This window comes from Gopherus evgoodei, chromosome 3, assembly GCF_007399415.2.
Source record: "Gopherus evgoodei ecotype Sinaloan lineage chromosome 3, rGopEvg1_v1.p, whole genome shotgun sequence".
Taxonomy (NCBI): Eukaryota; Metazoa; Chordata; order Testudines; family Testudinidae; genus Gopherus; species Gopherus evgoodei.
Genome location: NC_044324.1, coordinates 118352196 through 118474485, shown reverse-complemented (window position 1 = coordinate 118474485; position 122290 = coordinate 118352196). Strand labels below are relative to the sequence as shown.

At 40.9% G+C, this 122290-nt stretch overlaps 3 protein-coding genes and 1 pseudogene across 3 annotated transcripts in view; 2 read left to right on the top strand and 2 right to left on the bottom strand.

Annotated features, from left to right (window-relative positions):
* Positions 1 to 9865: 9865 nt before the first annotated feature.
* Positions 9866 to 86744, bottom strand: VTA1 (vesicle trafficking 1). The gene is made up of 8 exons (XM_030556453.1): positions 86553 to 86744; positions 62597 to 62691; positions 58652 to 58779; positions 57349 to 57424; positions 44989 to 45100; positions 29206 to 29373; positions 26837 to 26917; positions 9866 to 11552 (listed from the first exon to the last, which is right to left on the bottom strand). Exons 1-8 carry the CDS (start codon positions 86659 to 86661, stop codon positions 11407 to 11409), a joined length of 915 nt encoding a protein of 304 aa, XP_030412313.1. The 5' UTR covers positions 86662 to 86744; the 3' UTR covers positions 9866 to 11406.
* On the top strand, positions 15815 to 23918 carry LOC115647624 (annotated as a pseudogene).
* Positions 86745 to 96721: 9977 nt separating the features above from the next.
* GJE1 (gap junction protein epsilon 1) lies at positions 96722 to 100234 on the bottom strand. Its single transcript, XM_030554260.1, has 3 exons — positions 100196 to 100234; positions 98298 to 98480; positions 96722 to 97117 (listed from the first exon to the last, which is right to left on the bottom strand). The coding sequence occupies exons 1-3, from the start codon at positions 100232 to 100234 to the stop codon at positions 96722 to 96724; spliced, it is 618 nt and encodes a 205-aa protein (XP_030410120.1).
* Positions 100235 to 112984: 12750 nt separating this feature from the next.
* The window catches only part of NMBR (neuromedin B receptor), a 24465-nt gene continuing 15159 nt past the window's right edge, over positions 112985 to 122290 (top strand). The window contains exon 1 of the mRNA XM_030554259.1: positions 112985 to 114048. Within this exon, the coding sequence (XP_030410119.1) occupies positions 113621 to 114048 (428 nt within the window). The 5' untranslated portion in view covers positions 112985 to 113620. The remainder of the gene's footprint in view (positions 114049 to 122290) is intronic.

The window sequence follows — 122290 nt, the reverse complement described above, 5'->3', positions numbered from 1 at the left end:
AAATAGTTTTATATGCAATCCCAGACCTTGTGTACTCCAGGGATTTGCCCTGGTACCAAAGCAGACTGACAAATCTGTGATATGCACTGGCACAGTTTTGTATGTCTTCACAGACAAAAGTTTACACCAGTGCAGTCTTCAAGTAGCTGGCCCCAGTGACTAAAAGCTTCAGTGTAGATTAACCTGAATCTTAAGACTATTTCCCCCTTCAACACTTGAATTCAAACATTTTGAGTTCACTTCCAGACACATCACCTTCTCTTCCCTTTCAAGAGGGTCTGGAAGTTCTCTCTAAATCCTTCCTCCTTCCAAGACTTTCTTGGTGGTTTCCCCCATTATTTCCCCTCTGAATGCCCCATGTCCACCCTCAAAACCTACAGTCCCTCTCCAAGAAGTTGACCCTGCTGCCTCAGTAGCAATCCCAGGATTTAAAGAGTCGCAAGCATATACCTGGAGGCAGAATTTTGCCATAACAGCATACATGCACTTAAATACGCAGTATCTCTTTGGATGACTAAAGCGAGATCTTGACCAGCTCCTTACATGATTTATCCAATCAGATGTCAATAACAAGCTATTTGGTTTTGTTTAATGTTCACCAGTTCTAACATACATGCCATTATTACTGCCCATATCAGAGGAAGGGTTTAGCTTTCTTTCAAACAGCTTATGTAAGTTGTTCATCAATTATGACTCAGTGATAGGTATGAATATGCAGGGTGCATGCAGGCATCAATAACTGAATGCCATCCTAGAGGGGTAAACACACACACACAAAAAGAATGCTATGCTTAGCCTTACTTGCTCCGAGCCCCACATGGTCATCACTGGAGTCTAATTTTGTTCCTAATAGTTCAAATCCCTATTCTTGCATTTTCATTTCATTGTTAGTGAAAGATTTTCTGGTCCTAACCTCTTCTTACCTGAAGGAAAAAGGCTGACAAACAAAACTGCTGAAGGTCTGATATAATCACACACAGAGATAAGCTAGAAGTCAACGTTCGTGTATTAGACTCTGTACCAGAAGAATTCTGACCAAGTTTGTTACCTCTCCTGTTGGGTGACAAACACGCTGTGGTCAGAATTTAAGGTGTGTGTGTAGGGGGGGGGAGGGAAGTGAATAATCACTTAAAAGCGGGATTTACGCAAATCTATAGAACCCTTACAGTGATAACTGTGCGTTTTAGGTTAAATGAGTTCTTGAAATGTGTGCATTGTTTATGCATGCCATTACACAAAGTACTACCAGCCACTTAGTGTAATGTGGTGTACTTAAAGTTCAATACCAAACAAAAAGTCATGCATATTCTGTACTAATTCTTTTGAAGCCACTAAGTAAAGGTTTGCCACATGTTTAAACGCCTATGGAGCCAACTACAAAGTCACACAAACTATTCTCCACCCCTCACCTCCAAGTTAAATCAGATTCTAAAACTTTGAATTTTCCTTTGTCTCCACTGTAAAATGAGATTTAAAAAGCAGCAGTTGAGATGGCTGAGTCTTCCACCCTTGTAGAAATTGTTCTTCACATAAATGTAGCTGTGGAGTTCTCTCTTATTCTGGCTATGCGTCCAAAAACAAATTAATCCCAGGTGTTAATCCATTGTGTTCAATAGGACTACATCACACGTGGGTTTTGCTTTTCCCTCCATATATTTTATTGTTTTGAAATTTCAAACATACAGAACATCTGTTTTCTATTATTTCTAGCAAGAGACAAACATATCCATTACACTGAAAAATACCAATTCTGTTGACACACATAAAAATTACAGTGCATCTTCTTCTTATTAAAATGTCCACATGGCAGAAAAATAAATGAAACATCCAATAACATAACTAACAGAGAGCATACAAAAAGGAAGCAAGGTGGGAGGGAGGGAAGTCCAATATTTGACAGAGGAGAAATTAAAAAGACAGGTGAGGGAAAACATACATTTTGATTATATTGAGAGTAAATGGAGATCTACTAACAGTACATTTCCTAGACCCAGATCAGGATATAGGTTATGAAAGATGAAACTGGCTACACTTTCATACATGGCTCAACTTTACAATCTGGGTTTAGTTTCTTTTTTTCCATCCATCTTCCTTCAGAAATTTCTGTGCAGAGCAAACATTCCTAAATGAAGTCTTGTTATTGTACATTCCCCAGAGTTTGGCTGGAAAAGAGGATAGCTGTAGAGACCCACTTCATCAATAAAGGCTTTTTAGTGCCAGTACATTCAGTATATGTTCTTTTGCTGAGCTGCAGGACTCCTACCAGCAAAAATTGATAGCATTGTCCTCTATTTTCATTTATTTTTTCTTTCTGCTCTTTTAATTAAGTCTCATCATAGGAATCTGTAAGAGAGAGATGACAGCACCTTTGGCAGCAGAATTAACATATTGTATAAAATCATCTTATCCTATGTTGCATGGTCCTTGATAGCAAAATTTGGCACAGTCAGATTACCCATGAAAAGGTATCTTGATGCATCCATGCAACTTTAAAAACATTTAAGGCAGCAAAGTCTTGGTTTTCTTGGAAAATCTAGTGGAGTTTAGATAAACTGGAAAAAAGATTCTCTTGATTATTTATTACAAAGTGTCAGAAGTACATAGCACTTTCTAGTAGGAAATAGTCACAAATGAAAGAAAAGCAAAGGCCTCGGCCTCAGTGTTATGATAGTCTAAAGATAGGTATTAAATGAGACTGCACAGTGGAAGGACTGGCAACGCAATGGATCTGGAACCAAAAAGCTCTTAGTCACTAGTCCAGATATATTTCATTACACAAAAGTAATCTGCCTCAGGTGGGATTTGACTCATGCAGCTAGCCCACACCTCCAAGCTGCAGTGTAGACATACCCTCAGTGCAGACATACCCTCAGTGCGGGGCATCATTTTAACCATCCTTCTCCAGGGGACTGTTGATTTTGCAAAATCAAAACTCAGCTAATCAACTTGACATTTTTCTGAGAGAGACTCCGGGAATTATTCTGGGGACATTCCATGGCCTGTGTTTTGCAGGAGGTCAGACAAGATGATCACAATGGTCACTTCTGCCCTTGGAATCTAAGATCTTTGCAGATAGAACGCACAGGAAACCAGCACGTTTCCATGGCACTGTAAGTTATTTTTTATATTATTTACTTTACTAACAGTTTAATGATTTACAACTACTGACTAATTTCTTAAAATGTTTTTGAGGGGAGCCTTATTTTTAATTTTGAGAAGACATTCTTTCAGCCATACTTTACATCAGCTAATTGTCAAAATGGTGCTTTCCAATTTACTTGCTCTTTTTTGTTATACTGAAGGTATATTTAATGTCATTTACACTCCTTTACATCTGCGTGCTGAGATCAAAGTATATTTATGAACTGGAAGGTGAGCCCAAATTGAACATCAGAATACTCTCTAAGCTTCCCAAATGTGCGTGTTGAAGGACAGCTGGGGGGGCCGTGGCCTGACCACTTTTAAGCTGTGATCCCATATTAAATCAGTGCAGCTGGCAATTGGGAGCATTGCTCAAGCTGTGTGGTTGCAGTACCATTGAAGTTTGACCCAGTTACCCTCTGTGGAGGAGGAACTGGGCCAGAATTCAGAGAGTGGTGTTGCAGCCTGGTGCATGGGGTCTGTGCCACACAAATTGGTTGTGACCTGATGTACAGGAAGTCTGTTCCTGTGTGGCAGAGCACAGGGAAGTCTGCTGAAAACTCCACTCCCTGACGGCACTGACTTACGCATTCTGTGGTAAGAGAGACACTCTGGCTGAGGGAGATAGTGATTGCTGTGGGAGGAAGATGGGGGTAGGGGGAAGAGGACAAGCAAGGACAAGAATGGTGTCCCCTGCTAGGAGGGAGGGATGACTGGAATTCACCTCCCTATGAAGAGATTAGGATGACCAGACAGCAAATGTAAAAAATGGGGATGGGGGTGGGGGTTATATGAGCCTATATAAGAAAAAGACCCCAAAATCGGGATTGTCCCTATAAAATCAGGACATCTGGTCACCCTAGAAGAGATTGATGCCACTGCTGCTGTTCCTTACACTGGGAATGGTCATTTCTTGTCTGCCACTTCTCTTTCCCTCCACCTCTTCAAATCCCTTCCTTAAAACCCACATCTTCTGTAGATGTTGATACAAGTGTTGCATAAATAAAACCTTCACAGTACCTCCCCCACTTCATTCGTCACATCCTATTTTTTCTTGCTGCAGTAGCTTGTAAATTCTTCATGGTGTGGACCTCGTCTGTATTCTGTAATGAGCATGTCTATATTACTGGGGAAAGGAGGAAGAAGGGGGTTAGGAAAGAAAATCTGGCAGCCTTTTCTGCTTCCAGCCTTTACATTTTTACAAACTTTTCCATCAGTTGTTGAGCCTGCTATCTCACTTCTGATCTTCTGAGATAAAGACTCTCTTGTGCACCTTCATGGAGAGCACGAGGTAACAAAACCACAGGCTTTGGCATTTGATTAGAAAATAAATTAAACCCTCAGCAGTTGTTACATCTTGTGTGGTGCGTATGCCGTGGGAAGGAACAATCCAAACAGTAAACAGTGAGGGAAGTAACAATGTATTTGGAATACATGCTGCCCAAATCAGTAAGATTAGTGATGATTAAACATGTAGTAACAATGCCCAGTAGTGTTCTTACATTAAAAATTGTTCTTAGATTGTTAACCAAGCGTAAGCATTTACTCCGATAGACTCACGCTAAAAGCTTTTGAAAAGACATTTATATTGTCAAAGAGCACAGACTTTTATAGCGCTGGATTCAAGTGTACTCAATTTAATCCTTATACAGTGCTTTATATTTTCAAAGCACTGTGCCAGCGTTAAACTACCAATAAATAATTCTCAACAGTTTTGTGATGTGATAAGCATACATATGACCATTTTACAGATGAGATAATTGAGGCAAGGACAAGTTAAGTGACTTGCCCAAAATCACTCAAGTTAGTGTCAGGTTTAGGATTGGAATCCGAAGTCTTGATGGCCACGCCTGTCTCTCATCCTCGAGAGCCAAATGCTTCACTCTCTTTAATGAAACCTGCATTTAATCAGCAGTGATCTATGAATTACAAGCTTTCCTAGTGGAGCTTATAACTCCCTAGCTTTAAATGTATTTCTCAGGGAAGGATGTAATAATGTTGTATTTGGTGTGAGCAGAAAGAATCATTTGAGAATTGAATTAGTTCCATGAGGCTCCATATACCTTAAAGAGCTGGCAACCTCCAAGAGTCAAGTTTTAGACCTCACTCAAAAGTTATAATTTCTACCAGCAGAGGCAGATGGCATCAGAAGCTCTCATTGCATTGTGCTTTCTGGCACAATTTAAAGTTTCAAAACTCCAAGATTCCCAATATCTGTCAACTATGCTCAATTTCAAGGGACATCACTCATTTTATTCCCAAAGTTACCCATGGTCCACATAAGTTTGCTGGCTTCTTGCACTTATTGTTGAAAGTTATTTACATCAGGAACACAGAATGTGGGAATACAGGTGATAGAAAATGTTTAACTCAAGGAAGCAATCACATAGAACTTTAAATTTCCTGTACACTTAATATTTTGTGTTCCTCATTTTCATCTGCCAGGCACTGCACCTCACATTTGGGCCTTGGCAAGTGAGCAGAAAGGGTAGAACTTTTATAGATTTATGCATCAATTTGCTAAAACCTGTAAATTCTGCAGCTACATAATTCATTATTCATTGGTCCCTAATTTTAATCATGTATCTGACTGGCCAGGAATGTCAGTAATATAACATGGTATATAAAATCATCTAGCAAACCTCCCAGCAGGCTCAACTGGTGACTCAAAACAGACATGGATGGAATCTGCTCACAAACTCAGTCTAACCAGCCTTGGTGTTGGAAAAAGGAGATGATGAAATCTGATTTACATATTTATTCATTAGGGAGCAGACCTGCCCCATGGCCCAGAAAGTCCAATGACTCTCCCTTGCTCCCATACCCAATCATCTCCATTACTGTTAACAATTCCACAATCCTCCATTACACAGTCTTACACCTTCACTCATCTTCTACATCTCTTTTCTCCACAGCAAGGCTGTAAAATTCTGTTTTTTCCTCTCTATATGCCAGGCGTCGGCAACCTACGGCACGCGTGCCAAAGATGGCACACAAGCCGACTTTTGACGGCACGTGGGGCGGGCTGAGCCGCTCAGCCCGCCACTGCTCTGGGGTTTCCACTGCCAGCTCCTGCCAGCCGGGGTTCCATCGCCTGTCCCACTCAGCACCCGCTGAGACCCCAGCTGGCAGGAACCGGTGGTGGAAACCCCAGAGCGACAGCGGGCTGAGCTGCTCAGCCTGCCACCGCTCTGGGGTTCCCTCTGCTGGCCCCTTGCCATCTGGGATCCCATTCAGCGCTCACTGCTGACCTGGGTGAAGGAACCCCAGGCTGGCAGTGGGCTGAGACCCTGGCTGGCAGGAGCCGGCGGCTGAAACCCCAGAGCGGGGCTAGCAGAGACTCTCAACCCACCCCTGAAACCCCAGAGCTGGGTGGGCTGACCCGCTCAGCCTGCTGCTACTCTGGGGTTCCGTCTGCTGGCCCCTTACCCACAGCCCACTCACCTTGTTTCCAGTTGGAGTTCCAGCGCAGGCCCCCGCCAGACAGGGTCCAGGCTTCTGGCCCTGCTCAGCCCTACCAGCCACCAGCTCCACTCACCTCAGCTGCCGATCTGGGGTTCCAGCTGCTGACCTCCTGCCAGCCAGTTATCAACTGATCACTCAGAAGCCTGTGTGCAGCTTAAAGTATCCAAATACGGGCCACCAGACATTGGAAGACTCAGCAAGGAAAAGCAAGGGCAAGGATCACACTAAACTAATAAGATCTGCATTTTAATTTAATTTTAAACAAAGGTTCTGAAACATTTTGAAAACTTTGTTTACTTTACATGGAACAGTAGTTTGTTTATATATCATAGACTTAGAGAGAGATCTTCTAAAAAATGTTAAAATGTATTACCGGCACGTGAAGCCTTAAATTAGAGTGTATACATGAAGACTCGGCACACCACTGCTGAAAGGTTGCCGACCCCTGGTGCACAGTATGGGAAATTGAAGTTGCTAGTATTGGAAAACTAGAGCTAAGCTGGGGACAGTATGATGCAAAAACTGAAGTTAGCAAGAACATGACCCCAAGTTACATTATGGTTATAACTGACTTGAGCAAGGTTTTAATCCCTAGAATTCTTTGAAAATTTTGGAATGTTTTATTAAAATGCTATCTACATTGATAGTATAGGAAGCACATTGGTGCTGTTGTTAATTTAAATAATGAGGAATGTAAAAAGCCAAAAAGAGGTGGTAGAAATAGAATTATGGTTAGGGGCAGTTTAATGTTAATTAGTATTACAATGGATTACAAAAGAAGTAGTTTTGTTAATTTGGAGAGAGCTCCAATTAATGTCAAAAGGGAACGGAATTATAAGGCTGTACTTCACTCTTTTGTCAGTGGACTGATCACCCACTGGTACACTTTCATCTTTGAGTGTACGTATTATTGTAGTATTGCGCAAGTAATAATTGTATGCCTGTTTGCTTAACTTTTTTCTTTAATAAAGTTTGGTTTTCTCATTCGAAGTGCTGTCTTGTGGTCCTTTACTATATAAAATTTCTGTAAATGACCTAGAGGTTCCAACCTGAAAACTAAATTGGGTGTTACTGCAACTTTAACTTTAACAACTTAATATTAATGGGAACATTTCAATATAAAGGTTACATGTGACCTACACTGGTCATCCCTGAAACATTCCATCAGTTGGAATGATTGCAGCAATTCTAATGGACTCTCCCCAGAATTGGTAGAGTCTTTCAAAACAGTGGCACTTCTTAAGGGTTCCCACTGTATCATGCAGAGGATTTCTTGCCTTGCAGGTGAATTTCACAGAACTCTTGAGTTCCTGAACTACAACTACTGCAAGACACTTTCCCTACCTACAGCACAGGTGGAAGTTTAAAACTTAGAACTCTAAAAGTATTAAGAAAATCAGTGTTATAGATATACCTATGCATAAAATTAATACTAATTAAAACCTTTTAATAAATGTATTTATCTGAAAGTTATTAATAGCAAAAATGAACACAGGGCAAGCCAGGCACTCCTTAGACTGTGGGTTGTTTGCACAAGCTAAGCAGGATAACGCTTGATTGCTATGTGGATGGAGTCCCCAGATTTATACTTGCAGGCAACTGTGTATGACTCAGCAAGTGACACTCCTGGTTGAGTCAGTATTAACCTAATTCCCAGCACAGTGTTAGAGTGAGCTGTGGGTGGAAGTATCACCTTTCAGAGAGAATGTAAAATGAGTTCATGAACACTTATTAAAAGCTTCCATGCTACTTAAGATCAAGACTGCTCGTTTCATTGCTTGTGCCAAACTCCCATTAGGTTAATTACATTCTACTTACTTAAATCCTCCCTACATCAGCTGAATATAGCAACTTCACTGCTCCTGAACTGTTGCATAACATTAATGTAAACTTTTGAAATAGATGCCATATTAAGCTAATCCCAGAAATGGCCTTATTTCAGTGGAATATTCATGAATTGCAAAGTTAATCTGTTTGGATGAGAAGCACTAAATCAAAAATATTCATAGAGCAAAATGTTTATTACAAACATTCATTTTTTCTTTTGGCTGAACCTAGTTAGGACAAATTCTGGCTTCAGTTACATGGATGCAACACAATTTCTAATGAAGTCAATGGGAACGGAACATAGAATTTGGTTATGTGTAGATGAAAAAAAGGTAGTGTGCCAGCAGCACACTGAAATATCTGTAGTAGCTGTGTTGTCAATAATAGCTAATTAAAAATAAGTCCTTGAAAGGGGAAGACTTTTTTTGTACTATAAAATGCCTTGATCTGCTTAAAAATATAAATAGACTGCTTTGGAGTTCAGCGTTAGATTACTTTTGAATTTACAGGCAACAGAATGCTAGAGGATTTCCTAAGGGGGGGGGGTGTGGAGGAAAATCCATACAAGCAGTTTGATTAAGAAAAAAATGCTACTGAGACCCTCGCAAACAGCTTTGGAAACCTGTTAGTTCAACTCATTTTAAATTTCCATCCCATTCGTAGACACCACACTGAAATTTTCATCTGGTTGGAAAAGCTAGATGCTGCAACTGCTGCCCCTATGGAACTGCCCGAGGCTGCTCTACTAATGATGCTCCTTGGAGACTTAACGTATTACTTGTAGCCAGGAGCCAGTCCTTCTCATTCTTGAGCGACCTATAAATTCAGTGTATAGTTCTACTCAATTATTTCCTTCTAATCCATTGCACTGGCTCACTAAATTCTTCCAAGAGAAACTTATTTTTAATTTTAAAAGCCCCGATTAACACTGTACTCGTTTCAGAAACATCGTTAGAACAAAGCACAACATTTACTTAATTTGTAAGTCAGACCGCTAGCAAAACTTAGCTTCTTCCCCGGGGTACTCTGGGCTTTATTCTTTAATATTTATAAATAGCTGTGTGATCCTAAGATGAAAAGTGCTATACCAAATTGTATACTTTTACAGTCATTTCTCAGATTGCAACAGGTTTCTCTAGGTTGATAATTCAACATATTTTTCTTAAAATCCAGCGTTTCTAGCGACAATAAAACCCCTTCATTTTATATATATATATATGGAAGAATTTACCAGTAGTTTAGTATGATGGTGAGAAGGGCTTGTTCAGCAAACTGAAGCATCTCTGACCTGCCTGAAGTACTATAATGAACAATGAGCTCATTGCTGAGAGCTACAGAAAGTTATTGTCAGTAATGTTTCAGAATTGTTTGTTCTAAACTTGCAACAACATTCCTTACACAGACAAACATTCTATCCCATAGTGGGAAAATGTAAGAATGAACTTGTTTTATGTATTAATTTGTACTAGGTTAAAATGTTTAAGAATACATTACAAATGATCACACTACCTTTTCAAACATGCAGTTGAACAGAGCTTGCAGTCTTAACTGAATGTGCTTTGCGCACCAGATTTTACACACCATTAGGCTGCTTTTATGTACTTTAAATATCAGATATATTTCCATCCCTGGAAAATAGCGTAGACATGAACAGGTGTGCACATCTGATTTAGTATTTTGCAAAGAATAACGTCTATCAGGTTTCACCGGTATTCAAAGATGTATTATACAAATAGACAAACTCTATAGTGTACTCATTTAAGGCTGTCATACTAATTAAAGAATCTTGTATTCATTTATTTTTATACAGCATGGATGCCGTTTTAACAATCAATAGCTCCATAACTCCCCAGGACAGAGCTTATAAAGTGTTCAGAGTTCAAATTCCAAAATATTTTAATCAATTCTAGAATCCCCCGTGTCTCCACAAGAAAGTAAGCAGAGGAGGATACTTGGTTGCACTAACATTAGAGATGAACCTGACCTGCAAAGTTTGGATCTAAACAGAGACTATGAAGGTGTCAAAGTCCAGGTATTTGGCTGAGGGGTCATTTGGCTGGTGAAAGAAATGGGGCAGCTGTGAAGCTTAAATCCACACTGTTAGGATCTGGGCTTTGGGCTCATCTCTGGTTAACACTACTACCACCTTCTTTTAACCACCCTTAATATATAAAATTTAAATTGCCCATGCAAAATGAGTAAGAATCAGTTACCAAAACCAATATGTAGCAGTTCACACACACACACACACACACACACACACACACACACACACACACACACACACACACGTGTGTTTTGGGGGGGGAGGATGGAGGAAGGGGAGGAGCTTCTAAAATGTCTTTGCCCAAAGCTTCAAGAAATGGACATTCCAGTACAATAAATCATCAATTAAATCTCAGTATTCTTCTTTTCAAGCCTCCAACCTTTAACTTGGTCTCAGATAATACCAAAACAATAGGACTTTTCTGGATGTACATTAAGATCATTTCATGATCCATCGGCCCCACACTCCTGCTATCTAAATTTCAGTAGAAAATCCCTAATTTTTATTTCCAGTCCCAAAGCCATTTTTCTTTTTAAATTTTATTAACAGTGATAAATTCAGATTCAATACCAGTAGAGCACATTACTTTGTTTTTCCAACACGGTAAAGACAGATTCTCTATTTTTCCTTAAACATTCTAAATGTTGTAACATTAATTCTAACTCTTAAGCAGTGTTCAGAGTGCATTCTCCAGTATCTTGATCACATCACTGCATCCATATGTTTCCAGTTCCACTGTGTGGAAAATGAAAACTGGCTGAGCTTCCTGAATAGTGCTACATCAGGGATCTGATGACACAGATTTCATTGTCATGGTCAATGGAATTGAGAGCTTTCATTTAACTGTGTCCCCCTAATAGGCAGAAGGTAAAGTAATGGATTGTTAGTTCTTTAGGCAAAAGACATGAATCTGTTGGACAAAGGCGTCATTCTCTGCCTGTAGTCAGTAACTTGAGGGCCTTCTGTAGATTCTGCACAGCAGTGCTCACATCTTCATACTGCAAAGCACTGCCAGCATATTTGCAATATTTCTGGGCTCTGGCAAAGTCCTCTGGTGTCAAACGGACTTCCCCTGCAAAAACAAGATAATTAAAAAGTAAAAATATAAGAAAAATTCAGGCCTTAATCTCAGATCAAGCATAATGTTTTACTTAAAATGTTTGAAATCGTCTTTTATATTAACAAAGAGCATGAGAGGAAGTGCTGGTCCTACTCCGTTATTTTTAAGTTCATTTTTATGTATAATTCTCAGTTTCTTTCGTGTCATTCTAATATTATATGGGGACCTTCAAAATCTGGACATTTACGTGATCCAGTGCCTTTTATGAGTAAACCAATACCTTTGAGAAAGATCTGCCCTTTATCTGAGGTAGCTCAGAAGAGCTTTCACACTACAGTAAGTTAACTGTAATCATGTTACAACCTGCATGAAACAAGGACAGTGGCTTATGTGTTTATTGTGTAACTGCTTTACTCTCAGCATGGAATAATACACTCACAGCTGAAGCCATTCTCTCCCTGTCTGTATAATCTTCCAGATATAGAAACATCCCCTATTGAGATATTTGCACAAATACTACATTTCTACTTTTACCTACTGAGAAACAGACTAAAGCATTTGTCCCAATATTATCAACATATCTGCAATATTTTCAGTCTTATGTAATCAGAGAAAGCAAGATTGTATTTTTTGTAATTCTGACAAACACCAGCCAAAAGCTCTCTCATAACAAACCCAAACACTGATCTGTACAAACTTCTCAAACAAACACACACACACTCCTACTTTTCAAAAAAAATGTTGGAGACGTAAACCCTGATTCAGCAGACCAGCATGTGAATAGTTCCACTGACGTGCTTAAAGTTAAGCATGTGCTTGAAAGCACTGCATCAAGGGCTTAACCAATTCAATGAAAGTTAAGGCTAAAGCCCATATAATTTAGGGCCAGATTCTGAAACCTGTACTCATAATGATTAGTATATTTTACTCTGTAAATAAGCCCACTTCTATCAATGCTACTCAAGGTGGAAAATGGTGGTTGTTAGGGAACTACTCTGGCATTTTCACCAGACAATTTTTGTTTAAAAACCACGTGTTATATTGGATGTTAATATGAATTATTATAAAAGCATTGGCAATTTATAATAAGCACCTATTATAACAGGTCATAATATTTTACTATTTAAAATGAATATTTATTTAGCATTCATTTCTTATACGATGGGGGTTTTAATAACAGAAAACTTGTTTAAACTCAGACGTTGTAAACTTAATTCTTTGAATGTTTAAACATGAATACAAACATATTTTTATGAGTTTTATCGTGTACAGTTCTGCTCAGCTGGATCTCCTTTTCTGAAACTCACAAACTGTGTAGTTGCTGATATTATGTGTTTACTTCATAATCTCAGTTTTTTACTTATCAAGAAATGTTTCCAAATACCCATTATATTTCCTCATCCATTTTCCCACTTTTAGGCAGCTGATTTTGGGCAAATAAAAAAATGGAAAGATAGTAAATATTAAAAACTAAATATCTGTATTAATAATACCTAGTTCTTACTAGAAAATTACTTATTATTACTACTCCATTTCACCAGGAAAATACATTTTATGGTTGTTGTATTCTGTTTAAAGAAGTTAAATCTACAGTACAGATTTTTGGTTTGTCAATTGATAGAAATAATTTAGTGGACAAAATCTATATACAATTTTTAAAGCTTGTTTTAAAATTTTTAACTTCAATTTAACCTTATTTGGATCTGATTCATATGTCCTGGATGAATAATTACCAATGATTTTTCAGATGATTAAGTTAAATAATGATTTAAGTACCTATATTACTATAGATGGACAACATATCAGCCAATCAAAGCAAATTATAAATGAGATTCTTTTGGGTTCAATTTTGTTATATGGCAAGAAGTCAGCATATACAAAACAGCCAAATCCAGATGATAATTACCACTGTTGTACAGTGCGGAAGCATTTAGTATCATTGAGATTCACCAGCAAAAGCAAGTCAGTGAAACAACCAGTCCTCCAAAACAAACAGCATATGACCAGGAATTATCCAAAATGAAAAACACACTCCATACCTGCACCTACTTTCATTTTCAAAATATCAAGCCTGAGACAGAATAGCTGTTGAATATTCTGGCATCTGGCACCTGTCAAACCTGTAAGACTACTGTATGATGGCAGTGTACTTTAGTGAATCAGATGAGCCAGTTTACGCCTTTTTAAAAAATATACTTGTACATACATAGTATGTATACATTTGTCCATATTTCATAGCCCAAGTGACATTTAACTGAGTCAAACCAGTTGGGCTGAATTCCATCACCACACTGGGCTATACGTATGAAAAGTAAAAGAACAACAAGTTCTCCTTAGACATTTTTCCCTTCATATTATGATGCCAAAAGAAATTAGAACATCATTTTTTAGAAAATAGACAAGGCATCATTCCAGTATTCAACTAATTTACTGGAAGAAAGCCTAAATTAACCAACCTAATCTTATTTTTACAGCACCAGTTCTATTAAAGTTTTGTTGGCATAAAGTCTTATTTTTTATGACCTCCTTCAGATACCACCATATCAACACTTTAGGAAAAGGTTCTAGCATTTTAATTTATAAACCAAAGTTTACTCAGTAAGGGCCTCAACCTATATGGTGCCGAGCAGTTTCAGCTCCTATTAAAGTCAGAAGCTCACAATGGAGAAAAAGTATAGAAAAATGCCAACTGTAATTTTCCTGAAATACTTTATTAAAGTATCTACTTGGAAATGATGTGGAGAAAAACTAAAATATTTGTAGTTATTTCAAAGCTGTCATTTAGATGACCTGTCCATTTAGTAACTAATTAATTTCAGCCTATATAATTTAAAGGCAAGAAAAATATTGACACATGGGAAAAGCTATGCAGTACCAATCCTGAAACAAACTAGACTCTGTAGTAATCCAAAAATAATATTAGTATAGTAGTTGTATTCATTACTGAAATTTGATAGTCATTTGCAATCCAAAGCTAACTTCCACCAGCTATGATTCTTTCAGCTCAGCAATTAGAAACATGATGCAAAAATTGAAGAGCATTTTGAGGAGGGTTAAGAAAATCATGTAGTGATAAAGGAAAGCAGTTTTTGAAAGAAAAACAATTGATATTTTACACAATATACGATTTATTATTTAATTTAAATTGCTACTCAAAACTTGGACAAGTTTAAATAAATTGGTTTAAAACCACACTTTTAATGAAACCAGTGCACTGTGTGTGTAGGCAAGCCCTTAGATATCGTCTACAGAAAATCAAAGCAGTGACGGTAATTAAAATTATTAGTATGTGTTAGCAGTGCTTTAACCATTCTTTAAATAAGAACAATGCAGTAATTGGAACCAAAATTATTTAAGGGAGTGAAAGTTTCTTTTCCTATTAAAAAGAAACAGTCAAGATATTCAAAATGTAACTAAACTGAATTTATTTTTAATATATCATTTAAATTAATAGATTCATAGATTCCAAGGCCAGAAAAGACCACTGTGAACATCTAATCTGCTCTCCTGTATAACACAGACCATAGAGCTTCCCCAAAATAATTCCTCCTAGAACATATCTGTTTTAAAACCAAGAAAAAATGGTTACCTCCATTTTGTAACTGTTGTTCCTTGAGATGTGTTGCTCACACCCATTCCATTCTAGGTGTGCGCGCACTCATGTGCACAGCTGTCAGAGATTTTTGCCTTAGCGATACCTGTAGAGCCAGCTATGGTGCCCTCTAGAGTGCTGTGCTCATGCCGCAATATATCAGGCACCACCGACCCATGGCCTCTCAGTTCCTTCTTGCCAATAACTCCAACAGAGGGGCAGGAGGGCGAGTAGTGGAATGGACATGAGCAACACATCTCAAAGAACAGCAGCTATGTAAAGGAGGTAACCGTTTTTTCTTCGGGTGCTTGCTCAGGTCAATTCCATTCTAGGTGACTCACAAGCAGTATCAATGAAGGTGGGCTTGGAGTTCACAGTCGTGCAGCTTGTAGCACATTCTGCCAATGCCAGCGTAGTCTTGCGCCTGCTGAGTCAGTGCATAGTGCGACGCGAATGTATGAACGGACGACCATTTTCTTGAATTGACATCTGTGCCAGGAAGGCCGCCGAAGATGCTTGCACTCTAGTGGAATCAGCTGTCACGATTGCCAGCGAAGACACCTTTGCCAGCTTGTAGCAGTAGCGGATGCAGGCCATGATCCAAGACAAGATTCTCTGGCTGATACCAGGCAACACTTCAGCCTGTCTGTGACAGCAATGAATAATTGTGTTGACTTACGGAATGGCGATCAATAAGAAGGCCAGAGCCTGTCTGACGTCTAGAGTATGCAAGCTGTGTGCCTCATCTGATGCATGAGGGTTTGGACAGAGGACGGGTAAGTAAATGTCTTGGCCAGTGTGGAACTGAGAAATGACCATGGGCAGAAAAGCCGGATGCAGACGCAGCTGGACTTTGTCCTTGCAGAAGACCGTATAAGGCGGCTATGACGTGAGCGCCCTGATCTCGGACACTCGCCAGGCCGAAGTTATAGTGACCAAGAAGGACACCTTCCAGCAGAGTAGCAGAAGGGAGCAGGAAGCTAAGGGTTGAAAAGGGGGGACCCATGAGCTTTGAAAGCACAAGATTCAGGTCCTGCGGCGGGACCAGGTCCCGGACATGTGGATACAGGTACTCTAGACTTTTCAGAAACCGCACTGTCATGGGATGGGTGAAGATCGACCTGCCCTGAATCAGATGGTAGAACACTGAAAGGGCCGCCAGGTGTACCTTGACCGAAGACAACGACAAGCCCTGAAGCTTAAGATGCAAATAGTCCAGGATGTTCTGCAGTGGGGACTCCTCAGGACGAATGTGCTTGTCCGAGGCTCAACATGTGAAGTGCTTCCACTCTGCTACACAGCCCTGGTGGAAGGCTTCCTGCTGAGCAGCAGGACCTGTTGGACTGCAGTAGAGCACTCCCACACTCCCGTTCACTTAGCCATGCAGCAGCCACGCTGTCAGGTGCAGCGACACCATGTTCGGATGCAGCAGATTGCCACGGTTCTGGGACAACAGATCCGGTCAGAGAGGTAACTGCAGTGGGTCGGTCACCAAAAGATTCAGCAGCATGCCAAACCAGTGTTGGTGAGGCCACACCAGGACTATCAGGATGACAGACACTTTGTCTTGCTTTATCTTTAGCAGGACACTATGGATAAGCAGCACCAATAGAAAGGTGTACATCAGCGTTCCTAACCATGGAATCAGGAGGGCGTCCGACAGGGATCCCTTATCTCTGCCATTCAGAGAACAGAATATGTGGCACTTTCTGTTCCACCTGGATGCAAACAGGTCCACCTGGAGAGTCCCCCACCTTCAGAAGATCAGCCTGACCACCTCCGGATGGAGGGACCATTCATGGTGAGACGAGAAGGTCTTGCTGAGGTGATCTGCGAGGACATTCTTGGTTCCAGGTAGGTGGGCGGCCACCAGATGGATGGATGCCACATGCAAAAGTTCCAGAGACTGAGTGCCTCCTGACACAGGGCCAAAGACTTGGCACCACCTTGTCTGTTGATGTAATACATTGTGGCCGTATTGTCTGTGAGGATCTCCACCACCTTGCTTCTCAGGTGGGGCAAGAATGCCTGGCAGGCCAGGTGCACTGCCTTGAGCTCCCTGACATTGATATGAAGGGCTATATCATGCTGCATCCAGTAGCCCTGGGTGTTGAACTAGCCCAAGTGGGTCCCCCAGCCCAGGTCCGATGCGTCCGAGACCAGGGTGAGTGACGGTGCTGGAGACACAAAGGAAACTTGTTGCAACACTGGCTTGGGATCTAGCCACCAGTCCATGGATGAGAGGATGTGGTTTGGTACCATGACCACTCAGTCCAGGGGATACCTGCGCAAACCATTGCCAGCCATGTCTGCAGGGGTCGCAAATAAGGCTGGGTGCGACTAACCACATACGTGCATGATGCCATGTGGCACATCAGTTGCAGTCATGTGTGGGCCATGATGATTGGATGCCTCCTTATATGGGCTATGAGATCCGACATGGCCTGAAAGCGTTCTTCTGGAAGGAAGGCTCTGGCTTGTGCGGAGTCAAGAACCGCTCTGATAAACTGTAGGGGCTGGACAGGTGTTAATGTGGACTTTGCTATGTTTATTAACAGGCCCAGGTCACTGCAGGTGGAACGCACCAGATCGAGGCTTCTTTGCACCTGCTCCGGAGACCTGCCCTTGATAAGCCAGTTGTCGAGATACAGAAAGATCTGGACCCCCCAACGTCTGAGGTAAGCTGCTACTGGCACCACGCATTTCATGAACACCCCAGGGGCGGAGGACAGGCCCAAGAGTATCCCTGTGATCTGGAAGTGGCCCCTGTCCATTATAAAACGCAGGAAATGTTTGTGTCCCAGGAATATGGAGACATGGAAGTAAGTGTCCTTTAAATTGAGAGAGGTGTACCAGTCCCCCAGATCCAGAGAGGGAATAATGGAGACCAGGGAGACCACGTGGAACTTCAATTTCTTGAGAGACTTGTTGAGGCCACACAGACCCAGGATGGGTCTGAGGCCCCCCTGGGCCTTTGAGATTAGTAAATATTGGAATCCTCTTCCATTTCCCAAGGAACCACCTCCATAGCCCCCAACTGTGGGAGCTTGTTGACCTCCTGAACCAGGAGCTGCTTGTGAATGGGGTCTCTGCAGAAGAATAGGGAAACAGGGGGGAGGCAAGGAGGGGTATACAAAAACTGCAAGGTACAGCTTTGAGCTACTATGTCCAGGAGCCTGCAGTCTGATGTTACCTGCGACTAGGCCGAGTGGTAAGCACAAAGGCAGCTGAGGAAAGGATGGGCAGGATCTGGCTGGATGACTGGGGCATCGCTGTTGAGTGCACCCACAAAACAATTGCTTTTGGCCACCCTGATGTTGGTGGGTCCGGGCTGGGCAGGCGAGCGGGAGGAAGAAGGGCAGTGACGGCTAAACTGAGTGTCCCTTCTTGCAGATCCCTGCTGGGCTTGTCAAAGCCTTGATGGCGGCAGAGGCCAGAATGGCTTTCTGGCACACTGCAGGGTATGTATGCCCAACAATTGAAAGGTAGTCTTAGTGTCCTTCAACCCATGTAGCCTGGCATCTGTCTGATCGGAGAACAGTCCAACTCTGTCAAAGGGGAGGTCCTGAATCGAGGCCTGCACCTCCTGGAAGAGGCCCACTGTTTGGAGCCAGAAGCTGCATTGCATGGCTACAGCCGATGTGACCACCCACGCCATTTTCAGGGAGCATCTGGCTGCTGACCTCTACCAGGGTGCCAAACTCTTGAGCCTCACCTTGAGGAATGGAATCCTGGAACTTTATAAGACTGTGCCAAAGATTGAACTTGCAGGACCTGATGGTTCGCCACCTGGAATTGCAGGCTGTCTGTTGAATAAATTTTTCTGCCAAATAAACTGAGTTTTTTGACTTCTTTAATTTTGAGAGTAGAGGCAGTGGGAACCTGCTTTTCCTTTTCACTGGCTGCAGATACAACCAGTGAGCCTGAAGGTGGGTGAGTATAAAGGTACTTCGAGCCTTTGGCTGGCACAAAGTATTTTTTCTCGGCCTGTTTCGAGGTGGGCAGGATGGAGGATGGGGTCTGGACAGTGACTTGGCAATCTTGAGGACCCCATCATGTACGGGTAGGGTGACCTGGGTGGGCGTGGAAGCCGAGAGGACATTGAAAAGGGTGTCCTCCTGCTTCGCCATCTCTTGTACCTCGAGCCCCAAGTTCTCAATCACCTGCTGGAGAAGGGTTTGATGCTCCCTAAAGTTATCGGGGGGGTGGGAAAGCCCTGGAAGGTCCTGCGACTGCCTCATCTAGGGAAGATCAGGAAGACTTGGTTTCCAGTGGAGGTGCTGAGGGCTCAGCCGCTGTTGGAGAGGGAAGTTTAGAGGTGGATACGGGATCCTCTACCCCAACCTCAGAATGGGCTTCCAGTACTGAGGCTGGTGCCAGTGGGGCTGCCGTCTGTTGTGCTGACACAGCCTATGAGGAGTGATGTGAAGGGGGCATCCCCATCGCTGAATGCCCCATGCTCCCCAATATGACCACTGTGTTGGCCACTGGCCTTGCTGCCACTGCGGTGCCATGGGCGATGGAGCAGGCTCCGGAGCCCAATCCTGTTGCTGAGACTGAGGCAGTGGGCTTAACTGGGCCTCTGTGCCAGAGGAACCACCTTCTGGTGACCTGGGAGGAGCCATCGACGCCTGAGTCTGTTTACGGGTCATGGCTACCAGTGATCACTGGCCAGGTGTAACTGACCAATGACTGTACTGGGGAGAGTGATGCCGGTGCCGGGGGAGACTGGCAATGAGATGGGGAGCGTTCCCATGGCCCTGGGAGGGGGGTAAGAGGGGAGCAGACGTCTCAGTGTGCTGCTCCTGCCTGCAAGCACTGTCCTCGCAGCTCTCATTGGCTGGGAATGAGGAACTGTGGCCAATGGGAGTTGCAGAGGCGGTGCCTACAGAGAGGGGCAGCGCGCAGAGCCACATGCCCCCCCAGGGGCCACAGGGGTGTGCTGGCCCCTCTCAGGAGCGGCGTGGGGCTGGAGCCGGCCAAAGTAAGTGCTGCCCTCTTCAGTGGGCAGATTCCGAATAGTTCTTCCATCGCCCAACCTGCAGCCTCCCGGAGCCAGCCCCCCATACTTTCTCCTGCACTGCAAGCCCCAGCCCTAAGCCCCCTTCCAGAGCCAGTCCCCAATATCCCCTTCTGCACCCCAAGCCCCTGCCCCAGCCCTGAGCCCCAGCTCAGAGCCTGCACCCTGTACTCCCTCCTGGAGCCAGCACTCCATACACTCTGGGGGCAGGAGGGGACTCCAGGCTTGGGCAAACTCCCTCCCAGAGTTTGCACCCCTCACCCCCTCCTCCACCCCAAGCCCCGGCCCTGAGCCCCATACCCCCTCCTGCACCCCGTACCTCCTCCCAGAGCCAGCCCCCAATACAGCCTCCTGCATCCCAAGCAATATTATCAATAATGGTAATATTACCATATCAACCAACAAAGAACTCTGAGTGTTCAACCAGCTGTATCGGGTTGATGTGGCTTTCCCATTGAAGATTTTTTGCCAAAGTGGGTCCCATTTCAAAAACAGTGAACAGCACTGCTCTACGCAGTGGAGACTGGCGTTTATTGTCTGGTGACCAATGGTGTTCCTCTTCCCCCGGAGGGGACTTAACTGTGGGCTTGCCCTACTGAGGAGCCTTAGCCTGTTCCTGTGGCACCGAAGACGTCGTAAGAGCAGATGGAGACCTGTGCACTCTCTGCGCCTGGGCTTGTGATGACGATGGTGCAGGCAGCGTTGCGGGTCCCATTCTGCTCCCAGGAGTCGGTGGTGGATCTTTAAGGGGGCTAAGAGCCCCACTCGCATGGCTCTGGAGAAGGCTGGCAGGCAGGACCGTGTCCTTCGCTGGACGACCCCTGGGCCTTCTTGCTCGGTTCTGGGGAGCGCTTTTTAACCTTCTTCTTCGGTATCAGCATTGGCTAATGGTGCCAGGAAGAGCCAGGTGCTGGAGGCGCGCTGCACACGGAGGCCAAGGTGCTCAGCGTGGCCTGTGGAAGGCTCGGAAGCCGGGCAGAGAGAGGACTCCATCAGGAGAGCCCTGAGGTGAATATCCCTCTCCTTTTGGGTGCGGGGCTGAAAGTTCTTGCAGATCTGGCAACGCTCCTTGATGTGTGACTCCCCCAAGCACTTAAGGCAGCTGTTATGGGGGTCACCCACAGGCACAGCCCTGCTGCAGTCCAGGCAAGGCTTAAACCCAGGAGCATGAGGCATGTCTGGCTTGGGGCAAAGTCCCTGCTGGGACCCTATTAACTAACTAACACTTAACAAGTACTTAACACTATCAACAATGTACATGAGGCACGAAGGCATGGAGTCCAAGGGAAGAAAACCGTTAGCTCTTGTCAAGCAAGATAGATGCTCCGACTGACCATTATGGGTGGTAAGAAGGAACTGAGAGGGTGTGGGTTGATGGTGGCTGATATACTGCAGCATGAGTGCAGCACTCTAAAGAGTGCCACAGCCAGCCCTACGGGTACTGCTAAAGCTTAAATCTCTGACAGCTGTGCACATGGGCGCACACGCATCTAGAATGCAATCGACGTGAGCAAACACTCAAAGAAGAAAAAAATTCCAATCTTGATTTAAAAATTGCCAGTAATGGAGAACCCACCATAACTCTTGGTAAATTGTTCCATTTTGTTCATTACTTTCAGTGTTAAAAATATATGTCATATTTCCTGTCTGAATTTGTCTAGCTTCAACTTCCAGCCACTGGATCATGTTATACCTTTCTCCGTTAGATCAGAGAGAGCGCCCATTTGTTCCCCTGTAGGTTCATATAGACTGCAATCAAGTCACTCCTTAACCATCTCCTTGTTAAGCTAAATTGACAGAGCTTGTTTTCTAATTCTTTAATCAAACTTGTGGCTTTTCTCTGAATCCTCTCCAATTCATCCACATCCTTCTTGAATGGTGGGCACCAGAATTAGACACAGTATTCCCGCAGCAGTCACAACAGTGCCGAAGTAACCTCTCTGCTCTTCTTGAGACTCCTGTTTATGCACCCAAGGATTCCATTATCCCTTTTGCCATAGTGTCAGACTGGGAGCTCATGTTCAGCTGATTTCCACCACAACTCCCCAATCTTTATTTTTTCTCCTCAGTCACTGCTTCTCAGGATAATGTCCCTCATTATGTAAGTATAGCCTACATGCTTTCTTCCTAGATGTATTTATTTACATTCAGCTATCTTAAATGTGTAATTATTATTTCTATCTTGTGGGCAGAAAACCAAAACAATTATTAATTCTAAATATAATCACTTGTACAACAAGGTGGTACAGGTGGCTTCACTACACTATGCCATTGGCAAAAAAAGCTTATGGGAGCATACAAAGTTTACATAAAACATCATGTAACCTGTGAATAAATTTAATGAAATTTAGTGCTAACAAAAACAATGACTAAACTGCATTGAACGAATGCATGCAGGTGGTGTACAAAGTTGCTACACAGTTCTGGCTTATTTGTACCATGAAACTGTCAACCAGCTGGACGACGCTTGACTGTAGGAGTCAGAACTTTCACAGACACTAAGCTACATCTACACTACCACTTATGTCAGTATAACTTATGTTACTCAGCAGTGTGAAAAAGCCACCCCCATGAGCGACGTAAGTTATACCGACCTAAGCGTTGGTGTGGACAGAGCTATGTTGGCGGGAGACAGTTTCCCACCAACATAGCTACCACTGGCTGTGGGGGCTGGAGTAATTAACCTGAAAGGAGAGCTCTTTCCCATCGGCTTAGAGTGGCTACATTCGAGAGCTTACTGCAGCTGTAAGATCTCTAGTGTAGCCATAGCTAAGAGATTGACGCTCACTCCTGCGTTTTGGGAAAATTACACGGGAGAGCTAGACAGACACTCTAGCTGGGCGGAGCAGAAGCAGCCAAAGCAGGGACCTCTGGACATTCAGAGAACTTTCTGCAGTTTTGAACTGCAACTCTGATCTGTGCTGATTGGTAGTTTGTGCCAACCCTCTCCCCGTGCCTTATACTCCCTCAGTTTCACTCCATACCTAACCTCTCCATCACTTCCCTTCCCTTTAGCTTATCCCCACTTAAGTAAATAGACCCAACCCGTCTCTTCCCCCTCCCCAGACAGTGGCACAAACATGATATTTTCATTTGCTGCCATCACAGTTTTCATTGGGAGGTCGCTCTGTCAGAGCATGAATTACAACGGCAGGCTGAGGGAAGCAGGGAGGCAAAGTGAAGGCTAAGGCTAAGTCTTGTTCCTTGAGGGCTGGTTGCAGTTCACTGTGGGCTGTGTACACCATCTTATCTGCTAAGGCAATTATGTGGAGTGAGCTGGGACAGGAGCCCCAGTCTACATGGCCATAGAGCTGGAATATCTGACAACTGAGATTCTTGAGATGACATGCAACACTGGAGGAAACCAGCATCATTCCCTGTTACCTGCAGCTCATCATCTGTAACAACCAAGGAGCTCAACAAGCTGCAGGGGAAAGTCACAATCGCTCAAGGGATGTCCTGCCCTACATCCAGGCTGTGCTGCTGCCCAAGAAAACAGAGCCGCAAGGCCAGGAGCAAATAAAAATGACCAAAAAAAATGATGAACTGTTCTGTTCGTGGGCTTGTGTACCCTTTGCACTACCCTGTATATGTCTCATCTGTTTAGACCGCAAGTTCTTCAGGGGAAGAAACATCTACTACTCTGTTTGTTCAATGCCTAACACAATGGGGTCCCATTCTTGATTGGACTTTAAGCACCATTGTAATAAACCTGATTAATAAATATGACAATTACCACATGCCTCACTTTGGACAAAATAAAAGCAATACTTATTTCTTTATTTCCTTCAGTAAGACACCCACTACTCTTCTCCCATTATAACCAACCTATATTTTCTTTTAAAATACAAAGGAGGTGCTCAGAGAGCCTTGGCATGAGCATGCTGAGCACCCTGTGGAGCAGCATGCAAACCAAAGCCTGCCCGTACTGCAAGGGACAGGTTCTTATCTGTGGAGAGGCAGTGCATGTGCCACAGACAAGTGCTTGGCTCTGCAACTGTTCAGAGAGGAAAATTCAGAGGTTACCTCTCTGTCTGCGTGAAGTGGGGATATCATGGGTTGGCTAGGCCAGCTTTTAGAAGTGCCCCTTTACCAGCAGAGATGTCTGTGTTCAGAGCCACAGGGCACCTGCCTGTCTCTACAGGTAGCCCTCTGGTTCCTGTCTGTGCAGATGGCATCAATGCCTGCAACCAGTCGGTACAGGGGAATTTAGTGGTGGTGACTGGGATGGGTGGGCATGACTTCCCCACACACTTTCTATATCCTTAATTGCATATCTGTAGGGGGTGTGGCATCACACCCTGACTCTGCCAACTGGCATGATCTCTGTGCAGAGCTGAGTGCACGCAGATCATCTCCACTACTTCTGTATCAGGAGCAACTGGGGATCTGCAAGTGGGGATCCACATCATAAGGTTACCTCATTCTGCTCAGCATTGTTGCAGATCCCATCCACACGCAGTGCTACTCTTTATCCCAGTGGAGGATCAAGACCATGCTGAGATGATTTGGAAAGGGGACATGAGAATACCTAAATGAGGATGGATCAATTTAATCAGGACATGCAATGCTCATTACTAGCCCAGTGCTGAATGTTTCTGTAGTAGAAGTTGCCGGCCATTCTGAACTGCATCACATGTAGGGGGACTCCACAGAGATTCAAATTCCTTTTTATGTTTATCTTAATTCAGCATTTAAACTCAGGCTCCCAGAGATAAGAGGACAGCGGGCAGTTAACGTGTAAGAATAAATAATGCCCTGTGATTTAGGCAAAAGGGCTTATGAAACCTTTTCAGCAGCTCAAAATTTACTTACACACACACACACTTACACACTTTAATCACACTGCCATATTTTTGTACTCAACAACAGGAGCAACTTTAACCAGAAACGCTACATTATATGTTATTCAGAATTACTAAGAGGCATGCCTTTTATTCTCTAAGAAAATGTGGAAGACTAATTAATTAATGAACTCCTACTCATCTGCAATCTTTTGAAGACATTTCCTATCACTGAAATTTGCTTTTTACATATCAAGATGGCATTGTTACGTAGCATCCTCATGCGACAACATGCTCAAGTGAGGCTGAAATACGAAATTCCAGTTAATGCCTTTCAATTCATTATACTTAGGCTTGGCAGAATTTGATATTTTAATGTAATTTTGATGGATGAAATCAATGTTTATTCTCAAGCTTTTTTTATTTTTATCAATTTAAGTTTTCACCGACGTGAGAAATTAATGGGGGATCAAACAATTTTTAATGACAGTAGACCCTGATTTCCAAAAAATTAAAGCTTTAATATTGTTAAAACAAAAATTGTCAATATCACATCAAAATATACAAAGTAAGCACCCTTAAATCAAACTCTAATAAGTTCTCAAGCAGCATTTTTTTTTTACTTTGCTTATCTATAAATTTAGATTATTATTGATGGTAATTTTTTTTGTCAGTTTGTAGATTGTAGATTGGTATTTCCTGACATTTACCAACAAAAATCGAATCCTTCGAAGCCTAATTATACTCAAAGAGCAGACTGCTAAGTAGCCTTTTAATATCTCAAAGAAAATATGTATTTTAATTAATAATGTACCACACAATCTTTAATGAGGTCTCTTAGTTTCCCGAGTTACAGTTTCAGAATAATAGCAGTCACACAGAAACACTAACTAACTTTTACACAGCAACATAGTCTATCTTGGTACCACCTCACTTCTGCAGATGGAAAACTCTGGCAGAAAGGTTAATGGACTCGTTCAATGGAGAGTCAGTGCTAGGAGGATTCTGGCTTCTAGTCAGACCACACCTTTCTCAGAGTATGACTTCTCGCTAAGGTTAGATCATATGTATATACAGAGAGAACAATGAATTTATGAATAGAGAAATAGTATGGCAATGGGTGCAAATATAACACCACAGACAGATGGCAATATAGAAGTAAACATATTTTGGATTCGAAGCAAACTTTGCCTAAGTGACTGATAATTACAGACAGGCATTATATTAAGTTAGCTCATTTCACACAGGGATTATTTACAACTGACATGTGCTGTCTCTGGCGTGGAATACAACAGGTATTCTACAGCAGAGGCACTGCAGAAATGTCTTTTGTGTGTGATTATTTTAGGAAGGAATTGAATAATAACTTAAATTGACCCTGTGAGGGCTATTTTAGGTAGGTGAAATGTTCAGTGATTACCCAACATGGAATTTAGCCACACCATGAGAATCATCATTTTTACTGAACTGGATGGTTCTAAATCTCATTTGAAAAATAGCAGCACAGAGTCCCTATCATAATAATAGGCTCATTAGTTCAATACCAATTCAGAGGATGAGTGTTACCTACCCAATCACCCAATTCTACTTTTTGCAGCACCTGGGCTTTTCAGAAACATGGTTCTAAGTACAGACCATGCTTTGGTTAGCTAGGGGATTTAATGAGGTAATAGCCAAAAGTTGCGCATCGGGGTATTATTAACAGTTTAAAAACTGTTTGCATTTCATTAGCACTCTGAAAGATGATGTCATCAAACACAGAAAGGCAGTCCCTACCCCAAAGGGCAATACTCTTTATTTGTGAATTGTCAACATTACTTACATTTTATTCTGTTTCTCCTCAAACTATTTTTTTTGTGAAAAGTAAATCATAAGCAAAAACAAAATGCCATTGCCTTACCTGCAGATTGAGCATTGTAAAGAGAAGGATCTACTGCTGGGATATTCTGTGGAGTGGGTTGAATGGTATTACTTGTTACACCTGCAAATCAGCAAAATAATAGTGGAATTACACTATATTACTCTTAATTACAGACTTAAAAAACAAGTTGTTAACAGGAGGTTTTATTGCGTTACTTACAGTGTTAATAATCTCAACATGGCTTTTATCGGAAATAATTGAGACTGAAGGAAACTTTAGGAGAACTTCAGAAACATTTATAAAGTACTTCTGAAAAATAATTTGTTGGCTACAAATGTTTAAATATTTCTAAATAACATCTTTCATTAAGACGTATTTGAGAACAGCTATTGCACTACAGTATTTCATAGAACTAACATCAACAGGTACGGAAAAGTTGGTGTGAAAAAAAGGTCTCATGAGAACAGGTGGTCACCAGATTTAGAGTTTGAGGGAAACTGAGTGAAGAAAGAGAAAAGTCTTAAAAAAGAGCCAATCACAGGCGACAACCAGAAGAACAATGCATGCTGCAGTGGAAATATGTAGAGAAAGACAAAGGGCTTGGCTACACTCGAAACTTCAAAGCGCTGCCGCGGCAGTGCTTTGAAGTGTGAGTGTGGTCGCAGCACCAGCGCCGGGAGAGAGCTCTCCCAGCGCTGCATGTACTCCACCTCCTCATGGGGATTAGCTTGCAGCGCTGGGAGTCGCGCTCCCAGCACTGGGGCACTGTTTACACTGGCGCTTTGCAGCGCTGTAACTTGCTGCGCTCAGGGGGGTGTTTTTTTCACACTCTTGAGCGAGAAAGTTGCAGCGCTGTAAAGCGCCAGTGTAGCCAATGCCAAAGTAGTAAAGAAGTTATACTGGAAAGTTAAGAGAGAACCTTGGGTGCTACGCCTGGAGCCAAGACTGTTGGTGCTGCTAGGCTCTGTGGCAGGGAGCCTTCCAACTCCTGGAGCCCTTACAGGCACCCCTCACCACAAAAGATTGCCTGCCAGCCAGTAGACCCCAGATGGAGCGGGGAGCTAGCAACCCTGAGATTCCTGGTTCCAGCTGGGGCTCCCAGGGCTGGCAGGCTCCTTCCTGTGGAGCAATTCAGTGAAATTAACACTCTTGTCAGTTTCATAGCTGCTATTCAGTGAACAGGACAGCAAGCATAGCATTGTTGGAAGAGCAGAAGGGCTAAGACACTCCATTAGATATGGTCCCAAATGTAGGAAAATGATGCATCTGGGTGGAGGGATTTAAGATGAGGTCAAGTAAACAAACCACGCATCAACAGAGGTATTCAAATGGAGTTACAAAGCTCCAAAAATGCATTCAAATAACTCATCCTCCTGTGCACTTTTACCAATTTGAACAGATTTAATTGCCCACATATGAACTTTCACAATTAGCTTTGTCAGTGAATGGATATGCTATGTCCACACTATGAGGGTTTTATATCTTTTAGGGTAAACAATTTTGCTTATTCTGTTTTAACTGAGTGTACCCATTACCCATATAAATAATTTTTTTTACATTTTGTGGCAATGTGTTGCCAAAGGCTAATTATGCACAACGTCAACAGTATTTCCTTTTATCAGTTATAAACATACTGCCTTTTAATTCCATTGACGGTCTTCTTGAACTTGCATAATGAGAAATGGCAAGAGGGAGTGTCCAATTCACCTTCTGTATCATATTCACTAGTTGGTATATACCTCTATCCTGTCCCCTCATTCCTCTGCTCTCTACACTAATTTTTTTTTTAATCTTTTAATTTTTTCCTCATATGGGAGCCTTTTTATGCCCCTTCTATTTCTTCTACATCTCTTTGAGAGGGTCATGAGAAATAAGCACCATATTCCAACTGAAGATGTACATGATTTAAATAATTACATATTAATATTTCAGTCATATACTTTTTAGACCTTACTATTACACTCAGCATTTTGGTTAGATTTTTTGACTGCCACTTGCCCACAGAGTACATACTTTCATCAACTTGTCCACAAATATTTGTTAATAATGGAAAAGAAAATTCTCGTCACTATCCCTTGTAGTCAAAGACCAAAACTATTTTATCAAACTTTTAATTAAAAAAACCCCCAAACCAAAACAAAATAAAAATCACTATCAGGCTGAGACCAGTCATAGAACGTTTCAGCCCAACAAGTAAAAGTTCCAGAAAGTCACAAGTGTCCAAAAACATAGGGATTAACATGGTAATTTATGAAGTATTAACTATAAAAGTTGCCTCTGTTCTAACACATATACAATATTGCATCCTTATTATACTTTACATGCAACTGGAAAGGAGGCTACAATGGAATAGCAAAGCACCTCACAGTAAGAGTAAATCTGTGTTCTTGGATATAAATGCAACATACCTGTGCTATGAGGTACTTCAGCTGGAGTGTTGGCTGGAGCATGTGCACCAGGTGGGATATGTATGCCAGAATAATTACTAGTTGGCATGTTTGGGTCATATGTAGAAGATGATGGCTGAGATACTTGGGTAGGTAGAGCAGATGAGCTACCTTCTTCATTTTCAGCATCTGTTAAGATACAGAAAAGGGCTATATTAATTCTAATTTTGTGCAACCACATAAACTGCCATTTATTTCTGCAACAATAATCCACCTTAATTTCTCTATATGAATAACATCTTGTACAGTTATAAAATGAATGGTTTAACAACCATTATCAAATAATGATCTATAGAAGTATTCAGGGGGAGGGATAGCTCAGTGGTTTGAGCATTGGGCTGCTAAAGCCAGCGTGGAGAGTTCAATCCTTGAGGGGGCCATTTAGGGAACTGGGGTAAAAATCTGTCTGGGGAGTGGTCCTGCTTTGAGCAGGGGGTTCAATTAGACAATCTCCTGAGGTCCCTTCCAACCCTAATGTTCTATGATTCTAAGTGCATCATAGGATAAATTCTGGGAGCTCACATACTTAAAATGTATAGTGCTGTAGATAGATGTCTGAAATGAATGCACATCATAACTGGGCTGAATGTGTACAACCTCATGGTTTTATTTTTCTGAATCCTTACATTTTAGCATATAAATTATATAGAATTAAAAACAGTTTGACAGAGTACAAATAGTGTGTACTAATGAATATATCTGAATAAACACACTATATTGTATAAGGCAGTCTCTCTTACGTGGCATGTATATTCAAGAAAGCAAAGAAAAATACAAAAGAAAATTTGGGAAGGAAGTAATGTTAAAGAGGGCTTATGAGACATTTGGTCAGCTGATCCATGGCCATGGGGGATGGATAGCTCAGTAGTTTGAGCACTGGCCTGCTTAAACCCAGGGTTGTGAGTTCAATCCTTGAGGGGGCCACTTAGGGATCTGGGGCAAAAATCAGTACTTGGCCCTGCTAGTGAAGGCAGGGGGCTGGACTCAATGACCTTTCAAGGTCCCTTCCAGTTCTAGGAGATTGGTATATCTCCAATTAATTATAACTTCCTACATGAAAATATGAATGGCTGGCTTATCTTAGTGTAAAGCTAATAGGTGCCTCTTTAAAAAAATCAGCAGAGTCCTGTGGCACCTTATAGACTAACAGATGCATTGGAGCATGAGTTTTCGTGGGTGAATACCCACTTCGTCACATGCATCCAACAAAGTGGATATTCACCCATGAAAACTCATGGTCCAATACGTCTGTTAGTCTATACGGTGCCACAGGACACTCTGCTGCTTTTACAGATCCAGACTAACACGGCTACCCCTCTGATACTTTAAAAAAATCCTGGCTTATAACTGGCATATAACTTTAAAGATCCAGTCTAGTCTGCTAAGTATGGCCATATCTGCACCAAGCATAATTTATCCTAACTGTCCAATTTTATTAAGAATTTGTTTCTGTTCCTAGATTTCTAGTGGAGCTCAAGACAACAAAGCTCTGTTTCATTTATTGGAGGTGTGCCTCTGCATGATTAGAAAGGTCAACTGAAACAACCACAGTTCTGGGAATAGTGTTTGTTAACTGCTGGTGCTTCAAAGACAGCGGAAAGAACATAAGAGCATAAAGTTGTATCTAGATCTTGCAAAAACTGGTTATTTTAAAATTCTTTATGAAGCACATTCTGGTCTCCAACTGCAGGAGATCCGATCAAGTATGTAAATAGTGTCTAATAATGAAAATTGGACAGTCCATTGATGGAACTGAGATCTTGCCCCACTTGAGGCTTTTGAAATAAACAGGGAAAAGTATAATTTGAGTTACATGTAGGACAGCTAACTTTAGTAAAAATAGTAAACAAATACCACTTTCTATTACCTTTCACAATATTCTTTACTACTACAGAAAACTAAGCTAGAATAGCTGAAACTGACAATGTGTGTATGAGCATAATTAATAGATTTAGACTAAGATATCATTACTTTAAAAGTATAAAACTCTAAAAACACATTCCATGGAAAAACTTTTTTTTTTTTTAACGTTATCTGCCTTCTCAACTCTCTATCAAAATGTTTACGTATATTTTTCTGAGGCAAGCATCATATGTATGGGATTTAAGTGTGTGCATCAAGAAGAAAATCTACTCCATGAAGTTCTTTTCTAGTCTGATATTAAATATAATTATAATAAAAATGATTTTTCTGGTAGTTTTGTAACTAAGTTAGTCCTAGTAGTCTTTCACTGCCACCTTCAAACAGTGTTGAAAACATAAGAAGGAATAAAACACAGTATGCCTGATGGCTGCCTTTGTCAATAAATCTAACACTGTCACCATACTTTGTGGCTTGCATAAGTTCATTCATAAATACATTATTTTACACATTAATGCCATTACTGTTGCATTCACTATATTGCCAGTGTTTAAACATATAAAAATGCATTTTAATAGGAAAGCTATAAACAAAGTGTCTAGTATTGTTTCCAAAATGTAACAGAAAAGCACAGAATATCGCAAAATTCTTCTATCTTCTGAAAATTATTTTTTCTCATCTGCATCTTGTAATTTATTGCCACAGATGTCTGACCTCTACAGGTAGATGGTAGATTGTTTGCAGGCAAACACTATCCTAAAGTTGCACAGTTTTTCCTTTACTTCTGTATTTCTTGCTAGTTCACTCCACTGCAATGCAGTCTGGCTAACATTTGCAGGAGTAAAATTAAGGTGCGTTAAAACAGGTAGAAAAAAAATTAGGCGTTTAGACATCAACACTACGCATACCACAGATAAAAAAACTTTGATTACAGGCTTATCCTTGGGAAGAGTAAAACATCCTAACCTGGATGGAGCCATCTAGCTAACTTCTCTCCTCAAATGATGGCCCAGCCCTTGTTATCTTAAATCCCTTGAAGGCAGGACCCGCTCTAGTTTTTTGCCACTCCAAGCAAAAAGTTTGTTGGCTGCCCTCCACCCCAGCCCGGGGTTCTCACCCTGCCCCCCGGTGCCCCTTGCCTCCCAAGCACTGGGCTCTCCCCGACCAGTGCTGACTTCGCCCGCTCCACCCTTGCCTCCAGCCGGTCCGGCGCTAGCAGGGTTGGGGTAAGCAGCGAAGCTCCCAGGCCACACCTCAGCCCAGGGTCCCTCCAGCCAGGGCACCCGCCTCCAGGACTGGCTGGGACTGCAGAGCCAGGGGACTGCCCCAGCAGGGGCTGAGGAGCTGGGGCAGGGTAGCCCCAGAGGGAGCAGTGCTCCGGAGAGCGGGATGCGGGCTCCACACAGCAACGCCCCACCCACTTTAGCTCCGCTGCTGCTGCTGCTTCTGGCCACTCTGCTGCGGTCCCTGGGCGGCTGCGGCACAGGGGGGTGGCTGCCCTGCGGCACCTGCAGGCAGCTCTATGTGCCCTGCAGGGCAGCTCCCAGCCCGAGTGTCCCCCATTCGGAGCCTGCCCGGGCCAGCCATGAGATGCGTGAACTGCTCCCCCGTGACGCAAACCACAGCAGCCCCAGGGTGCCCCCTGGGCATGACGCCCTGCTATTGCCAGGGCCGGCTTTAGGCTTTTGCCACCGGAAGCAAAAAAAAAAGAAAAGAAAAAAAGAAAAAAGATGGCCGGAATGTCGCCCCTGAAAATCTGCCGTCCCAAGCACGTGCTTGGTTTGCCGGTGCCTAAAGCCAGCCCAGCGTGAAGGTATGTACCTGTAAGGCTATCTTATCCTGTCACTATATTACCTTTCCTGCTTGGCCTCTCAACAACCCCTTTAAAGCCTCCTTTGATTTAACTCTATGCATTCAGGCAGGCAGCAATATGCAACTGAACAAGGAAACTGAGTTGCATATAATATTCACAAGAAATAACAGACGTATTCCCAGTTTGTCACATTCCCATAACCGCAGCTCTAAGTGCTCAGCACTTCTACAATTCAGGCCTTAGGGACTCAGGTTGAACATCGAGAAAAAGAGGACATAGCATCACACAGGAACTCTCTGGCAGAGGCAGAGATAGAATCCAATTCTGCTATGCATCATTCAACATCCTTAATGATGACAATCGGTTCTCTTCTTTTAATCTTCTACTTCTCATCTCAATCCCATTCTTGCTACCTAGCCAGTCCCAGTTTCTCCTCCGCTCCCAGCTCCCCTACTCAACCTGCACCACATCTGATCTGTCTCTTTCCCACTCCCAGCCTCCAGTCACCTCCCTGCAGTTCATGTCACCAGTCTCATCCCCCCAGCTCCAAGTCTCCTTTCCCAGTTATTCCTAGTCCCTCCCTTCCCCCGCCCCGCCAGGGCTTGCTGTCCTTATCTGCTCCAGCCTTCTGCATTCAAATAAGGAAGTTTCCTCCTCTATGGTGCCTTGGACCAGCAGGGGGCCACAGAGCTCAGGCAAGACAGGCTTGCTAATCTCAGTTCCAGTTCCAGTCCCTGGCCAGAGCTGCAATCAGAGGGAAAATCCTGCTTTGCCCCAGGCTGCAGCACGCTCAGTGTGCACAGAATATTCTGGGAATTTAGCTGCAAAGGTCTAGCAATTCTCCAAACATATATGAACTGAGACTTTTTTTTTTTTTTTTTTTTTTTAAAAACAGGGCTTGTAAATTGGCCAAATTTGAGCAGTTTTTCACAAGGAAGGTGAGAGGCACATGCCTGACACAAAGGCCATCCCCTGCTGCCAATTTTCAAGTCCCAATCCAAAATATGGGGGCACTACAGCTTTTCAAAGAATTTTTTAACACAGGCAAAATGTATTTTTCCATAACTTCATTCTCAGAAATAGCTGAACCGTTTTGGCTGAAATTATCCTGAACAATTCAGCATGAGGAGGACATGTAGCATGGAAAATTTCAAGCCAAACAGTTAAAGTTTTGCAAAGACCTAGTTTACACTACAGATTTAGGTTGATGTAGGGGAGCTTATATCGACCTAACTATGTCAGTGTACACACGACAGCCTTGCTCCGGCCGATATAAGTGCCCTACTACACCAACATAACAACACTACTTCCACGAGAGGCAAAGGGCTTACATTAGTGTAGTTAGGGAAATGCAGCATCTGTGAGGACACTGCTGGCTACTTACATTGGCTGTTGGCTGTCACTCTTGTCAAGTTCATGACTCCATGCCGGAGCCGGGAAATTGACAGGAATGGCACCAGGGCCGCCCAGAGGATTCAGGGGGCCTGGGGCAAAGCAATTTCAGGGGCCCCTTCCATAAAAAAAATTGCAATACTATAGAATACTATATTCTCGTGGGGGCCCCTGCGGGGCCCAGTGCAAATTGCTCCACTTGCTCCCACCCCATGGGTGGCCCTGGGAAAAATAAACCTTCTGCATCTCGGCACAAACCCAGTTTTGAGAAAACTTCTTTACAAGGTATCACTGGTTCTCAGCATCAGCTAGTGCTAAAAGGCACTAAAGCTCATTAAAAGGGTAGGAGAAACATTTTCCGTCAAAACTTTCTGGATCGAAAACTAGGTTTTTAAAAAGAAAAAAATCACGGACAATGTCTGCTTTCCTTCAAAATTTGTTGTGTTTTTTTTAATTGAAAAGCTGAAATTAGTCTGTCAAAACCTGAATATGGTTTGGGGTTTCAGAAGTGTTTGGCCAAATATTTGCTGCTTGCTGTGATTGATTGTTTAAAGAAACAATAAAAATATTCTGCTTAAAAAAAATCCAAAACTTTTGAACCACCTCAGCTTGTGCCCAAATGCCTGAGCCCATCCAGTCATAGATTTTTCCAGGTTTCTGATACTCTGCTGGCTTCCTTGACTCATATCTGTCTCCATAACTTTGGGTTCATTTAGCTCAGAACATAAGAACAGCCATACTGGGTCAAACCAGAGGTCCACCCAGTCCAGTATCCTGTCTACTGACAATGGCCAATGCGAAGCGCCCCAGAGGGAGTAAACCTAACAGGTAATGATCAAGTGATCTCTCTCCTGCCATCTATCTCCACCCTCTGACAAACAGAGGCTAGGGACACCATTCCTTACCCATCCTGGCTAATAGCCATTAATGGACTTAACCTCCATGCATTTATCTGTTTCCTAGAGACTGGTACTCAAATTAAATACAGACTATAATTTGGCATTTGAGAAGTGAAAGGGATGGTAGTCCTAATGGAAAAGCTAACAGTTTGGCTCTTCTGCAAGCCTCAAAGTGCTGAATGAGCTTTAGGGTAGGGAAGGCTGTGCCTTCCAAACAGCCTGGCCCTGCCCCCTATCCGACCCCCACCCACTTCCTGCCCCCCGACTGCCTGCACCCCTCAGAATTCCCAACTCATCCTGCTCCTTGCCCCCTCACCGTCCCCCCGAGACTCAATCACTACCCCGGGACCCTGCCCCTGCTCCCTGTCCCGACTGCCTCAACCCCCAGCCACCCCCCTTTAGAGTCCTGACAGACCCCCAGGATGCCCACAATCCAATCCCCCCGTTCCCTTTCCCCTGACTGCCCCCCCCTCAACCTCTGCCCCCTCCCTGTCCCCTGGATTCCCTGCCCCTTATCCAATCGCCCTGGACCCTTACCCCCGGGATCCCCCTCATCCGGAGCCTCAGCGCATCCAGGAACAACCCTGGACTGCTGCAGCGTGGCTCCAGCAGGGCCTGGGCTCCTCCTCGCTCAGAGCCGTGTGGTAAGGGGGCAGGACTGCGAGCTCCGGTGGGGCCTGAGCTCCCTCCGCTCAGCCTGGAGCTCGCATCCCTGCCCCCTTACCACGTGGCTCTGAGCAGGGAGGAGCTTAGGCCCTGCTGGAGCCACACTGCAGCTGTCCAGGGATGCTCCTGGATATGTTGAGGCTCCGGGAGAGGGTCAGAGGCGGGGTCAGGTTGGGGCCGGGGAGAAAGCCTCAGCCACTCTCGTCGGGGTCCTTGCGGAGCCCAGGGCAAATTGCCCACTTGCCTTCCCTCTCTGAGTCACCATGATCATATGCTTATTCACCCAAGAGTTCTGAAGAAACTCAAATATGAAATTGCAAAACTACTAACTGTGGTATGTAACCTATCACTTAAATCAGCCTCTGTACCAGATGACTGGATGATACCTAATGTTATACTGATTTTTAAAAAAAGGCTCCAGAGGCAAACATGGCATTTACAGGCCAGTAAGCCTAACTGCAATACCGGGAAAATTGACTGAAACTTTAGTAAAGAACAGAATTGTCAGATACAAAGATAAACATGATATGTTTGAGAAGAGTCAACACGGCTTTTGTCAAGGGACACCATGCTTCAGCAATCCATTAGAATATTTTGTGGATGTGAACAAGCATATAGACAAAGGGGATCCAGTGCATACAGTGTACTTGGACTTTCAGAAAATCTTTGACCAGGTCTCTCACCAAAGGCTCTTTAGCAAAGTAAGCAGTCATGGGATAAGCGAGAAGGTATTCTCACAGATCAGTAACTGTTTAAAAGATCAGAAAGAAAGTCAGAATAAATGGTCAGTTTTCACAGTGGAGAGAGGTAAATAGGAGGATCCCCCAAGGATATGTACTAAAACCAGAGCTTGTTCAACACATTCTTAAATTATTTGGAAAAGGGGATGAACTGCGGTAAAATTTGTAGATGATACAAAATTATTCAAGAGAGTTAAATCCAAAGCTGACTGCAAAGAATTACAAAGGGATCTCATAAAACTGGGTGACTGACTGAACAACAAAATGGCAAATGTAATTCAATGCTGGTAAGTGCAAAATAATGCACATTGGAACACACAATCCCAACTATCCAAACAAAACGATGGGGTTAAATTAGAGGTTACCATGCAAGAAAGATCTTAGTCACTGTGAATAGTTCTCTGAAAACATCTGTTCAATGTGCAGCGGTTGTCAGAAAAAGCTAACAGAATGTTAGGAACCATTAAAAAAGGGATATATAAGAAGACAGATAATATAATGCCATTATATAAATCTACATGGTATGCCCTCACCTTGAATAACTGCGTGCAGTTCTTGGTTGCCCCATGTCAAAAAAAAAATACATTAGAATTGGAAAAAGTACAGAGAAGGGCAACAAAAATGATTAGGGGTATGAAGACCTTCCATACGAGGACAGATTAACAAGACTGGGAATGTTCATCTTAGAAAAGAGACAACTAAGCATGGATATGATAGAGGTCTATAAAATCATGATTGGTGTGGAGAAAGTGAATAAGGAAATGTTATTTATCCCTTCACACAACACAAGAATTAGGGGTCACCCAGTGAAATTAACTGGCAGCAGGTTTAAAACAAACTTAAGGAAGTATTTTTTCACACCATGCAGAGTCAACCTGTGGAACTCGTTGCCATTATATGTTGTGGAGGCCAAAATTATAACTGGGTTCAAAAGAAAAAAAAAAAAGAGTAGATAAAATTATGGAGGATAGGTTCATCAATAACCATCAGCCAAGATGGTCAGGGATGCAATCCCATACTCTGGGTATCCCTAAACCCCTCACTGCCAGATGGTGCAACTGAATGACGGGCTGAATCACAAGATGGTCAGGGATGCAATCCCATACTCTGGGTATCCCTAAACCCCTGACTGCCAGATGGTGCAACTGAATGACGGGCTGAATCACTCGAGAATTGTCCTGTTCTGTTAATTTCTTCAGCAACATCTGGCCCCTAGGCTAGATGGACCATTGGTCTGACTCAGTATGGCCTTTTTATGTAATCTTTAGTTGTAATATTATTGTACAGGATTGAAAAGTAGTTGATACAAGAGATAAACAATTAGTTATTTTTAAGATGTTGGATCATTTTTCATTCAAGAAACTGTTTTACGTATGAGATCTGAACACACCATAACATCATTAAGAAATACAAATCTTTTGTAGTAAATCAATACTAGTAAAATTAAATGATTTGTTTCTCAAAAGACACCACTAACAATCTAAGTTTAAAACATTTGTAGTATGGCAAAGAATGTTTAAAAACCATGTAATAAAACAATTACAGTCTCTTCACACTTCAATTTTATAGTTTTCTTTTTAACAACTGGCAATTCAAAAGGTAAATATTAGGACTTCTGGAGTTTTACAAAAACCTTGTTTAAAGCTATCAAATATTTCTATTTCTAATTTTGTTATTAATATATATAGCCAAAACAATATATTTACAGTCCTAGAGCCAATGTGAATGAAATACTATCGTTCTATATTTGCCATCTTTAACAGTCACATTTTTATTGCCACACAGTGTTTAAACTACTTTTATACATAGTGATAGCAACAATTCCATGGATATTTCATATTGGCAAATACAAACAAATAACTTTTTGCTTTGAAGGTAGTAATCCTATATTTAAAGCAGATCATAAAAGTAACAGAAATCTGGAACATTACCGTAATCATTCTGACACACTTTTAAATTAAACAACTTTTAAATTCAAATATCACATGGAATACCGCTTAGAATATCATACTGAATATTGGCATAGAAAGCATATTTCTGAGGTGTCAGGAACTCCAGACTAGAACTCTAAAGACTGTCTCCTCTTTCCAACTGATCATGTAGTAATTTCAGTTTCCAAATCATTTATTTTCTTACCCTGGTGTACCATTTCACTCCAATTTACTGCAAACTATGATTCTAAAAAAACATTTAAAACCCATATTTTCCTCAAGTCAGGTAAGAAGGGTGATTCAATACCTCCCCTTCTGGAGAGTTAAAGCTTATTGCTTCTACAAATTGCTCCTTATTCTTCGGAGGACTGTAAAGATTCCTTGGAACACTAATATCAATGCCAATAGTTGATGTATTTTAGTGTCTTTATACTTTGTCCATTTAGGATTTTTTTATTTATAAATATGCAGCTTATAACTATGTTTTTCTTGACTAGTATAAAAGTCTAGTAGCTGACCCAAGGGTACTCCTGAGTGACCTTCATGTGTACTCTATGACTCGTATTCTAACCACATTAATAAATCAAGTGTGTCATTTTAAGTTTCCATGGTCTTGTAGCATACTGATAAAAGCCTCCACTAAATCCAAGAGCAGAATTACATAGAGGACACCTATGTTACTGTATAAACATCTCCAAGACTTACAGTATGGTTTTCAAGAATCACAAGGAGCACAATGCTTATGGAAAATATGGTAATTTGTCAAGCTGGAGATGGCTAGTTTCATTCTATTTAAACATGTACTTTTTCATTCGCAAGAGGAGGAAGAAAGTGAGCAAGCCGAAAGGAATGGGGAAAGTCCAGCAGTATGTTTAAACAATGCTGCTTTTCTTTCTGGGATGAACAAAGCAAGAATTATGACAAGTTCTTTTTCCAGAATATTCTACAGAAAAATCTGTTTGCATATGATCTTTCAGCTCTACAATGCTCAAAATGTTATGGCATACATGCCACATCTGGTACAATGTTAATAATCCCCTGAAAAAAAGTATTTTGTCATTTTATTGCCCATAAATAAAAATACAATATGGCATTAATGCCTAAGAGGGTAATGCCTTACCGAACAAAATAAAACTTGTCAAACAAAAAAATATAGCCTGTTGATTATGAAAAATACATACTACAGGCTCACTTTGAACAGCAATGCTTTCATTTGTATATCATCACCAAAAATACTGTCCCCATTAGTTTACTTTTACCTATAACCCTGGCAATGGGAGTTGCAGTCTTCATTTTTTCCTACAGCCTCTGGTTATGATATGGACTGAAAAGTAGTGGTTTTAGCACAGTAGTAAGAGTGCAAAACTACTGAATTCTAATCTCCCCTCTGACAGGTTCTGTGGCCTTGGGCAAGTCACTTATCTTCGCTTGTTTCCCAGTCTGTAAAATGAAGAGGCATAATATACTTCTCATTCTAAGGATAAATTAATATTTGTATAAGGTTTTGAAGATTAGAAGTGATATGTAAGTTTTAATATTAGTAGTAGTACTACACTTTGCTTATCATTCATACTATTTTACATGAATCAAACAAGTTCTGTGGGCAATCACTAGTTATGATTTGAACAATAAAAATAAATTCTTTAATTTACAGACTTCTATATTTGCACATTTATAATATATTGATAATAAAAATGAACTCATTTCACAATAGTTCTTTTAACAACATTTTTCAGCTAACTAAGAAGTGCACGTCAAACTGGAGTAAGTTGCACTGATTCAAAGTCATAGTTTACTCAGGGGCATCACATCTGCGCTAGGAGTTTGCATTGGCACAACTACATGAGCATAGCTGCACCAGTGGCTAAAAACCTCAGTTTTAGACAAGGCTTAAATTCTACAGAACTACATAAGAATACAGTTTCTAAACTTGTGCATTGTAGCAACTGGATGCCGTGCTCCAGCTCAGAGGCAACTGCATTTCAGTGGTGGTGTAGTGATTCCAGTGTTTGTAAAGTGCTTTGGGTTCCTTTGGTAGGAAAAAATATACTACGACGAAACATTTATAATAATTAGGACAAACTAATAATCTGGTAAACACACTGAAATATGATTAAATATCAATTCACATAAATGTTTATGAATTTCACTTACATGTGTTCTCACGAATATATTTCTATGCTATAAAATTTATAATTTGCAGCTACAGTCCTTTAGATGGCCCTATTCATGTCTATTTTTAAAAGTATAAAGGCTAATAAGTAGATTGCATAGTAAAGTAAAACTAAGTCACAATCGTTTTAGAGAGCAGTTTAAAAATAACTAATACAAACAGAGAAATCTTGTACGTCTATCAGAAAAAAGGAGGACAGTAAAATATAGGTATTAGCAGTAATACTGTTTTTTTTTTAAATAGGTTTCAGAGTTACAGCCATGTTAGTCTGTATCTGCAAAAAGAACAGGAGTACTTGTGGCACCTTAGGGTATGTCTACACTATGGGATTATTCCAATTTTACATAAACCGTTTTTTAAAAACGGTTTGTATAAAGTCGAGTGCACGCGGCCACACTAAGCACATTAATTTATTTGTTGGTGTGCGTCCATGTACCGAGGCTAGCGTCGATTTTCACAGCGTTGCACTGTGGGTGCATAGCTATCCCATAGTTCCCACAGCCTCCCCCGTCCATTGGAATTCTCGGTTGAGATCACAATGCATGATGGAGCAAAAACAGTGTCACGGGTGATTCTGGGTAAATGTCGTCATTCAATCCTTCCTCCGTGACAGCAATGGCAGACAATCATTTCGCGCCCTTTTCCTCTGGATTGCCCTGGCAGATACCATAGCATGGTAACTATGGAGCCCGTTTAGCCTTTTTTCACCGTATGTGTACTGGATGCTGCTGACAGACATGGTACTGCAGTGCTACACAGCAGCAGTCATTTGCCTTTGCAAGGTAGCTGAGACAGTTACCAGCCCTATTGCACCGCTTTTGCTTTGGAAATTGGCGATGTCAGTTACCAGTCATATTGTACTGTCTGCTGCTGTCATGGGTGTTCCTGGCTGGCCTTGCTGAGGTCGGCTGGGGGCGCATGGACAAAAATGGGAATGACTTCCCAGGTCATTACCTTCTTTATGTTTTGTCTAAAAATAAAGTCAGTCCTGCCTAGAATATGGGGCAACTCTACTAGAGAACCAGAAAGCACAGCCGCTCCGGGTCAGAACCCCAGATATCCTGCAGAAATGATGAGCTGCATGCCATTCTAGGGGGTGCCCCTGCAACAACCCCACCCGTTGCTTCCCTCCTCCCACACTCCTCCTGGGATACCGTGGCAGTTATCCCCCCATTTGTGTGATGAAGTAATAAAGAATGCAGGAATAAGAAACACTGACTTTTTAGTGAGATAAAATGAGGGGGAGGCAGCCTCCAACTGCTACGATATTCCAGGGAAGGACATCTCCATTACTCACTAAAGGGTGTCGGGGGAGAGGAGCACAGCCTCCCGCTGCTATGATAGACCAGAATCTCCATTAGACATGAAAGGGGGTGGGGGAGAGGAGCTCAGCCTCCAGCTGCTATGATGAGGGCAGTTACCAGCCCTATTGCACCATCTGCCAGGACTGAATCTCCAGGATACAAAGCTTAAAGAAGGGAATGACCAGGAGTCATTCCCATTTTTGCCCAAGCGTCGCCAGCTGACCTCACCGAGGCCAGCCAGGAGCACTTACAGGATGATGACGTGGATGGCTATCAGTCATATTGTACCATATCATCTGCCACCGGGGAGGGGAGGGGAGAGGATGCTGCTATTTAGCGCTGAAGCATCTCGTCTACCAGCAGCTTCCAGTAGACATACGGTGACATTGAAAAGAGGCGAGAAACAATTTTTTTCCCTCTTCTTTGGGGGGAGGGGAAGAGGGTAAATTGACGACATATTCCCTGAACCACTGGCGACAATGTTTTCGACCCTTCAGGCACTGGGAGCTCAGCCAAGAATGCAAATGCTTTTCAGAGACTGTAGGAACTGTGGGATAGCTCAAGTCCTCAATCCCCCCTCCCTCCCTCCATGAGCGTCCACTTGATTCTCTGGCTTTCCATTACGCTTGTCACGCAACACTGTGTTAAGTCCCTGCTGTGGCCTCTGTCTATCATAGCCTGGAGATTTTTTCAAATGCTTTGGCATTTCGTCTTCTGGAATGGAGCTCTGATAGAACAGATTTGTCTCCCCATACAGCAATCAGATCCAGTATCTCCTGCATGGTCCATGCTGGAGCTCTTTTCGGATTTGGGACTTCATGGCCACTCATGCTGATCAGCGCTCCACGCTGGGCAAACAGGAAATGAGATTCAAAAGTTCGCGGGGCTTTTCCTGTCTACCTGGCCAGTGTATCCAAGTTCAGATTGCTTTCCAGAGCAGTCACAATGGTGCACTGTGGGATACCACCCAGAAGCCAATACTGTCGAATTGCGGCCACACTAACCCTAATCCGACATGGCAATACTGATTTTAGCGCTACTCCCCTCGTACAGGAGGAGTACAGAAATTGGTTTTAAGAGCCCTTTATATCGATATAAAGGGCTTCATTGGGTGGACGGGTGCAGGGTTCATTTGGTTTAACGCTGCTAAATTCGGTTTAAACGCGTAGTGTAGACCAGGCCTTAGAGACTAACAAATTTATTAGAGCATAAGCTTTCGTGACCTACAGCCCACTTCATCAGATGCATAGAATGGAACATATAGTAAGAAATATATATACATACAGAGAACATGAAAAGGTTGAAGTAGCCATACCAACTGTAAGAGGTTGAAGTGTTCTCCTACTGGTTTTTGAATGTTGTGATTCCTGAATGTGATATGATTCCAGGCAAAAACCAGTAGGAGAACACTTTAACCTCTCTGGTCACTCAGTAACAAACTTAAAAGGTGGCAATTTTGCAACAGAAAAACTTCAAAAACAGAAAGACTAACGAGAAACTGCTGAGCTTGAATTAATATGCAAACTAGATACCATTAACTTGGGTTTGAATAGAGACTGGGAGTGGCTGGGTCATTATACATATTGAGTCTATTTTCCTATGTTAAGTATCCTCACACCTTCTTATCAACTGTCTAAAATGGGCCATCTTGATTATCACTACAAGTTTTTTTCTCCTGCTGATAATACCTCATTTTATTTAATTAGTCTCTTAATTAGCCCACGAAAGCTTATGCTCAAATAAATTTGTTAGTCTCTAAGGTGCCACAAGTACTCCTGTTCTTTTTTTAAATAGAAAGCCTGCAAACACCATAAACAGTACCAAGTAAGGTGTAAACTACAACAGATTATTTAAAAAAAATGGATAACCAGAGGTATCAGTCTAAAAAATGCAATAGGATATCGGCTGATTGCTACATGTATCACTCATCCCATTTTCCTTGTACAACTCTGGCACACATATTTTTGGAAGAGATATAAACTCTCAGATTTCAGGGATAAGTCAATCTGTTATTCAAGAGAACTTGGAAGACATGTTCCCTGAGAGCAGATTATTTTATGATCACTACTACAGCATTTCTTGTGCCTTTCTCTGAAGCATGTAGTACTGTTCACAATAGGAAACTTAACTAAACAAACCGCTGATCTCATCTGGTATGGCAGTTCTTATGTTCCTATTTTCTGTTTTTCTTCATGGCATCAGCTAGTTGCCACTACCTCAAGCAGCATATTGTATTTGAAGGACCAACAGTCTGACCTCTTCTCAAACAGGAAGTCGTGCCCATCCTTCCTTTTCTTCGATTAGATGGAAAGGGGATCGCCAAAGCATGAGATTATGGTTCAGAAAGGTTGAGAAGCAGATCCACAATAGTATATGTCTATTTCCTAATGCTTAACACATTTTAAATTAAATTGAAGCACATAAGTCTAGAGATAATATTTTTAGAATCACTTTTCAGAAAAGAACTATATCGTCTATGCAGAGCCAGGTATAGAGCCCAAAACCTTAGTATACATCCTGTACCAACAGATTCAGAACTTTACATTGCTACTTGACTACCTTCCAGCTGCAGATCTGCCTTAGAGTCAAAGAGGGTATGTGGTATAGAGGATTAATTTACCAGGTCTTTTGCTTCCGAAAACTATTAAATTCCATCTTGAGACATTTATGAAATGAGTTTCATTATCCTTATTTATTTTATAGTTGTCACTTATCCAAAATCACAACATTCCATATACAAGCAAGATTTTTTTTAGTGCTACCAGTCAAGAGAAAAGTCCAATGAAAATCATAAAGATGTCTGGCACAGAAAAGAAAAACAGAAAATTACTGTGAAATATTCACCTAAGCAGGAAAGTGATGATATTAAGCTCCCTTTGGAGAAATATATATAACAATATTCACTTTAATTCACTAGCCCATCCAACCTGTTAATATTACTTTATCTGAAATAGCAACGTACATACCATCATCTTCCTCTTCCATTCCAATTGGTCCAGGTTGAGGAGTCTCTCCATTCTTTAGACAATTATGAATATATGCTGCCTTCCATCTGGCATATTTTCTGTGTTGAACATTCTGGGGGAAGTTAAAAAAATATGTCAAAATGTACTCTAAATTAATTTGTGTGATTTCACAGATTAAGAAAATACACTGGTCTTTAACCTTCTATTTTAAGCAGGATTTAGATTTTCCACTCCTCCCTCAGAATGAAAAAAAAAGTTACAATAACCTTCTCTGCAATTACCTGATACTACTATAAACAACTATTCTAGTAAGTAAACCAGGGAACAAATATAGACAAGCTCTTACATGGGACCTCAGCAAGAGGTGAAAATGTGGGAGGTCTTCAATTAATGCCACACTTCAAGATAAGGTGTAAAACAGACACCCTAGTCATCTAGTATAATGGACAGCTCTCTGAGTACTAAAAATTGATAAGTGTTTTGTAACAGTCCACATAGTGAAGTAAATTTTACACTTGATCATTTCAGAAGACCATTTGATTAAGATTTCATATCGCTACTAAATTCAAATAACTCATCTCTAACCAATAATATTGGAATTTTTATAAGATGTAAATTTAAAATTCCAAACAGAGCTTTAAAATCATGTTTGTATAAAAGAGGTTATAGTTTCATTTAGACGTTCTGGTGACATTAGAAAGACACTGTAAAGTTTACCTTAGCGTCTTATAATGGAGCTAAAATGAATAGATGGAACAGCAGCTTTGTTATATATAGTTGATTATCTTTTATAATCTCTGTACATAAGAACAATGACAAAATCAACTTTTAGTGAATTGTGTGTTACAAGGTCAATGGCAAAATACCTTCAATCAACAGAGAAATAAGAGTACCAGGTGTTTAACAAATATTTATATCTTCAAAAAGAGTTTAAAATAACTCTTTTGAAGAGAGTCTGTAGCTAGTTTTGGCAAACTGGCATTTTTCTGAAGCTGGATGACTGCTGAGCAGTGAAAGTGACAAGTGAAAGTTCATACTCAGCTGCTGGCAGGCTTTCCAATTCCATCTTCATAAAAAGAGTTTGGAATTGAGGAAATAAGGTAAGGAAAATTTAGAATGTCAATATTTTTAAATCCTTACCTTATTTTTGGTCACCTTCTGTTTCTGGGAAACAGGAACCGCCAGAAAGACCTCTCATCAAGGGCCTTTACAGATTCCTGTTTTTCCCCAAAATGAACGGTGGAGTGATTAAGGTAATTTAAGGGTTTAACTGACTTCAACCATTGCAAAAATGGGATCAGAATGACAGAAAGACGACAGTGAACACTCTCACTTGTCACTTTTACAGATCAGTAATCGAATCGTACATATGGCCAAAATAAACTAGAGGAGCCAAAAGACCTTCAAATTTAAGTGACAATTTCAAACCTGGTACAAAAGTGCAATTTCACAGAATTAAGTGGAGGTTAGAACTGGAGTAAGAGGTCTATTTATATTTCAGGCAAATTTAGAACGGAGTATAATATGATAAAATGAAAAATATCTAGGCTATTTTATTTCCCCTTGGATGGATGCAATAGATTTTTTTTTTTAATTACAAAAAAAGATTTCCAATTTACCAGGGAAGTCTTGGTGGGTTAGGAAAGATGATCAGTTTCAGACATTCACTTAAGATGGGTGGAATTTTGTTACGAATGGCCCAAGCACAGGTTCGGTCAGATCTGAGATTACCTATTTCAGTGGATTGGACTGGATCTCTCTCTCTCTGTGTCTGTGTGTGTTTATGTGTGTGTGCGTGCACGCGCACGTACAGTAGGAGAGATGAGATTATTGGAGTAACTCTGCCAATCCAATAGATCAAAATTATGTTTGGCAACATCCTTTTCATTTTGCTCTATGATTCGTCCCAGCTTTGGAGTATGCTTTCCACTCAAGACCATGTCATATTGGCAAGGTGTTGCTGGTTAGTATATTTGGAGACAATCGTGGGGCTATAAATGCCAGGGGAAGACAGGTAATCTGGCAAAGAGCAGACTGTACACATCTTTTAATCTATGCCTTATGGTCCTTCCTGAAGTTTTCATTCATGATTCTGGGGATCTGATAAATAGAGATCCAAAGCTATATTTTTATATTCAAAGCACTATCAGTTGTGAATCAGTCAGACGTCAGTGACATAAAATTAGATAATGCTTTTCATATTTTAGCTGGTCTTTGTCTAGTTGCATGCTTGGATAGGTCAGGTGAAGGCAGTGGCCCTAATTTTTGCAGCTAGTCCGACCTGCAGGAAATGCCCTATTCTGAAGATGGACTTATTTAAGAATGTATGCAGTGTTGTTGTATCCATATCAGTCCCAGGATATTAGAGAGACAAAGTGGGTGAGGTAATATCTTTTACTGGACCGACTTCTGTTGGTGAGAGACACAAGCTTTTGAGTTTACACAGAGCTCTTCTTCAAGTCTGGGAAAGGTAGGCTTGGTCTCCTTACTTCAGTATAACTGTGTCACTTAGCAGTGTGAAAAATCCACAACCTTGAGCAATGTAGTTATATCGACCTCAACCCCTTGAGCAGACAGTGCCATGTCAGTGGGAGAGCTTCTCCCACTGACATAGCTACCACCTCTCATGAAGGTGGAGTTATTTTCAGCTTAGATCATCTTCACCAGATGCTACAGGGGCAGCTGCCCCGATGTAAATTTGTAATGTACACTTGTCCATACTAAGACTGCCACAGCTAAATACAAGATTGAAAAGATAGTTTAGCATAAGTAGTTAGCACATATTTTAAGGGATAGTCATAGGACAAAAAGGGGGGGGTCAGTGGATTGCAGATTGTTGTAATAAGCCATAAGTTCAGTGTCTTTATTAAGACCATAATTATTAATGTCTAGCAAAGTTATGAACTTAAGCTCCCATGCTCCTCTTCTGAAAGTGTTGTGCAGGTTTCCTTTGCATATGAAAGGTCAAATATAGGAGTGACTGCTTTTTATGAAAAACGTTCATCCACAGGTGATATGGTGTGTTTTTCATTTATCATTTTCTTGTGTGAGTTCATTTGAGAGCATCATGATGGTCTTGTTTCACCCACATAGTTGTTATTGGGACATTTAGTGCACTGGATGAGATACACCGCACGTTTTGACAGGCATGTGTGGGACTCATGGATTTTGAAAGGTGTGTTGTGGGGAGCGTCGATCACTGTAGCACTGGAGATATGTCTGCAGGTTTTGCATCCGTTGTTCTGGCAGGGTCTGGTGCTCCTTTGAGTTCATTTATCTGCTCTGTGCGGAGCTTGCTTTCAAAGCTGGGGAATTGTTTGAAGCCCAGAAGTAGGGATTTAGGAAATGTTTCTTTCAGGATGGAGTCCCCATCGAGTATGGGTTTAGTAGTTAGATGATACTCCATATGGTTTCAGTGTTGAGGGGTAGGTGACAACTAGGAGTGTGTGGTCTGAAGGGGTTCTATTTCTGTATTGAAGCAAGTTCTCTCGGGGTATTTGGGTGGGCAGTTCCATGATGCAATCTACTTCTCTGGTGAAGTGTCCTTCTTTGGTAAAGGTGGTTTTGAGTGTGTTAAGGTGTATATCGCTGGATTTTCTTCTCAAAGCATATTCTGTGGCACATGACTGCCTGACTGTAAGATAATAGATTTTTTGATATGTTTGGGAATGGTTACGGGATCTATGAAGGTAGGTGCAGTGATCCCGGGGTTTCTTGTATATAGTTGTCTGTAGGGTTCCATTGTTGAAGCGAATCATGGCGTCCAGGACGTTGATGCTAGTGACCTCATCATTACAATTCAGTTAAAAAGAAGAAAACAACTGTGTCCCAACTGCATATTTATGGCATCTTAGGCCTTATCTACACACACAAGTTGTACCCATTTAAGTAAATCTATTTCTTAGAAGCCTCAAAAGGAAGATCTTGACAGAGTAGCAGAGAAGATGTTTTCCTCTATTACTGAGAGTTTTTTCACATTATATTCAAGAGGCTGCATTTGAGATGCATTTGGATCCAACCAGCTCTGGAATTTTAAGTGGCATACCAAGTGAATTTTTTGAATGCCCCTGGCTAGATAGTGACTATGTCACATCTAGATTTTGCCACAGTTATCCAAGCCATGACTTTGATTCTTCTAGAATGGATTACTGCAATGAACTTTATCATGGGACTCCCCTTGAAGACCACTTAGAAGCTTCAGCTAATGAGGCACAAGTCTGTCCAGCTGCTAAGCAATATTAGCTGCAGACAGCCTGTTAACATCAGCTATACTGGTTTCCTATTGAATTTGAACCAGAAAGTAAGGTGCTGACTTTGGTCTACAGAGCTTTGCTGGGTTTTCCTGATTACTTAAGAGATTGCCACTCTCCCCACGTACCAACATAACAGCTGAAGTCAACTCACGCGTATCAGCTAACAGTTCCCAGATTTAGTCATCAGGGACCTAGTGACATGGTATTTTCAGTTAGGAAAAGGCCCTTGACTCACTTCCTCCACTTTTCTGACAGTAACAGAATGTGATGACTTTTAAGACAATCCAAGACTCATCTTTTAACAGGCTTTTGCCTGGAGGTTGCTGTTAGTGGGTTGATGGGTAGGTTACCTTATTTGACTTTTTGGATAAAAACCATTTATTAAATTTTGTGCACTTGCCCAGGAGCTTTAGCAGTGGACATGTTTTATCAACATTCTCCCAGTAAATAAATAGGAAGCCATGTAACTCAAAAGTATAGGTCTGGAGAATGTTATCTTTAGAGAAGAATGCGGAGCAAATTTAATAGCCTCTGCTTTCCCTTGCCTTGATTCCAATACCACGGTTATTTTTTGTCAAAAGTATTTTACAACTGTTACTTAAGCAGGATTACGAGCAAATGTGATATGCCTAAGGATGAAGAACATAATTTTCACATGTTAAATCACCATTTCAATTATGTTTTATCCATAACATGTCATTAATGGGTTAGAGTAAAAATATATAAAAAAACAGAAATAAGAAACATATGAACTATAATACAAAAGGCATGTTAATGCAGTAACTAGGAACTCAAACACTACTTGCAATTTCTTTCAAAAGTTTACTTTCTTAGGTCTGCTATAAAATAGTTCACCCAGAACCTGTATTTTTCACCCATTCTGCTCCTAACTAGGAGCTATGCAAACATCAGTCAATAGCAGCAAAGCATACATTCAAGGGCACAAGTCTTTTAAAATGACTTCTAAAGGCCTAGAAGTGTCTAGTTATGCAAAAGTGAAAGACAGTAAAGATATTTATTAAATAGCTAAACTGTATTGCAACTTGTTTCTACCTTCTCAACCTTTAATAGTATATCTTCAGGAACGCTCTGTAATGAAGAAAGCGCAAACATTTATTGAAAATGAGCTCAGTATTACTTTATATCTATAGATAAAATCTGCCATTAATACTTTTAAAGCAGGATTATAAACTGATATGAAGTTATATCCAATGTTTAATACTGAAAGTTCTTCCCACAGATGAGGTTATTCTTAAACGTTTAATTAAACAAAATATTTTAAAAGACTAATGTAATCAAATGGAACTCTGAAGATTCATTGTTTGAGCTAGTGTTGCAATCTAACAGCTCCTGTTAGAAGATTCAGGGTTAATTCTTCCATTTAAGCAACTTGAAGCTATAGGAAACATCCTTCTGGGGCAAAAAAAAAAAAAAAAAAAAAGAAACCAACCCCAACCCTGCAAATGGAACATTGTGCATGTTTGACACAGGCCACTGTCCAGTTTGCAAAAGATGTTCTGAAGCAACAAGAAACTTTCTAAAAAAAAGATACAATTTCTCTCAAAGTGTTAGATTTAATCAAATTTACTGACAATGCTTTTTACTGAAAAATCTATGTTTTTGACATTGTTTCCACTGTCCTCACAAAATGAGCAAAAGAAAATGCCTCCTTTGTAGAAAGGACACTTACAGGAATTTTTGCATAGACCATTGTAAGCACTGACAAAAGAAATGCATTTATCATTTCTACCGAGAACATTTGGTTCAGGTGAGTGTTCTGAAAAAATCAGACTCTCAAGACCACTTTTAAGGGGAGTTTCTTTCCTGATGTTGATTTACAAGACAATTTTAAGTTAATCTAAAAAGGAATTGTCAATGTTTGTGGCACAGAGTTAGACACTGTGTGACTGTTGCTCTGGATAGTTATTTCAGTCAAGTGGGGAATCCCAATGACTGTAGGACTGGATGTACCAACCCTGCACTGGGCTCACGGAGGCGCCCCAACTCGACCTGCAGGGCCCCCATCACAGGATACATCAAGTCATCTAGATATTTGCCTAGTTTTACAACAGCTACGTAAAAAGCACTAGTAAAGGCAGTACAAACTAAAATTTCATACAGACTATGAAAAGTGTATACTACTCTACATACTATACACTGAAATGTAAGTACAATATTTATAATCCAATTGATTTTATAATTATGTGGTAAAAATGAGAAAGTAAGCAATTTTTCAATAATAGTGTGCTATGACACTTTTGTGGGTTTTATAAGCAAGTCGTTTTTAAGTGAGGTAAAACTTGGGGTAGGCAAAACAAATCAGACTTCTGAAAGAACATAAGAATGGCTCCATTGGGTAAGACCAAAGGTCCATTTAGCCTTCCATCTGTCTTCTGGCAGTGGCCAATGTCAGGTGCCCCAGAGAGAATGGACGGAACAGGTAATCATCAAGTGATCCACCCCTGTCGCTCATTCCTAACTTCTGGCAAACATCCTCAGCCGTGAAGAGCGATGCAAATCATTCATTTAGTTTCTCTGGCATTATCGTCCTTGAGTGCTCCTTCAGCACTCAATCGTCCAGTGGACCCATTGGTTGTTTAGCAGGCTTCCTGCTGCTGATGTAGTTAAAAAAAAAAATTGCTATTACTTTTTGAGTCTTTGGCTAACTGTTCCTCAAATTCTTTTTTGGCCTTCCTAATTGTATTTGTACACGTCATTTGCCGGTGTTTATGCTCCTTTCTATTTTCCTCACTAGGATTTAACTTCCACTTTTTAAAGGATGCCTTTTTGCCTCTTACTGCTTCTTTTACTTTGGGTATCGTAATTTGGAAAGGTTGAGAACCACTGCTCTAGTGATATTGTATAATGCTTGTTTTTAAAAAGCAGAATACTGTGTGGTACTGAGTCAAACACCATACAAAAGTCTAAATATATTACATCTATGGAAGTCACTATCAATCAAAATTATAATTTCATTAGAAAATAACAAGTGTGTTTGAAATGACCTATTTCTCATAAAATTACGTTAACCAGCATTAAAAATATTCCTGTTTTTAATTCTTTGTCAATCAAATCTGTCTCAGCTATTCTGTTATTTTGCCCAGGATTGATTTCAGGTTAACCAGTCTATAGCTATCCAGGTCATCCTGTTTGCACTTTTTGAATACTGGAAACATTATCACTCTCCCTACCTTCTGGAATTTCCCTAGTTGTCCAAAATTTATTAAACATTAACATCAGTGGGCCACAGATCTCTCAGCCAATCCTTTTAGGACTGTTGCATGCAAGTAATCCAAGACTGTTAACTTAAAAATACTTATCCCTAGTAGATATCTAATATCCTCAGTTACAAATGGACAGGAAAGCATTTCATTATCCTTATATGATATGAGTTCATCACCCCATTTCTTTCCAAACACAGAACAGTATTTACTGAACATTTCTACTTTTTCTATATCATTAACAATTTTATCTATCTCCATCTAATAAAGGGCCTATGTCATTGCTAGGATTTCTTTTGTTCTTTAAATATGGAACTTCTTATTGTCCTTAAAGCTTTCAGACCCTTTTCGCTCCTGACTTTAGCTTCCTTCATCAGTTTTCTGCACTACATAACTTCTCGTTTATATTGATTGCTATCTATTTCCCCCTTTTTCGATTTGTTATATACTGCCTTTTGATTTCTAACTGCTGCCTTTACTTTGCCACTGAACCAGTATGGGCTTCTTTTGGAGTTCTCCACATGAACTGTATCTTTGGATCTGAGAGCAGCAGCTGTATAAACCAAACAGACTGTTAGATAGAAAGAATGCAAAATTCTCATAATCCAGCTGAGCTCTAAAATTTTGTTTAGGGAAAAAAAGCCTACTTGTCTACTATTTGCTTTATGTGAGCATGAAAGGGCAAAATTATGTCTTATACTAGAAGGACCCAGATACTGGCTTCACCATCGTTGTTTCTTCTATGCCATCCAACTCTGAGAAGTGCAGTTGTTCCTCTTTTCAATATTCAGAATGCTCTTCTCTCTACAGCTGCAGCTCTGGGATCTCCTGCTGCCATTTAAGGTGCTCCATTTTCCAGTTAATCCTCTTCTCATACTGATTTCTGCTCCTCCATCTAGAACACAGTATCTCAGTTTCCCATGGGGGTGTGAAAGGATGCACTGACTGTTTAGGTTTAAACTGAACAGAGCTTTGAGTGTCCAGCAGGAACCTAACTAGAGGCATTGAAGAAACAGATGGTGGTGTTCCTCATTGCTTAGATGTGTATTCCTCTTTGTTGGAACATACATGTCTTTTGTGGGGAGGAGTTATCAGTTTCAAAAGACAGAATATATATTTGGTACTTTCCCCTGATCATCTCTTCTACTTCATGGTTGGCTAGGATTACCTGGGGGAACAGGGTAGCACCGATCCTGCAAGCTATGGCTGATTTCTGGCTACTGTGTATCCTGATGGATCTGCTGCTGAAAGAATGTGGAGTTGCTTGTTGGTCACTCTGATGCTTGCCTGTTAGCTTTTTTCCCCTTTACTGGTCTGTTTCTGTGGGGGTGGAAACGTTGAGCCACAGGAGAACCACTGGAGCAGTTACTCCATTTCCTTGCCTGACCTGTTGTCTTGGTAATGGGAGTCTATAGAAGAACCACCATTATCAGTAAGCTCCCCCTGCAGCCTCTCTGCTGGAGGTGGCAAAGATGAGATGCTCAAAACGGAGAGTTAGGGACATAGGCATGTGCATGGGGTGTGCCCAGACACAGCTTAATGCCCGCGGGCCAGATCCAGACCCTCAGGGCACCGGATCTGGCCTGCGGGATTTGCCCCCTTTGGGGCCGCAGGCCCCACGCCACTCTCAGAAGTGGTCAGCAAGGGACCACATCCCTGGGGTCCTGGGGGAGGGGGAGAAGGGCTCTGAACCATGGCCAATGGGAGCTTCGGGAGAGGTACCTGGAGGCATGGCAAGGGCAGCGCGCAGAGCACTGTGGGCCCCACTCCCCCAGGGGCCGCGCAGGGACGTGGTGAGCGGCGCAGTGTGGGGCCAGGGCAGGCAGGAGGCACCCCTCTTGCACCCCACCCAACTTCCTGCCCTGAGCCCCCGCCGCACACCTCCCGCACCCCAAACCCCTGCCTAAGTCCCCTGCCTGCACCCTGCACTCCAACTCCCTGCCAAGCCCCTGCCTGCACCTCACACGCCAACCCCCTGCCCTGAGCACCCTCCTACACCCCACCCTCAACTCCCTGCTCTGAGCCCCCTGCTATATCCGCACCCCTCCTGCACCCTAGCCCCCTGCCTGCACCCCGCACTCCAACTCCCTGCCGTAAATCCCCTGCCTGCACCTGGCACCCCTCCTGCACCCCAACCCCCTGCCCTGAGCCCCCTGCTGCACCCCACACCCCCATGCACTCCAACCCCCTGCCTGCACCTCACACCCAACCCCCTTCCCGGAGCCCTGCACCCTTCACCCCCTTCCCTGAGCCCCCTCATACATCCCCCACCCCTCCTCTGCCCCAATCCCTTGCCCTGAGCCCCTTCCTGCACACCACACCCCCTACCACACTCCAACCTTTATAATGTTTGTCTTTTTTTTAAAAAAAAATTCCCTGGGCGCACACCCTAATGAAATGTGCTGTGCACGCCCATGATTAGGGATATTCTGGCATGAGACTTCCATGGTCTTGGCAGCATAGGCTCCTTTTCCTCTTCCTACCAAATCTGGAATGTGAAAGGAGAGAAGTCTGCCTGGCTGCTTTCCCCTATACCCAGCCTGACAACTTAAGTCACAGGAAGTGATGCATACGCTCTCGCTCCAGCCCCTGAGCAGATGAAACTGTGTAACTTGAGTCCTTGGAGACTTGGGTGTAGGGGATGAGCTGGAGGGCAAGTGGAAATGTGAATTTATGGGGCTAGAGGCTTTGCAGCCTTTCAGAGCAGTTACTTTGCATCTGGGTGCTTCTGCTTTCTAGCTTCCTCTGAGTGCTGGGATTCTTCAGATTCTGATACCCCTATTCCTCCTCCTCTATCCTGTGCTGGGCGTGCAAACACAGAACCCAGGCTAGAAGCCCCCAAATTGTCTGGCTGCATAGGAGACCGATCATGTGAGTAACTAGGGTCTGGAATCCTTGTTGGAGTCGGTCACGTTGGTTGTCAGCTAAGGATGTACAGTTTATATCAGCTCAAGAGCCCAAAGATTGTACCTCATATGATTCTTTAGAAAGTGTGTCTTTAGCCTTTGTTATGCCTCAGAGACCTTTGCTATCTATTCTTCTATATGCAGTGTTGTAATTGTGTTGATCCCAGGATATTAGAGAGACAAGGTGTTGAGGTAATATCTTTTAATGGACCAATTTCTGTTGGCGAGAGACAAGCTTTTGAATCTACACAAAGCCCTTCTTCAGGCCACAAACTTCTAAGGACAACTGAATCTTCCACTTGATGGAAACAATCGGAGTCTGAAAAACAGGTAAGACCTTACATCTTGGGATGTGACATTAAAAAAATGTAATTGATTTCCATCTGCTACTGGGGGGGAACAATGTTCCAAGCACCCGGATTATAGAAGATTAAAAACTGCAGTTTGAACAGTGTTGGTTAGTTATGATTAGATGCAGGTCAGATGGTAATGTAAACTTAGAATCCAGGTTCTTGTGTGAAAGCACCTTTGTCTACCAAGCTCTTTAAGGGACCCATTCATTTTTCACTGCTGTCAATGGGCATTCTTCCATGGGTTTAAGCCCTAAGTGAAGCTAAATCCCTTCTCCTAACTAGCATAGCTGGGCTAAAATCTGGGGGCATGGGAGAACAAATGACCATTATCAACTATCTTTGAGAAAGATCACAGCAAGCATCATTTTACTCTGAACTCTCTAGTCCGGGTATAGCTGTGGTATTTCCTGACTGAAAATTTTTGCCAATTTCCATTTGGATAGGTTCTATCCCATCCCCATTCAGAACTTCTGGCATTAGTTTTTCCACAAATGCTACTAAGACCACATATCCTTCTGCTACTAGGACACCAAGTGGTATAACATTTCAGCATCTTATTCTAAACCACCTTTGACTAGATGTGAAATCTGCCTGTGCAAGTCTGCAATGGCTTTCTTTATATCTCACTGTCCAAAGATTTCAACCTTTTTGTCACACTTTTCCATCAGGACTAATTCAATAAATTCTGCAGAAATACCTTCAGTTTTATGTTATAGAAATGGAATAGAAGAACATGAAACATCTTGTTTAGACTTTATCTGCTCCAGTATGTTCCAATTTTAAATCTCCTGCTGTAAGAGTAAGAAAGAGCAGGTGACTCTACCACTGGCAGACATTCTTACTTTAAAGTAGTCCTGGTGGTTGTTCTCATTTTTACCAGGCATACTGACATCTCATTCAGCCAGGTCTGAAGTCTTTGCCTGAATAAGCAATCTGCTGTAAAAAGTGGCTAGAACCAAGTCTACTTTAGTTACTTGCAATTTTTAATTTAGAATTGGCTTTCCAGAAACTAGTCCTGGTGGTGCTCAACATACTTATAAAGTGACAATTCGTGACATTAGCAGTACATTTGTGAACTGAACTTTGGTACTTGCTGACATCAAACATCACTTTTTAAAAGATATCCATCATTTGTTGCACCAAAAAATGTATATAGTACTTTAAATTTTACATAGTGCAACCTCAATTACCAGTAGTGAGAAGCGCTTTTCTTTAAATGGGAGAGGAGGAAGAGGACTTAGGCTTCCCCATTTTCCCTCCCCAGTTCCCCTGGCAATCCTCTCTCTTGCTGGTACATTATTTCTTCCCCAAGTAAATGCACACTATGTTCATTACTAACTGATAAACACTTGTATAGATATAAAATTTCTATGCATAAAGGACAATACACACAACCTGTATATTACACTTATGGAGGAAATACTGGATGTGATTCCCTCTAGATCCTACGATCACAAGAGTGAAGCTGTAGATGGCAAAAAAACCCATCTACACTGACATTCATAATTAACTGCTAATATACTGAGAGCCAAACGGTAGAACAAAGCTTTAACAGACTAAAACCGTGTCTTTGTGTCATAGCTGGAAAGAAGCAATCAATGATAAACTGTATACCTGTGTAACTTACCTCTTCAGTGAGCTCCCCAAATACCGACAAAACATCTAACAGGAGACTTGCAGTATAAAAGGACTTTATCATGTTTCTACAAGAAACAAACATAGTGCTAACTTTAGTTTCTTAGGCTGAATATCACTAGTATTAGGTTTTAAAGGTAAGCATTTTTAGGCCTAAAAATCTCTAAAAGTAGATTTGACAATTCATATCTTAGTTGTTACAATTTTTCATTGAAGTCAGGTGCACATTCATTTTTTTCAATGAGTTTAATCTGGATAATCCTACATAAGTATTATTTTAATAATAAAGTCTTAAAACAATAACACAGACAAACTGAATAAGGAACTATTTGACATGTAGCACCACAGCAATATTAAGAATTCTGCTTATTATTGGTGCTTAAAAAATGAGTTAAGGAGATACTATAAACTTTAAAATTATATGATGTAATCCCTCCACTCAAAATTTCTAATCTTTGCTGCTAACACCACATGATTAAAAGAATTTTCCTTATTATTAGAGCTTTGATGTTTCTTTCAGATTGGACAATGAAAAATAATTAAATCAGTTTCACTTTTGTTTATAGTCAAAGTCACTAACTTTAACTTTGTCATAACACTATTATCAAACACTATAGAGAAATGTTTATTTGTTAAAAAAAAAATTGTCACTGAAATTTACAATAAATGAACATAGTTTAAAAAACTTTATCCACAATATTTGGATCTAGGGGTCAATTTAAATTGATAATGCCCCTTTAACTATAAGGCAAAATACAGATTTTTTCAAAATTGATCTGGAGTTCTGCTCTGTATATGCCAATTCGTAAGACATTCTAATGTATTTTCATAAAAATAATTAGCCATTATTATTATTATTTTCTAGTAATACCATAAATCAAACCACATTAGTGATGTGTCATCACAGATATTTTTGTCGTACAGCCGTAGAAATACTTTTGTCATGTTTGATGACGATGATTCAGTATTGGTCTCAGGAGTCTTTCTTCTTAGGTCAATATAAGGCTGTTTTCAAAACGAGGTACATAATTTGCCAAAAAAATAAGGCATTATGTACTGAAAGCCATTCAGAGATGCTAGCCATTTTATAATGGTAGCTTTAAGGGGTAGTGATGAACAGGTTTAAAAAAACCCACCAAGAGCAATCAGCAGATAACAACCCAATGTTTTTTCCATAAATCAGGAAAGAACGACAGAGTTTGATTATTTGAATTTCTGGATTCTTGTCTTCATTACCTAATCTAAGTAATAAATCTAAAGATACTTTCAGCCATTTGCTTTCATTCTTCACTTACTTGTGAAATCGCCCAGCTCTATCTTCATTGTCTGCATATAGAAACATTTTCAAAGCATAATTCTCCACATGGGCACAGCCAACTATTTCCTGAGTAATAGCTTCATTATCACCCAGCTGCTTTTTCATCTGAAGCAAGTTAAAAATACATATCTGGTTACTGACTAGTTCCCAGTAATTGAATTTCAAGGACATAGGATCAGTTTGCTAATTCAAAACAATCCAGATGCAATTAAACACAGAGACATGATTAACAACTTCACTCCAGTTTCTTGTATTATGACAGAGCGCAGCCTTTTGGGGAGAAAATATTATGAACTAATAGCTCTGCTCTGAACTATGTGTATTAACATAGAAGCATTCTTCACAATGGTCTTTAGAAATACTGAAAGAATATGCACACATATTGCTGGGAAGGAATATCTAAAGTACTGTACATCATTTTTTCCACTATCTGAAAGACGATATGTTCTGAACTCTGAGTAAGGATTGAACACTACCCAATTCATAATGTGTGTTTCATAGAGTCACACTGTAGATCAGTGTGACTATATATTTTTTATGTCTTACAAAACATTTTTGTGCTGCACATTATAGTATTTAATAAAAACTCAGATCTAATAAAAAGGAAGTCCCAGCTCTAACCTGACTGCTCTAAAGACCTAAATATTTACTGGAATGCTCAGTCTAAGCAGTGAACTGCAATTCAAAGACCTCTTTTCAAAGATGTTACAGAGTACAAGAAGCCTCAGGTTTCCTAAAAAAATCCGCAAAGTAAATAATACTAGTACAGTTACAACAGGTGGATATAGGGCTCCTGAATAGACTGACTGTTTGCATTTAAAGAAATCTCAGTTTATCCTTACAGAACAAAAAATAGGAATACTACACATAGCACAAACATACAACTTCTATACTGCCAAAAATTGTAAAGGCAACTTTGAATGGTATTTTTTTTTTTCCAAAGGGTGCACATGAATAAAGTTTAATTTTACAGGATAGACATCTATAATATTAGGAACCCCTACAGCAATGTAAAAAGCACACAAAATACCCCAAAACAGCCCCTTGAGAGTTTAGACCTGAAATGTAAACATTATCAAATAGTTCTCTCTCTTTACAAAGGTAAATTGAACATGATTATCATCATAGTTACGTTACAAAACAACTGGTATTTGAGAAAGCTTAATTTTCTTCCCAGTGAATTATCATTATTTGTAAGTAATTTTGTCAGACTCATATTTGACCTAAAACATGCGAACTTGTAGTCACTGCTTTTATTTATTGAAGATGAACTCTGCCATTTCATGCAGATTTCCTTAGCCAAGATTTTACATATAAAAGGGGCAGTTTTAATAAACATACTACAGTATAAAGTAATAGATATTCAAAGGCTCAAATAGCACACATGTGCCTAACTCTCATTGAAAGTCAATGGGAATTAGGTATCTAAAGTTATGCCTTTGAAATTCTTCCCCAGAGAGCACTGTAGTGCTGAGGCTGGACATTATGTACTAAATTATGGTTTATAATTCAAACCTAAAAGCATGCACAATGGATTTACTTTGCTAGAACCATGTAAGATAATACAATTATCTAATGCAGAGATATATCCTCACAAAATATGTAAAATATTTTATAATGCAGTAACAAATATACAGTATTAAATAATAATTAACCACGATTATTTACAAAATAATGATTTTCATAAGAAATTTTGTTCCTGGTAATTTCCAGACAGCTCAGTTATTATTCTTTAAGCCATGTTACTTTTACAGTTATACAGCATCTGCATCTGACAAAGCATGATAACTGTTTGTACCTCACCACCCGTGACAAAGTCTGACCTTTCACATCCATAAAAGCTCAAAAAGCCCTGAGGAATATTTAAGCCAGACCAGAAAGACATTTCTATGCGTCTGCTGGCTAGTGAAAAAGAATTATGCCTGTTGTTTACAAATCATCATCGTCTCCTTCAGAGAAGGTAAAATGACAAATAACCCAAAAATGCTAGCCTGTGCAAGCACTAAAAAAAAAAAAAAAAAAAAATCTGATGCTTAACCTTCCAACTATACTTCTGTCTCCAGCCTCCCATTCCTACGCAAGAGAGAGAAAAGGGCAACAATTAACTAACAAAAAAATGACACATGCAACATCCTCAATTCTCCACAGCTGAGCTTCAGACAGGGGCACACCATGGAGACAACTTCTTATTGGATTGGGTAGAGGCCACATCTCAGTGCTCAAATTATTTGACCTTTTTTCAGATATGAACCAAACGGTGCTATTGGACCACCTAGATAACACAGCTGAAGTAGATAGTGTAGTACTACTGCTCCAGTCACTTATTTCCAAGAGGATTCAGAGAGTGGTGATGGGAAATTGCTCTTCTCCGAGACACAGAAGTTATTTAATCTCCCCCTTTTTTTTCCCCATAAGACCATTTGAAGATGTGGCGTGATACAACACGCTCCAATGACAACATGTCAATGCCACTTTCCTGTATACAGCATTTTCGAAAGACAAAAGCTATGCAAGAATGTCATTATGCCAACAAGACAGGAGTTACTGAATTAACAGCTAGCTCAGACTGAACACAGACAAGACTGAGGCAGTGCTGGTAAGAAAAATGCTTTGAAGAACTAGCTGGTACATTGTTCTTGGCTTCATATTCAAATAATGTAATGCTTTCTGAATCCCTTTAACACATCCCTAAGCTAAGGCATCAGATAGTATCAGTGGTATTAAAAAAATTAAAAAAAAAATCCTCCTTCCACTGCAGTTTGCTAGTAAACTTTACTATTTACTCCCAGATGAGGCTCTGGCCACAGTGATTCATGCATTAGTCACCTCCAGATTCAATTATCACAATTCACTCTATTCTAGGACAGATCATGAACACAATGCAGATACTCCATCTTGGGATGCCTCTCTGCAGAGTGGGATAGACTTCCATCAACACTTCACTTCTGTGTTCCCTCCATTGCTTACTAGTCCTTTCTGATTACATGTTCAAAGATTTGTTATCAGAGATCAGAATAGCTCAAAAAACGACCACTTTGAGGACACATTGCAATATCCTTCATAACTGGCATGATGGTGATAAAACAATATTTTCCAAGCATAGCTTTCCTTCACCAGGGAGGAGAGAAAGGAAGACAACTCTATGAAGGGCAACAGGAATTTTACATTAGAAGTCATTAGGTGGCATTCAGTTTCTATAACTTTACTGATGTATTCAACCATGCATTTCCTTTTCCAATTTACTCCTCTTCAGTTTAAGATACTTTTTTCTTTTGCACAGTATTGGTCCTTGATCTCAGAGGCTCAGATGATTATTTACATAATAAGTGAGTAAGATTAAGGTTGCCACATTATGAATTCTTGACTGATCGAGTTCAGAAGTTATGACAGATCTTAACATTTTAGATTGTTATGTTAGTTGACCTTACCAGAATGGGAAGAGATTTATTCCTTCCAGCAAGACATTTGGGGTAAGATTTTCAAAAGGAGTCAGCACTGGGTTAACCACATCCACTGATGTCAATGGTAAAACTCTCATTGACTTCAGTAGGAGAAAAGATATGCCATGAATGAGCACTTTTGAAAATCCTATCCTTAGGTCATCTAATTTCTCAGTAGAGTTTAAATAAAGTATCATTGTAACATGTTTACTTCATGTGGAATTTTATTGTAAACATTTTGTTTGTATTAGATTTCAGTTAGGTTTGTGTAAATATATGTAGACTCTCTCCCCCTTTTCAATCCTAATCTAAAAACAATACATTACAACAATTAAACAGTATGCTTGCACCTATAGGTTTGTTTCATTAAGTAATGCTAAGGGAGGCAATTCCAATTCTTTAAAGATGAATTTTTTAAAAGTGAGGTAGTAGCAGATTCTGTAATAGTAAAGCAAAAAAACAACCACCCCACAACTACTTACAGTTTCCAATTGATCCATTAGTTTGGATAAAAATTTGCGGCACTCTGGGGTTTTACTGTCAAGCTTCATCCCAGTCTGCATAGCATACAAACGGCCTTAAAAGAAGAGAAAATATTAAAAGGTCACTAATGAAGTAAGTAAGTAAGTAAGTGTGTGTGTCTCTCTCTCTGCCCCAAAACCAGATATTCTTAGAAACTATTTTTCACATTGTAAAATCACAACTCTAACCCTATTGAGTGTTCAAGTACATTCGTTATTGCAGATTTCGGGCAAACTGGATTCTGCAAAGATTTATGCATGTGCTTCACTTTTTGCACTTAGTAATCAATTGATTTCAATCAGTAATTTTTTGCAGACTGAGGCCTAAAATATAACTATAACGAAACATTTGCAAATAAATACCATCTTATTTCATCTCCCTTAGGTATAAGAGTATCTGAATTAGAGTGACAATTAGGAGTTATAGATCCATTTCCCTCATTAAGAGGCCCCCTTTTTGAAAGAATAGCATATGTCAGGAGCTGATCCCAATTAACTAATTGGTTTAGAGTTTAAATTTCTCTTCTAATAGTTATTTTTTTTAAAATCTTGATTTAATAGGATTAAATTTAAAGTTTGACAGGTATAACCAGCCTGTCCAATTTTAATATTTTTGGAATTTAAACAAGAATTTTCATTTTGTAATCTCAAAATGCAGATTCTCTATCCAGAGAAGTATTTTGAAGTTACCCCTTTCCCTGAAATTGCTGTACCTGATTTCCTTAGGTCCCTTCCAACCCTAATAATCTATGATTCTATGATTCTTAAATAAGGTTTGAAATTATGCTCTATACCAGAGATGGCAAAACTTACTGACTCTCTGAGCCTTCTACAATAATCTTCAGAAGTTTGAGAGCTGGGCGTGTCTGCTGGGGGCACGAGGCTTCCAACCTGCAGGAGGCACCTGACAAGGCTGAAGCCCCAAGCTCCAGCAGGCATGCCGACGGGGCTGAAGCCCCACTGCCCTGACGCAGGGCAGAAGCCCCGAGCTCCCCACCCCCAGTCTGGTAGGTGGAGAATGGGGGGAGGGACATAAAGTGCAGCTCGTGGAGCACTCCAACTGTAAGAGAGCAACATGTGGCTTGCGAACCAGAGTCTGGCCACTCCTGTCCTATACTACGTAAAAATTTAAAAAGCACAATCCACAGTAGTTGATACAGAATTCAGATTTCCCCCATATTATTTTATTTTTCCGCTTGGTTTATCTTATTTATCTATTTCACAGTAACAGGATAAAAATGCAAAGGTTTTTTTCTCCAGTTTTTTTTTTTTTAACATGGAACACAAATCAATAATTCTATGTTATGTTGGCGGGGGGGACGGGAGGAGGGGGGAGGGAAGGAAGGAAGGAAATGTGGAGACTTTTTTACAAAGATATGTCCATACAATGGTTGAAACTAAAAAGTAAATGGGTCACTAAATGTACGTGGAGTCATCTAATCATGATATTTTGTTGCAAGAATAGAACATACTCACTTTATTATTATAAAATAAATATCACCATAAAATACATGTACACTAAATTGGAAACTGCCTCAACAACTCCAGTGAATTAATGCTGAAGTTATCAATCTGTATCCCCTCCACATCATAATACATTACATCCAATAAAATTGCCTAGAGGGGCAGGATGGTTGGGTGTAACAAGCTGATTTTGCAACTGACAGAGGGACTTGAGAGTGGTTGTGGTAGGGAACCCGCAACTCCCATTCTGAATGCAGATAAATCAGAGGGCATATTGAACTTGCTGGCTCCAAGCTTCCTCCAGTGATTCTGAAGTAGAACAGAATCACTCTGGCTATCAGTGATTAGGTTTGAACGAGTGTCACAATTTGGTAAGTCTTTTCAAAGTTTAGGAAATGTACCTCACATGGGTCAAATACCACATTATTTCAAAACCAAATTTCTTCAAACCAGACAAAGTATGCACTCCTTATTCAGGATCATGCACTGGCCAAGTTTTAAAATGTTAAAATAAATCTGAGTTATTTAACCACAAGAAAGACAAACATTTTTTAGCAGATGAAAAATAAAGTACTTTTGCCTTCTGACTCCTCCCTGTACACATCTGGATAATTTAAAAAATAGCCTAACAGCTGAACAATCAACAATACAAACAAACAAAAAACAAAAACAAAGTTCTAATTTTGAGACTGAATAGGAACTTCAGTCCAAAAGATGTGTTTTGGGTAAAAGCTCTGAGCAACTGTTATAAGGAGGGCTTCGGGATGTACGGTCACTGGGAAACGTTTACGGATAGACGACTGTTCGCTCAGGATGGACTTCATCTAAGCAAGGAGGGAAATAGAATTCTAGGATGGAGGCTCGCCGACCTCATCAAGAGAGCTTTAAACTAGGAAGTTGGGGGAGATGGTTGGGAGATGTTCAGGAGATCTCCACGCCGGAATGTAACCTGGAGAGGGAAGTAAACAAAGTGAGAGGGGATACCCTTGTGGTCCCAAGATTTGATCCAAGGAGGAATAGTGGAGAAACCAGAGTAACGGGTGCTGCTGGTGGTAAAAGGTTTCTGCACGACGGGGGAAAGAATGTCACTGATGGCAAACGCCGAAAATTAAAAGGTCTGTACACTAATGCGAGGAGTCTAGGTAACAAGATGGAGGAACTGGAGTTACTAGTGCAGGAAGTGAAACCGGATATTATAGGGATAACTGAAACCTGGTGGAATAGTACTCATGACTGGAGCACGGGTATTGAAGGCTATGTGCTGTTTAGAAAAGACAGAAAGAAAGGCAAAGGTGGTGGAGTAGCCTTGTACATCAATGATGACATTAACTGTAGTGAAATAAGAAGCGATGGAATGGATAAGACAGAGTCTGTCTGGGCGAAAATCACATTGGGTAAAAAAGCAACTAGAGCTTCCCCTGAGATAGTGCTCGGCGTGTGCTACAGACCGCCGGGATCTGATTGGGATATGGATAGAGACCTCTTTAATGTCTTTAATGAAGTAAACACAAAGGGGAAATGTGTGATTATGGGGGACTTCAACTTCCCGGATATAGACTGGAGGACGAGTACTTGCAAGAATAATAGGGGTCAGATTTTTCTGGATGTGATAGCAGATGGATTTCTTCATCAAGTAGTTGAAGTACCTACGAGAGGAGATGCCATTTTAGATTTGGTGTTAGTGAGCAGTGAGGACCTCGTAGAAGAAATGGTGGTAGGGGACAACCTTGGTTCGAGTGATCATGAGCTGATTCAGTTCAAACTAGATGGAAGGATAAACAAATGTAGATCTGGGATTAGGGTTTTTGACTTCTCGAGGGCTAATTTTAAAGAGTTAAGGAAATTAGTTAGGGAAGTGGATTGGACGGAGGAATTAGTGGATTTGAATGCGGAGGAGGCCTGGAATTACTTTAAGTCGCAGCTGCGGAGACTGTCGGAAGCCTGCATCCCGAGAAAGGGGAAAAAAACCATGGGCAGGAGTTGTAGGCCAAACTGGATGAGCAAACAACTCAGAGAGGGGATTAGACAAAAGCAAACAGTTTACAGGGAGTGGAAGAAAGGCAGGATCAGTAAGGAAAGCTACCTTGGTGAGGTCAGAACATGTAGGGATAAAGTGAGGAAGGCTAAAAGCCGCATTGAACTGGACCTTGCAAAGGGAATCAAAACCAATAGTAAAAGGTTCTACAGCCACATAAATAAGAAGAAAACAAAGAAAGAAGAAGTGGGGCCGCTATACACTGAGGATGGAATGGAGATTAAGGATAACCTAGGCATGGCCCAACATCTAAACAAGTACTTTGCTTCAGTTTTTAATAAGACTAGTGAACCTTGCGATGATGGAGGGATGATAAACGGGAATGTGGATATGGAAGTGGATATTACCGCAACTGAGGTAGAGGCCGTACTTGAACAGCTCGATGGGACGAAGTCGGAGGGCCCGGACAATCTCCATCCGAGGATATTAAAGGAACTGGCGCGTGAAATTGCGAGCCCGTTAGCGAAAATTTTTAAGCAATCGGTAAACTCAGGGGTTGTGCCGTATGATTGGAGGATTGCTAATGTAGTTCCTATTTTTAAGAAAGGGAATAAAGTGATCTGGGTAATTATAGGCCTGTTAGCTTGACATCTGTAGTATGCAAGGTCTTGGAAAAAATTTTAAGGGAGAAAGTAGTCAAGGACATAGAGGTCAATGGTAATTGGGACAAATTGCAACACGGATTTAGTAAAGGTAGATCGTGCCAAACCAATCTGATCTCCTTCTTTGAGAAGGTGACGGATTACTTAGATAAAGGAAATGCGGTAGATATAATTTACCTAGATTTCAGTAAGGCGTTCGACACGGTTCCGCACGGGGAACTGTTAGTCAAATTGGAAAGATGGGAATGAATATGAAAGTTGTAAGTTGGATAAGGAATTGGTTAAAGGGGAGACTCCAGAGGGTCGTATTGAAGGTGAATTGTCAGGCTGGAAGGAGGTCACTAGTGGAGTCCCTCAAGGATCGGTTTTGGGACCGATCTTATTTAACCTTTTTATTACTGACCTTGGCACAAAGAGCGGGAATGTGCTAATAAAGTCTGCGGATGACACGAAGCTGGGGGGGTATTGCTAACACGGAGAAGGACAGGGATACTATTCAGGAAGATCTGAACCACCTTGTAAACTGGAGTAATAGAAATAGGATGAAATACAATAGTGAAAAGTGCAAGGTTATGCATTTAGGAATTAATAATAAGAATTTTGGATATACGTTGGGGGCGCATCAGTTGGAAGCGACGGAGGAGGAGAAGGACCTTGGGGTGCTGGTTGATAGCAGGATGACTATGAGTCGCCAGTGTGATACGGCTGTTAAAAAAGCAAATGCGATTTTGGGATGCATCAGGCGGGGTATTTCCTGCAAGGATAAGGAGGTGTTAGTACCGTTATACAAGGCGTTGGTGAGACCCCGTCTGGAATACTGTGTGCAGTTCTGGTGTCCCATGTTCAAGAAGGATGAATTCAAACTGGAACAGGTTCAGAGACGGGCTACAAGGATGATCCGAGGAATGGAAAAACTGCCTTATGAAAGGAGACTCAAAGAGCTTGGCTTGTTTAGCCTGGCCAAAAGAAGGCTGCGGGGGGATATGCTTGCTCTATATAAATATATCAGGGGGGTTAACGTTAGGGAGGGAGAGGAATTATTTAAGTTTAGTACTAATGTAGGCACGAGGACGAATGGGTATAAACTGGATATTAGGAAGTTTAGACTTGAAATTAGATGAAGGTTTCTAACCATTAGGGGAGTGAAGTTCTGGAACAGCCTTCCGAGGGAAGTAGTGGGGGCACAAGACTTTCCTGGCTTTAAGACAAAGCTTGATAAGTATATGGAGGGGATGTTATGATAGGATTGTTAATTTGGGCAATTGATCTTGGATTACCACCAGAAAGGTCTGCTCAATGATCTGCAGGGAGATGTTGGATGGCATGGGAACTGAGTTACTGCAGAGAATTCCTTCTTGGGTGCTGGCTGGTGACTCTTGCCCACATGCTCAGGGTTTAGCTGATCGCCATATTTGGGGTCGGGAAGGAATTTTCCTCCAGGGCGGATTGGCAGGGGCCCTGGAGGTTTTTCGCCTTCCCCTGCAGCGTGGGGCACGGGTCGCTTGCTGGTGGTTTCTCTGCAGCTTGAGGTCTTCAAACCAATTTTGAAGATTTCATTAACTCGATCCTGGGATAGGGGTTGTTATAAAATTGGATGGGTGGGGTTCTGTGGCCTGCCTTGTGCAGGAGGTCAGACTAGATGATCAGATTGGTCCCTTCTGACCTATGAGTCTATGAAAATAAGAGTTTGGCAATTGAAAGAAATGCAGTAAGTTTAAAAGCAGATGGAATTTATCATATGTACCCCCTTATCCTTATCCCATCCCTCAGCACCCCACCTACATTAAGATATAGTTAAGTTTAAGAGTATGTACCAGTAATTTTTTTTATCCTCCAAGGTGCTGCAATAATCCTAAAACCAAGCATTACAAATCCACAAAATTTAGAATTAAGGATACACTTAAAAGAAACCCAAACATATTAAAATAAGCAAATGGAAAGCACCCAAATAACTTTAACTCTGCCCTGCAGTAAGGGCTAACCATATGATTATGGCATTTTAGTGTTTGTGGTCCCAGATACAATTAAATACATTTTAAAAACACCCTAGATTTTTTCCCTACTTTTTGCCCCTCATGGCTGTGTTACAGGAACATAGAAATTGCCATACTGGATCAGATCCACAAACCAACCAGTCCAATGATTTCTGATGATGGCCAGCACCAGAGGCTTCAGAGGAGCTTACAAGAAACACTGCGTTAGGCAGATGCAGAATAACCTACCTCCCACATTAGGTCTCATCCTAATTTTTAATAGAGTTTGGCATAAAACCTGTAGTATGAGGTTTAATATCTCCTTTAAAATTTGTTGTATTAACTATAAAATCTCTGGATATTCTTGTTATGCATATAAATATCTAAGCTCTTTTTGAATTCTATTAAATTTTTGGACTCAATAACATCAGTGATGATCTAATTCAGATTTATGCAAAAATTATTTCTTGGTTTTCACTTTTGAATTTGTTGCTCCTAAGACAGGGAGAAAATAGAAATGTCCCATCTACATCCTCTATTCCATTAATTGTTTTATGTACTTTTTTGATGTCTCCTTTCTAAGGTAAACAAACCTAATCTTTTCAATCTCTCTTCATATGAAAGTGTTTCCATGCCTCTAATCATTTTTGTGACCCTTCTCTAGCCCTCCTCCCCCACCTCCCTAGAAACACTCTGAAATATCCTTTTAAAGAAGGGATGACCAAAGTATTCCAGTTGGGAGTAAGCCATAAGCATTATATTTTTCTCCATCCGGTTGCTTATGCAAACTAAGGTCCCGATCCCACAACGATATACTTAATTTTACTACAGTCCAAAAGTGAGGCTGAACATGCGTGTAGGTGTGTGAAGGATAAGGGCTTCACATATTTGTTATTCTGACTGCAATTGCACAACGAGCAGATATCTTCACTGAGCTGTAGTCAGTGATGCCCAATTTTTCTTCTCAAGTCCAGGTTGTTCCTTTACTGAATTTTTTAACAGACACCTCATAGCCGGAAGACAAAACTTACCAGGCCCTAAGCATTGCTAAGAAAGATAGGAGTTCTCAGTGTTTAGGTTCACTTCCAAGTGAGAAACAAATCCCCACCTCTTCCCACCAATTTGCTGAGGGAACCCAAACATTAATAAATCATCAATGATATTTCCTCATTTCTTTTCTTAAAGAAAACAGACTGAATTGCTTACATTCCCTTAAACCCAGACATTTTAGTTTCCGTAATATTGCAAAAGCAATAGAACATATAGCTATGACACTTGCTAAAGTCACACACATTCTGTTTTGTCTGACAATGTTTGATTTCTAATAGCCTCATAGGGAGGCTAAGTTGCTTAATATCACATACAGCACAGAATGAGATTCTCCTTATGCGTTATAGTAAAACTGTATTATTTCAGGCAAAGGTGTCTCCTTTTAAAACAATTAGAACACTTTACACAAGAGCTTAATGGCTCAAGATGTCATTTTACATCAAGATGATTATGAAGCTCATTTTCCAATTACTTCTCTTCTGTTAAACTTGAAACAATTTATTTAGTGCTTGTCCTTAAAGGAACCAATAATACTCTGCAAACTGAAGAGCTAGGCTTAAAATGAAGGCAGCCACTTGAGGTTAACCTTTAGATCAAAAATATACTCAGTGGAAAGAAAGCCAAGCAGTTGTAACTTCTGAAATAAAAGCCATAGTTAATCATACATTCCAGCTGCAAGAACACACACATTTCCAAAGTCTTAACTGGACCTGTTAGAAGTGCTTTGGTATTCTTTGTCAGGAAAAAAAGCGACCTACAAATCTTCATTACTACTTGTGATACAGATGTGAGATATCTGAAGATGAATAAAGATGCTGATTACTCACTTCTAATCTCACCTCTGTTTCAAGCAATTTGCTTAATATATAATAACAAAACTATATATCTTTGCTCCCATGTTCTTAAAATTAATGAAATGTTTTAGCAGCTCAAATTTTGCCTACTCAAAAACTAAATCAACATGCAGAGACTGGGGTGGTGGAGAGGTAAAGAAAGGTTTGTGGAGTAAGCTACTGCCACCATCATTTAATACTGCAAGGAGTACTTGCTAATACAGGACATTTATCTTCAAAGTCAGAGAGACTTGGCAAGTAATAATTAGCAAAAAAATGTTTTTCCAAGCAACTTCATATTTATGTTTCAATTTGTTGTCCTTAATCTTTGTTCAGTAAATACTAAGTGTGGGTGTGCTGGAAGGAATTATACAATGAGCTTTGACACAAACTGTTCTGCTTTTATTTATGTCACGCAATACTAGTTTATTCCTCCTTTGCTAATGCACAGCACAATTTCTCCGTGAGTAGTTTATCTTTAATTTGTGCATAACACTCATTTCTATAACATGGTAAATTATTCCAGATTTCAGTCAGGATAACAAACTTTTTTTCTTTTTTAAATGAATTTAGTACTAAATAAAAATAAAATAGCAGCAAATGAAGTTCTATCCACAGAACTGATATTATTGTTAGCTGCTAGCTTCTAACTCTGCCCCACCACATGCTTCTACTCTGGCCTAGAGAGATGACTGAATTGCAATGACGAATAGGTATTTCTCTCTCTAGGAGGGCAGATTAAAAGAAACATATATATATTTTTAAATTGGATTTTTTAAAATTTAATTCTGACTTTTTATTTTATGTAAATTATGAGATTTTCTTTTTAAAAATAAACCTGTTTAAAATGAATTCTGAATTTAATAAAAATATGTTATCATCTGACATTATTATAATCTCAAAATATTTAATCAATATGTTGAATCTAGGACTGTCACCATCAAAAGTGTTGAGTTAAAAGATGCTTTTCTAAATAAATTAAAAATCAGAGGAAAAACATCTAATTTTTTAGATCAAGCTTTAAGAATATGGCACAACAGGTCATGTACTGTAGTAAGGACTTGATGTTGTGGGGGACATTGAGACCTGGCCTCTGACTCCCGGAGACCCCCATCTTGTATCGCATCAGGATCATCCATTGAGCCTACCTCGGTCTCTTATTCCTATTTTATAGCTTGTCCCTGACAGGCTCAGTTCTCAAAATTATGACTATTTATGAGTCAACTCACCACAGAAACTTACTCTCCAGTTAATGGAAGAGCACTAACTTGCCCAGTAACTACAAGCCCTTGCTTTGGATGGTTCTAGGCACTTCAAGTAAATGGCCTTGCTACGTCTTCTTGCATGTGTACACAGAATGAGATACAAACAAACTGAGATCCATTAATTTCTCATCTGTCTCTCTCAGTGCAAAATGCATGTGAGTTACACGAGTAGAAATCTTCCATAGCTGTTAGTTTGTTTTTTTCCCCCAGGGTGAAGAACTGGGGAGGGGTGGATCCAGTTTATGTAACAAAGGATAACAAACAAAGTGTGAAAAGAAAAAAAAAAAAAAGGATCAATATTGGTGTTCAAGCAAGACACTGTGGGAAGAAGGAACAGTATTCTTCAGAATGCAGCCTCTATGTTGATTCAACACCTGGGACCAGAGGAAAAAACTGTCTTGGCTGAAGGTCATAAAAAGACCCTATTTGGAAGATTTCAAGAAACTCCTCTACCATTGGGTAAAACAGGAACATTGCCAATAGGTGCAAGTCCTAACTGACAGAATGAAACACCATAATGAAAAATACTCCTCAGAAATAAATGACCTGAAGATGATGATGTGGACATGCCTGAACAATCTGAATCAACTGGTTAGTAAACTTATTTTTGCATCATTCTTATGGATTGCCTACCAGGTTCTAGTATGCTAATAAATGATAATCTATGACAAGTTATTGTAATAAAATTGCATGTTAGGTGTGATTACTTACTATGAATTTCAAAATGTTGTATGCAAATATAATTGGCACATGAATTTTTTGTAGGAATATTTATCAACTATATTATTACTGTTAATGCTGGATTTCTGAATTATTTTTTATTGCTCAATATAATCAAACACCTTAGGTTGGAGTCGGCAACCTTTCAGAAGTGGTGTGCTGAGGTCTTCATTTATTCACTCTAATTTAAGGTTCACGTGCTGATAATACATTTTAACATTTTTAGAAGGTCTCTTTCTTAAGTCTATAAGATATAACTAAACTATTGTTGTATGTAAAGTAAATAAAGTTTTTTAAATGTTTAAGAAGCTTCATTTAAAATTAAATTAAAATGCAGAGCCCCTGGGACCAGTGGCCAGGACCCAGGCGGTATGAGTGCCACTGAAAATCAGCTCACATGCCACCTTTGGCACACATGCCATAGGTTGCCTACCCCTGTCCTAGTTGAAGATTTCCTGTTTAAAAATAAAGTTCTATTAGATATTTATGAATTTTAACTTTTAAACCCCTTTTTTTCCCAACCTGTTTGGTATGCTGCTAGAGATAAGAGTTTAAATAGATTTAGTTAATCTGTATATTTATCAATTATCTTCCCTATAAAACTTGGTTTAGAATAAATTTTATCATTTAAAATGTATTACAAACATTTGCAGTAGGAGGAATCTTGCATTTACAATCATTTTTTTAAAACAGTGCACTGAGTAATATTCAGCGAGCGACTTCCTTTATCATTTTTTTTTCCAGGGTCCTTCTTAGACATAAGGGATTATGAACGTCCACCATCTGCAATGTGTACCACCAGCAGCACTGCAACTAAACACACATCAGCGGTAAGTTTACCAAAAAGTACTGTCATCATCATCCAGTAAAACCATGGATGAGCTGTAATCAGGACCAGCAAATTCCAGCAAGACTCCATAGATGAAAAGATTGCTTGGTTCATTTATGCAACAAATTCCCCCCTTTCATCTTGTTTAGAACAAAACATTTCATTGACATGGTTCAATTATTATGACCAGGCTACACTCCACCCAGTAGAGCAGACACTGCTGGAAGTATGCTGGATACAGTGTATGAGAAAGAAATTGAACAGCGCGCAAAAAACATGGATAGGAAATGCCTTAATCTGAGTCTTGATGGGTGAAGAAACGTACACAATGATCCTGTTGTATTTGTCTGATGACAGAAGATGTTCTATTTTACAGAAACAACTGATACATCAGGAAATGACTATATAGCAGAATACTAAAAAGAAGTAGCAGTAAAAACTATAAAAAACTGTGAACAAAAATTAAAGTATCAAAGTGAAGCTTTATCACAGACAATGCTGCAAATGTAGCAAAGATGAGAAGAAATCTAGAAGGTAATTGAGGGAACCTGAAACTTATAACATATGGGTGCAGAGCTCATCTGATGCATATTTTAGCCAAAGACTTAAGTAAAACTCCAGGAATAAAGGAAAATATTGTTGAAATTTAAAACTACTTCAGTAATAACCACTTAATTTCAGCTTTACTGGAAAGCAACAGGATCCAAACTATTTCTCCCCCAGGATGTACAATGGAATTCAATGGCTGAATGTTTTGAGCTATTTATTAAGAATTGGCCTATTCTGATGACAATTTATGAAGAAAATCGTGACAAAATAGATGGAACTATCACAGACAAAGCAGTCAACATTGCACTAAAGAGAAATATAGAAGATATGCTGAATACACTGAAACCTATTTCCATAGCTTTGAACAAACTGCAGAAAGATTGCTGCTGTACTGGTGATACTGTTGAAATTTGGAAAGGACACTGAAGAAAGAAATACTCGACAATGTTAAGGCAGGAGAGAAGCAGATAGGTCAAGCACTTACTCCACCTCATTTTCTTGCCAATATTCTCAAGCCAAAGTACCAGAGTAGATGTCAAACTGCTGAAGAAGATACATCTGCTATGACATGGGCATCTAATAGTCACCCTTCAAGTCATACCACCATAATAAATTTCAGGGCTGGAGGTGAACCCTTCATGCAATATATGTTTGCTGATTATGTTTTAAAGAAAGTCACACCACTGAACTGGTAAAAGTCAGGCGCTAAGCACTGGGAACGATATCATGCTGAACTGCTAAACTGGCTTCTGACAGCTGTAGCCTCTGTGCCGGCATAGAAAGACTATTTTCTTCATGTGGACTAATTCATTCAAAGTTGAGAAATCGATTGGGAATTGAAAATGCCTATGCATAAAAACAAAGAGGGAGGGCCTGAGATTTACTTATTTTAAAAGTCTGAAACACAGCCCAAGTAACTTAGGTTGTCTGATTTTCAACAGACTTAGGCAAGTAGGAACTTAAGCTCCAGTCACTTTCACTTAGACATATTTGAAAATTTTGCCAGGCTCGCCTGAAATACCAGTAATCAACTTTATTCACTGACTACAGCTAATACCTCTGTTTCTTTTTTAAATCTTTTAGTTGTAAATGTGAAATATGTTTTGGTAAGAGAAGTGTGTGCCCACGACATTTAAGGTTGTTTTAATAAAAATAAATTTTATATGATGTCTTGCGCATTTAATTAAATTCCAGTTACCATCCTAATCCAGCTCGACACAAATCATGAGCAAAAAATTATTTTGTTGTTATAAATAAGCAATATATTATTCACTAATTTTCTAACATATAAAATGTACAATTAATAAGTATCTGAAAATATAAAGCTATATATTGTTGCTTAAATATATGTATATAGTTACAGCATACTCTCTTAGGTAGAAAAAAGATGTACCAAATCTAGCACAAAGGCTTTATTTAGTTGTAAGTGAACATGTTTTAATGGTTATATCGACCAATGAGAATGCAATTTTGTTTAGAAAGTAACTAAAGTACAACTGTAAAAGTTGACTAACATCGACTATTTAAATCAAGTATCAGGGGGTAGCCATGTTAGTCTGGATCTGTAAAAGCAGCAGAGAGTCCTCTGGCACCTTACAGATTAACAGACGTATTGGAGCATGAGCTTTCGTGGGTGAATACCCACTTCACTGGATGCATGTCGACGAAGTGGGTATTCACCCATGAAAGCTCATGCTCCAACACGTCTGTTAGGACTCTTTGCTATTTAAATTAAGGATTTCCACTTGGTGATTTAAATCATAATTTAAATTGCCTTCATTTGAAAATCAATCCATCCTTATTTCCAGACCCATTCAATCCTATGAGGACAATTGTTCTGTAGCAACAGAAATAATAACTTCTTTCATGCTCCTCAGCACGGCCAGTACCACCCCCAGCTCAGCCCCCAGCCCTTCCATGCAGATGCGTCTCCTGAGTCCTCCTGCCTGGAGTCTGTACAGCAGAAGTCTACAGCGTAGCAGTAGGAGGACAGTCAGACCCCCTCCCCCAGGTTATGGATGTAGACACCCAGAGGGTAGGGGAGGGCCCAGTCTGGGGAGGAATCACACTGGGGGTCAGATGGGGAGGTCACATGCCTTCCCCTTATGTCCCTCTCATAAGTGAAATGTACCAGCAAGAAACGATTTCTACTTGCACCACTGTTTATTCCACTATGGAATTAGTAGTTTTAGTATTCATCATATTACTTTTTCAGGATGGCCAAGTCTAACTCACTTGAATTAACTGACTCAGTACATGCTACCTATTTTGCAGTATATATACATATATACAAAAAAGCACCTTGGAGGGTCATATTTCTTCCCCCCCCCCAATTACATAACATGGGAGATGTAGATGGGCAAAAAGTCAAGCAGTAAGAGTTTGACTGAAAAAGAGTTTGAGTCAAAAAATAAGTCCTCCCCAAAAATAACAAAACTTGAAATTCCTGATATTTCTAAGGAAAAATACAAGCAGAAGAAAACTTTTTTTTTCTTTTGGAGGAAAAAATAGCCAAACTACCTTTAAAAAGTAAAAAAAAAAAACCCATATAAGAAAAAAAACACTATTTTCAGTTCATGTTTAATAGTATTCCAGATCCTGGAATTGAGGGGGATCATTTACAGTGCCACATTTTAAAACTTACCACAATGATGCATATGTGCTGGGTGGTCTCATTTTTCAAAACACTATGTAGGAGATACATATTGTACTATTAATACTACAAACTTAATACTGTTTCAAAAAAATGTTGCTGAAAATTATAAACTGTTTTAGAACATACTATTCTCTAAAGAATACCAGCTTGTTAAATAAAATGAATTAATTGGAAAATACAGTTATATCTGCAATTACAAACACATGTTCCAACTCTGAAGTTCAGCTGGTAATGCAAATAGGCTTTACAAATCTCCATTAAGAATCTGAGAAAAAGAATGACCAATTTACTCTTCCAAGCTCTTGTCTTTCAGTGCTATTACTTAAAAGACCAACTTCTGGTCCTTCTACATAAAGTATGAACAAAACTAAAAAAGTCTGATATAGTTAAGATAAATACTTTGCAGCAACATAGCTGTCAATGTATTTAGACTGATTAAAATTTTATTTTCTTATTCTCTAAAAAACAGGATTTAAAAAAAATACATGAATTTAAAATTGCTGACTTTAATTAGAGGATACTCATGGTCATTGTGATGAATAATCTGTTCATCTACTCTCAAGGGAGATAGAAATAGGACAGATCTAGGTTCTCAGTCAAAGGAAAGGTACCAAGGGGTTGCCCCATAAATTACAATGAAGATGCTGACTATGGTCAGAGCAAACATAAGGAAAGCTTAAAATATTATGAGGAAGATGACAATGGGCAATAACTTGATCTGTAGACTTGCAAACATTACCTAAAAAGTATCAGGTTTTAATATTTTAAATGGTTAGTATTAATATCTGCATCTTTAATGGTTAGATTATTGCACTTCCACAAAAACAATCAAAATAACACACTATCTCCAAGTACACTGTCAGAGTCAATCCAATGCACTTTCTAAAACCTTACTTTGGCTTTAACAATCAGATACTCCAAACATCCCGAATACTTTAAACAGAGCTAACAATAGCAAATCAATGGCTTTCCAAGTTAAAAGCTTTACACAATCTAACAGATTCTGATCTTAAGCCTCATAATAAAATAAATTACTCATAAAAAGGAAGTTATGTTGGTCAGGAGAAAACATTTTTTAAAAAGTCTTCTTTGTCTCATTACTATCTGTTTGCTTAGTATGCAGCATGAGATACATATATGCTATAAAGGAAAAAGCCACAAAAAACTTAAGAAAATTGTTGACAAGGGTTGAAGACAGGTTTTACATTTGCTTGGTTTCTCTTATTGATGTAACCAAGGGAAATGAAAATCATCTGTTTTTAAAATACTAGCTAAAAGAATAAAAGGAGACTCCCCTGCCCCGTTATTATTTTTTTCCGGGGAGGGGTTAAAAGCGTAAGTTTTATCTATGGCCCTCATTACCATAGTATCTAAGTGCTTCATAAACTTAAATGTATTTATCCTCACATCTCTCTTTTGAGGCAGGAGAATACTATAATCCCCATTTTCTAATGCTGAACTGAGGCACAGAAAGGCTAAGTGACTTGTCTAAGGTCACAGAAAAAGTCTGTGGCGGAGCAGTGACTTGATCCCAAGTCTTTGGCTATTGCCCTAACACTGAACCATCCTTCCCTCTTTAATGGCCTGTGTGAAAATGTATCACAAATGGAAAATTTGTTTGCCTGTTAGAAATTTAGAGGATTAGTAGGTTGAAGAATGAAATACACTCATCCCTGGTTCTTCCAGGCAAAGACTGAGGGCATGGCTACACTTGCAGATGTAGAGTGCTGTGAGTTAAACCGACCTTTGTAGAGCGCAGTAGGGAAAGCGCTGAAGTCTGTCCACACTGACAGCTGCTTGCACACTGGCGTGGCCACATTTGCGGCACTTGCAGCAGCACTGGGAGCAGTGCATTATGGGCAGCTATTCCATGCAAGTGACTGCAACGTGCTTTTCAAATGTGGGGTGGAGTGTGACAGGGAGTGTGTTGTGTGTATGTGGGGAGGGAGAGAGAGTGGGTTTTTGAGGGGCTGAGAGCATGTCAGCATGCAGTCTTCTAAGTTCAGACAGCAGCAGACCCCTCCCCCCCCCGCCTCTCTCTCTCACACACAGCATTCCACATGGCTTGCATGCCGGCTGTCAGAAACAGAGCTTGGAAAGGGCATTTCCACATTCCTACAAGAGTTCAAAACAATGACAAGAGAGATCACTTGACTTAAGGGGATTATGGGACGTTTCCAGAGGTTGGTCACAGCACAGTAACCTAACACCTCGTTCACAGTGATGCCCATGCATTGTAGCCAAGGCACAGCAAACGTTATTCCTCTCGCCGAGGTGGAGTACCAGCAGCGCTGTAGCTGCGGAGACAAAGCGCTCTACGTGCCTTGCCAGTGTGCACACGGAATGAGCTTGGGCGCCCGAGACTCCTTTATTGCGCTGTAACTCGCAAGTGTAGCCAAGCCCTGAGCTACATTTTCAGTACCATTTGGGGAACTTTGCAGTGTAACTGTCTACGCTGAACCTATTCAACTGATGAAAACATCAGCCTTCAAGACTATCAGTCACACTTATTATGAGCACTTAATTCATATAAAAGACAAAAGCAATGGCATTCTGTATGCAATGGAAAGGTCACAGTTCTAATTCTTGGTATTGTTAAGGCAATTTAACATATTCCCTATTAAATCCAATCTTGTAGATGACATAATATTGTTTTGGATTTTTTAACTTCAGAGCACTACTATGGTACTATTAATGTGAAAAAACACTAACCTTGATATTAGAAATGAGTAAGACTTTAGTAAAAAGGCAAGTGAGATCTTTTTTCAAATACTTAAGAAATTGCTTGAAAAATAGAAGTAGACAAGTTCAATTAATTGCAGTCATGTGTTACCACATCTAAGATGACACAGCTTGTTCAAAGAAAGAAGTCAAAAATGGGACTATCCACACAAAAGAAAAATAACTTTTGAGCTACTATAGTCTGTGAAAGCTACAGAGAAGGTCTTATGTTGGCCCTGAAGCATATACATTGTGACATCTAAGTCTATTCATTCAGTATCTAGATTTTGTGATCCCAATCCGTACTGGTCTCTAGTGAGAAGGAAGAGTATTTATGTCATTCTGTAACAATCCCAGGATCTTAGCTTCTGTAGAAGTAGCACTGTTAGCTTCAAACAATCTCATCCAGCTCTCCTCAGCCAAAAAAATACACCACAATGCAAACTAAAGGGTGGATGGGAAAGGAACTTCTTTATTTGAAGACTGGGGTGGGAGGGAAGGGACAGGGTCGGGGAAGTAACATATGCTTTCTAAATTAAACCCGGCATATTAAAACCAAAATGAATTTTATATATCAGTCAATTTAGAAAAGAAAAAAAAATTACACCAGTTTCACAATAGGTCTTCAGATTTATAGACACACCCATTTAGAAGAGTATATTGCAGAATCATAAGAACAATCTATATTCCTATGAAACGTCTATCAAAGACTGATCATGTAAATTATATGGGGTTGTCAGTGTGTTGGGAATGAGCCAAAGAGGGAAAGTGTTGAAATCACTGCATTTTTAATGGTTGTTTCTTTTGTGATTAGCAATGAGATGTATGTTTTAAAATGTGAAATATGTTTGGCGAAGATATGTTAATATTTTATGATTAATGGACACTTTCAACTTGAAAATCATTTTTCTAACAATGACGACTACTTTTATCGTGATTCTTAGCATTTACCTTACTCTTTTTTTCCGTTTCTGTCCAAATCAAACAGGGATATATGGTCAAGGAAGGGAGGAGGGATAGCTCAGTGGTTTGAGCACTGGCCTGCTAAACCCAGGACTGTGAGTTCAATCCTTGAGGGAACCACTTAGGGACCTAGGGCAAAAATCAGTACTTGGTCCTGCTAGTAAAGGAAGGGGGCTGGACTCGATGACCTTTTAGGGTCCCTTCGAATTCTAGGAGATAGGTAATTTACTAGAGAACCAGGGATTTGGATCTCTTCTGCTGGGGTTACCCCTCATTTTACCTACAGGGCTGATGTTCTTTAATCACCTTTTTAGGACACTAAGTGCTTGTCAGTACAAGGAACTTAGTGCAGAGTAATTTAGGGTATAAATGCAAAGACGCTTCTAGTGCACAGTAAGAGTATCCACATAGGGAGTTAGTGAGAAATCACTAGTGCGCTTTAAATGTACATCCATGCTTACCCTGCATGTCCCTGTGTAGACAAGCTGCTAGATGCAAGAGAGTGGAGATGTTGATATCAACCTGGGCTCCTCTGCAAAGAATTTTGCCCAAAATGGCAAGTTTCAGGGAGATGTCAATGGGAATTATAGTTAGCTGGATGACAGAATCAGTTGGAGCTTGAGCTGGGCAAATCACTGATTTTTCGGTTTGCTGGCAATTAAACAAACAAAACAAACTGTAGCACCCAAATCAAATTTGAAAAACTCCAGACAAATCTGGCAATTGAAGTCCATTTCAGATAAAAGTAAAAATTTTGTTCTGGCCATTTTTAAAGAGCTAGATTCACAAAATCGCCAGAGGACAATGAGTTGGTGTAAGGAACGTTCCGAGAGAGGTTAAAATGGAGGCTTCATGAGCCTCTGGTCTGTACTGAGGTCCTAGACCAAAGGTTATTCTCTGACCAGTGTGTAAGTCACAGGTTTAGTAGTTTACTTAATAAAATAATATACACCTCAGAAAATAACGTTTGAATTTCTGAATCATATCTGTTCTATATTTCCATTTCTGTCCAATCTCCTAGTAATTTTAAACAATATCACCAGCTTGATTTCATTGTTCTAATAATTTCCAGCGAATACATTTGGCAATTAACAACTTTTATTAACCTTTCTCGTAAGCATTTGGTTCTAAATACAGAGCTACTTGTTCTTCTGCTGCAACAATAAGGGCAAAGGCATCAGAGTACAGTTGCTTCCTTGCAATCCTCTTAAAGGAAGACATGCCCACAAATGAAGACAGAGGAAGGAAAATACTTGAGATATAGGATGAAGGAAACCCATCTTTAAGAAACTGAAGTTGAGGACAATTTATCCCATATATTCAAAACATGAGTCACAGCACACCACAAACTAGATGCCTTATTCCTTAAATATTCCAGAAAAACAAAAGATTAAAATCTATTCCTTAATGTGTAGCCTCAAATGATACATTTAAAACCCCCCATAAAATCTGTTTCCCCATTACTATTATGATACAGAAAACAGATTGTTCAACCATGGACAACAGGTGAATCAGCTTAAACTCTGGAGTCTTAGTAGGTACTATCCTGCAAAGAAACTTTGTTGCAGACATGTAATAAATGTATGTTTCCTTCCAGTATGTAGAAACTCTGGGGAACTCACCTTTTAACAAAACAAGGAATCTTCTGGGCACAATATTTTATGCTTTTGAATTCTAATAAGCTCTAGTTAAATGTATAAAGTACATAATTGACAAAGATTTTTTCCAGTGAAAAGATCTAATACCATTTAGTTATATACGGCTTTAAGTAAGATTAAATGGTTAGTCAATATTTCCTAATAAGCAAAATGCACGAAGTTACAGTAGAACGTTATTTCTGCAACTATAACCAAGTGAAGTGGGAAAAATATTTCTTGCTGTCTATAATTATTTCTGTACCTTAATAATATGCAAGTTTTTAAATTTACCACTTATGCTAACACTTTACTGTGACTTGAGTTTAGCTGGTGCTAATTTTGAAAAACACAAAGTAGGTTTTCATTAAGCAACATATGTCAAATACAGGTGAGGGTGAGAGGGTCTACACTGTAGCTGCTGTATAAAACAAGCAGACAGAAATAGCTCGGTAATGCTCAACAGAATGATCCATATAGAACTGCAATACATTGCACAGACCTCAGCCTTAGAAAGACAAAAAGGCCAAGCTGCACTTCCTTGTTCTTTATCTCTAGGTTAAAAAAAAAGACATTAGATCTACTGCAGGTAGAAAAGGTCATGTCTGTCAACATTTTATTATTCCCCCAAATTTCCCCAGGTGAAAAAACCCCATTTAACTGCTGAAAAATGGGGGCCAGGGGCTTCTTCCTCTGTTCCGCTCAGCTTTTCAATCAAACAATGGCCAGCTAGAGTACTGGGAGAAATAAGCAACTTGAAATCTTGTATGTTTTCTTTCCTTGAATTTCAGGAAAATCACAAATGCACATGCTGAGTAAGGACTTTTTTAACTATTTTACCAAAAGATTAATTCAAAGATCTGAACAAAGATCTGGGGGAAAAAGAAAATCTAGGGATCAAATTATTTTCACACCTATACACCATTTAGTCCAATGATTTTAAGAGAGATACTTCAGATTTATAACACTGTTATCAGAATCAGGCGCTATATCTCTGCTTCTTAGAAGTTGCTGGAGCATGCTGACTATATCACTTATACTATTTTATACTGCCTTTACTGGATATGGAAATGTGATTTATGTATGTACTATAGAGTGTTGAAAAGATTCAGGGACAATAGTGTTGCTTTCAGTACACCTGCACTGCTATCAATACCTTTAAATTAGAGCTACAGTAAGTAAAAAGAACACAATTCAGTTAATAAATATACTCTTGAAAATGTACAGGCTATTTTGAAAAGAGCTAAGAGTGAAAGGTTGAAAGAAAATCAGTAATTAAGTTTCCTTCATCAAACCTCTACAACAGAAGCGAACATGTTACAGAAAGAAGTAATTCTCTCTCAAACACAGTTATTTAGCAAGTTTATTTTCCAGTCAGACTGCCTTTGATATTATTTGGGGACAACTTTTTCTTTAGGTATAGAACAGGCCAGAGATTTATCTTCAGAGTTTGCTTCCTTGTGTTTAGAAAATGAACAAGTCCTGAAACTCTATTAAACAATCTAACCTCCACCCATATTACTTAATGAAGGAAGAATTCCACCTTGTTCACCATTAATCACCTGTGCCCTTTTCTCTAGTGGAGCTATATAACTTTTCTTCTAGACATTACTACATACTAAATCTGATCATTAGTGGGGTGTGGAAACAGCTAGGAAATGAACAAGCACCATTAAGATCTTGCCATATGATTAACACAAACTATTTAATACAGCCCAGGAAAGGAAATGCTCAAAAAAAGTATTTTACAATACACAGTTTAAAATAAAAGTAGTTTAAGCCCAATGTGTAATCTTTAAAAAACTATTATAGTCTAACAATAAACACTTCTAAACATGTATCTTTCTATTTAAAAATTTCTGTTTGCTATTTTTGTGAGATAAGCAATACGTTACACTTTGCTTCTTGATTTTTAGTTATTACTTAGCGGTAAAAAATCTTGACTACCAATTCAAGTACCAAGGTCTGTTCATAACACAGACTTAACACCCCTTATCTGTTGAAATGAGAGCGGGGGTTTTAGAGGAAAGGTACAGCAGGAAGTTACATATAGCAGTAATTTCAAGGAGTGGTCACTACTGACAATTTTACTGCTAAACAATGTGCAGAAATGCCCTTAGGCACTGGCACCGCCAACACTCATAACTGTGCTTAATTTTACAACCTTGAGTAGTCACAAGATGTCAATGGGAGTACTCATTATAGTAAAGTTAAACACACACATTTGCAGGATCGAAGTCTATTTCCTCAATCCTGCAACTCCTTTCCCCTGCATGGAATCCCACCGACATGGAATTCAACAGGGCTCTCCAGCACACCAACATACCAGAACTTGCAGGATTGGAGCCATACAATATAGTAGGAACAGTCTCATTGCTGGAGATGGGTAGGATGTCTATTTGTATGAAACACTACTTAAAAGTTTCAAAATGATTTCAGTGATGACTGATTCTTTTGCTCTGTGACATTTAAAAGGATTCAGAATCTAAACAGTTTTGAAAACAAGATGTCATCACTTTTTACTTTAAGTTGTAATGTAATGAGAAACATTGTGTCACTGGAACATATTTTTCTGCTATGTTCAATAATACAGTAAGCACACTTAAGTGGCCAGATGGAAAAGTCAAGGCCACCTATAACTAATTTAAAGCTCAAGCAGGGATGCACCTGATAAATGATATAAGCTAATTGGCACTTTATATCCTCTCCCTTAAGTATTTATTCACTGAAGTTCAAATATCACAACATATTAAGATGTGATAAAAAGTTAGTTTTTTCCTACACACTCTTGAGAATTTATATTAGATTTCAGAACACACATATAAATCAAGAAAAAAAAGAGAAATTAGTATTGGTTAGTCATCAAACATTTCTGCATCTAGTTTCATCAGAACAAAAACCTGCACTTACTTGCTTACATGAAACTCTATTATTTGTATGACGAAATTAGACATTGTGTAACATCTGATAAGAAAAAAGCACTTCAGGAGCAAGCTAATGCTCCCTTTCATCCACAAGATGACTTTGTGTTGTGTTTTACTAGAACCATCCAGCAATTATTACAAACATCCAGTTTTTTTACACGTGACTTATTCAACTTGTTGATATTCTAGTACTGTATTAGCATATTATTTGTTTGCAGGAAATAAAGACTAGGATCATTCTTGGGCCTCTGAGTTACGTATGTTTTTCAAAATACTGCAAGCCTGCATTTTCAGTTCACCTCTGTATACAAATAAGTACTTTATTAAATCACTAGTTAAAAAGCTCCTTTCCTCATTTACTCCTTTCTGAAAATATACTACAGCAACTCTATGAAGTTATTTCTGATAAAATTATCTCAAAGGGGAAGAATAGTCATTTGAGAGACAGAAACAGTAGGCATGCTCTACACCTAAAACTTAGGTTGGCCTAACTATGTTGCTCAGGAATGTGAATAATTAACACACCAGAGAGATGTAGTTAGACCAGCCTAAGCCCCAATATAGAGACTGCTAAATCAATGGAAGAATTCATCTGTCAACTACTACTGCCTCTCGAAGGGGTAGATGAACTACAGCAATGAAAAAAACTCTTCTGCCATTGTAGCAAGGGTCTACACTAATGCAGAACAGCTGTAGCACTGTAGCTGTGCTGCTGTAGTGTCTGTAGTGTAGACAACAAGCCCTAAGAAAATATAATTTCCTCCCTGCTGAAAATGAGTGAGGGCCATTCTTTCCCGTGGGCATATACTTCGGGGAGAAACATAAGCTATATTGGCAGGAGAGCATCTTCCACCAATGTAGCGCCAGCGTGGACAGCACAAAATTTCCATCCATGCAACCTGAGCAACGTAAGTTAGATTGACTTGGGCTATAGTGTAGACCTGCCCTTAAAAAGAGGAAATTTCAAACAATAACAGATGAAGATTTTAAATATCTAGACATAAACACAAACATCTCTCTCAAAAGATGGGGAAAGTGAACAGCTGAAGGCCCGATAAATCAGCAGAGCTGGGAACAGAACCAACCTTGCCTGAATCTAGTCTGTTTCTCCATTTTATGAGTCTACTTTATATTTCAAAGAGGCATTTGAAAACGTCCATCACTGATATTTTAAAATATTTTATTAAGTTTTTTGTATTTTAAAATCTCTTAAAACTTCTAAGGTGGCCCATTTATTACAGTGAGGTGACGATGGGAACCCTGGGCTGTGTTTTGCAAGACGCTGCGCCTTAGACATTAATCACTGAGGCGGGGGGGAGAACGCGACCCAAAATAGGTGCTACCTTCACGAAAGGCAACGCCGAGATTGGAACAAACATTAATTTATCGCACCCGATTAAATGTGGACAAATTTAGTCGTGGTACAAAGTTATTTATTACAACGCTAATGAACAGTTATTGCGTTATTATTCTTACCGTCACCGCCCCCCCCATAGAACAGTGGTCTGTTCTACGGGGGGGGGAGAGGCGGCCCTGCAGACGCGCAGGGGGCTGTAGTTGGAAAGCGTATTGGGGGCGGGGCAAGGGACACAGTCAAGGGATGGGGGTGTGGCTGTCGGGTATCGGTCAGATGGGGGGGCGGGGGGACCAGTCGGTGAGTGGGGGGCGGGGCTCTCGTGGCCGTTGCAGCCTCACTCACAGTAATACGCCACCACCGGCTCCCGCTTGTCCAGCTCCTGCCCGGTTCGCAAATGATGCTGGAGGCTCTTGAACTGCTCAGGCAGCGGAGGAAGGGCCGCGGCCGCCATAACGCCCCAGACCCGACCCGCGACGGCAGCACTAGCAACAACAACTAGCACCACGCCCACGCCCCGCGGCCCGCTTCCGCTTCCGGTGCAGTGACAGCCGCCGGCCGAGGCACGCATGCGGGCGGGCGGGGAGGGGGGATTGGCGCCTCGCTCCTGCAGCAGCGACCCCTGGTGGGAGGCGGGGAAAAGTGAGGTGAGGGGCCGCCCCCCGCGGTGCGAAGCGGCCTTGTGCAGAGCGCGCCTGCGTGGTGCGGGAGCAGTGTTCGAAGCCTGGCGGTGACACGAGCGTCCCTTGATCCGGAGCTTTAGAAATCGCCTAGGGGTGGGCTGCTCTTGGCCGAGCAGGTGGTCGCTAGTGTACAGGCTGCAGGCCTGTTCTTGTCAAAGGGGGAGACAGATTGTGGCCTCCTCCACTATGTTGGTTCCCCTGTCAGACACATGTGGTGACTCGTGGGTGCTCTGGGGCTGGCACCCACAGAACAATAATAGTGGGTGCTCAGTTACCTTTATTCAGAACAGCTTTGTTTTAGCAAACCGTACTGGTGAGCTAGCAGATTCACCGGCCTGGGACACTGCATCTCTAGTGGACCTACAAGCGATGCTTCTTTGGAAACTTTTCCTTCAAGTCTTAATGCATCCTCTGAGTTGTCTCTTATTTGGATATGGTGGGAGAGGACGGGGGCAAAGGGAAACTTGGATGCAAAGCTCCTTAAGAAATGGAGCTTGTGATTCACCGTACCGTGGGCACTTTTCCTGGAGAACCTATGCACTCTACAACCCCCTTCAGTCATCTCCCCTGTTGCACATTTGAATGGATTTTTTCTCCATTTATTTTAAATGGTAAAAAATATAATTAAAAAAACATGCTTAAATGTGTCTTGAGTTGGGACATGAGAGGATGGAGGGGATTGAATATGATGGAGTGGATGGGGGACTGGATAGGATAGAAAGTTGTTAGTGAACTGGGACACTGTGGTATTATGGAGGTTGGGTGTACCCCAGAAAACATGTATTTGATATATGGGCAATTACATGATGTCACCACCTCATTGTAACTGCTGGGCCTACTAGCTGCCTTATATACAGGGTACATGAAGGAACTGTTAAAATGCCCAGTTAGTGATAACTGAAACAATGAAAGTCATTGCCCAAAGAGTAGACTGAATGCAAATGCTGGGGCTGGGGATTGTTTTGATTGCTGTATGTGTTGTGTCAGAAACAGCCAGAGAAGTAGAAAGCCAAAGAGCAAGAGAAGAACTTATAACATGACCATGAGAAAAAGCCAAGAGAGAGCTTTAAGGGCAGAGTATTGTCTGGAAAGAGGCTTGGAATTAGGGTGACCAGATGAGAGACATGAAATATTGGGATATGGGGAGGCGGGGGTCGCCAGCGGAGGAAAAAATAAAAAAAAAAACCAAGAGCCGGCGGTGGAGAGAGGCTGCCGTGTTCTGCTTCTCCCCCTCCCTCTCAGCGCTTGCACTGCCTTACAGCTGATTCGCGCAAGCCTGGGAGGGAGGGGGGAGGAGGAAGAATGCGGCATGCTTGGGGAAGAGGCGGGACCAGGGCGGGGATTTGGGGAGGGATCCAAGGGGACAGGGAGGGGGTGAGTCAGGAAGGGTCTGGACCTGAGTTGGGGGCACGAGCCCCCTCCGCCTGTGTGCCAGAGAGCAAAATATCGGGACAATTCGCATCCCAACATTTGTTCGGGACATGGGACAAACAAGTAAATATTGGGATAGTCCTGATAAAATCGGGACATCTGGTCTCCCTACTTGGAATTGTGAACAAGGAAATTGCCTCTTGCTGTATGATTCCTATTGTGTTCCAGTAAACAGAACTTTGTGTACCTTTTTGGAAATAAACAAGATTGCATCAAAGAAATACCTGAGTCCATCAATTTCTTCTCCTAATAGAAACAACCTGCAAGACCCCAAATATTGGCTAATTGCTCTGGCTAGAAAGGGGTAACAGTGGGGACAAAGCCCTAATGCAGAAAATGGAGGCATGGAATAAAGGTGCAGACAAGGGTGTGAAGAAAGCTTCAGGTAAGGGCATAAATAAAAAGGAAGTATAAAAGGTGTCAGGGAAGGGAGGTCTGATGGTTTGGAGGACCACGGGGGTGGGACTTTGGGAGATGCTCAAATCTGGGAGTTCAGAGAGGGCCTGTAAAGGTTACAGACAGATATGGCAGAGGGAGGCATGGAGAATAGGGAATGGGGATGTGTTTTTTTTTTTGTTTACACTTTAAATGCTTAAAGTTGTTTAACATTTTCAATATGGATAAAAAATTTTCCCTCCATTACCTAACCTCTCAGGTCCCATATAACTGTAGTTCCACACACACTATATGTGTAGGGCCCTACCAAATTCATGGTCCATTTTGGTCAATTTCACATTCGTAGGATTTAAAAAATCATAAATTTTATGATTTCAGATATTTAAATCTGAAATTTCATGGTGTTGTAACTGTATGGGTCCTGACCCAAAAGGGCATTGTGGGGGTCGGGGAGGAGGGTTGCAAGGATATTCTAAGGGAGTCACAGTATTGTCACCCTTATCTATGCTGCTGCCTTCAGAGCTGGGCCCTCAGCCTACAGCTGCTGCTTTCCGGCAAGCTAGCTCTGAAGGCAACCCAGAAGTAAAGGTGGCAATACCATGACCTCCCTATAATAATCCTGCAAACCCTCCCCCCCCAAGTCCTCTTTTGGATCATTCTTTTCCTTATTTCTCTGCATCCACTGAAGGGGTGCATGGTCTGTCACAAGAGTACATCGCCGGCCTAAGAGGCAATAACGCAGTGTCTCCATGGCCCATTTGACAGCAAGGCATTCTCTCTCGACTGCTGCATACTTCTGTTCTCTTGGGAGCAGCTTTCTGCTTAGGTAGAGGATCGGGTGTTCTTCTTCTCCAATCATTTGTGACAGAACCGCCCCCAACCCCACCTCGGAAGCATCTGTTTGCAAAATAAATTCCTTGGTAAAGTCCAGGACTATGAGGATGTGGTCATTACAGAGAGCTGTCCGAAAGTCTATGAATGCCCTCTCTGCTGCATCAGTCCACTTCACCATGTCTGGACCTCAGGCATTCACCAGTTCCGTTAGAGGACTTGCCCTACTGGCGAAGTGGGGAATAAAACGTCGGTAGTAGCCTACCACACCCAGGAACGCATGGACCTGCTTCTTTCAGGTCGGCTGGGGCCAGTTTTGAATCGCCTCTAGCTTATTAGTTTGGGGCTTCACTATACCCCATCCTACAATGTATCCCAGGTACTTAGCCTCTGCTAGTCCTATGGTGCATTTAGCGGGATTAGCAGTGAGGCCAGCCCGCCTTAAGGTGCATAGTACAGCCTCAACTTTCTCCAAGTGGGTTCCCCAGTCTGGAGTATGGATGATGATATCATCTAGGTATGCAGCTGCATAACTAGTATGGGGGCACAGCAGCTTATCCATGAGGCACTGGAATGTAGCTGGGGCCCCATGTAGCCCAAAAGGGAGGACTGTGTACTGCAATAGCCCGTCCGGGGTGGAGAACGCTGTCTTTTCTTTAGCTTCTTTGGTCAGGGGAATCTGCCAATATCCTTTTGTCAGATCCAGTGTAGTCAAGAATCGGGCACTACCCAGTCGGTAAACCAGTTTGTTGATGCGTGGTATGGGATATGCATCGAATTGGGATACTTCATTCAGTCGGCGAAAGTCATTACAGAATCTCATGGTACCGTCAGGTTTAGGCACTAGAACTATTGGACTGCACCACTGACTGTAGGATTCTTCAATAATGCCTAATTCTAACATTTTCTTTACTTCAGCCTTGATTTCCTCTCTTTTGGCTGCTGGGATTCGGTAGGATCTCAGTGTTACCTTGGCTCCGGGGATCGTGCGGATATGGTGATAGGTCTCAGTCGTCCGCCCCGGTTTTGTAGAGAACACATCTTGATTGCGATTAATCATGTCGGCTGCCTCAACCTTTTGATTTGCGTCAAGTCACTTGCTCGTGTAAGTTATCCTTCTGGGGAAGGGTCTCCTGGGTGACTAAGCATGCCTCTCGATCATGCCAAGGTTTTAGAAGATTGATGTGGTAAATTTGCTCAGGTTTCCTGCGGCCTGGCTGCCGCACCTTATAGTTTACCTCTCCCACGGCTTCAATCACTTCGTAGGGTCCCTGCCACTGGGCCAACAGCTTGCTTTCTGCTGTGGGCACCAGGACCATTACTTGATCCCCTGGTTGGAACTGTCGAAGCTTTGCTTGGTGGTTATAATGGGTTCGTTAGGTCTCCTGTGCTTTCTCCAAGTGTTCCCGTACAATGGGTGTAACGTGAGCTATCCGATCCCTCACCTGTAGTACATGCTCGACTATGTTCCTTCCGGGATTTGGCTCCTCTTCCCAGGCTTCTCTGGCTATATCCAATATGCCCCGGGGATGGTGCCCATATAGTAGTTCGAATGGAGAGAAACCTGTGGAGGCTTGTGGGACTTCCCAGATGGCAAACATGAGGTAAGGCAATAGGGTATCCCAGTCTCTCCCATCCCAGCTCACCACTTTCCTGATCATGGCCTTGAGGGTCCTATTGAACCTTTCCACAAGGCCGTCTGTTTGTGGGTGGTATACAGAGGTCTGTAGGGCTTGTTCATGGAGCAATGAACAGAGATCTTTCATCAACTTGGACACGAAAGGTGTCCCTTGATCAGTCAGTATCTCCTTGGGTAGCCCAACCCAGGAAAAGATCTGTAGTAGCTCCTTAGCTATTGTCTTGGAGGCTGTGTTGCGTAGGGGAACGGCTTCTGGGTACCGAGTTGCATAGTCTAGTACAACCAGAACATGTTGGTGGCCCTGAGATGTCTTCTCTAGGGACCCAATCAGATCCATGGCTATGCGTTCAAATGGTACCTCTATTATTGGAAGAGGTATCAAAGGGGCCCGCAAGTGTGGGCGAGGGCTATGTAGCTGACACTCTGGACAAGAGGTGCAGTATCACCTGACATCTTCATGTACTCCTGGCCAGAAGAACCTCCGCAGGATCCTGGCCTGGGTTCTCTCTACCCCTAGGTGTCCTCCAAGCAGGTGACTGTAGGTGAGGCTCAATATGGCTTTTTGATGTTTTTGTGGCACCAGAAGTTGATATATCTCCTGCTCCTACATTTGCACCACACAGTACAGGAGATCTTTCTTCACTATAAAGTAGGGTCCTGGACCCCGGACCTTCCCCTCCACTGGTGTCCCATCTATCTCAGCCACCTCTTTCCTGACATTATCATATCTAGGGTCCTCTGCCTGGTCCCTCCCAAAAAATCTCTTTCCCAGGACTAACCTGCCTGAGCTCCCAGGGGCCAGCTTCTGTTTCTTCCAATGGCTCATCACCATCATGGCTGAGGCCAGACTCCAGCTCACCTTCCATGTTGGTAGTTTCTCTGATGGCTGCTCGTGTCCATCTGCCTACTAGCGCGGTCTTCTGGCCCTGGGTCAGGATCCAGGTTCCAAAGGCCTTTGCGGCCTTCCTTTCCTTTTTTGTCTTCTGGGCCTTTTGGGGGGCTGAGAATAGATCCAGAGAAAACTCTGAAAACATTGGGGGTTGACATTTCCCCAACGATGAGTCGCTGCCAACAGGGTTCCCATCTCCCTCCAGCCTCTCTGGGGGGAGTAAATTATCAAACCCTGGATAGTCCCTCGTAATGACTACAGGATATGGGAGTTTAGGAACTATGCCCACTGTCACCTCAATGGGGTTCCCCTGAACCTCTATCTCCACTGGGATGGTGGGGTAATGACTCATGGCCCCATGCACGCATGTCACTGCTACGCGTTTGGCTTGTAGCAGCTGGCTACTTTTTACCAGCTTACCCGATATAAGGGTGATAGCACTCCCCGAGTCCACAAGCGCTGTAGTCTCTACTCCATTTATCTTCACCAGCCTGGTGTAGTTATGCGGGGCTAATGCGACGCCCGCACGGTGGATAAGGGAGCATGAGACTTGCCAATCCCCCAAGTTGCATTGCATAGGCTCCTCGGTGCTGGGACACTGTGCTGCTATGTGTCCCCACTCCCCACATGCATAACATCTATAATTGTTTCTAATCATTCCCCTATCATGTGGGTTAGGGGGTTTAGTCTCAGGGTTTCCCCCACTCAGGCCAATCCCTTCCTTCTGGGGTCTCCACTGGTTTTCGGCCCCCCTCTTCCTCCACCTAGGATTCCCCAGGGGTTTGGCTGTCCCACCTTCCAGGGCTGGGGTTGGGTGTTTGCTACGAAAGGGGCTTTCCTTGGGTAGTCAGGTCAATTCCCTGGCTGTCATGCGTCTTTCTACCAGTGTGATCATCTCATCATAGGTGGACGGATCGTTCTGGCCTACCCATTTGCAAAGATCTGGTGGCAGTGCCCTCATGTACCGGTCAATGACCAGAACCTCTAGTATCTCTTCTGGACTCCGGGACTCTGTTTGCAACCATTTTCGTGCAAGATGGTTGAGGTCATACAGTTGGGACCACGGGGTTTTGTCTTTCTGATACCTCCACTCGTGATACCTCTGGGCCCGCACTGCAGTCGTTACCCCAGATCTGGCCAGAATCTCTGCTTTCAGTTGGGGGTAGTCTGCAGCAGCCTCTTCAGGCAGATCATGGTAGGGCCTCTCCACACAGGAATGGGGCAAGGATGCCAGACCACTGATCACTAGGTCAGGCCTCCCGTAGGGCTGTCCTCTCAAAGGCCAGAAGGTATGCCTCTACATCATCCTCCTGCGTCATTTTCTGCAGCCAATGGCTGGCCCGTATAAGCCGCATTCCATCATGGCCACGGTTCACCTCTGTAAGGGTCTTTACCTGGTTTACCGGTTCCTGCAACATAGCTTGGTCTTGAGAAACCTGGTCCATCAGCAGGCGATTAGTTTCTTGCTGCAGCCGCACTGCTCCTGTTGGGCAGCTGCCTGGACATCGGTAGCCTCCTGCTGCGCTGCTGTGGCTTGTATCAGTGCCCACACTACGTCATCCATCGTGGTGAAAAAAAAAAAAAAACCCTCTCCTTTTTTTTTTAAAATCACCCTCCTTTTTTTTTTCCCGCCGCGCTGTGCACACCAAAGAATCCCACTTTTCACATCAGTTGTGACAAAGTTCCTCCTCTACCTTAGTGGGTCCTGCACTTATTGGCAGATTTGCTCACCTCAGTGATCTTCCCCTCTTGTGGAACCCACAGTCTGGATCAGCTCCTCCTGTGTCTGATCAGGAGTTGGGAGGTTTGGGGGGAACCCGGGCCCGCCCTCTACTCCGGGTTCCAGCCCAGGGCCCTGTGGATCGCAGCTGTCTATAGTGCCTCCTGTACCAGCTGCATGACAGCTACAACTCCCTGGGCTACTTCCCCATGGCCTCCTCCAAACACCTTCTTTATCCTTACCACAGGACCTTCCTCCTGGTGTCTGATAACGCTTGTCCTCCTCAATCCTCCAGCAGTACACTCTCTCACTCTCAGCTCCTTGCCCTCTTGCTCCCAGCTCCTCACACATGCTCCTTCTCCTCTGGCTCCTCCCTGCCTGACTGGAGTGAGCTCCTTTTTAAACCCAGGTGCCCTGATTAGCCTGTCTTGATTGGCTGAGGTGTTCTAATTAAAGTAGCTATCTCTACTGCCTTCTAGAAAGATCTTAATTGGCCCCAGGTGCCTTGATTAACCTGGAGCAACTGCCATTTGGTTACCAGGGTACTAGGGTTTTGTTTAGCCTGGGGCTAACCTACCTGTTTCTCAGTACTTTACTGTAGCCATCTGGCCTTGCCCCATCACAATAAGCAAGTATAAACTGACCAAAGTACATGTTATATTAGGCAAGCAACAAACAGAGGCAGTCCCCCGCCCTTGTAGTATTTCCAGATATCAAATAAATATTTAGTTAAGTGTGTTTGGCCAAAGATATCACATTCATTTATAATATTAAGACAAGAAAAACATCACTTGTTTCCATGGGAAGAGTCAAAAGATTAACCTATAGAACAAAAAATATATTAGAATTTAGGATCTCATCATTAGCCAACTCAAAAAACATATAGAACTAGGTAACCTGTACACAGTTTGGATCAATATGAGTCCAACAGTGACCAAATCCTGCATGCTTTACTCACTTAAAGTCACTGGGACTACCTGTGTGGGTCACGATTACAAGATTTGCAGAACTGGGCCTGTTGGGACAACTCACATGAATACAGTGAACAGGATTTGGCCTCAGCTTACTGTAAAAGTTGTATTCTGATTCCCCACAAGTATTTAAGATAAATTAACTTAAAAGACCCTTAAGCCTGTATGTTTTACAGCAACTTTTTGTCTGTTCCTATTTGTTAACTTTTAGTGTAACTGTCTTTTTAAAATAAGTTAAGTTTCTTAAATAAGTTAAGATTTTCCCCCTCAGTTTATTCTCAGTGCTATGAGCCTCATCCAGTGCCCACAGAAGACAATGAAAAGACTCCCATTGACTTCATTGGGCACTGGACCAAGCTCTAACGTCAATTTAATTCAAGAGAATGTGTCAGAAAGTCTCTTGTTTTCTTGTTGACACTTCATCGAAAGTAGGCACAATATGAAATTGAGGGGCTTTTTTTTTATTTAGTTCCTATGAACAATGATGAAGTAAGCAAGAGAGCTTAACTTTTAGAAATCAGAACTGAGGGGCAAAAATCTCCAACAAACAAAAAAACCTAGGTGATTATTAGCATTCTAACTGTAAACATTTTAAAAGGAAAACTACCCCTTTCTTTCTGTCCAGCCTCCAAGAAACAAGATTAATTTTCATGTTAAAATTTCCATTAATTATGAGATGGAAACTGGAGTGCAAGAGAAGAATGATATATTTTCTAAAAAGTCTAAGTGTAAATTATAAAATACATTTAATTCAGGGAAATTTTTAATGCACAGAATATTTATGATTATTTTATTTAACAGTAGTATATAGTGCCATGGGTGAGCAGAAGTGGCATGGCAAAAACAAAAAAAACCTTACAAGATCCTATCCTTCAGGCCATATTCAGGCAAAACTCTCATTGAAATCAATGCACGACTGGGCCCACAAGCAGCAGTGTCATCTTGACAGCTCTTTTGAAATTTTCTATTCAAAAATTAACTCAAAGGGCCTGTTCCTCACCTCACCATATAATGAATATGTATGAATTGTTAAATGCTACGTATCTGAGGCAAGTTTGGGATCTGTACACTTTTTACTTCATAAATAAATATAAGTCATAAATATAAGCTCTGATTCATTACAAAAAAAAGGAAGAGAGGCTAAGTTTTATCTTAAATATAAAGATGAGCAGGGTGGGGGATTCAAGGAAGCACAAGCTAGCTTTTGTTTTTTAAAAGGGAATTTACATCTAGCATTGGACACAGTTAAAATAGATTTGGCTGTTGCAAGCTAGGTTTAGACATTGGTTCATATTAAAATATTAAAATCACAGCACAACCGGGAGTCTTAGTGAAGGCCAGGGACATGGTTGTTCAGGAATCAGGTTGCAATGCTAGAGCTGCTTGGGAACATTTTAGAGCATTTTCTTGTACCGTGTCAGGCATTACCTAAGCATTAAAGCTCACTTCATGAGCATTAAAATTCACTGAAACAAAGGTTAATCATGAGAGCATTTATGTAGTTTGGAATGGCTTTCCCCCTGCAGATTAATAATCACTCATTTAAAAATAAACTTGTTCCAAATGCATGTGTGCAGTTAAGTAGCAAGTTCCAACAAGGGGTAAGTGTAAAAAAATAAAAACCTCAAAATAAAAACCCTATCCCCCACCAAATTGCTTTAAATGGCATTGAAGTGGCATTCATTCACATGTGTAGTTTCATTGGCTTCAATCTATATATGAGTAAGGATTATGCACACCAGTAAACGTCTTTGGATCTGGCCCTTACTATGTATTTGACAACAGTAATATACAAAAAGCTCATGTAGGGAAGTTCCTATACAAAATTGCAGAGGTGCACAAAAAATGGTCTTTGTTTCACACTGAGATCTCCATTGTACATAAAAAAATCCACCACACACAACAATCAGATCAGATGGCACATAAACAGGAGTAGTTCAATATGACAACAGGGTCACTGATTATTTAAAAAACCCAGCCTCCTACGTAAGATCTCAAAAATCTCAGCAACACACAACACCAATGTAATCACAGTAAAAGTGTACATAGCAATGAGGAAAATTGTCTTTTCAAAGTGTTCTGGCACCATGCATCTGGTAATATTAAACTTTTTGTCAAGGGCTCCTGCATCACACCTGTAGAGTGGGTTCACTTGGAAGCCAAAGAGATGACTCTGAAGCCAAAACGCCACAACTTCAAGGACAATCCTTAACAGAACAGAGAGGATATAAAAAACAGTATAGGTGGGCTTTTGGAGGATATCTTCCTGATCGATGTTTCTACATGCAGCATAAAGATGAAACATTGCTCCAGGTACCAGAACCGTCACTAGCTGTAATGCCCAGAATACCTAAAGTGTAGCAGAGACTTTGCTGTCAGATCATGTACAACTGCCTTGTGCCAGTTAAAACAGGCACATATCCAAAGTTCTTATGAGAAGATTTTTTATATTTATAATATACATTAAAAACAATTAAAGATCATTTAATATTACAATCACTGTTACATATTGTTCCAGTTTTACAGTTCATTTACATGTAAACATTCTCTTAATTGAAGAATGGTATGAATAAAGTAGGTTACAGTCAATAAATCTTGGGCCTATATACCCTTATTCACATGAGTAGTCCTTATTTGTCTGTATAATTCTAGCTATAGACACTTATATGGCCCATATCACCAAAGTATGAGGCCCAGATCTTCAAAGGTGTTTAGGCTCCTAATTTCCACTGAGTTCAGTGGGTCTCAGGAAGTAAGCATAAATTAAGAGACTTTGCAGATCTCAGCCTGAGTGCTTCACAATCACTGAGGGATTTTATACTCACAACACACGGTGAGTAAGTTAAATGTTTGCTCTCTTTTCTTTCACAGGTGGGGGCACTAAGGCAGATGAGGGGACCTGCTGAAGATCATACAGAAAATCTATAGCTGAACCAGGAATAAAACACATGTCTTTTGAGTATCAACCTAGTGCCCTATCTATTAGGCCAACTTTCCTGTTTGTTTTATAGTTACTGGAATGATCTAGGTGAACAAGGGAGACTTGCATGCATAAAGGGTTACAGAATCTGGCCCTTATTGTCTACAAATATTTCCAAGTCAGAGAATGCTATTTATAGTACATTTATATGCTGATCCTGCAACCTTTATTCACGAGTCGAAATCAGTCTGGCTACTTGCAAGGGTAACGATGGCTTATGTGAATAAAGGCTAAAAGATCAGCCCCTTACTTTGTCACAAATGGAAGTTTATTACAGAAGACTGTGCTGCATTGATAGTCAAATACCAGTGTTTCTCAGTCTTTTTGATACCAGGGACTGGCCTGCTGCCTTCTTAAACTGTGTCAGGGAGATCTCAGGGACTGGCACCAGTCCACAGACCGGTTGTTGAAAAATACTGGTTTAAACTACCACTACATGCTATTTAATTACTACTCGTTATGTAAAATGGGGGAATGAATTTGCTTTCATTTTATGACCCTTTTATCTATTTTCTAAATAATTGGTTGTTTCAATTAAAAGAAAATTTACCTGAGGAGTTATGGGCCTGAACTGATTGTAACAGAAGAGATTAACCTTCCTCTTGTCTGGCTCACAGCTGAAGTGCAAGGCCTCATTTCCATAAACTGCAAAGCCCAAAACACCAAGGAAAAACATTCGAACTGAGCCAAAGAAAAGGGTATGGAACTGACCAATCACTGTTGGAGGCCTGAGCTGTAACAGTCACAGGATTATTCAGCAGGAAAGACAAAGGCAAAGATGAACAAAAAGTTATTCTTCCAGTTTCAGGTTACCTAGAACATTTATTTCAGGTTTTAAAACACCCTTCTCACTCCTTTTTCTCCCTTTTAAAATAACTATTATACAAAGAGTGTTGTGTACTTTAAACCAAATAGTGGCTTGAAATATAATCAAAGCCCTTGTTATTGTTAGGGACTGATTTTACTTACTGTTTCTAGTACACTCTAATTTGTATTGTGTCTGTCAGTTATTCTGCTTAACAGCTAGGGTTCTCTGATTTCAGTAGTGGCTTTACATATCAGCTACATTCATAAAACTCAGTATTCTACAACTACAGACATGTCAAGCAGATTGAAAAGGAATCCTTCAATAAAGAGTCAATCAATTTTTGTTATCCTATTCATTAAACTAAGATCATTTAATATTTGGTGTCAGAAATTAAACCCGTAGACTTCTCAAAAGTGGCCTTGCTAGGAACTAGGCTAGGAAATGTTACCTGTTTGCACTATTACTTTGAGTAGTAGTGCTACATCTTTATTTTCTGTTAGGAAAGCAGGGTTATATAGTTTTAAAGTCTGCCTTTGCAGAGAATGCTGTTTTGTTCTCCATATTTGATTATCAGAACTTTCATCTCCACCCATGTGTATCTGTCATGAGAAAGAAAGCAAATTATTTATTTCCCCAGTACCTCTCCTTTCATTATTCACTTAATACTCACACATCCTTCATAGAAGTTCTTGATGTAATTTAAAGACATGTCTGGGAAGATGTTATGCTAGTGCAATTGTGGCATAAGTCGTGCCCTTCATGCCAATTTGCTATCAGACTCAGTCTGATGCTATTGCTCTCTCATGACCCTTGCTGTGCAAAACACTAGTCACTGCACATTTCACTTTTTATCCCTGGGGCCCCAATCAACCTTACTCTTCAGGACAAAAAGAAAAGAGCCCAGACAAAGCAGGGTGCGTGTGGTTTGCCTAATAATCCCCCATGAACGCAGTCAGCAGAAACGTCCAACACCATAATACAGTCACACAATAGACGGGAACAAGTGGCAATGAGCTCCCAACACCACTGTACTACTTGAGAACTAAAGTAACACACAAAAAAGTGCCCCTTAGGGGTTTCAATCCCGGTGGGCTCCCATGAGATACTCGTTCTTTGTGCTCACGTCATTCTCACAAGTGAAATCAGTGAAAAACTTAGGAAACATTGAAGCGTCTCACGCACAGGGATCTGCCTGGCAAAGCAGCTGGAAGGGACTCCCTTCTAAAGTGAAATCCTGGGGTGGGCAAGGCATTCTTGGCAAGATTACTTCTACATCTGTCTTTCTCCCAACGTCTTTCTGCTCACTCGCAAACCAGGAGTTAGACTGGTCCTTCTGAGAGTCACTAACAAGATCCACCCCATTTGCTAACACGACCCTCCGAGTCCTCCTTACAGCCCCCCTCCCCCACTATATTTCACCTTTCCAGCTTTCCCCTCTAGCCTGACACATCCAGCGATTTCAAGGGGTGGAGGGGGCGCTAGGGAAAAGCAGCGCAAGATGTATTTTCCGGGCTGCACAGCAGCCGGAGGACGCTGAGGCTTGCGGGACTTTCCCCGCCTTCTGGAATGGAAACCAACTTTTCTGCAGACCTGGACCTAGTGGAAAGTAGCAACAAACGCAATGACGGTGTAGTACACACCAGCCGCAGCCCTGGCGTTGTGTTGTTGAGGCGCCCCATTCACTTGGCGCTCAAGTCAGGAACTGCTGTTTGGATCCCGCTTCTCCGCGGCAGCCAGCTGGGTCCGTCCAGGGAGAGGAGCAGGGACCATCCTGGAAGAAAGCTGCTGTCCTGCCAGCAGTGCCTCGCCCGCCCAGTGCGCACACACCAGGGAGGGGAGAGAGAGCCATCTGTTGTCAGCGCTCCAGTAATCACCCACAGCTCGATGAGTCGCTCCTCCCTACCTCGCCCCCACCTCAGTCAGCAGGGGCTACTGCCTTCAAGCTCAAATTGCTCTAGGGGAAAAGGAGAAAGCTGGGTCTACCTGCCGATTTCTGCCTCCAAGTGTCCCACATTCCGCGGCTTCAATAAAGACACTTTGTCTTTCAGCCACTCAGGCTGAATTGGAACTCGGCAAGTCCTTATACAACCTATTGCAACCTCTCCCTATTTATGAAACGTCTCTGATCAAATAATTGTTTCTAGCGCCTTTGTTGTAATTATTTAGACTAAATATAGGGTAACAGTGTTGCTGTTTCACGCATCTGTTTGTCACACTCAAATATCTGTACAAAGTGCATCTCCTTTTTCTCATTCAAGATTAGGTCATAATTTTCTTATCAGATAGAAATAGAATTAATGAAATCCCGTGCTGAACAGAAATTATGTTTGAGTGGCAGTCAGGACAATCCTGGCAGGCTGCAGAGAAAGAGTTTTAATATAAAAAGAAAGTTACACATCTCTGCCCGTTTCCCGTATTATAAATACATTTCCGCATTACTTAAATTCACATTGAGCAGGGCTGATGGCTTATTAGTTTTATTTATATGACAACATTTATAGCCTAATAACTTAATTTTTAATAGGAGAGTGAAACATAACAGGAACTTGTAAATAAACCCACATTTGAAATGATACATGGCAAAAAGCTTCAGATCTAAGACCTTAAATTCATTACACCAAAACTATAAGTCCTTGAATAATTACTAAGTAAGTAGCATTATTTATTATTTGCATAGCACCTCAAGTGTACTGAATAGTTTAAAGAGCATCGGAAGGACGTGGAACAGCCCCTGAACGGTTCACAGTTTTACGTTATAAGATATAACTCGTAATCAAACATTTTTACATATCCGTAACTAGTGAATTTTGAAGAGCAGGAACAAGGAATCGGAAGTTTTAAGGTCAGAAGTAAAGAGGGTGAGAAGGAGATCAGAAGCAGAGGAAGGAAGGGCAGAATTAACACAATGAGAGTTGGAAGAAGGTGATCACAGACTTCAGAATTAGATGTTTTAAAATAGGAGTATCGCATTTTTGTGTCACTTAAATGAGTATGGGATGTTTATCGTCTTCAGTTTTGACATCCGATCAATGAACACTTACATGCTGAGCTGATGTAAAAATGTTATCCGCCTGCTTTACACTCACTCTGCAGAGGGTGCAGATAATGACACAAGCTGCAGGGCAGGGGAGAACCAAGCCCCGTGTTTTTCTGGATATCCCTCTGTCCCTTCACTTTCCCCTCCCTCTCTGCCAATCCCTTCGTTTAGTCTCCTTCAACCCTTTCCCCCTTAAATCTATCTCTCTCCATAAAATATATTCACCCACTCACTAAGTATTAGTGATCAAAACCAGGTACTACTTGACTGATCTAGATTTGCTCTTAATTTTCACAAATGGGGAAATAACCCTGGGGAGGATTTTTTGTTGTTGTCTCAATTTCCAAGCAACGGCAATGCTACCAGGCCTTACAGTTTCCTTTACAAAACACCATTTCATGTTCAAGTTTAGCCTAAGGCATTTCTTTTCCAGAAAAACACCATGTCTAATATCCGTCAAAGAAATTAAAAATTGGAGAAAAACCTGAGAATCCTCAAAGGCCATCAGAACAATCTCTGGAAACTTTTATGTTCTTGGTTCATTTTTAGAAGACTAGCTACCTCACAAATAATATATTTTTCCATCACATTTTATTAATGTCATTGCAATCCAGCCTGTATTGGCTACATCTACACTAGGAGCTAGGAGTGTGATTCCCAGCTGGCATAGATATACAGGTGCTAGCTCTCCTCCAGCTAGCTTTATAGTAGTGTAGCAGCGGTAGCAAAGATTAATGATGTCCAATGCATCCAAAGGGGTCCTGGCTGGTTTGTACTCCCTGTGGTTAGCCCTCACCCCAGGTCCCAGTGCTACTGGCTACACTATTCTTTTTAGCATAGTAGCTCTGAGAGGTAGCTGGGGTATGTCTACGGGAGCTGGGAATCACACCCTTGGCTCCAGATGTAGAAGTAGCAAGTGATATTATTCTGGGTATAATGTAACTTCCGAGCTGTTACAATGATGTGCACAGAAACACACCACAGTCATTAAAATTATTTTGCTTGGATTATGTTGGCTGCTGCAACAAAAAATGACTCAAGATGATGACTTTCTAGTCTCCATAAGAAGAAGATTCCCTAAAACTGTTGCACTTCCATACATCTAGTCCATATTCTGTCCATCATTTGAGTCTAGGTAAAGCATTTTTGTCTTCCTAATGGTAATAATCAGTATCCAGTGAACATCTTTCATTAAGAGGAATCAGCAAATTGTCTTTTTGTAGGCTGTTGTGCATTATGCAATATTTTGTGCTTTGTTTTGACACTCTTTATAGCACAAGTGTCTATATTAAGTAGTAACTGAATGGGAAAATTGTACCACTGTAACCACAGAGCAGTTAATTTCTCTATCTTATATTGGCCACCATTTTTAGACAACAGAATGTGACTTATAGGTTCCCTCTTTTTTGGTCATGTAAATTATCTTTTTCATGAGCTCCCCTGCCTGGTGGTAGATCATAAGCATTATACTCTTATACTATATTATCCTATGATCAAAACTTATTTCAGGGATTGTTACATGTTTGATGAATTGTGAGCATCAGTGGTAATCTCCTATATGTCAAAGTTCACGTAACAGTTATCTCCAGTAACTTTTCTGTAGACAGTACACTTGTAATATCATCTCTTCCATTGATATTTCTGTTCATTCAGACTGCTGTTTTAGAACTGCATGGAAGCATTCATAAGTATTTCTTGTGATTCTGGTATTCTAGTTTACAATATCTATTTTGTCAAAATTGATATGATTTCATGAAAAAAACTTGTTTTAGTCAAAATGGCAAAATTTCTAACCAGTTCTACTTAAAGACATGCTCTAGTTCAGCCACAGCTATTAGACTTAAGTCCTCTGACCTGTACTATGCATGAGGTAAAACTAGATGATCACAGTGGTCCCTTTTGCCTTAAAATTTCTGAATTTATGAAAACTGTGTGTAACAAATGTTCCTGTATTTTACTTAATTTTTGATTCTGTGCTAAAATTTCCATAGTTTAAGATGTAGTTTTATCCAAAGATGTACCAGTTAATGCAAGAATACTTATCACAATCACTAGTCATTATCTTCTGGGGAAAACCTCTGAAAGAATATAGTACCACACCCCCACAAAGTCTATATGGTGGAGCAGTAACTTATTTCAGACCCTCAGAATAGTTATATATCTCTCCCACTGTAAGAGGAATAGCTCTCTTATAGTAACAAAATCATTCTGTAGATCCAGAGATTCCACAAAGATTCTGCAGGCCTGTTGCTGAGGGTCACTGGTAAGTGAGGCCCTCCCCATCAATCACCAATTGCTCTCACAACAGGATGTTAGTCTTGATTCAGCACTCCAATATTGTTGCTATATCCATGCAGTTGCTTACTGCTGTTTATGTTGACATTTCTCCTTTGGATTCATAACTTCTCTCACCAGACCACTTGAACTTTTCTTCTGGGCCCTGAATGCTGTGTCTTCTCCACTACTCATTCTTTACCAAGCAATCTTTTCCTTTTTCCTCTAGATTCTGTCTATCATCTGAAGGTAGAATTCAGACTGTTTCCCCAGCACCTTAGTACAGGTTCCCCTGAGGTCTCTTTTTCAAGTACAGGTTCCCATTTGAATTTTTACTCTCATACTTCTTCTTCTAGTGCCATATTACCCAACTTAGGCATCACCCATATGCCTGCCATAGGCCATTCCATTCCAACCTGATCCCATACTCCACACACCCCTTTGAAACAAATTTATCCCAATCCCATTATAAACATTGCACTATTCAATATTTCTAGTCCATCTGTCAGTAATAAACACCCCATAATTCACAATCATGATATCTTTTGCCCCTTCGACATTTCTTCCTTCATTGAAACTTGCCTGTCCCCTGCCTCTTGAAAAATGTATGCTCTGTTTGCAATGCATCTCCTCTTACACTCTTCTCTGCTGCACAGTCCCCTGCTTACGTTCTTATATATCCCTGCTGTGCATGCTTTCCTGACCCCAGGTCCTGCTCTCCCCTGCACATATTGCCATTGGTTCACTCTTTCCATGTTCCATGCACTTGCGGCCCAGCTTTTGGATTCCCCCACACATATCAGCTTAATGCAGACCATTTAAAAGTCAATCAAGAGGCCCATTGGTGGCTTCTATGTGTCTGCTAGTACTAGTCCCCCTGGTGCCTCTGGTCTATGCTCCCTGAAAGTGAATCCTATTACTCCATTTATGGAGCATCAGTCCCAGGATTTGCTGGCTCACTAGGAGTGGCTGGATGTGTTCTTTACTGAGGCAGTGAAATATGAAGCCTTGTGAGCAAAAATAGGCAGGATCTTGCATGATACATACCTTGGATATAGATTTTGGCAGCTCTATGGCAACACAACATATTTGGATCCAAGTTTATTTGGTGCAGCAGACGCAGCTGGATGCATGCTCTATTTATACAGTGGAATGTGTGTGTGTGTGGGAGGAGAGGGTAGGTGCCAAAATTGGCAAAATGAATCTTCCAGCTCTAGGTTTTGTGACACTGGTCTATACCAGTGTCTGCAAAATTTGGTGTGTGATAGGAGTTACTGGACATGGTCTGTATTCAGGTAGTAGAATTTGGGGGCTTGGGTGCAAAAAATGATAGGGTCTAACACATTCCAAGTCCTGAATCTTTGTTTCATAATGAGTGAGTATCCATAATTCCTCATATAGTGTTAATGTATACATTTCACAATGGTATTAATCAACAGGGTGTCATTAATTTCATAAAATACCTTACTTGATACACTTGCATAATTTAGTAATATTGTATACAATCAGTTGATACAATTATTTACCATCTGAGGTTCAGACCCAGCAACAGACTATCTCCCCCACATGCTAGGTTGATGGCTTTGTTTACCTTTTATGTAAATTTACCTTCACTGCCTCTGTCTGACGACCAGGTGGGTCAGACAAACAAATACACATTCCTTTGTCCAGGGCAGATTGGGTTTATGCTTGCCCAGCTCTTTTTAAGAATATAATTCTAATATATATCCATAACTCTTTGTGCAATCCGGTACATATACCATGGAATAATATTAATGATCAGAGTTAAGTTTTCCAAAGATATCTTATATGACACCTTTTATATACAGATTATGACAACAATGCGTAGTGAGTATGCCAGGCCTGACAAGAGGTGTTGACATAGGGTAGTGAGCCGTTAATGGACCACTGTGTCACATATACCCAACATGGAAATATAATATTTTCAAAAAGGATAGGCCCACAAATTGGCACTAGCACTACAATTGCATACACAAGTCATGCAGAAGGATAAATAGGCATATAATTAGCCATTTGAAAATGACACTCTAGTAAGAGAGCACACAACCATGGATATGTTTTTCACATGTGTTTCAACCCAAAACTAGATCTTAACACACAGCTCAGGTACCTAGGCTAGCATCATAATGAGAAGTAGCTTTCTTCTCCCACAAAGGCTACTGAGCTGTATTACACAGAGTTTACACCAATCCAGTGACCAGAGTAGCCTTTGTAGTACCTTTTGCAGCCCTCAGCAGGGAGAGAACTGAAGGATCCACACAACAGTAATCCCCCAGTTTTGCATATGGGCTATCCCTTGCCACCCTCACCCTCACCCCACTCCACACGGTGGAATTCCTCGAGGGCTTCTTTTCCATGAGTCCGGATGATGAAGATGTCATCAATGTAGCACAAGTAGAGTAGGGGCATTAGGGAATGAGAGCTAAGGAAGCGTTGTTCTAAGTCAGCCATAAAGATGTTGGCATACTGTGGCTGACTTAGAACAACGCTTCCTTAGCTCTCGTTCCCTAACGCCCCTACTCTACTTGCGCTACATTGATGACATCTTCATCATCTGGACTCATGGAAAAGAAGTCATCGAGGAATTCCGCCGTGATTTTAACAATTTCCATCTCACCATCAACCTCAGCCTAGATCAATCCACAAAAGTGGTCCATTTCCTAGACACTACTGTGCTAATAAGCGATGGTCACATAAACACCACCCTATACCAGAAACCCACAGACCACTATACTTACCTACAAGCCTCCAGCTTCCATCCAGGACACACCACACGATCCATTGTCTACAGCCAAGCTCTAAGATACAATGGTATTTGCTCCAATCCCTCAGACAGAGAGAAACACCTACAAGATTTCTATCAAGCATTCTTAAAACTACAATACCCACCTACTGAAGTAAAAAAACAGATTGACAGAGCCAGAAGAGTACCCAGAAGCCACCTACTACAGGACAGGCCCAACAAAGAAAATAACAGAACGCCACTAGCCATCACCTACAGCCCCCTACTAAAACCTCTCCAGCGCATCATCAAAGATCTACAACCTATCCTTAAAGATGATCCCTCACTCTCACAGATTCTGGGAGACAGGCCAGTCCTCACTTATAGACAGCCTCCCAACCTGAAACAAATACTCACCAGCAGCTGCACACCATACAACATAAACACTAACCCAGGAACCTATCCTTGCAACAAAGCCCGATGCCAGCTCTGTCCACATATCGATTCAAGTGACACCATCATAGGACCTAATCACATCAGCCACACTATCAGGGGTTCGTTCACCTGCACATCTACCAATGTGATATATGCCATCATGTGCCAGTAATGCCCCTCTGCCTTGTACATTGGCCACACCTGACAGTCTCTATGCAAAAGAATAAATGGACACAAATCTGACATCAGGAATCATAACATTCAAAAACCAGTGGGAGAACACTTCAGCCTCTCTACCCACTCAGTGACAGACTTGAAGGTGGCAGTTTTGCAACAAAAAAACTTCAGAAACAGACTCCAAAGAGAGACTGCTGAACTCGAATTAATATGCAAATTAGACACAATTAACTCAGACCTTAACAGAGACTAGGAATGGCTGGGTCATTACACTAATTGAATCTGTTTCCCTATGTTAAGTTCTCCTCACACCTTCTATGGGTCATCTTAATTATCACTTCAAAAGTTTTTTTTCCCCCGCTGACGATAGCTCATCTCAATTGACTAGACTCTTCCTGTTGGTATGCATACTTCCATCTTTTCATGTTCTCTGTATGTATAAATATCTCCTGTCTGTGTGTTCCATTCTGTGCATCTGAAGAAGTGAGCTGTAGCTCACGAAAGCTCATGCTGAAATAAATTTGTTAGTCTCTAAGGTGCCACAAGTACTCTTGTTCTCTCTCCTGTCTGGTGATTTACACAGTAACAGGGACTCACAATACAAATGCTCAAATATCCCCTTACAACAGGGGACACAGATGTTTTCAATGAGATTAATGCATGCAGCTACTCACAAGCATTAAATAAAGTCTAAACACTAAACACATTCTGATACTTCTAATATGTATTTTAACAATACTAACACAAAAGTGAGCCAGACTGATTCCAGCTATGTATTTGGCAGTATTCCACTAAGACATGGGGATGTAGGTATGAGGTGGTACATGGTATGTCAGTATCACAGTAACTTCTTCCAGTGCTTAACTATCTTTAGAGTTAGAACATTTGTCTAATATCTAACAGAAATATCCATTGCTGCAATCTAAGCTGATTACTTCTTGTCCTAACCTCAGTAGACATGGAGAACAATTGATTACCATGTTCTTTATAACATGCTTTTACATAGTTGAAGATTATTTTCAGGTTCTCACCCTAGTCTTTTTCTTAGATTAAGCATGCCCAATTCTTTCAACCTTACCTCACAAGTCATGTTTTTCAAACCTCTGATCACTCTTGTTGCTCTCCTCTGGACTCTTTCCAACTGGTTATGTACATGGGCTGTCCCACTGAATTCCTCAGTTACTCAATGTCAAAATATTCTTTACCTTAAGAAAGGAAGACAGACATGGGGCAGCTTACGCTATTTTATTCAGATTTGGAGTGCCCTCCACTTCTTCTTCCATAAAATATCCTTGACAAATCAACATAGAAGGCATGCTTTATGCATCCTTTTTCAATAGAGTAGTAGAAAAGTAGGGCAGATGACTTGGATGCCAATACAGAAGTCAGTCGGAGTTTTCCCATTGACTTCAAGGGGTCAGGATTTTATTTTCTGTATTTATTTTTTCCAGCTGTTACTAGTACTTCTGATTATCTGGAGTTTGTCATTCTCTTTATCAGGCTTCCAAGAACTCCACAATACTGGCTCTGACCTTCAGCTTTTTTCTCTTTTGGCTATAAACCAGTTATTGATCTTTAAATACTGATAGTTGTCACAAAAATAGTACGTTCTGCCTTGGATAAAGCAGAAACGGTTTATCTGAATCTGCTCTGCTTTGGGTGACACCTCTGGGGCTTCATGTCTCATCAAAAGTCCATTCTGCTTTACTGTTAGAGAGGCCTGGTATCTAGTTTCCCTATCAGAAATTCCATTTTAAGATTTAAGAATTTTCTTTCTTTCTTTCTTTCTTTTGAATTGGGTTAAAGGGTAGCTAAACTGACATTCCATGTAAGATTAGAAGAACATAAAACAAGTAACTTTACTTGTTTCAGCATCTTTTTAAACATTTCCATTTATTCTCTGATACAAAGTAACCTATTGTTAAATTGACATTGTTTTGATGATTTCTACATCAAGGATTTTGTAGCCCATGTCCCTTTCAGAGTACAGGGCATTGTTTAACCTATTTTGCTTTAATATTCACACTTGGAGTCTCTTCTTATATTAGATGATTATTACTTTCCTTATCTGGAGAGCGATGTCTTTCTAAAATATATTTCACCCAGAATGGTGGATATTTGAGAGATAACACATTCAAGTAGTATGAGAGAAAAGGGCATCTTTCAAATTATTTCTCTAGAAGAATGGGAAGTTGTGCATTTGTGATTAAATAATATTGTTGTTGTTATTTTTTACATGAAGGTATAAGCCGCATGCTTTCAATCATCAAAATCTCCTGTGCATTAAAGGAGTGAGATTATCACGTGGACCTAATAGTTTTTAATGTTCAGACTGCAAGGTATGATTTAATAGCCTATGCGAACCTCTGCCTTGAGTGGAGTTTGCGGTCAGAGTTGCAGGACAGAAACGACGATTTGGAGCTATGTTAAGTTGGTCACAACAGCTACAGATCTATATCCGCTGATATGCACAAGTACCTGTTCCACAATACTAAGTAAAACGAATAGATCGGAGCTGAACTTATTCCCTATTTTGAACAGTGCTCAGTAGATGGCGCTTGAGACACGCGTGGAGCCAGTCTATCAGCTTCATTCCCGTGCCAACTTGTTATTCAGTCCTGTAAAAAGGCTTTTTGTCTTAATGAATGGGCCGATTTGCCTTTTCCCCTTTGGGGAGCGGTACAGCATAGTAAGTGTTTTCAAAGATTAATCTCCCCGCCACACCGTGATTTTAAATTTCCAATATATACTGTTATGAATGAAAAGTGAGTTTCAGCCCTCCCTTACTTTCTCTCTCACCGGAGTTACTAACTTGTTGCAATCTCTCTCACTCCTTTCCTTCGCTCTTGCTGCTCTGAAACTAACGTATCCATTTTTTCTTGTGTGCCCGTAGGCTATTATCTGAAATAAACAACAGTATCAGAAGATATGGATTAATTCCTTTATTTCAACAGTAAATACTAGATAGTTTGAACATCAAGATCTGAATTCCTTGATTGCTTCCACTCTGTCTCCCAAGGAAATTAGATTCTTGATATTTGTGGTCTATGTGTTTATCCTTTGAAAGGCACTGGAGGCAAGATCTATCATTCTGTTTCCAACGTGTAAATTACAGATGTCAGACCATACTAATTTCTGTGCTGAGTTTTGAAAATGTGATATAGGTAAAACTTAAAGGAATTAAAGCAGGATTTTTAGAGGGGGATTTTCAAAGGCACCTGTGTGATTCAGGGTGGGATTCAAAAGCACTTGTGTGATTTAGGAGCATTGACCTGTGCTCTTAAATCACCCAGGCGCTTTTGAAAATTCACTCTTGAATTTGAAGAACATGTTACAATTTGCCAGGATAAGAATTCTTTAATATATCAGTGTCCGAATGGCAATTTCACATAGATTCGCTCTAGTTGAGTCAAGAGGCCAGGGGCTGCTTGGCTAGATTCAGGAGTTAGCACACAAACCACGAATACAGGATAAAATACCAAGTAAAAGCCCTTTCAGATGTGTTGCTTTTGATGCTCAGCTGGCGTTTCAGATTTGACTGGTTCAAGAGGACTCAGGTTTTCGAATTTCCCCATTCCCTGATACGAGGAGTGAATTTCTAACCAAGGCCAACTTCCCTCTCATTTTCACATGTGATCACCCACATAAATCTGTAGTGAAATACATAAACAATGACAAGCCATCACCCCAAACCACAAGTAAAATGCATTCTCAAAAAAGTCACTAGGGAAGCCATTTCTACATTTAGGGGTTAGAATAACTTTTACTAATTCATTCTGTCTTTCTCAATCAGTAGACACCTTACAATAGGAGGAAGAGTGAATAGTGGTTAGAAAACGTTCGAGGTAATTTAATATCAGTATCGTGAGCAATGACCTTTACAGAGTTAAAATAAACTCAATTAAATGTATTCTATCAATAATAAATCAGTAATTTAGAGAACTACTCAAGGCAAGAATGTGTTCCAGGCTATCTCAATAGAGCTCCAATTTGATTTGCTTAAGTGTGGAAATAAATCCAATAGGTAAACAAGTGTACTCGTTACATGACAGCTGTGAGCTTTTATAGCAAACACTTAGTGGCAAACTTGCAGTATGGATGTCAGATGTTTCTGAATTGTAGCACAGGTTGTTTTCGGTACGATTTACTGTGTTCTGTAAAACAGTACTCTGCAGTACGTGAATCAGTAATCTACAATACCGTAATAAACTATACATTCCAGGAGATTAGAAAAATTATATATTTTTAAAACAACAGTAACAAAATAACAACATAGCTGTTATAGCACTTTTTATCAGCAAACCTCAATGCATTTTACAAGGGAGGTTGGCATCACTTTCCTCGTTTTACAGATGGGGAAACTGAGGCACGGAGAGGTGAAATGACATGCCCAGGGTCACTCAGCAGGCCAATCAATGGCAGAGCCAGGAATACAACCCAGGAATTAATGTGTTGATGGTGTTACTCTTGAGAAGCAATAGTGTGTTAAACATATGTATTTTTATCTTTTTATATATATAAAGATGTATTAAAGATAAACCAGTCTCCCTTATAATTCCAGTTTCTTTACTGGATAATGCACAGTTGACCGGATATGTATTATCTCATACAGGTGACAGACTTTGTTAGGATATTAGTTTCCTTTTGTCACTTCACCACTTTCTGCATGTGTTCATTCATTACGTTGTTTTTCTATATTCCACAATCTTTTAATCCTGCATGCCAGATACACCATGATTATTGTTTCAATAATGTGAACGCCGCAAGTTTGTTCCATGCCTTTTGGTAACATTCAGAAAAAATAAAGATGGGGACAATTTCAGACAGTACTCTTGGCAACTAGCGATATTTCACTGTATTGCTATAACCGGCTCTTGACACTGGAAACTTAAACTCTCCTAGATGTTTCTCCATTGTACGATATTTGTACAGGTGCATCTCATTAAACGAATGGATCCCACTGAAAATGTACAGTACGATTAGGAAACCAAACGTGAGTTTTTTATGACAAAAACATCCAAACCACACCCATCACCATACTGTAGTCTAAGAATTTTCAGGAGACCCAGTGTTGCAAGAAAGATGTCAAGTATGTTGTTTAATGGAAGAGCAAGGCGTCTGGTGATAGACCCAACCCTGCACAGACCCATTCGTCACTTACAATATATATTGATTTGCCATTGGCATATTACAGCACAGATGCATCTCAGCTTTTCCCATTTCCCTAATCCAGACGAATTTTAGGTGAACTATTACAAACCAAAAACTCAAGGCAAAACATTCTTAGTCTGTTGGCCAAACGCTCTTTGAACTCGACAAAACAAACACAGTTGGATAAGATGTTTGAATATAGGTTCATCCGCCCCCCCCCCCCCGCTCCCCGCCCTTTAAAGCTTGTAGGTTTCAAGAGCCTCTGGAAAGTGTCCGGGACTAAAGAAGTTTTGTTTCCTAAGGAGAGTTTACGTGTTTTCAGCACTAAATGCTGAACAGCTCTACCCCCTGCCCGCGCGATGCATGGGTATTAGAGCCAGTAACACGGACTGGGCAGTTTCCTGGGCCAAAGGCAGAACTACCCAGTTAGCAGCATTCCTAGGTGGTTGTTTTATCACTCTGATTTGAGCTCCAGCTGGAAATTATAACAATTCGGAGCAGGATAGGTGTGGAGGGTGCTCATTGTCGCTTCTCCTAGCGGTCTCCGAGTCAAACGTTTCTTCCTCTGGAGATGAAGAGCTCCTCCAGCCCACAACCACAACGGACCAAACTTCACGGATACCACCCAATAGGCTTGGCGGCTACTCCCAGCGGAGGCGGAGCTGGGCGAATGTAAAAATGGAAGGACTGAGGCAGGAGAAGACCCAGCCTGCCTCCAGCCCATCAGCTTGGCTCTGTCAGAAAGAGACTGAAACACAGCACGGGAAGAGGTTGAGGACCATCAAAGCCTGAGGAAAGAGCTGTACAGTTCCACTGACCCTGGAGGGCTGCACTCTCTTCTCTTGCCAAAGCAATGACGACCCAGCTAAGAAGCTATGCCAGTCCCATCACTATCCCCGTGTGAGCAGCTGTGATAAAGGACTTCGGGATGCTCCCTTCAGAACAGAAGCACCCCGAAGATTATGATTAAGTCAAAAAGAAAGTTTCGTTCTGGATCTGGTTTAGTTCCCCTCAGCTTCCCATTGTGCAAGAGACTGTTCTGACTCCGAAGAAGTGGCTCTGGGTAGAGAAATGACACAACTGACGGTCTCTCTCTTTTAACTCTTCAGCGTTTGCCCGCAGACAATTCCTCCTTTGCGGTTTTGGTGGGAAAAAACTTGGAAGAAAGAAAGAACATTTTCTTTGCTGACTCAGAGACAAATCCTTTTGCTCTTTCCCACTGCAGTCGGTGTCTCCGGAGCTGGGAGGATGGCTGGGGAGCTCTCCCTCAACGTTACCGTGCAGCCCGCAGGAGGAAATGTCAGCAATGCTTTGGTGCCAGGGGTGGTACTGAAGACAGACCTCCTGGCCCCTTCCTGGGGCACGTCGATGTTTATCGTCCGCTGTGTGATCCCTTCGCTTTACCTGCTCATCATCACCGTGGGCTTGCTAGGCAACATCACCCTGGTGAAGATCTTCATTTCCAACAGCGCTATGAGAAGCGTGCCCAATATCTTCATCTCCAGCCTGGCCGCCGGAGACCTCTTGCTGCTGGTGACTTGCATGCCGGTGGATGCCTGCAGCTACCTCTTCGAGGAATGGATGTTCGGGAAGGTGGGGTGCAAACTCATCCCGGCCATCCAGCTCACCTCGGTGGGCGTGTCCGTCTTCACTCTCACCGCCCTGAGTGCAGACAGGTAAAATGGAAATACGCCTAGAGATCGCGCGTGTGTGTATGTGTGTGTGTGTGTGAGAGAGAGAGAGAGAGAAATTTCTGCTCCACAGGAGCAACTAGCTGCCAGATATTCGCACCAGACCTATTCTGGTACCACAGGGATGCTGGTGCAACAGAATGTTCTGTTTTGACATGCCCTTGAATTATATCTTGATTTTGTTGCCCAAAACAGCTACACCCATTTCACCTCCATTCCAAACATACAGAAAAAACAACAAACAAATTCCCTCACTCTTTCCCCCAGAACATAAAGAGGAAATGGCTTATTCCTGCATCTCTTTCTGCTAAATGATTTAAAGAGAACCATTCAAGGCTACTGGATCAGCTCCATTAACACTTTCAAACTTTTGTAGAGGAATAGCAGATAAAGAAAAATACACTTTCTCTTTTTACCATCCCTCATGTCCTAGTCTGACAATTCTTACTCACAGTGGTAGTGATTATTCATGTGAGTAGCCCTATTGACTGCACTGGGACTGTTCCCAGGTTTAGTATTTGCTTGAATAAGGAAGGGATTGCAGGCTCAGGCTCTAAATGACAAATGTGTTGCAAAATAACTGACTGCATCCTTTAAATTATCATTGTCTTTTTTTCTTTCCTGTTTTGAACACTTTTCTTCAGCTTCAGATGAAAGTTTTTGAACTCCTTCACGCAAAGTTCTCACTGACTTCTGTGGGAGTTTTACCTGCGCATGTGCATGTATGACTGGCTTGAAATGTATAACACTGATAAAGGTTTGTGTTGGAAAATGTATCTTTAGCTTTAACACACTTTTTTGTTGTTGTTTTTTGTTTTGTTTTTGTTTTAACTTTTTCCTTCAGGGTATAAAACAATTTTATTTCAGGTTTTCAGCCAATTTACGAAAGAGTCTAATTTCATCTAAGAGCTTGATCCAAAAGCCCCTCAAAGTCAGATTAACTTTAGTGGGCTTTGAATCAGGCCCTACATTATTACTTCTGTATAAAGCATTCAGTCTATATTCATGTTTTGTATATTTGACTGCCATTGGTGAAAGATCCTTAAAGGGAAATGTTTTAACACTCTGATTTCATCAGTTCAGGAATTTACCTCAAACTGCCTTGCATATGAAAGTGGACATGCAAAATATTCTTTCATTTTAAGAAGTGCTATTGTGATAATCTATCTGATATGTAAGAAATGTATTTGCAAATCAGAGATTTGTAAAATCACCAGTGAAATATGGTGGAGGTGATACAGTGGTTCAAGTTTCATTTATTTTACTTTTGAGATACAACTTCTGAGTCAACATAAATTCAGTATTATTTTACATATAGTTTTGTTTCCTTGTTATATTATAATGCTGAAGTCATGATGACTGCATATATTTTAGTGTTGGCATCCTAGAAAACAGCAATACACATGATGTCTTGACTGCATAAAATATTTTTATTACAGGTGGTTCCTTTAATATTTTAGAGGTTTGTATTGTATTTTGCGTAGTAGAAATGGGAGTGATTTCCCTGAGAAAGTCAAGCATATTATTTGACAACTGTGTTTCTTCTTTTCTTCTGTAGATTATCTTTTAATTTACCATGGATTTATTCACTTAGTAAATAATTACCAATCTCAATCCATCAGTCTTTACTTAGCAAAAACTTCCATAGACTTCAGTTGACTGAGTCGTTATTACTTTTGGACACAGTCCAACTTTCATTAAAGTCAATGAGAGTCTTGACTTAATGGGAGTTGGAGATGTCTCTTTCAACTTTATCCTGCAATTTTGTAGACCTTCAGCTCCCATTGAACTAAATGGAAGGCATTCATACTGAAGGAATGCTGGACTGATCTCCAAAGAAGTTACAGGAGCCCCACTGTTTACTACAGTGGTTAGTTTGGTGCATAGTAAACATATTCTTTTCACAGATATCCTTTAAAGTACTTGTACTTTGTACTACATTTTAACTAAAAGTTTTTCTGGTCTATCATTGCCATGAGAATCAAAAGAAAAGACTCAGACAGACCTAAGGAGAGATTTGTGAATTTGTCTTTTTTTAGCTTTAGGAGGAAAAAGGGATCAAATTTGTCCCTTTAAACTTCAGTAGGGTTAAACATACAAAGTAACACATATAAAATATTCAGAGTTTTTTTAAACAGTATGCCTACATTTACTATTTGGATTGTATAAAAGAAGTTGGGAGAAACTGGAATGAGGAGCAAAAGGAAGGGTGCAAATATTCTCATAATGTAATTAATAGTAATCATAAGTTTGGAAATTCCCTATGTCAAATGACATGTGCTACAGTAATGGTGATTTCTGAAAATAAAATATTACAAGAGTTGATTTCATAAGTCACCATGGACTGAACAGTATGATATTTGAGTATTGAGACTTGTTGTGGATAGGGGTCAATTAATATCCTTGTTTGGATATTACAATGGTACTCATTGCATATACATCTATTCCAGGGGTCCCCAATGCGGTGCCCGTGGGCGCCTTGGTGCCCATGGGGGCATCTAAATGCGCCCACATCCTGGCTGGCAGTAGAGCATCCGCTGAAATGCCGCCGAATTTCTGTGTCATTTTGGCTGCAACGCCTCTTGATGACGCTGCTTGTTGCCAACAAATGACATCATTGAGAGGCGTCGCCGCCTAAATGACGCAGAAATTCGGCGGCATTTCGGCAGATGCTCCACCGCCGCCATGGTCCTTTGTCTGGTGCCCGTCAGATGAAAAGGTTGGGGACCACTGATCTATTCTAACTGTGCTTTGTATTTCATTCGACCTTTCTGTTACAGATAAATATTTTCTTCAGAAAACTGATGACCTCTTCCTTTTAGTGAAACAAATGTGTACCTTGTATCTTGTCCCTTGTAGAATACTGGGCTCCCATGATCTTTCTCCATGTAAACTTCCTGAAGAAATTGTACTGCATGATGATTAGAAACAATTATATCTGCAAAATGCCTAGAAAACAAGTTTCAATGTGTCTGGATTCTATCGTAGAATCATAGAATATCAGGGTTGGAAGGGACCTCAGGAGGTCATCTAGTCCAACCCACAGCTCAAAGCAGGACCAATCCCCAATAAACCATCCCAGCCAGGGCTTTGTCAAGCCTGATCTTAAAAACCTCTAAGGAAGGAGATTCCACCAGCTCTCTAGGTAACCCATTCCAGTGCTTCACCACCCTCCAAGTGAAAAAGTGTTTCCTAATATCCAACCTAACCCTCCTCACTTCAACTTGAGACCATTGCTCGTTTTCTGTCATCTGGTATCACTGAGAACAGTCTAGATCCATCCTCTTTGGAACCCCCTTTTAGGTAGTTGAAAGCAGCTATCAAATCCCCTCTCATTCTTCTCTTCTGCAGATTAAACAATCCCAGTTCCCTTAGTCTTTCCTCATAAGTCATGTGCTCCAGCCCCCTAATCATTTTTGTTGCCCTCTGCTGGACTCTTTCCAATTTTTCCACATCCTTCTTGTAGTGTGGGGCCCAAAACAGGACACACTACTCCAGATGAGGCCTCACCAAAGTCGAATAGAAGGGAATGATCTCATCCCTTGATCTGCTGCAATGCCCCTACTTATACAGCCCAAAATGCAGTTAGCCTTTTTGGCAACAAGGGCACACTGTCGACTCATATCCAGCTTCTCGTCCACTGTAATCCCTAGGTCCTTTTCTGCAGAACTGCTGCCTAACCATTTGGTTCCTAGTATGTAACAGTGCATGGGATTCTTCCGACTTAAGTGCAGGACCCTGCACTTGTTCTTGTTGAACCTCATCAGATTTCTTTTGGTCCAATCCTCTAATTTATGTAGGTCCCTCTGTATCGTATCCCTACTTTCCAGTGTATCTACCACTCCTCCCAGTTTAGTATCAGAGGGTAGCCATGTTAGTCTGGATCTGTAAAAGCAGCAAAGAATCCTGTGGCACCTTATAGACTAACAGACGTTTTGGAGCATGAGCTTTCGTGGGTGAATACCCACTTCCTCAGATGCATGCATCTGAGGAAGTGGGTATTCACCCACGAAAGCTCATGCTCCAAAACGTCTGTTAGTCTATAAGGTGCCACAGGATTCTTTGCTGCTTTCCCAGTTTAGTGTTATCTGCAAACTTGCTGAGGGTGCAGTCCACACCATCCTCCAGATCATTAAGGAAGATATTGAACAAAACTGGCCCCAGGACTGAGCCTTGGAGCACTCCACTTGAAACCGGCTGCCAACTAGACATGGAGCCATTGATCACTACCCATTGAGCCCGACGATCTAGCCAGCTTTCTATCCACCTTATAATCTATTCATCCAGCCCATACTGCTTTAACTTGCTAGCAAGAATACTGTGGGAGACCGTATCAAAAGCTTTGCTAAAATCAAGGAATAACACTTCCACTGCTTTCCCCTCATCCACAGAGCCAGTTATCTCCTCATAGAAGGCAATTAGGTTAGTCAATTAGGTGGGGATAATGGACAAGATTTTCAGGAAGTGTAAATGGAGCTATGCTGATTTATACAGCTAAAGATTCAGCCCAGCATTTTCAGCTTCCTTTAACAATACCATGAGCTACTGTTTATAGTTCATACTTTTTTGCATGGTTACATTTTTCTAATATTGTGATCAAATACAATTCTGCTGTTTTCTCTAGATTTATTTCTCTTTTTAATAAATGCTTAAAGTGCAGAGGGTCAAATGCAGCCCTTGTGTAACTCCATTGAAATCAATGGGATTAGACCAAGATTAAATTGGGTTCTATCATCATACATACAGAGTGACTTATTCTTCTTGTTTAAAAGCATGACCGAAAGAAAGCACTAATTAGATGGGTATTAGGATAATTGAGTAATGGTCATGGTTGAAATCAGACTCCACTGAAGTTAATAAGAGTTTTGTCATTGACTACACTAGAGCCAGCATTTTAACTCCTACATGTTAATAGCAAAGCTCCATCATCATTTTGGTCCCAATCCAAATGCATTTAAGTACATGTTTACAGTTAATAGCCCTGCTTTAGTGCTTTGCTGGATCAGCACCTTACATCATTATTGAGATTTGAATAGCTCAGCTATTCAATACAATATTACTTTTAATCTTCTATGGCTTCAAGTAGCATTTCTTGGAACTATGCATAAGCAGCTGTAGAAATGGAGAGAAAGACAACTACAGTTCTATATAACCTTAAAAATATATGAGTTCAGTGCTGGTTTCTGACTTTATAATAGAAAACAAAATGCTTGTTGAGTCAGTTTATACCTCTATTATTTCCTACATTGTCAGATACCCAACTGAAAAATTAGGATGAGGTCTTTCAGCAGTGGTGTTAAAGTCCCTTACTAGAGTGTGGTGGGCACCAAAATAGCACAGGGGTTCTCAAACTGGGGGTCGGGACCCTTCAAGGGGCCATGAGGTTATTACATGGGGGGTTGTGAGCTGTCAGCCTCCACCCCAAACCTTGCTTTGCCTCCAGCATTTATAATGGTGTTAAATATATGAAAAAGTGTTTTTAATGTATAAGGGAGGTGGTATTCAGAGGCTTGCTGTGTGAAAGGGGTCACCAATACAAAAGTCTGAGAAGCTCTGACATAGCAGGTACTGGGTTTGTATCCTTAAATATTTGCATACACACCAGACCATGAAGTCATTTAATGAGCCACAGAAAGTGCTAATTTCATGAGTAATGTCATGTCACAGTATCAGCATTTGCAGAGCTGAAACATCATTACAAGTAATATTGTCTTATGGACTGTATCCCATAACTAATGGTACATAAAACATCGGTTTTTCATAAGTGGGAACTAATAATAAAAGATTTACCTTGATTAGAAGTCTGTGTTCAGAGGTATCCACATTCTCCTAAACAAGCCTGTCTCTCTTAAAAACATGGACTGGAGGCAAAAAGTAATTATTTTCTACATTGTTTTGGTGCTAAATTCCCTTGGCATGCTGAGTGTGTGATGGAGGGGTTTGAAGAAATTTAAACCATCCAACAGGTGTAGTCAACCAAATACTAAGTGCTGTATCTGCCATCCCAACTTCCTTATACCAGGACTGACATCAAGGGTCAAGAAGACCGCAATCTGCCGTCTTGGGTTCTCTTCATTAACTCAGGAAGGACATTTTAAAAGAATAGGAAGGAGAGAGACTGAATAAGAGAGCAAAATAAGTGAATTCCTATCAGTCTCTCTATCTAGGTATTTTTAATGTGCCCAGCACTGGTTTCTGAGTACACTGGGCCTGATTCTGCTCTCCTTACACTGGTAATGCTGTGAACTCCAATGATGTTACTCTGGGTTTACCCTGATGTGAGCAGAGAATCAGGCCCTATATCTCCGTCCCAATATGCTTAGAGAAGGAAAATGGTGTAGCTGGGAATTCCATGTGAAATCTTTCCTTGGCATGAAATAAGTTCAAACACTCAGATACATCCATCTTAGTGTATTGGCAATGGATAGTTGAATAGGAGACTGAGTTAAAAGTCAAGGGTGGGGTTTTCAAAACTCTCACTGACTTCCATGGGAGCAGAGTACGGTCAATGCCAAGCACTTCTGAAGATTGTACTCTAAGTTTGTAAAGCCCTATCTGTTTTCTTCTTACACAGGCAAGGTTCCTATGGCCCTTGTATTGGATAATCACCTAATATTAGTCCACTGCACCACACAGGTCGAGGGATGAATTTGAAAGTCATTGAATATCCTGACTGCTCCTACTGCGTCAAATGTGTTAAGAGCCACCCAAAGTTCTCATTTCTTCCCTGTAGTGGAGCAAGTGAAGAGGGTGAGTGGCTTAGTGAATACACATATAGGATAGTAGAAAAGTACTTAAGTTGCATACACCCTAAAACAAACTCTCAGAAATAAATAAGCAGCAATAAACAGCACACCTAAAGTAACTTGAAAGAAACCAAGAACAGGTTTAAACCAAGGGTAAAGTAACAGAAAACATAAAACCAATCAGACTAAAAAGGGGAAACTGACTCGACTGCATATAGTAGATAGAAAAAGAAAGGGAAGGGGGAGGGAGGAGAAATGTAGTCAGAAGAACTGCATTAGCCTGTTAGTTCCAAGAAGGGAGAACAGGATCCTAAAGGTTAATATATTGGATTGGCTTGTTTACTAAGATAATTTCAAGAAAATAGTCCAAGTGATTTTCATATAATAGATCATAGAAATATGATTCAGTGTTTGATAAATTGCAACACAGAGAAAACCAAAGGATAAAGGGGTGATCCTTTTCCTCTCTTTCTTTTTGTCAGGCCAGTCTTTTATTTGATATTTTATTTAAATTTTCAAACATGTCATGCAAAGTACCTGCAGACTTTCTGAAAGCCAGCTGGATTAGATGTGTACTGAAGAACATTTTGCTAGACTTGGAGCAACAAACATTTTCTTTTCATTCATGGATAACATAAACTAGGCGGTGTATTTCCCTTCCTTATGGTTATTTTCTGGCTTAGGACAAGAGAAACTGTTGTACATCTTATGTCATTGCTCTTTCAAATTTATATCAAAGGTGCGTAGAGTCTGGTATAGGCGTTTGCTATTCTTTTTTTACATATGAAAATATCTTCAAAGCTACATATATATTTGTACTCTGGGTACTAATCGTTACAGTCAGGTAACAAAATTTCAAGAGATGGAAGGCAAATAGAATCACAGATCATTAGTAGGGCTTGGCAAAAGGTTTGTTAATTGAGTCGGAGGCTGGAACTCAGAGCATATACATGGAATTGTTTCTCTTCAGGTAATGTTCTTTTTATACAGATCAGGTTTAGCCAACATTGTATTGGTTTTGTACTTGCCCAGTCCCAAACTGCAATCATATATAGTCAGTGGATTCCCACAGGAAAAGCATATGGGAGACATTTCTGTTGGGAATCCTCTCCAAAACCCCTGTGCTAGAAAGACTTTTGCTGGAACTGTAGCCCTGATTCAGTAAGATACTTCAGTGGGATTTCTCCCATGTTTATTTAAAGTTAGGCACATGCTGAAGCACCTTGCTGAACTGGGCCCTTGGTATGTAGGTAGCTTTTTGTTAATTTAGCTAGAAAATACTCCATGTATTTGTAGGAGTCAATGTGTATTTGTAGCTGTCAAAATACCTAAACTAGCTATGCCTGGAAATGGCTAGCTTGCAGGGTTCTTAGGTCACTCGATGTGTTGTGTCAGGGAGGAGGGATGTAGGGCTGGGTCTTGGCCCTTGGCCCCATCTCTCCTTGCAAGGTTCACAGATAGGACTAGACTACTACAATAGA

Bases quoted from the DNA above. Each gene is read 5' to 3' on its own strand.
- GJE1 (XM_030554260.1), bottom strand. From the start codon at position 100,234: ATGGGGCGCCTCAACAACACAACGCCAGGGCTGCGGCTG. The intron at 98,481-100,195 runs GTGTGTACTACA...TGACTGTTACAG, and splicing joins CAACGCCAGGGCTGCGGCTG to CTCAGGCCTCCAACAGTGAT. The intron at 97,118-98,297 runs GTAAATTTTCTT...GCTACACTTTAG, and splicing joins TCAGGCCCATAACTCCTCAG to GTATTCTGGGCATTACAGCT.
- VTA1 (XM_030556453.1), bottom strand. From the start codon at position 86,661: ATGGCGGCCGCGGCCCTTCCTCCGCTGCCTGAGCAGTTCAAGAGCCTC. The intron at 62,692-86,552 runs GTGAGTGAGGCT...TCTTCTTTTAAG, and splicing joins GCCGGTGGTGGCGTATTACT to GCCGTTTGTATGCTATGCAG. The intron at 58,780-62,596 runs GTAAGTAGTTGT...AACTTGCTTCAG, and splicing joins TAATGGATCAATTGGAAACT to ATGAAAAAGCAGCTGGGTGA.